Source organism: Salmo salar, chromosome ssa09 (genome assembly GCF_905237065.1).
Source record: "Salmo salar chromosome ssa09, Ssal_v3.1, whole genome shotgun sequence".
Classification (NCBI taxonomy): domain Eukaryota; kingdom Metazoa; phylum Chordata; class Actinopteri; order Salmoniformes; family Salmonidae; genus Salmo; species Salmo salar.
Window position 1 is genome coordinate 14,503,990 of NC_059450.1, and position 121,896 is coordinate 14,625,885.

Genomic DNA, 121,896 nt, shown 5'->3' on the forward strand with positions numbered 1-121,896 from the left:
TTAAACTTGTTGTGTGATGTTTATGTCCAATGGCCGATCATTTATCTTCATATGACAAGGATTGAAAAGGATTTGCCAGTAGATTGTCGATGTGATTCATGATGATGACTGCTTATCTAGCTTGCTAGGTAAGATTTTGAAAGTATAATGTTGACATGTTGACAATCAAAGCTACGGTAGATATATTTTGTGTCATTTTATCTGTGGCCAATGACCTTGAGCCTTCTTGGATGGGCACTTCTAATGTAAATCTATGGCAGCACCCAAGGAGGCTTGAACTTTCTAGCTCTCCCAGTAGATTTGGCGGTGATGTAGTGTCCCCATGAGTGACAGAACACTGAGCCAATCATGGCACAACTAGAGAAGATTACCAACCCCCACACTCTGTATTTTCCGCTGGCTGACCCGCCACCACAGAAAGCACTGAGCTAGGCTGAAACACCTGCATTTTTGAGCTGCTTTACTCAAGAAAACAAAAAAGAGACCATGTTTGTATGCGGCTTTATTAACTCAATACATTTAAAAAAAAAATAGTTTGCAAACTGATATGTGACATGTATTAATGCCAAAATAACATGCAACACAGGCAACAAAAACAACCAAAATATCAATGTGTATTTTATTTGTATAATTTTTTTGCTAAAAAGGTGAGGCTCAAAACAGGTGGGGCTCTCATCATGGTTCTTACTTTGCCTGTAATGTGGCAGCCTCTGACTCTGAGTACCAGACTACCAAAGGTTGCATCTTTGTACAAAACTGCATGTCCGGCAGCTCACAGGCTGTCAATGATAGCTCGCAATTGAGAAATTATCAGTAGGCCTAAAATGACATCATTATATCTGTTAAATGACTGTTAGTTGCAAAACTAACAGTCCTGGGTAGCCCTATATGCGAGCGAACCTTGGCCGCTTTGCAGTTACAATGAAGTCAAGTCGTGTACAGTATGTACTGTACGTGCCTATGCACCAAATGAAAAAGCACAGGATCATTTGTATCCCAATAAAAACAAACAGCTCTGCTTGGCTTGGTAAGTCATATCGACAAAATAAGCAATTTCTACCCTCTTTGAATCAAATACGTATGCTGTCTTTTACATTGGCATTTACTGTGTTTCAATACTAACAAAGTAAGCCTTTACATTTGTCAGGAATTATAATATGATGTAGAGGAAATGAAATATACAAGTTAATTAAAAAAAATGTTCATGGTGACAGTGCTTCAAACAATGGCGCCAATAAAAGTCCATGTTGGAGGAAAAGCAGAATGGTCAATTGGTGTGCTTGTTGAGAATACCATTTTTTTATTCATCTTTTGTTATTCCTCATACTTAGCCTTGGTGTCATGCATGTTAACATTAGAAGTTTGTTTTATTCACTGCTTTAGCACACTCTGCCAACCCGGATGTCCTAGCCGTGTCTGAATCCTGGCTTACGAAGACTACCAAAAACTCTGAAATCTCCATCCCTAACTACAACATTTTCAGACAAGATAGAACGGCCAAAGGGGGCGGAGTTGCAATCTACTGCAGAGATAGCCTGCAGAGTTCTGTCCTACTATCCAGGTCTGTACCCAAACAATTTGAACTTAAAAATGCACCTCTCTAAAAACAAGTCTCTCACAGTTGCCGCCTGCTATAGACCACCCTCTGCCCCCAGCTGTGCTCTGGACACCATATGTGAACTGATTGCCCCCCATCTATCTTCAGAGCTCGTGCTGCTAGGTGACCTAAACTGGGACATGCTTAACACCCCAGCCATCCTACAATCTAAGCTTGATGCCCTCAATCTCACACAAATGATCAATGAACATACCAGTTACCACCCCAAAGTCGTAAACACGGGCATAGATATCATCCTAACCAACTTGCCCTCTAAATACACCTCTGCTGTTTTCAACCAAGATCTCAGCGATCACTGCCTCATTGCCTGCATCCGTAATGGGTCAGCGGTCAAACGACCTCCACTCATCACTGTCAAACGCTCCCTGAAACACTTCAGCTAAAAGGCGTTTCTAATCGAAGGAAGGAAATTGACCTCATCCCTTCAGTAGAGGATGCCTGGTCATTTTTTAAAATGCCTTCCTCAACATCGTAAATAAGCATGCCCTATTCAAGAAATGTAGAACCAGGAACAGATATAGCCCTTGGTTCTCTCCAGACCTGACTGCCCTTAACCAACACAAAAACATCCTGTGGCGTTCTGCATTAGCATTGAACAGCCCCCGTGATATGCAACTTTTCAGGGAAGTTAGAAACCAATATACACAGGCAGTTAGAAAAGCCAAGGCTAGCTGTTTCAAGCAGAAATTTGCTTCCTGCAACACAAACTCAAAAAAGTTCTGGGACACTGTAAAGTCTTTAGAGAATAAGAGCACCTCCTCCCAGCTGCCCACTGCACTGAGGATAGGAAACTCTGTCACCACCGATAAATCCACGATAATTGGGAATTTCAATAAGCATTTTTCTACGGCTGGCCATGCTTTCCACCTGGCTACCCCTTCCCCGGTCAACAGCACTGCACCCCCCACAGCAACTCGCCCAAGCCTTCCCCATTTCTCCTTCTCCCAAATCCAGTCAGCTGATGTTCTGAAAGAGCTGCAAAATCTGGACCCCTACAAATCAGCCGGGCTAGACAATCTGGGCCCTTTCCTTCTAAAATTATCTGCAGAAATTGTTGCAACCCCTATTACTAGACTGTTCAACCTCTCTTTCGTGTTGTCTGAGGTTACCAAAGATTGGAAAGCAGCTGCGGTCATCTCCCTCTTCAAAGGGGGGGGACACTCTTGACCCAAACTGCTACAGACCTATATCTATCCTACCCTGCTTTTCTAAAGTCTTCGAAAGCCAAGTCAACAAACAGATTACCGACCATTTCGAATCCCACCATCTGGTTTCAGAGCTGGTCATGGGTGCACCTCAGCCACGCTCAAGGTCCTAAACGATATCTTAACCGCCATCGATAAGAAACAATACTGTGCATCATTGACCTGGCCAAGGCTTTCGACTCTGTCAATCACCACATCCTCATCGGCAGACTCAATAGCCTTGGTTTCTCAAATGATTGCCTCGCCTGGTTCACCAACTACTTCTCTGACAGAGTTCAGTGTGTCAAATTGGAGGGCCTGTTGTCCGGGCCTCTGGCAGTCTCTATGGGGGTGCCACAGGGTTCAATTCTTGGGCCGACTCTTTTCTCTGTATACATCAATGATGTCGCTCTTGCTGCTGGTGGGTCTCTGATCCAGCTCTACGCAGACGACACCATTCTGTATACTTCTGGCCCTTCTTTGGACACTGTGTTAACTACCCTCCAGACAAGCTTCAATGCCATACAACTCTCCTTCCGTGGCCTCCAACTGCTATTAAATGCAAGTAAAACTAAATGCATGCTCTTCAACCGATCGCTGCCTGCACCTGCCCGCCCGTCCAGCATCACTACTCTGGACGGTTCTGACTTAGAATATGTGGCCATCTACAAATACCTAGGTGTCTGGTTAGACTGTAAACTCTCCTTCCAGACTCACATCAAACATCTCCAATCCAAAGTTAAATCTAGAATTGGCTTCCTATTTTGCAACAAAGCATCTTTCACTCATGCTGCCAAACATACCCTCGTAAAACTGACCATCCTACTGATCCTCGACTTCGGCGATGTCATTTACAAAATAGCCTCCAATACCCTAATCAATAAATTGGATGCAGTCTATCACAGTGCCATCCGTTTTGTCACCAAAGCCCCATATACTACCCACCACTGCGACCTGTACGCTCTCGTTGGCTGGCCCTCACTTCACACTCGTCGCCAAACCCACTGGCTCCAGGTCATCTACAAGACCCTGCTAGGTAAAGTTCCCCCTTATCTCAGCTCGCTGGTCACCATAGTAGCACCCACCTGTAGCACGCACTCCAGCAGGTATATCTCTCTGGTCAACCCCAAAGCCAATTCCTCCTTCGGCCGCCTCTCCTTCCAGTTCTCTGCTGCCAATGACTGGAATGAACTACAAAAAAACTCTCTAAAACTGGAAACACTTATCTCCCTCACTAGCTTTAAGCACCAGCTGTCAGAGCAGCTCACAGATTACTGCACCTGTGCATAGCCCATCTATAATTTAACCCAAACAACTACAACTTCCCCTACTGTATTTATTTATTTATTTAGCTCCTTTGCACCCCATTATTTCTATTTCTACTTTGCACTTTCTTCCACTGCAAATCTACCATTCCAGTGTTTTACTTGCTATATTGTATTTATTTCGCCACCATGGCCTTTTTTGCCTTTACCTCCCTTAATTATCTCACCTCATTTGCTCACTTTGTATATAGACTTATTTTTCTACTATATTATTGACTGTATGTTTGTTTTACTCCATATGTAACTTTGTGTTGTTGTATCTATCAAAGTGCTTGCTTTATCTTGGCCAGGTCGCAATAGTAAATGAGATCTTGTTCTCAACTTGCCTACCTGGTTAAATAAAGGTGAAATAAAAAAATAAAAAATTAAATAAATACTTTTCATGATTATTCTGTTTCATCACAATTTGTTGTCAGATACGTAGCCTACCGTAATTTCCGGACTATAAGCCGCTACTTTTTTCCCACGCTTTGAACCTCGCGGCTTAAACAATGACGCGGCTAATATATGGATTTTTCCCGCTTTCAAATGTAAAAAAAACAAAAAACACATTCTGTGACGTGCTCAGTTTTTTGGCGACATGAAGCTTTCATTAGACCAATGAAATTGCCGAACGGGTTAAGGTCAAACAACTTTTTTGTTTACTGTTTAGATTAAATCGAGCACGCTCAAACTTCCCATCATTCTGATTACGGTAGTCATTTTGTCACCCTCAATCATGTCAAAGACACGGAGAAATGCAGATGATGCAGCTTTCAAGTTGAAGGCGATTGATCTGGCTGTTGGAAAAGGAAATAGAGCTGCTGCATGGGAGCTTGGTCTGGAGCAATGACTTTCTTGGTAGGCTACTGTTTACTGCTAATTTTTAATTTTTTGTTACAAGCCGTGTTTCATTAAAGCCTATTTATTTTTGTTACAAGCCGTGTTTCGTTAAAGCCTATTTATTTTTGTTACAAGCCGTGTTTCGTTAAAGCCTATTTATTTTTGTTACAAGCCATGTTTCGTTAAAGCCTGTGTAAAGTTAATTTGTTTCAATGTACCGGTAGGCACCTGCGGCTTACAGACATGTGCGGCTTATTTATGTTGAAAATATATATATTTTTTTTATTCAGTGGGTGCGGCTTATATTCAGGTGCGCTCAATAGTCCAGAAATTACGGTACTCACTTTGGTTGTTGTTCAAAATGACAATAATTTATGGTTGCCTAGCTGCAGGCTACATATTTGTTCAAATTAATTTTTTTAAATTTTCTCTCATCTTAAAAAGGAAAGATTCTCAAGGTAGAGTATAGTCAAATGATTTTTGTTGTCCTTTGTGTCTATTTACCAAATTAGGCCTACACAATAACAAAATATGCAGGCTGTATATGAGTAGCTCACAATTGTTGTTGTTGTTGTATGAAGTAGCCTTTATGAAAGAAATGGTAGGAGACAGGGGTCATGTTCAAATATGACCCATATTACTGGAGTTACATGTTATTATTTCTATTGCATATTCGGGGCCACATTTATCATATGTTTGCAATAATATTTTTTTGGTGAACATAATCAATGACCAAATTTAAAAGCAAAACTCCAATTTGCTTTTTCAAGTTGAGAGTTCTTGTTCAATGCCCTTCCAGATAACACTGTCGTATTGAGAAAGAAAATTGTTCAAAGATAAATCAAAGTTCACATTTGGAAATTGAACTACATTATTGTGGAAGGAGAAGGATATTTGTGTGAGTCACAGAATTGGTAGGATTTCAGACCTGTCAATCAATCACTGTGGGTGGGATTTTCAGGGAAGGGGCGGGATGTTTGTCAGTCACAGGGTTGGTAGGGTTTCAGACCTGTCAATTAATAGAAGGAAGGGAGTAGATTAGTAATCTAGTCATTAAAACACTTTTTCAATGTAATTTATTGTGGCAAAACCTAAGAAAAATTGTTGTGTTCTGGTCATAAATATGGATTCCCCCTGTTAAGGAACAGCATAGCATTGCAGGAAAACTTACCCCCGAGCATTTGCACCCCCATTTTCAGACAAAGTCAGGTGCCCATGGGGGTGGGAGGATGTGTGTGTGCATGTGTGTGTGTGTGTGTGTTGACATTATTATGATTTTCCACTATCAGCCTCAACGAACCATAAATCATGACTACTACACATGATGTGGAACTGCCTCGGTAGCTTCTATTCAGATAAAACGTGTGTTTTTCAGGTGAACATATCTAGCCTCTATGTCTCTATGTCAAACAAGAAGCTAGAAGTCACATCTAATGACAGCTAAATCCTATGTGTTACTGAGGCTCAGATTAAACCATTGGCTTTCTATGGCACCTGATACAGCAGATGAACAAACAACAATACAATGCTCGATGTCACAGCCATCCATATCAGTCCCATCAGGTAGCTAGTGTACACACGGAGCCTGAAGGATCAACAGTCCCATAGGAATCACTGCGGAGAGACAGACAGAGCAGGAATGATACCGTGCCTCCCAGTTAAAAAGGTTAATCCGTTTATCATTGTACATTCAGAACCATTCTATGAGTCAGTGTATGTTGCTATGGAATGCCATAGCCTTTGGGCTCGTCTTTCCCCATTGGCTTATAGCATTGTTATACTTTATAACGTTGTCAAGGCCACAGGATGTTCAACTGTCATTATAAATGAATGCATAGATTGAATATATATGTAGGCTATTGTCTGGGCTATAAGGGTTCTCTGTTGTCATATGAGATCATAAGATAATTGAATGAATATCCCATAATGATCCAGCAGTATGTATGTCTTGTTATAAAGGCTCCTATACTGCATTCCAGTAAAACATCCATTCGGGCCTGGGCTTGGTTCACCGAGCAGGGTGAGGTTAAATAGCAGGAGTAGCAGGGAGATGCAGTGAGAACGGCAACACATTGCAGTGACCTCTCCCACTTTCCTCCAGCACATACAGTGAGTCTCCAGGGAGAAAACATCACATGCATCACCACAAATGCATGCCAGTATGACTACTATGGGATGTGAGGTCAGGGTCAAGGGTTGGAAGGTGACCCATTACTACAGCAAGCAGCCCAGACTTGGCCCAATTATAGAGAGAGAACCACCATACACAGGTCAACGATGGTATGATAGCTGTGGCCATCTTCACACTGGATGTTATGTGTGTAGCTCATTAGAGTGGTGTTCTATCATTACTACTCATTCCCCTATAGAGGGGTCTCGCATCCTATCATCCATCCCGGCAGAACATCATTACAGTGTGTGTGTGTGTGTGTGTGTGTGTGTGTGTGTGTGTGTGTGTGTGTGTGTGTGTGTGTGTGTGTGTGTGTGTGTGTGTGTGTGTGTGTGTGTGTGTGTGTGTGTGTGTGTGTGTGTGTGTGTGTGTGTGTGTGTGTGTGTGTGTGTGTGTGTGTGTGGTAGAGGGAGCTGTTGCTGTTCCCAGTCCATGATAAAAGCTGCAAATGGACACCACCGTCACTGGAGAAGCAGGGGTCATTTTAGATTGCCTAATGGATGGGAATATCCATAACAGTATGGGGGACACCATTTCCCATTATGTCCAGGGCCTACTATTAATGTCTCCTATCATGTTCATATGGTGGGAGATGAGGAAACTTATTCTGAGTTAAAGGTGGATGAGATTGCCAATATTGAAGATGCACTTCGGAAAATACTTGACTTGTTCTTCAAAGAAAGGTTGAATTCACTTACTATGAGAGGTGGGGGACCACTCAATTGCCAGGTAAAGCGTACAGTCATTGACATAGAGATAAATTCACACATCTTTTATGACTGCGTACACTAATCAAATAGGAGGGCCTACCTTTTTGAAAGCTAATTTACGAGAGTCCTTCTGTTCCAAGTCCAGCTTTTAATAAGAAGAGTTAGGAGGGATAAATAACTATGGGCGTTCCCTAAATCAACAGCCATTAGCAAATTAGTGTGTGGTGTTAACAAGGCACTGTCTATAGGAGCTTTGTGTCTGTTTATAGGTCCATGTGAATCTTAAAGAGGCCCTTAGAAAGTGGAGTCAATCAATAGCTTTTCCTTACCAGTTGTTTACTTCTGCCTTAAATCATCCAACATCTCAGTCAAGTAAAACTTCTTCTCAAACCTACACAAAACAATATGGACGCCTGAATAAAAACATCGCTCCACGTTGTGAAATAGTGGCCATTGTTATGGGGATATGAGTAAATGTCACAGACACAATTAACGACTCTCGTCTGGCTGCCATTTCCACAGGTGGGATTGGGTAGCCTATCCACAGCTGGTGAGATCCTGTTGTCCCGCTTGTTTAAAAGTCATTACCGTTGTGTCTGCCTGACCAGTCTGGTGACTCATCTCCATACTTTTTCCAGCTCAATGTGGACCCCGGTTATAGTTATTACTGTGTCTGCTGCTGGATGTATTGTGAATGAGCCCTAGTCTGACCACAGTCTTGGAGATTAATGTAGATAGACATGTCACATGGTAGACTATTGTAGGTGCTTCTGCGGATCACATACGCTGTTCTTCAGGGGAGGAGGGGAGAGCATACTGTAAGTCTGTGTGTCTTATCTCCTCAGCACCAAGCTGCTTTAACCAGACTAGATTTTCAGAGTGCTGTGAACAAAATATTCACCCAGAGATTGACAGGGTGGAGGGCTTTTTCCCTCCCTTTCTTATCCAAAAGGCTGAGTGAGCGAGGGGGGCTGAGGAGCGAGGCTGAGCGAGGGGGGCTGAGCGAGCGAAGGAGTGTAGACAGAGCGAAGATATAGGGACAGAGCAGACGGCGTGTGCAGTAAGCCATGAGAAACACTCCAATCTCCATCCATCCTCTAATTACTATGGTGCTTGCAAGGCGATGCAATTTGCATAGGAGACGACTAACATTAGAACACCATCATATCCACATTCAGCTCCACGGTTAGAGCAGTAAAAAGAAGAGACTGAATATATAGGTTACTTTCTAAATGTAATCCGTTACAGTTGTGCAATCCAAAATTATAATCAGTAATGCCATTTTGGATTACCCTAACTCAGTAACGTAGTCTGATTACTTTCAGTTACTGTTGGATTTATTTCCCATTACTAGGCATTAGAAGAGGACAAAAGGATCCATCTAATGCATTTTGTGTGTCATCATATTGGTCTCTGACTTGTGGTCAGACTCGCTCTGGTGGAACAAACTTAAACTTCAATGCTGAATTGAATATCATTGAGAAAACAGAAATGTCTCATAATGTATCTTTCTAATGTTACATACTTTCTGAAATTAAAAGTAATCTGATTACAATATTTTAGCTGGTAACATAGATTGCAGCTAGATTTGTTTTTAAATCACGTTACTTATAAATGATTACATTTAATCAATAACTCCCCGACCCTCGTCATGACATTCTCAGTGATGCCTGCTCAACGCCAGTGGTTTACTAAATCAAGACAAATGTTCATGTTGTTGACATGTTACTGCCTGAAACAATGCCTTCCCCCTGAGCAGAGCATTTAAAATGACCCCCCCCCCCACCCCCACTAGCCCCTTTTGCCGTTCCAATTCTCAGTCATTTTCTGATTTGAATAATCATTCAACTAAACTGTCGGTCACAAACCCTCCTTATTTGGGGAAAGCCGAGATATTGTTAGATCACAAACTAGATTGACCCAACTTCCCTTATTTACCATTTAGATATCCCCCATAAACTCTGCATGCTTGAGACCAGGAACACTACGCATATGTGCAGTCCATATTCAGCAGTCTAAATAAATCTGCATCTCATATTAGTACGTCTATCAAATCCTGTGCTGTACGGTGGGCTGAGCCTCAGTCATAAGGTCATTCTGTCCTCTGAACCTTGTATGAAAACCCAGTCTTTGGCACAGGGAACATCATGCGGCACAGAACCCTCAACAGAAATGTGCCCAGATGCACACAGTGTACAAAGACACACAGACATACAGGCTCCTGTTGAAATAGCTCCAGTATACCTATCATTTAACCCTGCAAATCAGACTGTATACAATACCTAACAGGCACTACCTATTCTCCACGGCCACATACTTTCCAGATAACCCAGCTTTTGTCCCTACTCCTCATACCTAGCCTATCACCAGAACTGATGCGTCAGTGTTGGTCCAGAAGTTGTGTGGGGTTGCTGTGGCTGGCTGGTATGATGGTGGACTTGCTGTGGCCGTTCATCATAGCCAGGGATATGGCAGACAGCCTGTCAGGCCAGTGACACGTGTGTGCCAGTCGTGGCCCCTACGGGGTGGGTGTCTCTGGGTAGGGTCAGACTGAGCAGATTGGGTCCTAGTCCATCCATCAATGTCCAACACACTTGGACTGAACTGCACAATATGGAGCTCTCTGTAGGCTGGGATTGGGTTGGAATGATTGTAGCCCGGGATAATGTTATCTGGAAGTTCAAAAAGCTTCCGAAAGAAAGTAAACCAACAAAATACACAGCATTTACTACTGACTGTAACCCAAAAAACTCAAGCCATGGCATGGTCAAACTCACAAACACCCCCCCGAAAAATGTATTAGTGTATTCTCCACACAATAACACCCCCAGGTCTCTCATACATACTAGGTAGGCCTGTCAGTTCTCTGCTGTTCCTAGAGCTTTCATGTACTTTTCAAAGTTTCAGGTATCACCTAGGGCAACCTTGCCTTTGCCCAGGGCAATGGCATTGCTCTGTGCCACCGCACACCTCACACACACAGAGAGAGACACATACACATACACACACACACACACACACACACACACACACACACACACACACACACACACACACACACACACACACACACACACACACACACACACACACACACGTACATGCTCTTCGATTGTCTCAGCGCCTCACTGTCATTAACACTCATTGAGGATGGGTTTATTGAAGGCAGCGGTGTTGAGGCATCCACTGTGTTATTCATAGGAGCCCTCTTCTTGAAATGCAGCAGGCAGCTGGAGCTGGATGGGGCTGGGGACAGCTTCCTATATAGGTCACTTCCTCCTTTTCCCTCTCGCTCACTCTCTCTCTCCACCCGCATGGCAGGAAAGTGAAAGTGGAGGAGGAAGGGAAGGAGATGGAGGGAGGGAGGGAGGGAGGGAGGGAGGGAGGGAGGGAGGGAGGGAGGGAGGGGAAGGCTTATTTTATCGGGTGCACACATGCAGATATACACACATTCACAAACACACACACACACACACACACTGTACAGTCACACGCCACAGCAGATAAAGCAGCATACACTACAGAGTAGATTTTTGCAGTCATGATTAGAGAGAGAGAGAGAGAGAGAGAGAGAGAGAGAGAGGGAGAGAGAGAAAGAGAGAGAGAGAGGGGGGGGTCTGGATGTACTGTATTAATAGATACAAAATAAATGGACAGACAGTTCTCATTAAATCATGTGAGACAGAGTTTTTACGTGCATACACATAACCCTTATTCAACAGATACTTATTGAATATGCAGGGACATTGATATGCATTTACACAATTTTGATAATGCCTTCAATCAAATATTCATAACATATAATTAGGGTTAAATATACATGATGGTAGAAACAATGGAAATCAAGAGCGAACCCAAGCACTGGGGGTAAGTACACAATGTATGAAAAGGTAATGTAAACATTCCCTGGAGTGAAAATGTAAATATGAAGGAACTAAGACAAAAAAACAAGTAGAATACTACTGCAGAATAATGATGATGTTCATGACAAGGATGATGATGATGAAGGTGATACTGAGCTCTCCAACTGTTTTGTATTGTCTTGCATTATCTGCTAAGGACTGACTGTTATAATGGTAATAATGTTTCCTCTCAAAGTCTCTTCCTGTTCTTTCAACCAATGAGAGTCATTCCTTAGTACTGTCTCTGTCAATCCTGGGTTTTCTACTGGAGGGTTAAGTTCTAGGCTTCCTCTCAAGAGTAACTTGAGCAATGACTTTGTGAAAATAACTTTAAAAGCTTTCGAAGGCCGGTGAAGAAATCATATGTCCTGTATCATTCAGACCACAGAAATGCTCAGGACTGACTGAGCAATCACAAAACAGCATGGAAAGAAAAGTGTGTGTGTGTGTGTGTATGTGTTATCTAACCTTGTTTCCCAACGGCCTCCTGTCTAGAGGCGAATGCCACAGTGAAGGTTCACTGCCCCTCTGTATGACCTGGGTCATACAGTCCTCACCTAACGTCTTGTCAATGACCCACATCTCAGGCGTGTGTGTTTGTCTGCCGCTCGGCTGGGAGGGCGGAGGAGACAGATCTGGGTCAGGGAGTTCCCATGAGTCTGTCTGAGACAAGTGTTCTATTCAATCACACATCTGACATGGACGAGAGAGCTGAGAACACTGTGGACACACACACACACACACACACACACACACCTACTAGAACAACACAAACATGTACAGTATACAGTGCCTTCAGAAAGTATTCAGACCCCTTGACTTTTTCCACATTTTGTTACGTTAGAGTCTCATTCTAAAATTGATTAAATAAAACATGTTCCTCAGCAATCTACACAAAATACCAAAAAATGACAAAGCGAAAACAGGTTAAGACACTATTGCAAATGTATTAAAACAAAAAAACAGAAATACCTTATTTACATAAGTATTCAGTTCCTTTGCTATGAGACTCGAAAATGAGCTCATTTCCATTGATCATTCTTGAGATGTTTTTACAAGTTGATTGGAGTCCACCTGTGGTAATTAATTTGATTGGACATGATCTGGAAAGGCAGTTGAGAGTGCATGTCAGAGCAAAAACCAAGCCATGAGGTCGAAGGAATTGTCCGTAGAGCTCTGAGACAGGATTGTGTCGAGGCACAGATCTGGTCACTCTGACAGAGCTCTAGAGTTCCTCTGTGGAGATGGGAGAACTTTCCAGAAGGACAAACATCTCTGTAGCACTCCACCAGTCAGGCCTTCATGGTAGAGTGGCCAGACGGAAGCCACTCCTCAGTAAAAGACACGTGACAGCCTGCTTGGAGTTTTCCAAAAGACAACTAAAGGACTCTCAGACCATGAGAAACAACATTCTCTGGTCTGATGAAACCAAGATTTAACTCTTTGGCATGAATGCCAAGCATCACGTCTGGAGGAAACCTGGCACCATCCCTACAGTGAAGCATGGTGATGGCAGCATTATGCTGTGGGGATGTTTTTCAGGGGCAGGGACTGGGAGACTAGTCAGGATCGAGGCAAAGATGAACAGAGCAAAGTACAGAGAGGTCCTTGATGTAAACCTGCTCCAGAGCGCTCAGGACCTCAGACTGGGGCGAAGTTTCACCTTCCAACAGGACAATGACCCAAAGCACACTGCCAAGACAACGCAGGAGTAGCTTCGGTCTCTGAATGTCCTTGAGTGGCCCAGCCAGAGCCCGGACTTGAACCCGATTGAGCATCTCTTGAGAGACCTGAAAATAGCTGTGCAGATACGCTCCCCATCTCAACTGACAGAGCTTGCGAGGATCTGCAGAGAGGAATGGGAGAAACTCCCCAAATACAGGTGTGCCAAGTATGTAGCGTCAAGAAGACTTGAGGCTATAATCGCTCACAAAGGTGCTTCAACAAAGTACTGAGTAAAGGGTCAGAATAATGATGTAATTTTAGCATGTAAATCTTGGTGGGGCCACCGAAGTTAGTTTGCAGGAGCCCGGCCCGCCACAAGTAGTCGCTAGAGCAGGATGAGACAAGGACATCCCGACCGGCCAAACCCTCCCCTAACTTGGACGACGCTGGGCTAATTGTGTGCGGCATCATGGGTCTCCCGGTCACAGCTGGCTGTGACACAGCCTGGGATCGAACCAGGGGCAGCAGTGGCGCCATAGTACTCATTGTTGAATTTTTTATTTCCAACCTGTTGTGTAATGTTTATGTCCAATGGCCGATGAGCACCGATACGTTTTATCTATATCTTGTCTGCATATGACAAGGATTGAAAAGGATTTGGGGTTGCAAAAATGTATAAAAAAAACAGTTTTCGCTGTGTCATTGTGGAGTACTGTGTGTAGATTGAAGGGGAAAAAACAATTGAATCAATTTTATAATAAGGCTGTAACATAACATAATGTGGAAAAAGTCATGCACTGTATTTGATAACATTTGCTGTGATGACTCAAATCCATCCTTTAATTTCTCCCCCTACAGTAATGGACACAGTATAATACACTTTAATTACAATCAAATATTGTATTTCTTACACAATGACAAATGGCAACCAGAGTTGAAAACAACAGTTTAGAAATAACTTTGATGGCCAAAGTTTTGAAAATCTATTTACTAATTCAATCCTTATTGATTAAAATGCTCAAATATCTGGGAGGCGTTTGGGGAGGAACTAAATCGGTTTTAATGGATTTCATGGTGTGACAGTTTCCAGCCAGACTGTGTGACTGTGTGATTGACACACAGGTTGTGAGTGTCTGTAACCTCTGCCTCTGTCATGTTCTTATTAAGCTGTGCTCCACTGATCGAACCTATTCAAGCTGCCACGTCACATTGCCATAAGACGAGTGATGAACTCAGCATAAACTCTAATCATATCAAACAGGCCTCTATGAAATTCCACCCTCATAGGACCTATACCCATTCAATAGAAGCTATTGTTTACTCTGTGACAGACTTTGTTTCATTGACGTTATCAGCACAAATATAGCTTGCTACTGTAGGCTTTATTCAGAATAGGAATGAGTCACAAATAATATGTATTCATGTACCTTAAAATCAGCACTCTACAACCAACATTGCAAATGTCAAATAGTACAGTACAGTTTCTACACACACACACAAAGCGACCACAACATACCCACACTCCTCTCCAGTGTGGGTAACGTCATGACTTCAACGTCCCTCATCAAGCATGGCCACTCCATCTCCATGGAGACACAGAGGGCATGTGTGCGGAAGTTTGGTACTGGACATGAGAGATGAACGCAATTACAGCTTTTGAGAAGCAATTATATGTGCCATGTTGTGGCAAAGCCCCATAAATAACAGCACATCCACTGGTGCTTGTTCTGTGACGGAGGAATAATAAGGTTGAGAAAAGCTGTTGACTGTGTGGAAGGTTGCACGCTCCACGTGGCCTGCAGTGATGTCCAGGGCCATTGTGCTCTGTTGTTCCATAAGAAAGAGGGTCAATCTGTTTGACAAAGGCTTAATGATATCAAACATGAGGACTATTTCTATGGATTTGACACTGAGCTACAATACGGAAGCATGGAGATATAAAAAATTAAACAAGTCTGCTAAGAAGAGCATGTTGGGCCTTTTGTCTGGTTTTTGTAAGACACAGAAAATCGTATAAATGTAAATCTGCCAGCACTGGTGCTTGACTGCGTGAATCCCCCCCAAGTCCCTATATCCACGAGAGACCGGTGAGGGGTGGGGGGGCACATTTAAATCAGAGATTCAGAAATGGTACAAGAAGACAAAGGGATAAATAATCATTTCCTAAATATAGACTGTGCCTGTGATTTCAGTGAGTGCTTGATAGTCTCGTTCGCCCCAGCTAAAGCACTTGATCTGCTGAGAAGGATGCTAAATAAGCAGCTTATGACACAAGCGCTAGCTAGCTTCCCTGGTCTATGGGGTGTTTGTCAGCGTAAGTAGTTATGCGAGTTAAACATCAAAGAGCTCGGACCACGTTTCAATGTGGCAACACCACTTCCACCACCATCTAGCTAAAAGCCTAGGAAATTCCTTTAGTGTACGCAACACCGGGACACAGAGACAGCATAGATGTATGTATGTATGAAGATGGTTTGTTCTGTATTTTTCCTGCATGATTGATGGATCAGAGACACACAATAACAAGAACACGCATATAAACACATGAACGTTCGATGTGATGCTGCCTGCAGGCAAGCCAGTCTCCGGCATTCAGTAAGAGCTCCCTGAGGATAGACCTACCCTGGGGTTTTCCCATTAATGTCAGGCATAATTCCCTCCACAACATTCCCAACACATATCCAACCACCTCCCAACCCTCAGGACAACCTCTCGCAGGTGCCACAATGGTCTCAGTCTATGTGTCACGCCCGTCGTACTGATGGGACCAAGGCGCAGCGGGAATGTGAATACTCATCTTCTTTATTATTAAGATGAAAAACCAAAACAAACGCTTAAACAAAACAACGATGAGAAAACAGTCCTGTGAGACATACAGCTACACATGGAACAACTACCCACAAAAACCCATGAAAAAACACCCCTACTAAATAGGACCTTCAATTAGAGGCAACTAGAAACAGCTGCCTCCAATTGAAGGTCAAAACAATAAACTAAGCATAGAAATAGATAAACTAGACACAGACATAGAAATAGACTAACATAGAACATTGCCCAACAAACCCCAAAACACATTAAACAAACACCCCCTGCCACGTCCTGACCAAACTACACTAACAAATAACCTCTTTACTGGTCCGGACGTGACACTATGCCAGTTGTTCACTCCTTCCGCAACATTCCCAACCTTTTCCAAATACTCAGACAACCTACCACAGGTCCTTCCAATGTCCCTCTGATGTTTCCCGGAGACAGTGTCAGTTTTTCTCTCCATCCTTCTTGGATCGCCTGTCTGGTGTTTGCGCATTGTTTTTTTTTTCAAGGGATTGTGATAATTTTCTGAATGCAAATGAAGGTGCCTCTTGAAGGTAATAATCACCTGGGTTGCTCTCTTGCTCCGAACACATGAATAAGTAATTAAATGAAATCTAATTTAATTTACCTCATTTACAGGGCAGCTGAATCCAATTCCGCCTGCGTCCTCGGAGGAGGGCACCCGTATGACCCTCAGGTTTTTTAGGACTATTTAAAACATCACACAGAAATGAATATTTATTTTACCTTTATTTAACTTGGCAAGTCAGTTAAGAACAAATTCTTACTTTCAATGACGGCCTAGGAACAGTGGGTTAACTGCCTTGTTCAGGGGCAGAACGACAGATTTTTATCTTGTCAGCTCGGGGATTCAATCTTGCAAACTTTGGTTACTAGTCCAACGCTTTAACCACTAGGCTACCTGCATATGTGAAGAAATGTAGGGTATTTGAAATTCATGCAAAGATAACAAAGGAGAAATCGAGGCGATGGAGCTGAAAGCAGGAAACATAGTGATGCATGACTCCATGGGGGGTTTTTAGACAAGCAGCTGCCATTCTGCATAATATTTAGATTGTATAGGAAACACAATAAAGGCTCAGGCTTTACTTGAAGTGTTCTTCCTCTACTCTGTATGTCTCTTGCTATTCACTAACAGCCACGCTAGGATTTAAGATCAGTACATATTTTAACTTGAACCAACTTTCAAATATACAGTGTAGACCGACACATCTCAATTACATGTAAACTGGGGACACCATAAGAAATGTATCTTGATTCACCCAGGTTATTTTCAAGAGATACTTGACCCTTTTAACCAACAACAAACCTCAGGGTTTGTACAGTAACATAACGCATCTAGAGTTCACATGTAAAGTATGTAATTGACTATTTGCTGTTCTCAATAAAACACTGAAGACAACTCCTTTTAAAACCTTTTGTAAATCTCTTCCTTGCCCATCCAGTGGATACAGTCTCTGCCAGTCACCTGTGATATCAACCATGACGCCATCTTGGATTGGAGATCCGGGTTCTTGACTTGAAGATGCTCGTCACCACCGCTGACAGGTACACTACACTAGGGGTCATGTGACTGTGTGACACAGACGATAGTTGGCAGTCGTGCCGGGCAAAACAGTTGAACTCTGGGAGCTCGATGTGAGAACAAGACCTTTCCCACGGCTGTTTCCCCAGATATTTAAAGCACAGTCAACAGCCCAAAAACACCCTCGCCGCTCCTGATTCACACTGGAATCACATGTTGTTTTTACAGTAGAGCAGAGCTGGGCGCAGGGCTGGGAAGTAATGTGGTGTAGCCTGTGGATATCAAAACAGTGGTACAGAGCACAGCAGCAGAGTATTTCAGTCATCTGCATTGTCAGCAGTCCTCTTCTGTCTCCAGAGGTGAACATTGTATACTGAATATCAATGCATCATGCTTAGTTTAATCTGCTAATATTAAATCAAATCAAATTGTATTTGTCACATGCGCCGAATACAACTGTTGTAGACCTTACAGTGAAATGCTTCCTTACAAGCTTTTAACCAACTATGCAGTTAAGAAAAATAAGAGTTAAGAAAATATTTACTAAATAAACTGAAGTAAAAAAAGAATAGAGTAATAATAAAATTAAACAATGAGGGTATATACAGGGGGCACCGGTACGAGTGAACGTGCGGGGGTACAGGTTAGTCGAGGTAATTGAGGTAATATTACATGTAGGTAGGGGTGACTATGCATAGATAATAAACAGCGAGTAGCATTACTGTGAATGTATTAATAGGAAGGCAACTGATCAGGTGAAGGCGTCAATCAGGACTCAGGAGGCACATATTCGGATGCTTGTTAGAACATAAACATATCTGCATTTGTGATGGAGATAGTTGAATTATTGTAATATTGATCTGTCATCCAACTATCAATGCCTATCCAACCGTCTGGCCATCCATGTTTGACCCATCTATGTTTGTGTCTTTCTGTCCCTAGCATGCAGCCTTCCACACAGTCAACAGCATACACAGAGACCATACACGCACACGCATGCACACACACACACGCGTAGTGAGTCCTCAAGGAATAGAACGAACATGCAACATGCCACATGGCTGCAAGCTTGTCACACCACCAGCATCTTAGTCAAAAGAGGGAACAGAGGGATGTGGTGTGTGTGCGTTTCTAATTGGGTGACAACTGACAAGCATCACAATCTCAAATTAAAGACAGGATAGAGGGAGGGTTTGGGGAAGATTATGTTTTCAGCTCCTAAACCACATTAGACCCACGCCCCAATCCCCTTTTCAATAATTCACTGAGCTATAATGAGGGTTGTGGATGTGAGCTGCCTTCCAGAGGAGGGGAAGGGTGCTAGTCTGCATTCAAGCCCTGGGTGCCAACCTGGGCATGGTTAATGAAGACCCACAGCCTCTCATGGTTCTCTTGGCACCATGGAGCTCTGCCTGGAGAAGGAGCCCTGAGCAGAGTCAAGCTGCAATTAAAAAGGCTGTCAGTGGATCTAAAGAAGGCTACCACTGTCACTACAGACCAACGTCAACACACACTGTACAGGAAGACAGGGACGGGGGAGACAGAGGGTATGGGAGGAGGAGAACAGAGGGGATGATATATGAGGAAGAGGAAAACGGGTATTAGTGAGGAGGGAGGTGTAGGAAGAGAAGAAAAGATCAGGAGAGGGTTTGGGGAGGGAGGGGTGATTTTCCGAGCTACCTCCTGGCTTCAACCTGTCATCTAGAAACCATAGTGCCCTGGATACACCTCCTGTCATTCCCCAGGGTGAGGCTGCCATTGAGGCATGCAAGGAATCACCAGTCTCTGACTAGGCTACCTATGGTCTCCCAGTCTCTGACTAGACTACCTATGGGCTCCCAGTCTCTGACTAGACAACTTACGGGCTCCCAGTCTCTGACTAGACTACCTATGGGCTCCCAGTCTCTGACTAGACAACCTACGGGCTCCCAGTCTCTGACTAGACTACCTATGGGCTCCCAGTCTCTGACTAGACAACCTACGGGCTCCCAGTCTCTGACTAGACTACCTATGGGCTCCCAGTCTCTGACTAGACAACCTACGGGCTCCCAGTCTCTGACTAGACTACCTATGGGCTCCCAGTCTCTGACTAGACTACCTATGGGCTCCCAGTCTCTGACTAGACTACCTATGGGCTCCCAGTCTCTGACTAGACAACCTACGGGCTCCCAGTCTCTGACTAGACTACCTATGGGCTCCCCAGTCTCTGACTAGACAACCTATGGGCTCCCAGTCTCTGACTAGGCTACCTATGGGCTCCCAGTCTCTGACTAGGCTACCTATGGGCTCCCAGTCAAATAAGAGAAAAGCCTTCAGAAGATTCCCAAAAGCTCAGTAAAGTAACTGTTCACTAAAAATAAAAAACAAAATCCAGTTGACATAAATAGAATTTAATTGACAATATACAGAACAGATATACAGCAGTTTTTCCATTGTATTTTCTCTGTCCTAGCAAACATACAGTCATCTGCATCATTAATGGGAATGTGTAGCGTAATCAGTTATTTTGTAGAAAGGGTGAGGGAGAGAAAAAGAAAATGAGAGAGAGAAAGAGAGAGACAGCGAGAGAGAGAGAGATGGAGAGTGAGAAAAAAAGAGAGAGTTTGTGTGCAGGGTCTGCCGAGTGTGGCTCCCCAGATGGCTGTCGGACACGGTCGGCTCCCCTCCTCATCGCTCCTCCTTCCTCGCCCTCTTCTCTGTCACTGTGTGATGAGTCCAGTCGTCGGTCCAGTGTGTGGTCTGTCTAGAGCAGGATATGGTATTTGAGTGCGCGGGGGACCCTGTTGATGACCAGTCTGCCATCGTAGCTGAGAGAGGCAAAGAGCCATGGGTCTGCTGAGGACCACTCTACTGCGTACACACTGTCCTCATGCTCCTCATAGGTAGAGATGATACTGTCCTGCAGGGGCTCCTTGCTCCTAGAACACACACATGTACACAAACACACACCGATTCACACACAAATTCATGCACACACAGTGTGAAAAGGGAGTTGAATAGGGAGAGTTTTTATTTTTGAGACAGTAGATCAGCTTTAATACTGCAGACAGATAGTAGCTTCCATCAACGCAATAGTCTGCATCATTTCCAATCCCCAAAATACAGTGCATTCGGAAAGTTTTCAGACCCATTCACTTGACACATTTTGTTAAATTACAGCCTTATTCAAAATAGATTAAATATAATTTGTTTTCATCATCCCACACACAACACCTCATAATGACAAAGCGAAAACATTTTATTTTTTGCAATTTGAACTCAGGTGCATCCTGTTTCCACTGATCATCCTTGAGATGTTTCTACAACTTGAATGGAGTCCACCTGTGGTAAATTCAATTGATTGGACATGATTTGGAAAGAACACACCTGTCTATATAAGGTCCCACAGTTGACAGTGCATGTCAGAGCAAAAACCAAACACAGGATTGTGTCGAGGCACAGATCTGGGGAAGGGTACCAAAACATTTCTGCAGCATTGAAGGTCCCCAAGAACACAGTGGCTTCCATCATTCTTAAATGGAAGAAGTTTGAAACCACCAAGACTCTTCCTAGAGCTGGCCACCCAGCCAAACTGAGCAATCGGGGGAGAAGGGCCTTGATCGGGGAGGTGACCAAGAACCCAATGGTCACTCTGACAGAGCTCTAGAGTTCCTCTGTGGAGATGGGAGAACCTTCCAAAAGGACAACCATCTCTGCAGCACTCCACCAATCAGGCATTTATGGTAGAGAGGCCAGATGGAAGCCATTCCTCAGTAAAAGGCACATGTCAGCCTGCTTTTGTTTGCCAAAAGGCACCTAAAGGACTCTCAGACCATGAGAAACAAGATTCTCTGGTCTGATGAAACCAAGATTGAACTCTTAAGCCTGAATGCCAAGCGCCACGTCTGGAGGAAACCTGGCACCATCCCTACGGTAAAGCATGGTGGTGGCAGCATCATGCTGTGGGGATGTTTTTCAGCAGCAGGGACTGTTGTTCTGGGATTGATTTGCACTTTTCGCACAAAAGTACGTTCATCTCTAGGAGACAGAATGCGTCTCCTTCCTGAGCTGTATGACGGCTGCGTGGTCCAATGGTGTTTATACTTACGTACTATTGTTTGTACAGATGAACGTGTTACTTCAATCGTTTTGGAAATTGCTCCCAAGGATGAACCAGACTTGTGGAGGTCTACAACTTTTTTTCTAAGGTCTTGGCTGATTTCTTTTGATTTTCCCATGATGTCAAGCGAAGAGGCACTGAGTTTGAAGGTAGACCTTGAAATACATCCACAGGTACGTATCCAACTGACTCAAATTATGTCAATTAGCCTATCAGAAGCTTCTAAAGCCATGACATAATTTTCTGGAATTTACCAAGCTGTTTAAAGGCCCAGTCAACTTAGTGTATGTAAACTTCTGACCCACTGGAATTGTGATACAGTGAATTATAAGTGAAATAATCTGTCTGTAAACAATTGTTGGAAAATTTACTCCGGTCATGCACAAAGTAGATGTCCTAACCGACTTGCCAAAACTATAGTTTGTTAACAAGAAATTTGTGGAGTGGTTGAAAAACTAGTTTTAATGACTCCAACCTAAGTGTATGTAAATGTCTGACTTCAACTGTAGTATACACATTTTACGGACTCAGTATATTTGACATTAGTTATCTTGTTGTTTTTAGTCCACCCTTCAGCTACACTAAACCCCTCCCTTCTATCTCTGGACACCATCCAATTTTGATTTCTATTTGGACAAGGCTACAGACACAAACACACACACACACAAAAGGTCTAGTTACATTACTCATAACCTCCACTCATAGTCTCTGTGTTTCTGTTCAAGGCCTGGTTGTGATAACACCAGGTACAGTACTCCTCTACCCTGGCTTCCTTTACACACAATAGGCTATTTATTGCACTCTCAGAAAAAAAAGGTATTGTTCCCTGGGGTACAAAAAGATCTAAATACACAATGTACCTTCAGAGGTGCACATAAGAATCTCACATGATACTGTTCAGTACCTTTCAGGGTACATGTGTGGATAGTATAATGGTACATTATTTTTGTACTCAATATTTTAAATATGAAGGTACAATCATTGGAGGTGTGGCTTCGTGGGGGTGTCGCTTTCAGTTAGTTATTTTTGGCCACCTGGGAGTGGAAGTGTTGGACCAGTTTAAGTGGTCTATGGCAGTGTTAATTAAAGTTTGAGCATGTCCGCTGCCAGTTATGGAGTCTTTATAAAGGCTTACATAAGAGTATATGACAATAAAGATCTGTAATTAATATTGCAGCGAGCTCAACGCAATATTGGGGGACCTAGTCAAGAGGTTGGCGTAATGGTTAAGGTGTTTGACAGTCGCTGGACCCTGGTTCCAGTCCCGGTCGGGGCTACTGAAATTGCTACATTGGTGTCAGAAGTGAGATGGCGAAGATGTGTGTACAAGTGAGGGACTTGATATAGAGAAAAGGAAAACATTTTGCCACTTAAAAGCAACAAACGGTGGTACCCTAAAAAGGTAAACACCTTTTGGCTCTTTTAATGTACAAACTGCAAGAGGACAATAATGCACTTCTAACTAATGGTACAATGGACGTAACTACTACAGTGACAAGCGTTTGTACCCCTTTAAGTATAATTTGGTTACTTTTTTTCTGAGAGAGTGCATGCTATTCACAATGTGTAGTGACAGTTATTTGGCACAGAAATGGAACCATCACAAAATAGGGCACAGAATAGGTGAAGTTCAAGACCAGAGAACTAGAATCAGAGCACGAACTCTAGATTGAATTGATAAAATATTCATAATGATTAGTAACTGTTGTGTTGAAAATCCGATGAAAGATTATGACAGTGGACAGTTATGGTTGAGATTGGTCCAGTATGGCTATAAGGGGGGGGACAGGTCTGGACAAATATGTCAGAAAGTGGACAGTGTTGACAGTCATGACTAAGTGGACAGATATGTCATAGAGGTTTTGACTTAGTGTCCATACTTCTCGTCCTGGTGGTTGTCCTCTCCGTCGCTGAGGTCATCGTCGTCCACCAGGTGACCGAAGGGCTCGGAGGAGATGGACACCATGTTGGACAGAATCACCCTGCTGTCACTGCTGCCGGTCAGCACCAGCTGATCATGAGAGTGGTTGTAGCGAACGCTCCACACCCTGGGTGGTGGGCAAACACACACACACACACACACACACACACACACACACACACAAAGAGAATCAGTGAATGGGTGTTTTTAATCCATCTATATATCCTCTCTTTCCTTTTGTCTCTTATCCTTTTGGCTCCTCAGTCCATGTACATGTGTGGTAATTGAGATGGATCTGGGCATTGTTTCCCTGCTGCTTAGTTTGTACCGCCGTGAGGTGTTGTGTAATTATGGTTAGTTAATAAAGGTAATCATTCTGTAAACTCCTAAGCCGTCTCTCTCCTGCACTCTTTTCCTTCTTTCACTTGCTGTCCTTCCCTCCCAATCACTATATCCTCTCTCTCTATCTCTGTCTCTCTCTCACAGCCTAGGGCAGAGCTCAGTGGTGGAGCTCCTCATAGAGAGGGATTGAAGGATAACTGGGCTGTTGACATAAAATCTGGCTCAGCGCACCCTTTCCCTGCGTTCGGCTAATCTTCTTCCCTCCTGAAAAATAGTTCCTAATACCCAGAGCCCCGAGGCCCTCGGAGCACTGCTCAGAAATCACACACTGTAGCCTACTATCAGAATGGGATCACATCTACATTGCTCTGGATACATTTGGCCAGTCTACTGTATGTATGTATGACAGTGAGGGAAAAAAGTATTTGAACTCGGCTGATTTTGTACATTTGCCCACTGACAAAGAAATTATCAGTCTATAATTTTAATGGAAGGTTCATTTGAACAGTGAGAGACAGAATAACAACAAAAAAATCCAGAAAAACGCATGTCAAAAATGTTATAAATTGATTTGCATTTTAATGAGGGAAATAAGTATTTGACCCCCTCTCAATCAGAAAGATTTCTGGCTCCCAGGTGTCTTTTATACAGGTAATGAGCTGAGATTAGGAGCGCACTCTTAAAGGGAGTGCTCCTAATCTCAGCTTGTTACCTGTATAAAAGACACCTGTCCACAGAAGCAATCAATCAATCAGATTCCAAACTCTCCACCATGGCCAAGACCAAAGAGCTCTCCAACGATGTCAGGGACAAGATTGTAGACCTACACAAGGCTGGAATGGGCTACAAGACCATCGCCAAGTAGCTTGGTGAGAAGGTGACAACAGTTGGTGCGATTATTCGCAAATGGAAGAAACACAAAAGAACTGTCAATCTCCCTCGGCCAACTTTTTTCCCTCACTGTATGTAATGTAATGCATGCATGCATGTATGCATGCATGCATGTATGTATGTATGTATGTATGTATGTATGTATGTATGTATGTATGTATGTATGTATGTATGTATGTATGTGTGTGGTTTGGGGAGTGAGAGGGGTTGTAGGGTGGATGTGTGTTTGTGTGTGTGTACAGTAATGCAATGTACTTAATCTCAGAATGTATGTTAGTAGCAGCAACAAAGTTCTCCACAGTGATTATCTATTCAGTTCACACCAGAGAGAGAAAGAGAGACAGAGCATGTCTGTACACACACACACACACACACACACACACACACACCTGAATACTGCAGTGCACTGTGTTCAGCTACTTACATAGCCCTGAGCACTGCAGCTCATCACAGAATAGCTACAGTAACCCACACCTGAACACAGCAGTGCAATGTACTTAACCATCACTGAATGTATGTTTGTAGCAGCAACAAACTTCTCGTCATACAGTAACAACACACACATTGTGACAGGGTCAGTACAAAATAAGCTAAAAGCATACGTATATCAGTGGAATATGACTGTTTTGCAAACTGAGGCTAATTGGTAGGAATGTTGTTCATGTTCTCAAATCAAATTGTATTGGTCACATACACATGGTTAGCAGATGTTAATGCGAGTGTAGCGAAATGCTTGTGCTTCTAGTTCCGACCATGCAGTAATATCTAACAAGTAATCTAACCTAACAATTTCACAACAACTACCTCATACACACAAGTGTAAAGGAATGAATAAGAATATGTACATAAAAGTATATGAATGATTGATGGCTGAACGGCATAGGCAAGATGCAGTAGATGGTATAGAGTACAGTATATACATATGAGATGAGTAATGTAGGGTATGTAAACATTATATAAAGTGGCATTGTTTAAAGTGGCTAGTGATACATTTATTACATACATTTTTCCATTATTTAAGTGGCTAGAGTTGAGTCAGTATGTTGGCAGCAGCCACTCAACGTTAGTGATGGCTGTTTAACAGTCTGATGGCCTTCAGATAGAAGCTGTTTTTCAGTCTCTCGGTCCCCACTTTGATGCACCTGTACTGACCTCGCCTTCTAGAAGATAGCGGGGTGATCAGGCAGTGGCTCGGGTGGTTGTTGTCCTTGATTATCTTTTTGGCCATCCTGTGACATCGGGTGGTGTAGGTGTCCTGGAGGGCAAGTAAAACTTTCCACCCTCTCCACTACTGTCCCGTCAATGTACATAGGGGGCTGCTCCCACTGCTGTTTCCTGAAGTCCACGATCATCTCCTTTGTTTTGCTGACATTGAGTGTGAGGTTATTTTCCTGACACCACACTCCAAGGGCCCTCACCTCCTCCCTGTAGGCCGTCTCGTCGTTGTTGGTAATCAAGCCTACCACTGTAGTGTCGTCTGCAAACTCGATGATTGAGTTGGAGGCGTGCATGGCCACGCAGTCGTGGGTGAACAGGGAGTACAGGAGAGGGCTGAGAACGCACCCTTGTGGGGCCCCAGTGTTGAGAGTCATCGGGGTGGAGATGTTGTTACCTACCCTCACCATCTGGGGGCGGCCCGTCAGGAAGTCCAGGACCCAGTTGAACAGGGCGGGGTCGAGACCCAGGGTCTTGAGCTTAAGGACGAGTTTGGAGGGTACTATGGTGTTAAATGCTGAGCTGTAGTCGATGAACAGCATTCTTTCATAGGTATTCCTCTTGTCCAGATGGGTTAAGGCAGTGTGCAGTGTGATTGCGTCGTCTGTGGACCTATTGGGGCGGTAAGCAAATTGGAGTGGGTCTAGGGTGTCAGGTAAGGTGGAGGTGATATGGTCCTTGACTAGTCTCTCAAATCACTTCATGATGACGGAAGTGAGTGCTACGGGGCGGTAGTCATTTAGCTCAGTTACCATAGCTTTCTTGGGAACAGGAACAATGGTGGGCCTCTTGAAGCATGTGGGAACAGCAGACTGGGATAAGCATTGATTGAATATGTCCGTAAACACAGCAGCCAGCTGGTCTGCGCATGCTCTGAGGACGCGTCTGGGGATGCCGTCTGGGCCTGCAACCTAGTGAGGGTTAACATGTTTAAATGTTTTACTCACGTTGGCTGCAGTGAAGGAGAGCCTGCAGGTTTTGGTAGCGGGCTGTGTCAGTGGCACTGTTTTGTCCTCAAAGCGAGCAAAGAAGTTGTTTAGTCTGTCTGGGAGCAAGACATGGTGGTCCGCGACGGGGCTGGTTTTTCTTTTGTAGTCCGTGATTGACAGTAGACCCTGCCACATACCTCTCGTGTCTGAGCCGCTGAATTGCGACTCTACTTTGTCTCTATACTGACACTTAGCTTGTTTGATTGCCTTCCGGAGGGAATAGCTACACTGTTTGTATTTGGTCATGTTTCCGGTCACCTTGCCCTGATTAAAAGCAGTGGTTCGCGCTTTCAGTTTTGCGCGAATGCTGCCATCAATCCACGGTTTCTGGTTGGGGAATGTTTTAATAGACGCTGTGGGTACAACATCACCGATGCACTTGCTAATAAACTTGCTCACCGAATCAGCGTATTCATCAATGTTGTTGTTTGACGCTATGCAGAACATATCCCAGTCCACGTGATCGAAGCAATCTTGAAGCGTGGAATCCGATTGGTCGGACCAGCGTTGAACAATGCTGGTCCGAACAATGCTGGAACATGTCTCGAGTGAGCCATGTTTCTGTGAAACAAAGAACGTTACAGTCTCTGATGTCTCTCTGGAAGGCAACCCTTGCTCGGATTTCGTCTACCTTGTTGTCAAGAGACTGGACATTGGCGAGTAGTATGCTCGGGAGTGGTGCGCGATGTGCCCGTCTACGGAGCCTGACCAGAAGACCGCTCCGTCTGCCCTTTCTACGGCGCCGTTGTTTTGGGTCGCCGGCTGGGATCCGATCCAATGTCCTGGGTGGTGGGCCAAACAGAGGATCCGCTTCGGGAAAGTCGTATTCCTGGTCGTAATATTGGTGAGTTGACGTTGGTTTTATCCAATAGTTCCTACCGACTGTATGTAATAAAACCTAAGATTTCCTGGGGTAACAATGTAAGAAATAACACATAAAAAAATTAAAATACTGCATTGTTTCCTAGGAACGCAAAGCGAGGCAGCCATGTCTGTCGGCGCCAGAGGTATAGCTGTTCTGTTGGTTGTGCAAAGATGGGGTTTGAGGCTATAAGTACAATGGTACAGTTGAAGTCGGAAGTTTACATACACTTAGGCTGGAGTCATTAAAACTCGTTTTTCAACCACTCCACAAATGTCTTGTTAACAAACTAGTTTTGGCAAGTCGGTTGGGACATCTACTTTGTGCATGACACAAGTCATTTTTCCAACAATTGTTTACAGACAGATTATTTCACTTATAATTCACTGTATCACAATTCCAGTGGGTCAGAAGTTTACATACACCAAGTTGACTGTGCCTTTAAACAGCTTGGAAAATTCCAGAAAATTATGTCATGGCTTTAGAAGCTTTTGATAGGCTAATTGACATCATTTGAGTCAATTGGAGGTGTACCTGTGGATGTATTTCAAGGCCTACCTTCAAACTCAGTACCTCTTTGCTTGACATCATGGGAAAATCAAAAGAAATCAGCAAAATAAATTTGCCCTCCACAAGTCTGGTTCATCCTTGGGAGCAATTTCCAAACGCCTGAAGGTACCACGTTCATCTGTACAAACAATAGTACGCAAGTATAAACACCATGGGACCACACAGCCGTCATACAGCTCAGGAAGGAGACGCGTTCTCTCCTAGAGATGAACGTATTCTGGTGCGAAAAGTGCAAATCAATCCCAGAACAGCAGCAAAGGACCTTGTGAAGATTCTGGAGGAAACAGGTACAAAAGTATCTATATCCACAGTAAAACGAGTCCTATATCGACATAACATGAAAGGCCGCTCAGCAAGGAAGAAGCCACTGCTCCAAAACCGCCAGAAAAAAGCCAGACTACGGTTTGAAACTGCACATGGGGACAAAGATCATACTTTTTGGAGAAATGTCCTCTGGTCTGATGAAACAAAAATGGAACTGTTTGGCTATAATGACCATCGTTATGTTTGGAGGAAAAAGGGGGATGCTTGCAAGCTGAAGAACACCATCCCAACCGTGAAGCACGGGGTGGCAGCATAATGTTGTGGGGGTGCTTTGCTGTAGGAGAGACTTGTGAACTTCACAAAATAGATGGCAACATGAGGACGGAAAATGATGTGGATATATTGAAGCAACGTCTCAAGACATCAGTCAGGAAGTTAAAGCTTGGTCGCAAATGGGTCTTCCAAATGGACAACGACCCCAAGCATACTTCCAAAGTTGTGGCAAAATGGCTTAAGGACAAAGTCAAGGTATTGGAGTGGCCATCACAAAGCCCTGACCTCAATCCCATAGAAAATTTGTGGGCAGAACTGAAAAAGCATGTGCGAGCAAGGAGGCCTACAAACCTGACTCAGTTACACCAGCTCTGTCAGGAGTAATGGGACAAAATTCACCAAATGTATTGTGGGAAGCTTGTGGAAGGCTACCTGAAACGTTTGACCCAAATTAAACAATTTAAAGGCAATGCTACCAAATACTAATTTAGTGTATGTAAACTTCTGACCCACTGGGAATGTGATGAAAGAAATAAAAGCTGAAATAAATAATTCTCTACTATTATTCTGACATTTCACATTCTTAAAATAAAGTGGTGATCTTAACTGACCTAAGACAGGGAATTTTTACTAGGATTAAATGTCAGGAATTGTGAAAAACTGAGTGTAAATGTATTTGGCTAAGGTGTATGTAAACTTCTGACTTCAACTGTATATCTACTGTGTGTGTGTGTGTTTGTGCGTGCATGTCCAGTGTGACAGGTGCCCACCAGTGAGAGTGCTCCTCCAGGCTCTTGACTGGCTCATTGATGTTTCTCACGTCCCAAAATTTGACCTTGCAGTCGTCCCCACAGCTGGCCAGGTAGTACTGTTTGTTGGGATTGAAATCAAGGTCTCGAACAAGCTGCCCATGAGCATTCTCTATACAGTAGATCTGACTGGAAAAGAGAGTGAAAGGGGGGAGGAGAGGGGGAATGAGAGAGAGAGATGGCAGAGAAGTGGGTGAGAAGGGTGAGAAAAAAAGGGGAATGATGTGAGAGAGAGAAAGAGAGAGTGAACGCCACAGCAACCCTGATGACATAAATCATGGAGAGAAGCGTGTAGTGGTACTCTACTCTAGGTGAAGGCCAGACCATATTTCCTGTCCTATAAAAGCCTGACGTGTAATAAAGCCAGGAGTCACAACCACACACGGCCTTGGCTTCCTGATCCTGCTCGTCCCGGCTGGGGAGAGGTCAGTGTTAAGGCACGAGGAAAGAAATGAGAGAGCAAAGAAGAGAGGAGACTTTTCCGCTTCAGATTATGTTCATGTTGTAAACCTACTCTCTTCTCTACTCCTCCACAGGACCCTGTACCCTTCCTCTCATCTCCTCTTCTGTCCTCTCCTCCCCTTCCCCAGTCCTTCCTACCTCTCATCCGCTCTTTTCCCCACTCCACCCCGCCGATCATCTTCCCTCCCTCTCCTGCTGTGATGACTGAAGAGGAACCAGGGCGTTCTATTGAACAGCGTTAGACCCAGTGTTCTCTGCTCCCCGCTCTCCTCCACCAGACACCATCTAGCCTGCTGATCTCATTATACAAATAACATGCTAATTAAAAATCTAATTAAAAAGGGAGGGAAAAGAAAATAACCTGAGGGATTCAATGAGATCAGAATGATGGTCTGTATGGCTCTATGACTATATGGTTTGTAAGGTTCTGCCACCGGACCTCAGCAAACTGGATGAGACCAGACTGGGACTTCACAGAGGGTCCAGACACTGGCAGCAGCTCCTTCCTCTAACCAAACAAAATTACAACATTCTTTAATCTTGTGACTTTAAAATGACTTGAGTGTGTGGAGTCACTTTGCTGTCGAGTGCACAATCTGCTCACCATTGACTGCCTCGGCATGACCTCTGGCCAGGGGTTTGACAGTGTGTGTGTGTGTGTGCTGTGTCGTAAACTCTGTCCTCCATGGAATAGGACGCGCGGGGGAAATGGAGCAGGAAATTGGGTTAGTTTCGGTGATTCCAGAATGCTTCTGAGCACCCCACTCTACTCCCTCCACTCGGCAAATATGAAATGGGGATCCTGAGCAAAGCCTGGCTGGAACCCTCCTCACAAAGTATTAAGGATTATATGCCTTCCTAGCCTAAGCCTGCGGACACAGTGAAACCAAATCGAAACTCATCCTCCTTTACGTCAGTGAGGGCCAGAACAATCTACAACACACACACACACACACACAGTAAAGGTGTTACCATGAATTTGACAGTAATTTACAGGCAGCTCTGTGGCAAGTAAAATTCTGTATTTAATATTAGTACACAGGGGCAAAACTTTCACTGGGATGGGGCGGGGGTCCTGTCACCCCCACATTCTGAAATTGCATTTTTGTCACCCCCGGTTTTATCATTGCCCTGTGATATAACAAAAAGCGTCATCGGTGTGTGTAAGGACCATGCGGACGTCTCAGAGCAGAGCGGTCAGCCGGCTAGATTTAGGACCGCCCGGACACCACCACAGAGCGTTTGGGCAGGCTGTGGGAAGGCAATGCTTCTGAAAGGCTGGCTTAGAACTGGCAAGGGACAGTTGAACAGATGCAGCTGCTGACGGTGTGTATGTGTTGCACTCCTTCTCTGAGTTGTAAAAGCAAGCAGTGCAGATACTGGCTACCCTTTAGTTGACTGATATTAGCTAATGTTTCATCCGCTCTCAACTGAGTCAAATGAATTTAGCCAGTTCAGCTCTAGCCATCTGTCAGATGGCGATATGAGGTAGCTATTATTATAGCACTATCTAACAGCTGTTGTGTGTATGGAAATGTTGTTTTGTAACCTTTGTTTTGTCCCGTTTCAACAGTAAATTCATTTGGCTAGCTTCCGCCAGTTGATGTACCGGCGTGAGAGAGCTTGCCAAAATTATTATTTTTGCCTCAATCACACTAAACCTGCATCAAACAAGACGAAACCAGCGGCCAAACGATTGAGTACCGATATTCTGATGTTTTTTCAGTGCAATGTGAGATTTTATTATTCAGTATAGCAATGTAACGTTATTGATCTGTCAGTTTCTCGAGCTAATTCGCTACTTTTCACACTGATATAGTAATAAACAGCTCTACAGGCTTCACTGTCAAGCTGCACAGTCAGTACACAACACTATGCTCATCATGTCTTAGCAGGATCAGATGGTGACAGGTGTTCGTCCCTGCAGGGTCAGACAGCCAGGGAAGACCAGTCCACGAAGCTCAGGTGAATTTTGCAGTATATTATAACAATATCAGTGAATGGAGAAAAAGTTCCATCTTGAGTTGATCGGTAGGTCTACAGTAGCTACATGACAGAAGCTTAAGTTTAAAGCCACAGTCTGGGATCTGGGAATAATGGTCATTTCAATTATTGAACCATTGATTCTATGCTTGAATAATATTCATGTGTACACCAAGGTTATTCTTTGTCATGCCTGCCTCAGCAGGATCAGATGGTGACAGGGATCTGTACATAAAGTGCCAATGAGAGTGGTTATGGTAGACATGTTGGTCCTCAATGGCTAGTGGTAAAATACATACAATTAACAATTATGGAATAGGCAGCGCAAGCATATTAAAACTGCAGAAGATGATTTTGTACAGTTGTATGCTTGCCCTACCTTTTCCATTGTAGCTACCCTACCCTACCCATTCACTATAACTTGTACTTGCAAAATGTCAACTAAATACAACTATTGAACCATTATATTATCAAAGAATAGAATCAATGTATAAATGCCCCACAAGCATAGCACAACCGTCTTACACTATCATAACCCAAAATATTATGTAGTTTAGGCCATATTTAAAACTATCATGTGTGTGAAATGGACTGTCAGTCTTGCATCTAGAATGCAGTCTATGCTTTTGAGATTAGTTATATTTGAAGTACTTTATATTGGGGGGTTGTGGGCTTCACTGTTATGGCACACAGACAGTACACCAGACAGTAATCACTTGTCATGCCTCATCTTAGGATGGTGACCAGATGATGATAGGGGTCCCAGCAGGGTCAGGCAGCCAGGGAAGACAAGTCTCTTATGGAGCAGAGGTGAATATAATAATATGATTAGTATCAGTGAATTAAACTACTCTCCTTAGTGTTTTCAGTAGTTCCTAATAATCAAACATACAGTCTCATTTGATTGTAAGGTATATAACTTGTGAAGACATCAGTGGTGTAGTGGAAACCTTACCCACCCATTTCATTTTTTAGATGCATGTACAAAGTTATTAGGAAGGTTCAGAATATATGTGAAACATCACAACACAGTTAAAAAACATATGTCACATGGAAATCATAAAAGAGCAGTTTACGGAGATTGTTGGGATGAGAGTAGCTGACGGGTGGGTTTACGGAGATTGTTGGGATGAGAGTAGCTGACGGGTGGGTTTACGGCAATTGTTGGGATGAGAGTAGCTGACGGGTGGGTTTACGGAGATTGTTGGGATGAGAGTAGCTGACGGGTGGGTTTACGGAGATTGTTGGGATGAGAGTAGCTGACGGGTGGGTTTACGGAGATTGTTGGGATGAGAGTAGCTGACGGGTGGGTTTACGGAGATTGTTGGGATGAGAGTAGCTGACGGGTGGGTTTACGGAGATTGTTGGGATGAGAGTAGCTGACGGGTGGGTTTACGGAGATTGTTGGGATGAGAGTAGCTGACGGGTGGGTTTACGGCGATTGTTGGGATGAGAGTAGCTGACGGGTGGGTTTACGGAGATTGTTGGGATGAGAGTAGCTGACGGGTGGGTTTAAGGAGATTGTTGGGATGAGAGTAGCTGACGGGTGGGTTTACGGAGATTGTTGGGATGAGAGTAGCTGACGGGTGGGTTTACGGAGATTGTTGGGATGAGAGTAGCTGACGGGTGGGTTTACGGAGATTGTTGGGATGAGAGTAGCTGACGGGTGGGTTTACGGAGATTGTTGGGATGAGAGTAGCTGACGGGTGGGTTTACGGAGATTGTTGGGATGAGAGTAGCTGACGGGTGGGTTTACGGAGATTGTTGGGATGAGAGTAGCTGACGGGTGTGTTTACGGAGATTGTTGGAATGAGAGTAGCTGACGGGTGGGTTTACGGAGATTGTTGGGATGAGAGCAGCTGACGGGTGGGTTTACGGAGATTGGTGGGATGAGAGCAGCTGACGGGTGTGTTTACGGAGATTGTTGGGATGAGAGCAGCTGACGGGTGGGTTTACGGAGATTGTTGGGATGAGAGTAGCTGACGGGTGGGTTTACGGAGATTGTTGGGATGAGAGTAGCTGACGGGTGGGTTTACGGAGATTGTTGGGATGAGAGTAGCTGACGGGTGGGTTTACGGCGTTTGTTGGGATGAGAGTAGCTGACGGGTGGGTTTACGGAGATTGTTGGGATGAGAGTAGCTGACGGGTGGGTTTACGGAGATTGTTGGGATGAGAGTAGCTGACGGGTGGGTTTACGGAGATTGTTGGGATGAGAGTAGCTGACGGGTGGGTTTACGGAGATTGTTGGGATGAGAGTAGCTGACGGGTGGGTTTACGGAGATTGTTGGGATGAGAGTAGCTGACGGGTGGGTTTACGGCGATTGTTGGGATGAGAGTAGCTGACGGGTGGGTTTACGGAGATTGTTGGGATGAGAGTAGCTGACGGGTGGGTTTACGGAGATTGTTGGGATGAGAGTAGCTGACGGGTGGGTTTACGGAGATTGTTGGGATGAGAGTAGCTGACGGGTGGGTTTACGGAGATTGTTGGGATGAGAGTAGCTGACGGGTGGGTTTACGGAGATTGTTGGGATGAGAGTAGCTGACGGGTGGGTTTACGGAGATTGTTGGGATGAGAGGAGAGGTTGAGGCAGTAGGCTCTCCAGGAGAGGTTAAGGCAGTAGGCTCTCCAGGAGAGGTTGAGGCAGTAGGCTCTCCAGGGGAGGTTGAGGCAGTAGGCTCTCCAGGGGAGGTTGAGGCAGTAGGCTCTCCAGGGGAGGTTGAGGCAGTAGGCTCTCCAGGGGAGGTTGAGGCAGTAGGCTCTCCAGGGGAGGTTGAGGCAGTAGGCTCTCCAGGAGAGGTTGAGGCAGTAGGCTCTCCAGGAGATGTTGAGGCAGTAGACTCTCCAGATGTTGAGGCAGTAGGCTCCCCATGGGAATTTGAAGAAGGCTCTCCAGGAGAGGCTGAGGCAGTAGGCTCTCCAGGAGAGGTTGAGGCAGTAGGCTCTCCAGGAGAGGTTGAGGCAGTAGGCTCTCCAGGAGATGTTGAGGCAGTAGACTCTCCAGATGTTGAGGCAGTAGGCTCCCCATGGGAATTTGAAGAAAAAAAACTCTCCAGGGGAGGTTGAGACAGTAGGCTCTCCAGGAGAGGTTGAGGCGGCAGTAGGCTCTTCAGGTGAGGTTGAGGCGGCAGTAGGCTCTCCAGGAGAGGTTTAGGCAGTAGTAGGCTCTTCAGGTGAGGTTGAGGCGGCAGTAGGCTCTCCAGGAGAGGTTTAGGCAGTAGGCTCTCCAGGAGAGGTTTAGGCAGTAGGCTCTCCAGGAGAGGTTTAGGCAGTAGGCTCTCCAGGAGAGGTTGAGGCAGTAGGCTCTCCAGGAGAGGTTGAGGCAGTAGGCTCTCCAGGGGAGGTGGAGGCAGTAGTCTCTCCAGGAGAGGTTGAGGCAGTAGGCTCTCCAGGAGAGGTTGAGGCAGTAGGCTCTCCAGGAGAGGTTGAGGCAGTAGGCTCTCCAGGTGAGGTTGAGGCAGTAGGCTCTCCAGGTGAGGTTGAGGCAGTAGGCTCTCCAGGTGAGGTTGAGGCAGTAGGCTCTCCAGGTGAGGTTGAGGCAGTAGGCTCTCCAGGAGAGGTTGAGGCGGCAGTAGGCTCTCCAGGAGAGGTTGAGGCGGCAGTAGGCTCTCCAGGAGAGGTTGAGGCGGCAGTAGGCTCTCCAGGAGAGGTTGAGGCGGCAGTAGGCTCTCCAGGAGAGGTTGAGGCGGCAGTAGGCTCTCCAGGAGAGGTTGAGGCGGCAGTAGGCTCTCCAGGAGAGGTTGAGGCGGCAGTAGGCTCTCCAGGAGAGGTTGAGGCGGCAGTAGGCTCTCCAGGAGAGGTTTAGGCGGCAGTAGGCTCTCCAGGAGAGGTTTAGGCAGTAGACCAGGGGAAGTTGAAGAAATAGACCCCATAGGAGAGGCTGAGGAAGTAGACCCCAATGTCCACATCACACCATATCAGCCAAACCCAAAACTAGTGGTAGACCAGAAGCTGTCAAACAAGACACTTCGGTTTCTGGATAGGTGGTACAAATAATTCCAGTGGCTCCTCTATGTTCCCACTGTGAAAGGAGTGTTGTGCTTTTATTGCACAAAAGCTATTAAAAGCCAGAAATCACCTCTTGCAAAAAATGCAGATCCTGCATTTGTGCACTCTGGATTCCTAAACTTATCCGGTGCCTTATTCCAGTTTTCACCACGTGCATGCAGCCATGCACACAAGGTTGCCGTTACCACTCGATGTCACCAATCAAAGCCAGTGGATACCCAACTTTCCACAGTGCGCACTGTAGAGCTAAACGAAGCAAGGTCTTGCCTAAGGAAAGTAGCAGGTTCTGTCCATCTTCTAGCATGTCAGGGATGAAGTTTTTATGAAGTCTCCCTTACAACTGAAGAGAACCTGGCAGAAGTTGCCACAGATGTGCTACTCCACCTGAATGTGCCTCTTTCAGGTCTGAGTGGGCAAACGTATGATGGTGCAGCGAACATGTCAGGGAAAATCAAAGGAACACAGGCTAGGCTGATAGCAGTGCAGCCACTGGCTCTGTATGTGCATTGTGGCCCTCACAGTGTCAATCTAGTCACCCAGGCTGCCTGCCCATCTTCCGCTGTGACGTGATGGCCTGAAGTGGCTCCACAAGCTGGGCTGCCTGCACAACCAGTCAGGCAAATACAAAACAACATTTAAGGAAATAGCGATATCTGAGTGTCGGTCATTCACAAGCCTAAAGCCCTTGTGTTCAACAAGGTGGACTGTTAGGACTCCAGCACTGAGCTCTTTGCTAGGTCAGTACAAGTCTGTGCTGTTCAGCCTGGAGGAAATGAGCACATGTGATTCATCAGACACAGCAACAACAGCAAGGGGATTGCTGAGAGATTTGAGAAGGGGACCACAGTCCTAGGACTCCTTGTAGCAGCTGAGGTAATGGAAGAGTTGGAGTGCCTCATTCGCACCTTTCAAATGTGAACAGAGACATTTGCTGGGATGCTCGCTGCAGTGGACTGTGTTTAGACCACCCTGAAGGCGAAGAGATCAGAGGTCCAATTTCAACAGATCTACAGCAGAGGGACAGAGTTGATTGCCAAGATCAAAATCCAGCCCATTCAGATGCCCCACATCTGTAATCCACCAAAGCACTTCACTGGAAATGCTGCTTCATACTCACTCACATCCCCAGAGGATTTCTACAGGGCTGAGCTCTTCAATGTGCTTGACACAGTTGATGTGCAGCTAACAGAGAGGTTCAAACAGGGTGGCCTGGAAACTCTGACTAAGCTGGAGGAAGTTCTTCTCTCTGGGGAGATGGATGCTGCAGTGGTGGACCAGTATCAGAGTTGAACAGGAGATCACTTGAGGTGCAGCTGGCCATGTTCAAGATGCAATACCAGTACAAAACAAGTACAGAAGCTGCATCTGTTCTCAGGAATCAGCTGCCTGAGGTCCACCGGTCTCCTTTGACCAGGTAGGAGCCCTCATTCGCATACTAATGTTTGTCCCTGCATCCTCTGCTGAAGTCGAGAGGAGTTTCAGTGGTCTAAGAAGGCAGCCTGTCACATTCATCAGGACTGAGTGGATGAAATAGACATGTAAAAAGTCTGCCAGCTGTTTGGCTTGGCAAATGACCACAGGAAACATGTTTGGAGCTTTTGATTAGGTTGAAAAGACAGAAATAAGAACAGATAGGATGAATTAAGGATTAATTAAGAAATAGGTTAAATAAATGAAACAGGGTTAATGGAGGAAGGAAAATCGATAGATGGTGTGTTGGCTATGGCTATTTGTGTTGATTTTGAAAATTGATATAGACAGTCTTGATAAAGACAATCAAGTTAAGTCTTTGTACTTTTTTTAGTTTTTCATTTGTTCGGCTATTAGTTATAGTTGCAACACAACGTTAATGGTAACTCTAGCTGAATTAGAAAATAAAGAAGTACAGAAGAAATTACAGAGGATGAAGGAAGAAAGAATGGATGCATAAAGAAATATGGATGAAGGAAGTATTTATAAAAGGAATAGGATAAAGAAAGGAAACAGGGTTAATGGAGGAAGGAAAATAGATATGGTGTGTTGGCTATGGTTATGTGTGATGATTTAGAAATGTTATATAGAGGATCTTAATAAAACGACAATCAAAAGTTGTCTTTGTACTTTATTTGTCTTTGTACTTAAGTGCTGGTTAAGTGTTATTTTATAGTTTTTTTTAATTTGGGGGGGGGTGGGGGTCAAGGTGAGGAGGAGGATTATTTAATATACTGTTTGAAGAGGTAGGGTTTCAGATGTTTTCAGAAGATGGGCAAGGACTCTGCTGTCCTAGCTTCAGGAGGAAGCTGATTCCACCATTGGGGTGCCAGGATAGAGAAGGACTGAGTGGGAGCGGTCCTCCCGTAAGGGTGGGAGGGCCAAGAGACCTGAGGTGGCAGAACGGAGTGCTTGGGTTGGGGTGTAGGGTTTGAGCATAGCCTGAAGGTAGGGAGGGGCAGTTCCTCTTGCTGTTCCATAGGTAAGCACCATGGTCTTGTAGTAGATGCAAGCTTCAACTGGAAGCCAGTGTCCGAAGGAGCAGGGCGACATGAGACAACTTGGGAAGGTTGAAAACCAGGTGGGCTGCTGCGTTCTGGATAGTTGCAGGGGTTTGATGGCACAAGCGGGGAGCCGACCCAACAGCTAATTGCAGTTGTGCCTGGATTAGGAGCTGTGCCGCTTCCTTTGTGAGGTAGGACCATACTCTACGGATGTTGTAGAGCATGAACCTGCAGGAGAGGGTCACTGCTTTGATGTTTGCTGAGAATGACAGGGTGTTGTCCAGGATCACGCCATGGTTCTTTGCACTCTGGGAGGGCGAAACTGTGGAGTTGTCAACAGTGATGGAGAGGTCTTTGAGCTGGCAGGCCTTCCCCGGGAGGAAGAGCAGTTCCGTCATGTTCCGTCACTTCTAATAACACACCTACTGTAATATATATACGGTATCAAAGCAAATACTTTGTAATGACACACATTACAATACTGTACAATTGACTATATATACAGTAAAAAAAAGTAAATGCTACCGTAATCGGAATGAATGACTGGATGAATAAATGAAATGCATTGAGGGCAGGGGTTTGTATTTCACAATTACAAGGGATTGGTGCAAGCAGGTTGACTGCTAGGTAAAATGTTTACACATTAAGTGTTTACACATTTATTTCACTTGCACTTAGAGGCCTTACAGTGGAAGTGACAGCATTTTAGCAACATGAAATCTTATTAAAATCTGTTCATATACACCCCCAGGAAGAATATTACGTATACTAAGGAATTTGGGAAGATTCTATAGCAATATAGAGTTGGAAAGCGGCCGTGCGTTTAGACAATTAATAGACACTGCAGGAAATAAAATCGAATAAAAACATCTGTCTCGTCCAGGACCAGAGTCTATGTAGACCGGGTGCGTCATTGCCAATCAGAGCTAAATTAGGCCTTTATTTGCATCATAGGCCTGCCATCATTCACTTTGAACTGGACTGTGTGTTTACAGGCAGTTGCAACAGTGCGACTTTAGATCATTAGAAAGCATTCTCCAAAAGCCACAAAATACACCTGAATGGATTTCTGCAAATATGTCAATACCACTCGGGAGTCCTCTTACATTTAGGAACTTTACAGTCCTATTGATCAAACAACCATGAAAAGGTAGGCTCTCTCTCAACAACAAAAAGATCAACAACTAATGCTAGCCAGAGAAAGATGAGCTCAAAACTAATGAAAGAACATTAGATAAACCCTCCCAAACTTTTTCAGCTAGTTGGCCGTAAAAATTGCACAGATAAACAATGAGATTTATGTTACCTAGAGTGTTCGAGACTAACTATTACTTTCTTTGCCTACGTCTACTGACACGGGTAATACTCAGTAGGTGTTGCACGTTCGTAAATTAATAAGTTACTCTGCGCTCTGGCACACTCAGATGAGAGTACTCTGAAATTGGACTAAATAGCCAGAGTGAATTTGCGAACACAAGAGAAACGCTACAGTGCATTCGGAAAGTATTCAGACCTTCACTTTTTTCACATTTTGTTACATTACAGCCTTATTCCAAAATTGATTGGGAGACTAGTCAGGAGAGGGAAAGATGAATGAAGCAGAGTACAGAGAGATCCTTGATGAAAACCTGCTCCAGAGTGCTCAGGACATCAGACTGGGGGCGAAGGTCCACCTTCCAACAGGACAACGACGCTAAGCACACAGCCAAGACAACGCAGGAGTAGCTTCGGGACAAGTCTCTGAATGTCCTTGAGTGGCCCAGCCAGAACCCGATCGAACATCTCCAGAGAGAGCTAGCTTGCTAACGTTAGGCTCTGCTTTTCCTTCACTCTGTAGTCCAACTCATCGTAAACCATCTTAATTGGGTTGAGGTCGGGTGATTGTGGAGGCCAGGTCATCTGATGCAGCACTCCATTACTCTCCTTCTTGGTCAAATAGCCCTTACACAGCCTTGAGGTGTGTTTTGGGTCATTGTCCTGTTGAAAAACAAATGATAGTCCCACTAAGCCCAAACCAGATGGGATTGCGTATCACTGTGGTAGCCATGCTGGTTAAGTGTGCCTTGAATTCTAAATAAATCACAGACAGTGTCACCAGCAAAGCACCCCCAAACATCACACCTCCTCCTCCATGCTTCACGGTGGGAACCACACATGCGGAGGTCATCTGTTCACCTACTCTGCGTCTCACAAAAACACAGTGGTTGGAACCAAAAATCTAAAATTTGGACTCATCAGACCAAAGGACAGATTTCCACCGGTCTAATGTCCATTGATTGTGTTTCTTGGCCCAAGCAAGTTTCTTCTTCTTATTGGTGTCCTTCAGTATTGGATTCTTTGCAGAAATTCCACCATTAAGGCCTGATTCACGTAGTCTCCTCTGAACAGATGCGTCTGTTACCTGAACTCGGTGAAGCTTTTATTTGGCCTGCAATTTCTGAGGCTGGTAACTCTAATGAATTTATCCTCTGCAGCAGAGGTAACTCTGGGTCTTCCTTTCCTGTGGCGGTCCTCATGAGAGCCAGGTTCATCATAGCACTTGATTGTTTTTGCGAAGGCACTTGAATAAACTTTCAAAGTTCTTGAAATTTTCACATTGACTGACCTTCATGTCTTAAAGTAATGAGGGACTGTTGTTTCTATTTGCTTATTTGAGCTGTTCTTGCCATAATATGGACTTGGTCTTTTACCAAATAGGGCTATCTTCTGTATACCACCACTACCTTCTCACAACACAACTGATTGGCACAAATGCATTAAGAAGGAAAGAAATTCCACAAATTAACTTAACAAGGTACACCTTTTAATTGAAATGCATTCCAGGTGACTACCTCATGAAGCTGGTTGAGAGAATGCCAAGAGTGTGCAAAGCTGTCATCAAAACAAAGGGTGGCTACTTTGAAGAATCTCAAATATATTTTGATTTGTTGAACACTTTTTGGTTACTACATGATTCCATATGTGTTATTTCATAGTTTTGATGTCTTCACTATTATTCTACAATGTAGAAAATAGTAAAACTTTTGACTGGTACTGTAAATAGATACGCTAGCCTATTAGCCACGTTATGATTGACGTGTGATCATTGCCCTTGCTAGTTGGATTGTATTGACATTCCCAGCATTAGTTACATTTGTCAGTTGTTGTCCAAAATATTGAGCCATTGAAACTGAAACAGTGCATCCCGAATGGAGGCAGCAAACAATGTACCAGGACAGCTGTGATTTACAAACTGATTGCAATATTTTTTTGGGACACTGAACTAATAAATTGTGAATTATATTAATAATGCATTGAACTGCATCCATCTATTCTGCCAACAATGCCTTAGTATATGTCATGGAATGTTGAGGCAAATAGAAGCTATTTTTCAAACCTCTCATAAAGTTGGTTTTGTAGCCTAGTGGTCAGAGCGTTTGGCCAGGAACCAAAAGGTTGCTGGATCGAATCCCCGAGCTGACAAGGTAAAAATCTGTCGTTCTGCCCCTGAACAAGGCAGTTAACACATTGTTAGGCTGTCTTAACTGACTTGCCTAGTTAAACAAAGGTTAAATAAATAAAATAAATACAAATAAACTGGGAGTTGTACATTTTAGACTGATATTATGATTGCTTGTTTCATATCTGCAAAGACTTCAAACCGGCAATGCCTACAGGGCAAAACGGATCAAAGGGACTTGGCAAAATGCTCAACCATTTTAGACTAGCTGCTAATTCAATCTGTCCCCTATACATGTTCAATTGATGTGGCACTATTACTACATAGGAGTTAAAATGGTACAGCTATCTCACTCACGGGTTCAACAGATATAGCCTCTTACAAAGCACGCCTCAAAATATGTTAATTAGCCAGACAGAACAATACCATGCGCCCACTAGTGGTCAAAAGGTTTTTGGCGCTCCAAAGATACGATACTGTATTCTGTGGGGTGGAATTACAGTTCGAAATACAGCAATTTTCCCACAATGCACCATACCATATGTAGTATGCTGCAGTAAAACATTTCAACGTTTTTTTTTATTGATGCTAATACCTAAAATTACCGTATAAATTACAGTTTTCCATTACAGTACACACACACACACACACACACACCGCCCCCTCTAACCTCAGTCTGGGTGATAAATCGCTATGCTAAGGGGATAGACTGGATATCTCACACTATCACTACAGGTCTCTGTTTCTATGACAACTGCAGTGGGGGAGAAAAAAAAGAAGAGAGAGAAATAATTGAATTGCTTATCAAAATTAAAGCCCAGCTTTGTGAGTGGTTGGGAAGGAAGGAGTGACAGTCCATGCATAAAAGTAAGGGATCATCACATCAATAGTGTGGGTTGATTGAGATATATCTTTACGGACATTAATATAAAGCAATGCCTGAGGCTTAAAAGTCTCAGAGCAACAAAGTTTTTACTCATGTTACTGTGTTAATATAGGACAAATAGTAAGAACGAGAGCTTTGCCAATTCTAAATAAGTCCATAGTCTATTTAGTAGAGAGGTAGATTATTTCCCATAGCATCCAAGCACGGCTGAGGTGCTCCAGTAATATTGTGAACGTTGCACCATCCTAGCCTTCCTGGGGGCAGCATCAGATGAAAAGGTCATGGATGATTGATTTGACAGACAAAGTTCAGGAGGTTAATGTCAAATAGGCTTAACAAACGCGTCACTCACAGTCGACAACACCTTTGATAAATTGTTAATATCCAACTGCCGAGGGCTGAAGGAAATACGGTAGCCTAAATCATACGAAAAAGGGTAAATCATTTTGTTTTAGATGTGAGCAGTACCAGTGCGCTGTAGTGTCTATATTTCTATCTGGGTGAGATGGCTGTCCTGTCCTGACCTGTCCTGTTTCCCACTGTTATCTGACGCCAGTGTGACCGTTTCAGTCCCTGCTGTGAGTCTCCTCTCAACCCACAGTGTGATGGAGCAAATAGCACTAGCAATCACACTACTGCTAGTCTCTACTCTACCTACTCTCCAACACACGCCTGGATACTGGAGATAAAACACTTCATTCAAAACATTTCAGCTTTAAAGACCAAGTAGAGGATAGTGTGGTTGGTAAACAAGTTATACACAACAATATTAAACTGAATGTAAACATACTATACACACTCACTAAGGCATGCAGAGACACACAGTGTATGCTACTGTACTGTACAGGAAGCTAGAGAGGCCAGTTTGACTGCAGTACTGCACTGCGTTTCTGTATGCATCCTGCGGTGCATGCTGAGGAGGCAGGCCCGGCAGCTATCGCACATCTGACGGTGTGGGTGCGCTGCCCTCTCACTGCGGATTGTGGGTCCAAATTAGGGACGTGACGGTCATGGAGTTATGGATGACGGTTATTGGCCAGCCAAATGACCGCGGTCACTGTAATAACCGTTTGAATAGCAAACCGTCCAAATAGGGTTTAGGAGTGATGAACTGAGAGAACATCCCAAGTGACAGCCCCAGCCAGCAACAGAGCAGAACACACACACACACACACACACACACACACACACACACACACACACACACACACACACACACACACCCTCCAGTGTACCCGTTAGCAAGAGCAGCGCACAGAGCAGAACACACAAAATACACAGAGGAGCACAACACCCGCACATGTCACACGTGACACACACACACACACACACACACACAACGTGCCTGTGTAACTACATCTCCTGTGTCTCCTGTGTATACTGTGTCTTTAAGGCTGCTGGAGGGAGCAGTAGACCCAGCAAACCGGGAACATTCCACAAACATTAGCTACGTTTCCAATGAAGTTCCAGTTCGGGTTTTATCTAACATTAGGATGATAACATCCCATCAAATCTATTTATCAACAATGTTATCGATGAAATACCTTGTAATGTTCTCCTAACATTCAAGAATGTTGTGCAACAACCACCACAGAACATTCCCCAAAAGTGTGTATGGTTGTATAAAACATTTGCCTGATGTTGCAAGAACGTTCCTATAACACATCTGTTCTTTAAAAGGTTCCCAGAATGTTTCATTAGGTTATGGGAACAGTCTAGTGGAAACATCACAAAAGATATGCTCCCAAAACACCAAAACTGTTCAGATGATTCAACAGCACCTCTTCAACCTCAGGAGGCTGAAGAAATTTGGCTTGGCCACTAAAACCCTTACAAACTTTTACAGATGCACAATTGAGAGCATCCTGTCGGGCTGTATCACCATCTGATACGGCAACTGCACCACCCACAACCGCAGGGTTCTCCAGAGGGTGGTGCGGTCTGCCCACCGCATCACTGGGGGCAAACTACCTGCCCTCCAGGACACCTACAGCACCCGATCATCAAGGACATCAACCACCTGAGCCACGGCCTGTTCACCCCGCTATCATCCAGAAGGCGAAGTCAGTACAGGTGCATCAAAGCCAGGACCGAGAGACTGAAAAACAGCTTCTATCTCAAGGCCATCAGAATGATAAATAGCCATCACTAGCTGGCTTCCACCCAGTTACGTAACCCTGCACCTTAGATACTGCTATATAAATAAATAAATAAATATATATATATATATATAGCAGCATCTAAGGTGCTGTGTGTGTATATATATATATCTATATATACAATATATACAACAAACAAAGAAGATAGGCTTTTGAAAAATAACTATTTTTCATAAAATTGTAGTTATCTTAGCTAGCTGAATTGTTAACCAGTTGCTAAGCAGTTGCTAGGGACTCTTTTGGAAGAAGCTAGCTAGCTAACGAAGAACAACAAAGAATATCTAGTTAACAGAAGAAAATAAAGAGAAAATCAGGACAGAAGAAAAAGGATATCAAAGTGAAACAGTTCTCTAAAGACACAAGAGACAATAATACAAGAAACAACACTTCTGTAGCTTGTCAACTATGTGTCTGTCTATCCCTGTTCTCTCCTCTCTGCACAGGCCATACAAACGCTGTAGCCTTCCCTGTAGCTCAGTTGGTAGAGCATGGTGTTTGCAACGCCAGGGTTGTGGGTTCGATTCCCACGGGGGGCCAGCAAAAAAAAATGTATGAAATTGTATGAAATGTATGCATTCACTACTGTAAGTCGCTCTGGATAAGAGCGTCTGCTAAATGACTAAAATGTAAAATGTAAAATGTAAACGCTTCACACCGCGTGGCTGCTGCCACTCTAACCTGGTGGTCCCAGCGCGCACAACCCACGTGAAATTCCAGGTCTCCGGCAGCCTCTGGAACTGCCGATCTGCAGCCAACAAGGCTGAGTTCATCTCAGCCTATGCTACCCTCCAGTCCCTAGACTTCCTGGCGCTGACAGAAACATGGAGTACCACAGATAACACTGCTACTCCTACTGCTCTCTCTTCGTCTGCCCACGTGTTCTCGCATACCCCTAGAGCATCGAGCCAACGGGGTGGTGGCACTGGAATCCTCATCTCTCCCAAGTGGACATTCTCTCTTTCTCCCCTGACCCATCTGTCTATCTCCTCATTTGAATTCCATGCTGTCACAGTTACCAGCCCTTTCAAGCTTAACATCCTTATCATTTATCGCCCTCCAGGTTCCCTTGGAGAGTTCATCAATGAGCTTGACGCCTTGATAAGTTCCTTTCCTGAGGATGGCTCACCTCTCACAGTTCTGGGTGACTTTAACCTCCCCACGTCTACCTTTGACTCATTCCTCTCTGCCTCCTTCTTTCCACTCCTCTCCTCTTTTGACCTCACCCTCTCACCTTCCCCCCCTACTCACAAGGCAGGCAATACGCTTGACCTCATTTTTACTAGATGCTGTTCTTCCACTAATCTCATTGCAACTCCCCTCCAAATCTCCGACCACTACCTTGTATCCTTTTCCCTCTTGCTCTCATCCAACACTTCTCACTCTGCCCCTACTCGGATGGTATTGCGCCGTCCCAACCTTCACTCTCTCTCTCCCGCTACTCTCTCCTCTTCCATCCTATCATCTCTTCCCTCTGCTCAAACCTTCTCCAACCTATCTCCTGATTCTGTCTCCTCAACCCTCCTCTCCTCCCTCTCTGCATCCTTTGATTTTCTCTGTCCCCTATCCTCCAGGCCGGCTCGGTCCTCCCCTCCTGCTCCGTGGCTCGACGACTCACTACGAGCTCACAGAACAGGGCTCCGGGCAGCCGAGCGGAAATGGAGGAAAACTCGCCTCCCTGCGGACCTGGCATCCTTTCACTCCCTCCTCTCTACATTCTCCTCTTCTGTCTCTGCTCCTAAAGCCACTTTCTACCACTCTAAATTCCAAGTATCTGCCTCTAACCCTAGGAAGCTCTTTGCTACCTTCTCCTCCCTCCTGAATCCTCCTCCCCCTCCCCCCCCTCCTCCCTCTCTGCGGATGACTTCGTCAACCATTTTGAAAAGAAGGTTGACGATATCCGATCCTCGTTTGCTAAGTCAAACGACATCGCTGGTCCTGCTCACACTGCCCTACCCTGTGCTTTGACCTCTTTCTCCCCTCTCTCTCCAGATGAAATCTCGCGTCTTGTGACGGCCGGCCGCCCAACAACCTGCCCACTTGACCCTATCCCCTCCTCTCTTCTCCAGACCATTTCCGGAGACCTTCTCCCCTTCCTCACCTCGCTCATCAACTCATCCTTGACCGCTGGCTACGTCCCTTCCGTCTTCAAGAGAGCGAGAGTTGCACCCCTTCTGAAAAAACCTACACTCAATCCCTCCGATGTCAACAACTACAGACCAGTATCCCTTCTTTCTTTTCTCTCCAAAACTCTTGAACGTGCCGTCTTTGGCCAGCTCTCCTGCTATCTCTCTCAGAATGACCTTCTTGATCCTAATCAGTCAGGTTTCAAGACTGGGCATTCAACTGAGACTGCTCTTCTCTGTGTCACGGAGGCTCTCCGCACTGCTAAAGCTAACTCTCTCTCCTCTGCTCTCATCCTTCTAGACCTATCTGCTGCCTTTGATACTGTGAACCATCAGATCCTCCTCTCCACCCTCTACGAGTTGGGCATCTCCGGCGCGGCCCACGCTTGGATTGCGTCCTACCTGACAGGTCGCTCCTACCAGGTGGCGTGGCGAGAATCTGTCTCCGCACCATGCGCTCTCACCACTGGAGTCCCCCAGGGCTCTGTTCTAGGCCCTCTCCTATTCTCGCTATACACCAAGTCACTTGGCTCTGTCATATCCTCACATGGTCTCTCCTATCATTGCTATGCAGACGACACACAATTAATCTTCTCCTTTCCCCCTTCTGATAACCAGGCGGCGAATCGCATCTCTGCATGTCTGGCAGACATATCAGTGTGGATGACGGATCACCAGCTCAAGCTGAACCTCGGCAAGACGGAGCTGCTCTTCCTCCCGGGGAAGGACTGCCCGTTCCATGATCTCGCCATCACGGTTGACAACTCCCTTGTCCCCTCCTCCCAGAGTGCTAAGAACCTTGGCGTGATCCTGGACAACACCCTGTCGTTCTCCACTAACATCAAGGCGGTGACCCGATCCTGTAGGTTCATGCTCTACAACATTCGCAGAGTACGACCCTGCCTCACACAGGAAGCGGCACAGGTCCTAATCCAGGCACTTGTCATCTCCGGTCTGGATTACTGCAACTCGCTGTTGGCTGGGCTCCCTGCCTGTGCCATTAAACCCCTACAACTCATCCAGAACGCCGCAGCCCGTCTGATGTTCAACCTTCCCAAGTTCTCTCACGTCACCCCTGCTCCTCCGCTCTCTCCACTGGCTTCCAGTTGAAGCTCGCATCCGCTACAAGACCATGGTGATTGCCTACGGAGCTGTGAAGGGAACGGCACCTCCATACCTTCAGGCTCTGATCAGGCCCTACACCCAAACAAGGGCACTGCGTTCATCCACCTCTGGCCTGCTGGCCCCCCTACCTCTGAGGAAGCACAGTTCCCGCTCAGCCCAGTCAAAACTGTTCGCTGCTCTGGCACCCCAATGGTGGAACATGCTCCCTCACGACGCCAGGACAGCGGAGTCAATCACCACCTTCCGGAGACACCTGAAACCCCACCTCTTTAAGGAATACCCCCCCCTTAAAAGATTTAGATGCACTATTGTAAAGTGGTTGTTCCACTGGATATCATAAGGTGAATGCACCAATTTGTAAGTCGCTCTGGATAAGAGCGTCTGCTAAATGACTTAAATGTAAATGTATATATATATATATATATACATATATATATACACACACACACACACACACACTGCTATATATCCCTATATACTGTACTTGGAATCACTGGCCACTTTAATAATGAACACTAGTCACTAATAATGTTTAAATAATGTTTACATACTGCTTTACTCATCTCATATGTATATACTGTATTCTATTCTACTGTATTTTAGTCAATGCCACTCCGACATTGCTCAATCTAATATTTATACATTTCTTAATTCCATTCTTTTACTTTTAGAGTTGTGTGCATTGTTGTGAAACGTTTTAGATACTACTGCACTGTCAGATACTACTGCACTGTCGGAGCTAGGAACACAAGCATTTTGCTACACCAGCAATAACATCTGCTAAATATGTGTATGTACCCAATACAATTTGATTTGATTCTACAATGTTTATTTTAGGGTGCAAAAAACATTTACCTGGCGTTCCAAGAACGTTCCAAGAACACATTTTGTCTGATCTTTAAAAGGTTCCCGTGATGTTTCATTGTGTTGTGGTAACATTGTGGGGACATGACAAGAGATATGTTCTCAAAATGCAAAGACTGTCCAGTTGTGCTGACATTCAGATGTTTGTATCAGGGTGCACAAAACATTTATTTGATATTGCAAGAACGTTGACAAAACAGCCTGTGAGTCGTTTAAAAGGTTCCCAGAACATTTCATTAGGTTGTGGGAACAGTGTGGGAACATCACAAGATATAAGTTCCCAAAACACACTAAATATGCTCAGCTGTGATGATATTCATACAATGTTTAAGTTAGGTTACACAGGACATGCCCTTCATGCTGTAAGATAGAAATAAGTCAGTTTCTATGACGTTCATAGCGTATTTGTTTTAGTTTTAACATAATACTCCATTGATGTTCACGCAATATACATGTATATGCTGCATACTTCTGGGGCCCATATTTATAAGGTACCGAAGACTATGAGTGCTGGTCTAGGATCACCTTCTTTTCAGATCATGAAAAATAAGACCATATCAAGCGTCTTTTAATTTTTACAGTTGCTCTAAATTCTGCAATTCTGAACGAAATGGACGAAATAAAGACAACCTCGCTTTTAGTAGAGTATATCTGAGCTTCAACTTCAGTTTTGAAATACAGTTTGAGAATATGTGGGACTGAACCTGCAATGTCTGGAACTGCAGCCAGATAATTAACCCTCTGCGTGGCCTTGTATATGTTTTCCTCAGTTAAATATGGTCAATCAGGATACAGAACTCAATTTCTGAGTCATTAAAATGTTCCCATCCTCTTCAAACGCTGTGCACTTTTATGATTTTCTTTCTTCATCATGTGATTTTAGTTGGATATAGCTTCCTTTAAATAACTTGTATTCTAGTGTATTCTTTTTTTTACCATTTCTCAATTTCAAGATACACAGCATATGAAGAGGATGGGAACATTTTAATAACTGTTCTGTGTCCTGATTAAACATATTTGACAACAACAAAACATAACACACAGCCACAGCTATCCCCTGATGGCACAGAGGGTTAATGATCTGGCTAGGGAACCAAACACTGCAAGTTCAAACCCCACATGTGCAGCCTGTCAACATACAAAGTGTAAAAAATATGGTTGTGTTTGTATGTTCAAATGTCCTGTGAATGAAATTGAAATGCCATGTCTCTCTATATCACCTACAATAAAGTTCTCAAATGCGAATTGCCATTACTGTACACCTGGAGAGAAATGTATTCCAATCTGCTTTAAGGAACTACACATTTGCACACTGAGAATGTTGTGGAAATATTAGGTAAAACTTAAATATAACATGTTCTGAGGACTGCAAATTAAATATAACATGTTCTGACGTAAAATTACGTCATTCTTACAACATTAAGAGAATGTGCTGTTTAACCTAACAATGTTCCCACCAGAATGTTTCCATAACCTAATGAAACATTCCGGGAACACTTAAAGAATTGATTAAATATGTTCTGGCAGCATTCTTGTAACATCAGGTGAATGTTTTTTGCACCCTAAAGGTACGATTGTAGAATCATCCGGAGAACTTTCTGTTTTGGGAACATACACCACAAGACCAAAAGTATGTGGACACCTGCTTGTCGAACATCCCATTCCAAAATCATGGGTATTAAAATGGAGTTGGTCCCCCCTTTGCTGCTATAAGAGCCTCCACTCTTATGGGAAGGCTTTCCACTAGATGTTGGAACATTGCTGAAGGGACTTGCTTCCATTCAGCCTCAAGCGCATTAGTGAGGTCAGGCACTGATGTTGGGCGATAAGGCCTGGCTCGCAGTCGGTGTTCCAATTCATCCCAAAGGTGTTTGTTGGGGTTGAGGTCAGGGCTCTGTGCAGGCGAGTCAAGTTCTTCCACACCGATCTCAACAAACAATTTCTGTATGGACCTCGCTTTGTGCATGGGGGCATTGTCATACTGAAACAGGAAAGGGCTTTCCCCAAACTGTTGCCACAAAGTTGGAAGCACATAATCGTCCAGAATGTCAGTGTATGCTGTACCATTAAGATTTCCCTTCACTGGAACTAAGGAGTCTAGACCGAACCATGGAATACATCCCCAGACCATTACTCCTCCTCCACCAAACTTTACAGTTGGCACTATGCATTCGGGCAGGTAGCGTTCTTCTGGCATCCGCCAAACCCAGATTCATCCATCGGACTGCCAGATGGTGAAGCGTGATTCATCACTTCAGAGAACGCATTTCCACTGCTCCAGAGTCCAATGGCGGCAAGCTTTACATTCCTCCAGCTGACGCTTGTCATTGCGCATGGTGATGTTAGGCTTGTGTGCGGCTGCTCGGCCATGGAAACCCATTTCATGAAGCTCCCGACGAACAGTTATTGTGCTGACGTTGCTTCCAGAGGCAGTTTGGAACTCGGTAGTGAGTGTTGCAGCCGAGGACAGACAATTTTTATGTGCTACGCGCTTCTGCACTCGGCGGTCCCGTTCTGTGAGCTTGTGTGGCCTACCACTTCACAGATTAGTTGTTGTTGCTCCTAGAACTTTCCACTTCACAAAGACAGCACTTACAGTTGACCTGGGCAGCTCTAGCAGGACAGAAATTTGACGAACTGACTTGTTGGTAAGGTGTGTGGTGGATGAATCAGAATTAGTTGGGTAACATAAGTAATTAAGATGTCTTATCTGCATAATATGCTTATGTGATATACTTGTCCATTAGAATGTATTTCTTTGGACTCTGGTGTTGGCAGTTGCATTTATTCCCTCAGCAGGGGCTCAGTCACTTGGGGCCCAGAGAGGGGAGAGGTCAGGCTTGTCTTTCACATATCCCTGGTGCTATGCAGAGTTTCAGAAAGGGAAGAGGACAGGATGGAACATTGTCTTCATATGTGAATGTATCTGTTAAACCATGTGAAGGGATGGAGTGATTAATGGGGAACCAATTACTTGTCTCCACAATGTCTGTGCGCAAGTCACTCCCTCCTTTGGCATTTGGGGGAGGTGTATGGCAGTGTCTGGAACCATTGTATGTCCTCTCCGATGTTGCATTTATCCTGGGCTAGTGTATGACCTAGAGGCTCACTTCCCTCAGTGAGCTTGTCCAGGAGTGGGGTTGAGAAGGGGTTTTACTTGAGATGGGAGTATCTAGAGTTGACAATTGATTTATGCCATTGGATGAGTTGGTGTTTTTGTGCTATGAAGTACCAGGAATGATATTAGAACCTCGTCTTAGGGACCAAACAGAACGATAATTTATAGCGAATGCTATCTGACTAAGGTACACTCCTTTCTCAATTATAAAGTCCCTTTGTGAAATGTTCCTAATATCTGTGGTTTGTTATGTCGACTAGGGGGGTGGATCTTTGCTATAAAAGATCTCAGTAGCCATTGTTTTATCACTTTCAATGGTTCATTAGAAATGGTGCATCATTGAAAGTCAGTGCTATTGCAAAGCTCTTATTTTATTAAAGATGTAGTTTAAGTATAACTGACTGGTGTGTGAAGTTTGTTTCTCCTCATTTGGTAATACAGAAATTAGCCACCACAGGTGGCATTCTATGCCACGTTTAAAGTCACTGAGCTCTTCAGTAAGGCCATTCTACTGCCAATGTTTGTCTATGGAGATTGCATGGCGGTGTGCTCGATTTTATACACCTGTCAGCAACGGCTGTGGCTGAAATAGCCGAATCCACTAATTGGAAGGGGTTTCCACATACTTTTGTATATATAGTGTATATTTTGTGATGCTGCCACAATGTTTGCACCAGACTGTTCCCACAACCAAATGAAACATTCTGGGAACCTTTAAATAACATATGAAATGTGTTCTGAGAACGTTCTTGTAACATCAGGTAAATGTTTTATACAAACATTCTATAATCATCACCACGACTGGACAGTTTTTGTGTCATGAGAACAATTTCTGCAACCTAACGAATGTTCTGGGAACTTTCACAGAACCAATTTTGGTTTGCTGGGGAGAGTGTTCTCCTCTAGAGTCCCTTAGCGGGGCAGAGCGGGCAGGCCGGTTTGGGCTGGCACACAGTGTGACGAGCCAGAGAAGACACCAACTGAGGAGCCACTGGACCGTGTTCACAGACTGCCATCACACAGCTGCCGCACCAACTGGACACTAACACAAACACACACACACAGTCTCACAAACCCTGTAATACACACACCCACGCACACACATGCACGTACCTAGCTCAAATCCAACACACTCTGCCTGCTCAGAGACTCTGCTCACGCGCACACACTAAGCGCTACTCACACAGACACTGACTCAGCCCTGTGTCCTTGGCTTCCTAAAGGCCCCTGTGTACCCTCAAAGCCCCTGAAGGGTGAATCACACTACTTTTAAGAAGGTATACTGGTAAGGAATAAGAACTAGCTGGAATGTGACTAAAAAGAAAGAATCAAATGCGGGATAATGAGGATAATACTACAGTACTGCAACGGTTTTTACATTTGCATGAAATACATAGTTTATTTTCTTGGCTATTATCATGTCTCTCCTGTATTTTTCTAATATTTTCTCTCCATCCCTCTATACTTTCTCTCTCCCTCATTCTTGTTCCACCTCTCTCTCTCTCTCTCTCCAGCACTCTGTCTTTATAGGAACGGTCGAGAGAGAGGTGATTATTATTCCTTTAGCAGTGCCCACACACAGCCTGACCTCAACTCAATATCTCTCTCCCTCTATATCTCTCTCTCCGTCTCCTCCTCTCTCTCTCTCCATCTCTCTCTTTCCCCACCGCACTTGCCACAGCCTCACACCTCAGGGCTGAGCCGGCAGGCAGTACAGATTGTCTACTGTAAAAGACACGCTGTTCATCAGTCATTATACAGGTAATTGCTCAAATAAAGTAAACACCAACATAGTGTCTTAGTAGGGCGTTGTGGTCCGAACGAGCCAGAACAACTTCGATGCACCTTGGCATGAATTCTACAAGTGTCTGGAACTCTATTGGAAGGATGCGACACCATTCTTCCACGAGAAATTCCACAATTTGGTGTTTTGTTGGTGGTGGAAACCGCTATCTCAGGCAACATTTCAGAATCTCCCATAAGTGTTAAATTAGGTTGAAATCTGGTGACTGAGATGGCCATGGCATATCGTTTTCATGCTCATCAAACCATTCAGTGACCAGCCGTGTCCTGTGGATAGAGGCATTGTCATCCTATGGGGGCACAGCCATGTTAGCCAAAAATAATGGACTGCCCAGCATGACCCTAAGCACCCCAGTATTTCTACTTTGCACACTCATCTACTGTCAAATCTACCATTCCAGTGTTTTAATTGCTATATTGTATTTACTTCGCCCCCATGGCCTATTTATTGCCTTTACCTCCCTTATCTCGCATCTGCTACAAGACCATGGTGCTTGCCTACGGAGCTGTGAGGGAAATGGCACCTCCGTACCTTCAGGCTCTGTTCAGGCCCTACACCCAAACAAGGGCACTGCGTTCATACACCTCTGGCCTGCTGGCCCTCCTACCTCTAAGGAAGCACAGTTCCCCGCTCAGCCCAGTCAAAACTGTTTGCTGCTCTGGCACCCCAATGGTGGAACAAGCTCCCTCACGACGCCAGGACAGCGGAGTCAATCACCACCTTCCGGAGACACCTGAAACCCCACCTCTTTAAGGAATACCTGGGATAGGATAAAGTAATCCTTCTAACCCCCCCCCAAAAAAAAAAAGATATAGATGTACTATTGTAAAGTGGTTGTTCCACTGGATATCATAAGGTGAATGCACCAATTTGTAAGTCGCTCTGGATAAGCCTAAATTACGTTAATGTAATGTAATCTCACCTCATTTGCTCACATTGTATATAGACTTATTTTTGACTGTATGTTTCTTTTACTCCATGTGTAACTCTGTGTTGTTATATGTGCGAACTGCTTTGCTTTATCTTGGCCAGGTCGCAGTTGTAAATGAGAACTTGTTCTCAACTTGCCTACCTGGTTAAATAAAGGTGAAATAAATAAATAAATAAAAAATTGCTTAATTAACTAAGGAACCACACCTGTGTGAAGCACCTGCTTTCTATATACTTCGTACCCCTCATTTACTCAAGTGTTTCTTTTATTGGGGAAGTTACCTGGTAAGGACCACATTTAATACTAGAACCCTTTGGTTTCTAATACTAATGACTACAAATTAGAGTTACTATACGAAATAGTTCAGTACTACTGGACTATAAAGAAGTACTTTTGTAGAACATAGTGGCTGAATAATATATGGTTAGTATATTTTTTATTTATTTATTTCACCTTTATTTAACCAGGTAGGCTAGTTGAGAACAAGTTCTCATTTAAAACTGTGACCTGGCCAAGATAAAGCATCGCAGTCTATATACAGTGAGTGCAAATGAGGTAGGATAAGGGAGTTACGGCAATAAATAGGCCATGGTGGTGAAGTAATTACAATATAGCAATTAAACACTGGAATGGTAGATGTGCAGAAGATGAATGTGCAAGTAGAGATACTGGGGTGCAAAGGAGCAAGATAAATAAAGAAATACAGTATGGGGATGAGGTAGTTGGATGGGCTGTTTACAGATTGGCTATGAGGTGCAGTGATCTGTGATCTGCTCTGACAGCTGGTGCTTAAAGCTAGTGAGGCAGATATGAGTCTCCAGCTTCAGAGATTTTTGCAGTTCGTTCCAGTCATTGACAGCAGAGAACTGGGAGGAAAGGCGGCCAAAGGATGAATTGGCTTTGGGGGTGACCAGTGAGATATTCTGTGCTGGAGTGCGTGCTACGAGTGGGTGCTGCTATGGTGACCAGTGAGCTGAGATAAGGCGGGGCTTTACCTAGCAGAGACTTGTAGATGACCTGGAGCCAGTGGGTTTGGCGACGAGAGTGAAGCGAGGGCCAGCCAACGAGAGCGTACAGGTTGCAGTGGTGGGTAGTATATGGGGCTTTGGTGACAAAATGGATGGCACTGTGATAGACTGCATACAATTTGTTGAGTAGAGTGTTGGAGGCTATTTTATAAAAAATATATATATATATTTTACCTTTATTTAACTAGGCAAGTCAGTTAAGAACAAATTCTTATTTTCAATGACGGCCTAGGAACAGTGGGTTAACTGCCTTGTTCAGGGGCAGAACGACAGATTTGTACCTTGTCAGCTCGGGGATTCGATCTTGCAACCTTTTGGTTACTAGTTCAACGCTCTAACCACGAGGCTACGTTGCCGCCCCGATCCGAAATAGGAAGCCGAGTCTAGATTTAATTTTGGATTGGAGATGCTTAATGTGAGTCTGGAAAGAGAGTTTACAGTCTAATCAGAAACCTAGGTATTTGTAGCTGTCCACATATTCTAAGTCAGAGCCGTCCAGAGTAGTGATGCTGGACCGGCGAGCAGGTGCGGGCAGTGATCGGTTGAAGAGCATGCATTTAGTTTTACTTGCATTTAAGAGCAGTTGGAGGCCACGGAAGGAGAGTTGTATGGCATTGAAGCTCGTCTGGAGGGTAGTTAACACAGTGTCCAACGAAGGGCCAGAAGTAAACAGAATGGTGTCGCCTGCGTAGAGGTGGATCAGAGAACCACCAGCTGCAAGAGCGACATCATTAATGTATACAGAAAAGAGAGTCGGCCTGAGAATTGAACCCTGTGGCACCCCCATAGAGACTGCCAGAGGTCCGGACAACAGGCCCTCCGATTTGACACACTGAACTCTATCTGAGAAGTAGTTGGTAAACCAGGCGAGGCAATCATTTGAAAAACCAAGGCTGTTGAGTCTGCCAATAAGAATGTGGTGATTGACAGAGTCGAAAGCCTTGGCCATTTCGATGAATACGGCTGCACAGTAAAGTCTCTTATCATTTAGGACCTTGAGCGTGGCTGAGGTGCACCCATGACCAGCTCTAAAACCAGATTGCATAGCGGAGAAGGTACGGTGAGATTCGAAATGGTCGGTAATCTGTTTGTTAACTTGGCTTTCAAAGACCTTAGAAAGGCAGGGTAGGATAGATATAGGTCTGTAGCAGTTTGGGTCTAGAGTGTCTCCCCCTTTGAAGAGGGGGATGACCGCTGCAGCTTTCTAATCTTTGGGAATCTCAGACGATACGAAAGAGAGGTTGAACAGGCTAGTGATAGGGGTTGCAACAATTTCGGCAGATCATTTTAGAAAGAGAGGATCCAGATTGTCTAGCCCGGCTGATTTGTAGGAGTCCAGCGATCTGGATTTGGGTGAAGGAGAAATCGGGGAGGCTTGGGCGAGTTGCTGTGGGGAGTGCAGGGCTGTTGAAGAGGGTAGGGGTAGCCAGGTGGAAAGCCTGGCCAGCCGTAGAAAAATGCTTATTAAAATTCTCAATTATAGTGGATTTATCGGTGGTGACAGTGTTTCATAGCCTCAGTGCAGTGGGCAGCTATTCTCCATGGATTTTACAGTGTCCCAGAATTTTTTTGAGTTTGTGCTACAGGACGCAAATTTCTGCTTGAAAAAGCTAGCCTTAGCTTTCCTAACTGCCTGCGTATATTGGTTCCTATCTTCCCTGAAAAGTTGCATATCACGGGGGCTATTCGATGCTAATGCAGAACGCCACAGGATGTTTTTGTGCTGGTCAAGGGCAGTCAGGTCTGGAGAGAACCAAGGGCTATATCTGTTCCTGGTTCTACAATTTTTGAAAGGGGCATGCTTATTTAAGATGGTGAGGAAGGCACTTTTAAAGAATGACCAGGCATCCTCTACTGACGGGATGAGGTCAATATCCTTCCAGGATACCCGGGCCAGGTGGATTAGAAAGGCCTGCTCGCTGAAGTGTTTTAGGGAGCGTTTGACAGTGATGAGGGGTGGTCGTTTGACCGCGGACCCATTACGGATGCAGGCAATGAGGCAGTGATCGCTGAGATCTTGGTTGAAAACAGTAGAGGTATATTTGGAGGGCAAGTTGGTTAGGATGATATCTATGAGGGTGCCCGTGTTTACGGATTTGGGGTTGTACCTGGTGGGTTCATTGATAATTTGTGTGAGATTGAGGGCATCAAGCTTAGATTGTAGGATGGCCGGGGTGTTAAGCATGTCCCAGTTTAGGTCACCTAGCAGCACGAGCTCTGAAGATAGATGGGGGGCAATCAGTTCACATATGGTGTCCAGGGCACAGCTGGGGGCAGAGGGTGGCCTATAAGCAAGCGTTAACGGTGAGAGACTTGTTTCTGGAAAGATGGATTTTTTTAAAGTAGAAGCTCGAATTGTTTGGGTACACACCTGGATAGCCTGCAGAGTTCTGTTTTACTATCTCTGCAGTAGATTGCAACTCCACCCCCTTTGGCAGTTCTATCTTGTCAGAAAATGTTATAGTTAGGGATGGAAATTTCAGGGTTTTGGTAGTCTTCCTGAGCCAGGATTCAGACACAGCTAGGACATCCGGGTTGGCAGATTGTGCTAGGGCAGTGAATAAAACAAAAATAGGGAGGAGGCTTCTAATGTTAACATGCATGAAACCAAGGCTATTACGGTTACAGAAGGCAACAAATGGGAGCGCCTGGGGAATAGGAGTGGAGCTAGGCACTGCAGTGCCTGGGTTAACCTCCACAGGGTACGGCTAAAGGCTAAAAGAACTGGTCGCCTAGTACGTTCAGAACAGAGAGTAAAAGGAACACATTTCTGAGTGCGGTAGAATAGATTCAAGGCATAATGTACAGACAAAGGTATGGTAGGATGTGAATACAGTGGGGGTAAACCTGTGCATAGAGTGACGATGAAAGAGATATTGTCTCTAGGAATACCATTTTAACCAGGTGATGTCACCGACTGTGTTGGATGTGGAATTAAAGTGTTCACTAAGGCGTATTGAGCAGGGCTCGAGGCTCTACAGTGAAATAAGGCAATAAATACTAACCAAAACAGCAATGGACAAGGCATATTGACATTAGGAAGAGGCATGCGTAGCCGAGTAATCATGGGAGTCCAGTGAGTGGCTTCAGGCAGCTAGAGGGCCGGGGCTAGCAGCTAGCAGAAGGGCCTTAGAAGGACGTTGCGACAGAAGAAAGTCTGTTGTGGCCTCCTCGTGCTGAATATGTCAGCAGACAGATCAGCAGGGCTCCGTGTGGTAAACCAAGCCAATTGGCAAAATAGGTATAGTGGCCGAAGAATTTGTCCGATGGGCCTCTTAAGCTAACAGTCCGATGTGATCTAGACAGCTAACGTTAGTGGGCCGCGGCTAGCAATGCAGCGGAGCCAGTTTGAGTACCCCCTCGAGCAGATTTCGTCGGTAGTCCAGTCGTGGAGGATCGGCGGGGTTCCGTGCCCCGTACCGGCAGTAGAAGGGGGTCCGGGCCAATTGGCAAAAAGGGTATTATAGCCCAGGAGTGGCTGTTGGGCTTCTTCTGCTAGCCGGGATATGGGCCTAGCATGGGCTAGCTCCAGGCTAATTGGTGCTAGCGTCGGGACAGGGACGTGACGTTAAACCAGGAATAGTCACTCGGATTGCAGCTAGCTAGCTGTGGTGATCCAGGTGAAAAGGTTCAGAGCTTGCGGTAGGAATCTGGGGCTAGCCAGATATGAATCGCATTGTACACACTGGCGAGAGCTTTCCGAGCTAAAGGTTAGCTGATGACCGCTAGCAGTGGTTAGCTGACTAATAGCTAGTTAGCTGGCTAGCTTCTATTGGGGAATACCGGTTCGGAGGTGGATAAGAATACTTTAGAAGAGACAGATCCACACCACGTTGGGTGAGGCGGGTTGCAGGAGAGTATTTTGAAGTTGAGGTTTAGAAAAGTATAAGAGATATGCAAAGAAAAAATATATATAAAAAGATACATACATGGGACATATACAAGACGAAGAACAACGATGTCTGACTTATACGCCATCTTGGAACCAGTATATGGTTAACATATGGTTAGTATATGGTTAATATATGTTAGTATATGGTTAGTATATGTTAATATATAGTTAGTATATTGTTAACATATGGTTAGTATATGGTTAACATATGGTTAGTATATGGTTAACATATTGTTAGTATATGGTTAACATATGGTTAATATATGGTTAGTATATGGCTAATACTATATGGTTAAAATATGGTTAGTATATGGTTAACATGTGGATAACATATGGTTAACATATGGATAACATATGGTTAATATATGGTTAGTATATGGCTAATACTATATGGTTAAAATATGGTTAGTATATGGTTAACATGTGGATAACATATGGTTAACATATGGATAACATATGGTTAGTATATGGTTAGTATATGGTTAATACTATATGGTTAACGTATGGTTAGTATATGGTTAGTATATGGTTAATACTATATGGTTAACGTATGGTTAGTATATGGTTAGTATATGGTTAACATATGGTTAGTATATGGTTAATACAATATGGTTAGTATGTCAGTCTTACCTCATGGTGCGGAGGTCCCAGCCTCTGATGGCTGTGTCGTTGGCTGTGGCCAGCTGGGTACAGTTGTGATGCGGACTCCACTTCCCAGAGGTGAACTTCAGTTGACCTTTACCCTCTAGGGTGGCACTGCTGGAGATCTGGAGTGGCAATACACCTGATCATACAACTGTCAATCATTGGGTATGGCGAGGGAGGCTAAGATAAGGGTAAGAGTTAATGCATTGACGGACCTGTATGGACAGGCCTTCCCTAGCGTGAAGCTGACCTCACCCTCCCTCAGACAGCAAAGTCAATGACAGGTTCAATGACTCCTGAAGGACCTTGTTGCCATTGTGAATATCTATATACTGTTACTCATGGATCACCAGTTTGACCAGTAAGGACCCTCTGAGTCTGTACTGACATAATCAACAGAGATACAATCATTTCATACATATGCATCTCTAAAACCCAACCTGTTATCATTACTTAGATAATTACTCTCTCTCGTCTCTCTCCACAGCACACACACACACACACACACACACACACACACACACACACACACACACACACACACACACACACACACACACACACACACACACACACACACACACACACACACACACACACACACACACACACTAGTTTCATTATTTTGAGGAGATAGGGAGGAGAGGATAATGGAGAGGGGGAGAAGAGAAGTGAAGGAGGGGGATGAGATAGGGTAAGGGATAGGAGAGAAAGAGAGGGCGGCTGTCTTCCAGTATAATCTCTCCTGTCTAGCGCGTGGCACATTGGCTCAGCCACAACCTCATGCCCTGTCTAGCTCCCAGCTTTGTTAGCGCTAAACACATTAGCAGGCCTAATGACAAAGCATATAAAACACAGGACAGCTACCTTTCGCAATCGCTGTCCAATAAAACAACGCTATCTGCCAAACAGTCACGCATTTAGAGAGAGCGTGAATTGTGTGTGAGTGAACGGCCATGGTGGACAAGGTGTGTGAACATACCGTGAGCCGATGAAGATGTTCACTCAGTAGCAGCAGTGTTTCTAATTGATCACACACACACACACATACACACAGCTTTAATCTACCCTACACTCAATACAGACAAATCCATGCAGCAGCTGGACAGACAGACAGGCCTGTGATGAACACATCAGCCTGAGAGCCTCTGATAGAGGGAGGGGATGTGGGTAAGGATGGAGGGAGGGGGGGGGGGGGGTGTAAAGGGATAGAGTGGAGAAGATTAGCATTCTCAACAGCACTGGAAGAATCTGTCTAGGCTGGCAGGCTCCCTCCCTCTCGCTCTACCCTAGTTCTCTCACTTCATCTCTCGCCATCTACTTCTCTCTCATTCCCTCACCCTCTCTTTTTCCTCTGACCCTGCTCTACTCTTCTCTCTCTCTCTCTTTCACCCCTGTGCCCTCGCTCCATTTTTAATGGCTGCCATGCCCAGGGTAGGCTGTGTCACTCAATAGCTCCCTGCTCTGCTGCTCTGCAGCCCAGCCTGACATCAATGTCACTACACGAGGGGACGACGACACACAGAGTGCCTTCTTCTGGGGACGCCGCCACACACATAGAGCAGGAGAGAATGTGTGTGTGAGTGTTCGTCTGTGTCCCTCTGTGAGTGTGCATGTCTGATTGCAACCTCTGGACAAGGCGATTCTTCACAGGTTTACATTATGACACACACATCCACACGCGCACACACACCAATATCAAGTCCTTGGTTGTGTCCTGTTGGGCCTGTGGCCTGGCTGGCCCTGTGCAGATCTCTGTATGAGCACATTAATTACTAATGACTTAGGCCCATTATTCATGAAGCACCTCCCTGCTAAAGTATGCCCAGGCAGCTAGCTGCTAATGGAACTAACTGACCAGCCTACACACTACAAAGTACACACACACACACACACACACACACACACACACACACACACACACACACACACACACACACACACACACACACACACACACACACACACACACACACACACACACACACACACACACACACACACACACACACACACACACACACACACACACACTTCATCTCCACTATAGAACTATGGACGTTTTAATTGCAGAGGCAGTGGAGTGGAGAATCAGAGGAACAAAACAGTAAATAACAAGGAGGAGACAGGGACGCCTCCTCCTCACCTCACTGCATTAGTGGGGAGGGAACAGCACTGTCAGAGGAGAGAGTTTCTACTAAACAGTATGGCCACAAACTAGTCCTGACTAGACCAACTGTGACAACAGTGAGTACTTCGGCCATTCAACTTTGAAATGGGCAAAGTTCAACATACACAGAGTTTACAAAACATGCTCTTTCCATGACATAGACTGACCAGGTGAAGCCAGGTGAAAGCGATGATCCCTCACTTGTTAAATCCACATCAATCAGTGTAGATGAAGGGTAGGAGACAGGTCAGAGAAGGATTGAGACAAATGAGGCTGCGGTCCAAACACTTAAACCGACACACCCTATCCCCTCAGCCCTCAAATTAAGTGGACACTTCTGATGACGTATCATGACGTCTGACGAGTGTACACTTGCAGGGCAAGGGGGCGAGAGAGGAAGGAATTATTTTTAAATGGACCGCCCTTGGCTGGAAATTTGTCACTCGTTCATCCCGCGATGATTGTGTTTTCAGCCACTGGTAGCTTGTGGGCACTTTATATGCGCTACAGTCAATTATGATTGCATGTCTACTTATATTAAATAGATAATTACTAATATATACCTACTGTATGATAGCTAGCAAATGAATTAGCTAACTAACGTTAGCCTGCCTAGCTGGAACGTTTTGAAAAAGGAAAATATTTTATTTCTACAATTTCCAGAAGATAACCAAACAAAAACATATTTACAAGACGTGTTTGTGCCGTCATGTGCATTAGTAGCACAATTTCTAACTGATTTGCATTCGTTTTTACCTACACTTGTATGTTAACTTCTCCATTGATGTTGTTTTTAAGTTTTCACAGACTTTTCTTAGCGGCTGTACAATCGTCACGAATTGAATTATGGGGTGTTTCTGGTCCCGAAGTGAACATAATTGTACACTCGCAAACTCGACTAAAAACGTTGGCCGAGGGGCTTACGTTACAAACTTCCCTTGCTTGGCTAATCATTTGGACCGCCCTCCAAGATGGTGACGGGGATTCCCCCAAGGGCAAAAGGCGAGGGTGAGTGGACGAGGGTGTGTCTTTTATAAGTTTGAACCGCAGAGACATGGATTGTGTATGTGTGCCATTCAGACGCTGAACGGGCAAGGGTATGGTAGTAGGTGGAGGGGGAGGGTGCAGCTCAATATTAGGAAGGTGTTCCTAATATGTGGTATACTCAATGTATATCTAGCTTGCATGGGGGTCGTTAAAACAGCAAACGGTTTACTTGACACGTGTTAACTATTTTAGGTGGCTAAACAGCAGAAGAGAATTGGGGCATCAGTGAACCAGCTCTGAAAGTCCACAAGAACACCCACAGGAGCCACTGCTCTGGACACTAAAGCTAGCCCAGATACAGTGTGTTTCAGTAAGGAATCATGTGATCTTGGTGAGGCAAGCAGAGTACACCCCTAGACAGTTCTTATAACACCGTTGTTGGGAAGGGAGGGCAAGATAAGACCGGTCTGATATCGTGGTTATCAAATAATGAGCATGGGGTATGGGGAGACGTATGGTGGTGTGTGTGTGTGTCTCACCGTGGCCTGGGTAGAGCTCTCCGTCAAGTCCCAGAGCAGAGCGTGGTTATCAGCCAGAGAGATCACACGCTTCCCATCTCCCATGGGCTCCCACAGGACACTGCAGCAGAGAGAGAGAGAGAGAGAGACAGCGAGAAAGAGAGCGAGGGGAGAGAGTTAGTTCACATGACACACACATCAGTGCGAGAAAAAAAAAGGTAAACGCTCTTCTACACAACCACAGTACAACGCGCACACACATCCAATGGCGGCAGTTTATTACGAAAGTTTATTACCATGGTATGTAGTCAAATGAGCACTATGTAGTATTTACTGCGTGTGACACATACACAGTGCATGATAAGAGCTGCCTGTGTCTGCTATAGACTGATGTCATTAGTTCTAGTGGTGATAAATGAGACTGGCCCATCTCCTCTGAGTCATTCATCAGTGTGGAGCAACACAACATGAAGCCTCCACTGTGCTGTGTGTGGGGGAGAGATAAAGGGACGGAAGGAGGCGGAGGGAGGGACAAAGTTACAGTCTTCCTCAGGATTTCATCCAACTCAGTAATTTGCATATCTTGTGAGGGGAGAGCGGGACAGGGGGAGAGAGAGGAAGAAAGGGAACAGAGAAGAGGAGTTTATGGAAGTTGTAAATCCAGGGACCATGGGGGACAGTTTTTACTGCCCTCCCAAGGTGCTGGGAGTCACACACACACACACACACACACACACACACACACACACACACACACACACACACACACACACACACACACACACACACACACACACACACACACTTTCAGTGTAGGAAGCAGCACTGTCTGTCCTTCTCTTACCTGTCGCTCTCTTTCTTTCTCTCCTCTCTGTCTGTCATTCATTTATTCCATAAAAACAGCTCCAATCTGAAGTCAATATATTCACCACCCCCAGATTTATAAAAGTAGCCCTCCCAATAGTATTAATTAATTCATAAAAGAGAGAGAGAAAGATCCTCTTCCCCTTTATGGCAACAGCCAGCCGCTCTTATTAAAGAAAATAAGTTATGTGCATTTGACCTTGAGCTCTGCGGCGGCTTGGCATCCTGGTAGGGACTGAATATGTAAATACACGGAGGACTGCCAGGGAGGGGAGCTTTACAGGCCCATATATCTCAGACAGTCCTGGGTGAGACACCCGCCTCCGTCCTTCTCATCAAACTGTTTCTCCGTCTGCTTTGTATTCAGATGAGTTTAATTCAATAGCAACATATGCACACGCTCATGGTATTGGGGGGAAAATCAGATTGGGCTGCTTTGGGGAATAGAGACAAAACAGATAAATCCGGTTGGCTTGACTACAGAGTTACAGTGAGGGATCAGCTCAATAGAGCTATACAGTGTCTTCGGAAAGTATTCAGACCCCTTGACTTTTTCCACATTTTGTTAGGTTACAGACTTATTCTAAAATTTATGAAATAGTTTTTTCCCTTCATCAATCTACACACAATACCCCATAATGACAAAGCAAAAACAGTTTTTTTTTTTTTGGGGGGGGGGGAGTTTCTCCCATTCTTCTCTGCAGATGTTCTCAAGCTCTGTCAGGTTGGATGGGGAGCGTCACTGCACAACTATTTTCCGGTCTCTCCAGAGATGTTCGATCGGGTTCAAGTCGGGGCTCTGGCTGGGCAACAAGGACATTCAGAGACTTGTCCCGAAGGCACTCCTGCATTGTCTTGGCTGTGTGCTTAAGGTCGTTGTCCTGTTGGAAGGTGAACCTTCGTCCCCAGTCTGATGTCCTGAGTGCTCTGGAGCAGGTTTTCATCAAGGATCTCTCTGTAATTTGCTCCATTCATCTTTGCCTCATCCTGACTACTCTTCCAGTCCCTGCCCCTGAAAAATATCCCCACAGCATGATGCTGCCACCACCATACTTCACCGTAGGGATGGTGCCAGGTTTCCTCTAGATGTGACGCTTGGAATACAGGCCAGCTCTAGGAAGAGTCTTGGTGGTTACAAACTTCTTCCATTTAAGAATGATGGAGGCCACTATGTTCTTGTGGACCTTCAATGCTGCATAAATGTTTGGGTACCCTTCCCCAGATCTATGCCTGGACACAATCCTGTCTTGGAGCTCAACAGACAATTCCTTTGACCTTATGGCTTGGTTTTTGCCCTGACATGCACTGTCAACTGTGGGACCTTATATACAGTCGTGGCCAAAAGTTTTGAGAATGACACAAATATTAATTTCCACAAAGTTTGCTGCTTCAGTGTCTTAAGATATTTTTGTCAGATGTTACTATGGAGTATAATTACAAGCATTTCATAAGTGTCAAAGGCTTTTATTGACAATTACATGAAGTTGATGTAAAGAGTCAATATTTGCGGTGTTGACCCTTCTTTTTCAAGACCTCTGCAATCTGCCCTGGCATGCTATCAATTAACTTCTGGGCCACATCCTGACTGATGGAAGCCCATTCTTGCATAATCAATGCTTGCAGTTTGTCAGAATTTGTGGGTTTTTGTTTGTCCACCCGCCTCTTGAGGATTGACCACAAGTTCTCAATGGGATTAAGGTCTGGGGAGTTTCCTGGCCATGCACCCAAAAAAATTATTTTTTGTTCCCCCGAGCCACTTAGTTATCACTTTTGCCTTATGGCAAGGTGCTCCATCATGCTGGAAAAGGCATTGTTCATCACCAAACTGTTCCTGGATGGTTGGGAGAAGTTGCTCTCGGAGCATGTGTTTGTACCATTCTTTATTCATGACTGTGTTCTTAGGCAAAATTGTGAGTGAGCCCACTCCCTTGGCTGAGAAGCAACCCCACACATGAATGGTCTCAGGATGCTTTACTGTTGGCATGACACAGGACTGATGGTAGCGCTCACCTTGTCTTCTCCGGACAAGCTTTTTTCCGGATGCCCCAAACAATCGGAAAGGGGATTCATCAGAGAAAAATGACTTTACCCAGTCCTCAGCAGTCCAATCCCTGTACCTTTTGCAGAATATCAGTCTGTCCCTGATGTTTTTTTCCTGGAGAGAAGTGGCTTCTTTGCTGCCCTTCTTGACACAGGCCATCCTCCAAAAGTCTTCGCCTCACTGTGCGTGCAGATGCACTCACCCCTGCCTGCTGCCATTCCTGAGCAAGCTCTGTACTGGTGGTGCCCTGATCCCGCAGCTGAATCAACTTTAGGAGACGCTCCTGGCGCTTGCTGGACTTTCTTGGGCGCCCTGAAGCCTTCTTCACAACAATTTAACTGCTCTCCTTGAAGTTCTTGATGATCCGATAAATGATTGATTTAGGTGGAATCTTACTGGCAGAAATATCCTTGCCTGTGAAGCCCTTTTGTGCAAAGCAATCCTTGCAGGTAACCATGGTTGACAGAGGAAGAACAATGATTCCAAGCACCACCCTCCTTTTGAAGCTTCCAGTCTGTTATTCGAACTCAATCAGCATGACAGAGTGATCTCCAGCCTTGTCCTCGTCAACACTCACACCTGTGTTAACGAGAGAATCACTGACATGATGTCAGCTGGTCCTTTTGTGGCAGGGCTGAAATGCACTGGAAATGTTTTTGGGGGATTCAGTTCATTTGCATGGCAAAGACGGACTTTGCAATTAATTGCAATTCATCTGATGACTCTTGATAACATTCTGGAGTATATGCAAATTGCCATCATACAAACTGAGGCAGCAGACTTTGTGAAAATGTATAATTTGTGTCATTCTCAAAACTTTTGGCCACGACTGTAGACAGGTGTGTGCCTCTCCAAATCATGTCCAATAAATTGAATTTACCACAGGTGGACTCACATCAAGTTGTAGAAACCTCTCAAGGATGATCAATGGAAGCAGGATGCACCTGAGCTCAATTTCGAGTCTCATAGCAAAGGGTCTGAATACTTATGTAAATAAGGTATCTGATTTTTGTTTTCAATACATTTGCTAAAATTAAAAAATAATAATAATAATGTTTTCCCTTTGTCATTATTGTCACATACTGACCAGCAGAGGGAGCAATTGGATTAGTTTTGGTCAGGATGTGGCAGGGTTTTTGTGTGTGTGAATGGTTGTGTTGGTGATTAGGACTCCCAATTGAAGGCAGGTGTGTTGAGTTGCCTTTGATTAGGAGTCCTATATAGGAGTGTGTGTTTTTCTTTGGGGTTGTGGGTAATTGTTTCTGTTCAGTGTGATATGCTGTCAGTACTGTTTAGCTGTCGGTATTTTCTTGTTTTTGTAGTGTTCCAGTTGATCTTTTTTTGAATTAAATGATGCTGAACACTAACTCTGCTGCATTTTGGTCCATTTCTGAAGACAGCTGTGACAATTATGGGGTATTGTGTGTAGATTGCTGAGGAAATTGTTTTATTTAATCAATTATAGAATAAGGATGTAACGTTAAAAAAAGTGGAAAAAGTCAAGGGGTCTGAATACTTTCCGAAGGCACTGTAGATCCAAGGCAAGGCCTGAGAAAGACTCAGTGGAGGAGAGAGAGATAGAAAAGAGAAGGGTGGGAGAGAGAGATAGAAAAGGGAGAGAGACAGAGATGGGAACAGAGATAGTAGAAGAGGGAGAGAGATTGAAGAGAGAAAGGGAGATAGGAACTAAGAAGGACAAAATATGGGCAATTTAAAAAGTGTGTGTGTGCAGGTACGTGCGTGTGTAGAGACAGGATTAATCAGCCAAGCAGAGTTAATGTGTCCAATTGAAAGTGTGTTAGAATACTGGTCTCCACGGCCCCTAACAGTACTGACAGTATTGACTGGCTTGCATATGACTGTGTGGCTGCCTGAGATCCCATCGGGCTAACATTGATTGACTAAAAGTCCCTTTGAGTGCAAATCATACTCTGTGCACTGTGATCACCAGCCCCCGCCGCCCAAACACACATACAGGCATACACACACCCCTGTACACAAAGGCTACACAAACATGCTCACAGACACACACACTTACCCCCCTCCCGTCACACCCTCCCGTGAAAAAATAAAACAGTGTGCCTGTTGAGCTTTATGATTCCTCATGGTGCCCAGCCAAGCTATGATTAGTCCTAATCGCTCAATGGGAATTGATTCCTGAGCCTGGTGCTGCTCCAAATCGAAATGAGGCGCTTGGCTCCCCAAAGCAAAGGGAGAGAAATGTAGCCATGCCAGAGTTTGTGGGTCTGTTACTTCATTCCAGCCACGCTTCACAACACGACACTAGCCCAAATGTTAGTCCAGCAAGACTGAGGAGGGACTGAGGTACGGCCATAAAAGGCATAAAGGACGTACATACCTACAGGAAGGAAGGTAATAAGTGATCTGAACCCACTCAGACTCTCATACAGTACATTAAAAACAGCTTCCTGTGCTCTTTCTTAGTCTATTTTCTCCTTGAAATACACTACATCAGGCAGTATATCCTCACCGCTGAGAGCCCTGTTGATAATATACAGTATGTACATACAGACACTCTCATGTACTCCTTCTCTCACACACTTAAACAAGCACATAGTCGCACACACACAAACACACCCTCTGCTGGTTGCTGTGCTCCTGCCAGCGTAGTCAGAGACGGCGGGGGTTGCAGCATGAAAGAGATGGACGAGGTGGGCACCAAACCAAAGCCATCCATCTCTCAGAGCCAATACAACAAAGCGAAGGCTGCAAGACTCACAGAACACACACACAGACACACTATCATGCCCTTGAGAGTGTTGCAGCTCTGGAGGTGTCAGAATGGCAGACAGCAGAACCATCAATCTCCACCACAGAGCCCCACCTCACTCACCCAACTGAAGGCTTTTGCACAAACACACATGCACAAAATAAATTGCAGCCTCTAAAATATATTTTTTTAAATACTGCTCAGGGAAGTTTCTTAAAATGGAAATGGGGTATTTAATTTGGAACGCCAAAATGCAATCTTCCTTCCAAAGGGATGAGGCAGCTACTGAAGTCTAAAAAGGGACGAGTATTGATGTTATTTTCCTGCACCATAAATGGATGGTGAATATAGTGTATACAGCTACATATAAGACAACGGCCTGAGCAGTGGCTGAGCCCTGGGATATGTAGGTCACTCAACACTTCACAACATAGTATTGTAAAGTATAGACCAGGATACACTTCAGTAGTACATGAGAGAGAGCGAGACGGGGCAAGTGACAGAGGGAGATAACAACGAGATGAAGAGGGAGAATGAGAGATAGAAAGATTTAAAGATAGAGGAAGATAAGCGGGTATAGGGGTATACATGGTGAGGCAGGACCATAGATTTAGAAAGACAAAATACACAGAGATAGAGTCAAATGGAGAAGGGGAGAGAGACAGAGGGGGAGAAGGAGAGAAGACGAGATAGAGGAACAGAGAACGAGGGGAAATAGAGGGGAAAAAGAACACAAAGGAGAAAAGAGCAGAGAAAAGTATCGAAACGGGGTCGTGGAAACCCTATAGTTTCAGGGTTGAATAGATATAACTGTGTTGTATACAGTATTGTAGTTGTAGGCGACAGTCAGAGCAGCCTACCTGGAGGCGTTGCCATGGGCGCTGTTGTCAAGGTGACAGAGGAGTTCCAGGTTCTGGGGGTTGTGGGAGTTGTGGGGGTCGTCTGGGGACTCGTGGCTCCCTGACTCCCACTCTGGGGGCATCCTCCATACAGCCCCACACGTCACTACGCGACTCTCACTGGCTGCAGTGGACAGGAGACAAAGTCAGTGTTAGACACCTGAGGTGGGTGGGGACTCACTCATAATATGGATTTGAGAATGAAAACCAGAATGTATAGTGGTACAGAGGGACCAGGTCTGTGGGACCGCATCAGGGACCAGGTTACGAAGGTTAAAAAAACCTGATGCAGCTAGATCCCTGTAGGTGCTTTCATTCAAATACATTTCCTTAGTGTCCTGTGATATACGTAAGGAATCATCAACCTGTGCATTCTATGGAAAATAATCCATGACGTGGTAGGTGTGTTGCACGACGCGCTAGCGGAGTGGCACTAACCTTCGACGGAGTTTCATTATTTTCCAGAGAACGCATAGAGCCCAGAGTTAATTATCCTGTTAGGGCTAGGGGGCAGTATTGACACGGCTGGATAAAAAACATACCCGATTTAATCTGGTTACCACTCCTACCCAGTAACTAGAATATGCATATACTTATTACATATGGATAGAAAACACCCTACATTTTCTAAAACTGTTTGAATGGTGTCTGTGAGTATAACAGAACTCAAATGGCAGGTCAAAACCTGAGAGATTCCTTTACAGGAAGTGGCCTGTCTGACCATTTCTTGAACTTCTTTTCCATCTCTATCATTTACTAAGGATCTCTGCTCTAACGTGACACTTCCCACGTCGTCCATAGGCGCTCAGAGCCCGGGAAAAAACAGAATGTCGTCATTCCAGCCCCAGGCTGAAACACATTATCGCCTTTCTCAAGTGGCCGATCAAGGGACACTGGGCTTATGCGCATGACCCGACCGCCCCCGCCTTAGGGATTTTTTTCCTCTGTTTGTCGAAAAGGAGATTCCCTGTCGGAATATTATCGCTTTTCTACGAGAAAAATGGCGTAAAAATTGATTTTAAACAGCGGTTGACATGCTTCGAAGTACGGTAATGGAATATTTAGAATTTTATTGTCACGAATTGCGCCATGCGCGCGACACTTCTTTACTATTTCGGATAGTGTCTGGAACGCATCGAACAAAACGCCGCTATTCGGATATAACGATGGATTATTTTGGACCAAACCAACATTTGTTATTGAAGTAGCAGTCCTGGGTGTGCATTCTGACGAAGACAACAAAAGGTAATCAAACTTTTATAATAGTAAATATGATTATGGTGAGTGCTAAACTTGCCGGGTGTCTAAATAGCGAGCCCGTGATGCCTGGGCTATGTACTTAGAATATTGCAAAATGTGCTTTCACCAAAAGCTATTTTAAAATCGGACATATCGAGTGCATAGAGGAGGTCTGTATCTATAATTCTTAAAATAATTGTTATGCTTTTTGTGAACGTTTATCGTGAGTAATTTAGTAAAATGTTAGCGAATTCCCGGAAGTTTGCGGGGGTATGCTAGTTCTGAACGTCACATGCTAATGTAAAAAGCTGGTTTTTGATATAAATATGAACTTGATTGAACAAAACATGCATGTATTGTATAACATAATGTCCTAGGGTTGTCATCTGATGAAGATCATCAAAGGTGAGTGCTGCATTTAGCTGTCTTCTGGGTTTTGGTGACATTATATGCTGGCTTGAAAAATGGGTGTCTGATTATTTCTGGCTTGGTACTCTGCTGACATAATCTAATGTTTTGCTTTCGTTGTAAAGCCTTTTTGAAATCGGACAGTGTGGTTAGATTAACGAGAGTCTTGTCTTTAAATAGCTGTAAAATTGTCATATGTTTGAGAAATTGAAGTAATAGGATTTTTAAGGTTTTGAAAATCGCGCCACAGGCTGCCAGTGGCTGTTACGTAGAGGTTATGACAGAAGCCATGGGGTATAATTTAACGGATATACCGCTAGAAATGTACTGCTAGAAATGTGTTCAATATCCACTGAAGTAGCTAGCAAGTTTACTATATTGAACAAAAATATAAAACGCAACATGTAAACTGTTGGTCCCATGTTTCATGAGCTGAAATAAAAGATCCCAGAAACGTTCCATATGCACATAAAGCTTAATTTGTTTCCATCCCTTGTTAGTCTGCAATTCTCCTTTGCCAAGATAATCCATCCACCTGACAGCTGCTTAAACAGCATGATCATTACACAGGTGCACCTTGTGCTGGGGACAACAAAAGGCTACTCTAAAATGTGCAGTTTTGTCACACAACACAATGCCACAGATGTCTCACGTTTTGAGGGAATATGCAATTGGCATGCTGACTGCAGGAATGTCCACCAGAGCTGTTGCAAGATAATGGAATGTTAATTTTTATAACATAAGCCTCCCCCAACTTCGTTTTAGAGAATTTGTCAGTATGTCCAACCGGCCTCACAACCGCACAACACGTGTAACCACACCAGCCCAGGACCTCCACATCCGGCTTCTTCATCTGCAGGATTGTCTGAGATCAGCTACCCGGACAGCTGATGAAACTGAGGAGTATTTCGGTCTGTAATAAAGCCCTTTTGTGGTGAAAAACTCATTCAGAATGCCTGGGCCTGGCTCCCCAGTGGGTAGGCCTGACTCCCAAGTGGGTGGGCCTATTCGCTCCCTGACCCACCCATGGCTGCGCCGCCTGCCCAGTCATGTGAAATCCATAGATTAGGGCCTAATGAATTCATTTCAATTGACTGGTTTCCTTACATGAACTGTAGCTCAGTAAAACCGTTGAAATTGTTGCATTTATATTTTTGTTCAGTATAGATAGCTACAATAGTTGCCTTGGTAACCAAACAAACAGACTTGCTAGCTTAGCTAACCAAACCATCAGTCCTTGTATGCTATTAAGAAAATCGAATTCAACAATGCCAATAATGTTTTCAATTCAACTTTTGTTTCCAAAAGCTGCTCAAACATAGAACATATAAGAATGAATTTCATAGCCATTGAATAATACCGTGCATTACACAACGAGTGGGTCTAATCCTGAATGCTGATTGGTTAAAACCGCATTCCAGCCAGTGTCTATTTCACAAGTTACCACTGGCTAAATCCATTGTCTCATCAGCTCAGCCAGGCAATTTATATACTAGATCTACACTGTAAAAAGCATCTAGACATGATCTCCCGTCTGTTTTAGACTAGCATTTAGTTTTCAACAGCGGAGATTTGTATAAACCTCTCTGACATTTGCAACATTGTTTCAATATTGAAATTCGATATCCAGCTGTCCCATAGTAATGAACGTGTCGGTAGTCAGGACGAGACAGACAGGCTGGCAGCTCTTCTCAGCCAGTCGAAATCATGAATCAGCATCATTTTAATGGACCTATACAAAGAAATGTGAATATAAAAACACAGAAATACAGATAGTTTACTGTCATTCCAGCTTCAGTTTGAAGTCATTATGTTAGCTGTGTAGTTGGCCATCTCTTCTGAACAGTGGCCTGGCAAGAGAGCAAATGTTCTATGCCAGGCAAAATTGCACATCATTAGCTTGTTATGGATGTATCCCACCCAAAATCACTAGAAAATGCAAATTCAGCTACTTTGCTGTTATTCTGGCTGCACTGTTTTCCGTGACTGTGTTAGCCACAGCTGGCTAGCTACCAAGCAAAGGATAAGAACGTTGCCAGCCATCATGGCAACGGAACATTTAGAATGAACGACTGGGTCGCGTCCATAGATTTACAACAAAAAGACTTAACAACTGTGTCGCATCTCTGGCAACCGAACCGATAGAATGCATGACGGCCAGAATATATTGGTAACCCGTTGTATAAAAGTGATAACGCCTTCGAAGCCGGTGTTCGGAGGATATATTAGCACGGTTTGCCGGACCGAGACACTGGCTTCTCGGGCAATATCACTTAAATATTGTATGCTCTAGTATGCCCTTCAAGCAAATTAGAAATGAGTATTCAACAATGCCACGGTATAAATGACTCTCTCACTTGACTCGCTCCTGCTCTAACTACTCACTATTATTTTCAAGCTTCAAATTTTAATGTCACGTGCACAAGTAGAGTGAAATCCATTTCTTGCAAGCTCAAAACCCAACAATGCAGTAATCAATATCAATGTAGTACTACAAATAACATAAGGTAGAACAAAAACACACAATAAATAAAAATAAGAACACGAGAAGTAAGTAAGCTACACAAAATACTCTGCGGGCTGTCATGTGCCTTTTATGGAGGAGTGGCTTCCGTCTGGCCACTTTACCATAAAGGCTAATTTGTGGAGTGCTGCAGAGATGGTTGTCCTTCTGGAAGGTTCTCCCATCTCCACAGAGGAACTCTGGAGCTCTGTCAGTGACCGTCAGGTTCTTGGTCACCTCCCTGATCAAGGCCCTCTCCCCCGATTGCTCAGGTTGGCCAGGCGGCCAGCTCTAGAAAGTTATTGGTGCCTAGAAGACCAGCATCCCGGAGTCGCCTCTTCACTGTTGACGTTGAGACTGGTGTTTTGCGGGTACTATTTAATGAAGCTGCCAGTTGAGGACTTGTGAGGCGTCTGTTTCTCAAACTAGGCACTCTAATGTACTTGTCCTCTTGCTCAGTTGTGCACTGGGGCCTCCCACGCCTCTTTCTATTCTGGTTAGAGCCAGTTTGCGATGTTCTGTGAAGGGAGTAGTACACAGCATTGTACGAGATCTTCAGTTTCTTGGCAATTTCTCGCATGGAACAGCCTTCATTTCTCAGAACAAGAATAGAATGTCGAGTTTCATAGGAAAGTCCTTTGTTTCTGGCCATTTTGAGCCTGTAATCGAACCCACAAATGCTGATGCTCCAGATACTCAACTAATCTAAAGAAGGCCAGTTTTATGGCTTCATAAATCAGTTTTCAGCTGTGCTAACATAATTGAAAAAGGGTTTTCTAATGATCAATTAGCCTTTTAAAATGATAAACTTGGATTAGCTAAAACAACGTGGCATTGGAACACAGGAGTGACGGTTGCTGATAATGGGCCTCTGTAAGCCTATGTAGATATTCCATTTTTTTAAATCTGCCGTTTCCAGCTACAAAAGTAATTTCCAACATTAAAAATGTCTACACTGTATTTCTGATCAATTTGATGTTATTTTAATTGACAAAAATGTTAGCTTTTCTTTCAAAAACAATAACATTTCTAAGTGACCCCAAACTTTTGAACGGTAGTGTATATATACACAGTACTAGTCAAAAGTTTGGACACACCTACTCATTCAAGGGTTTTTCTTTATTTTTACAATTTTCTACCTTGTAGAATTATAGTGAAGACATCAAAACTATGGAATAACACATATGGAATCATGTAGTAACCAAATCAAAATATATTTTAGATTCTTCAAAGTAGCCACCCTTTGCCTTGATGACAGCTTTGCACACTCTTTGTATTCTCCCAACCAGCTTTACCTGGAATGCTTTTCCAACTGTCTTGAAGGAGTTCCCACATATGCAGCACTGATGCAGCACTCCATCACTCTCCTTCTTGGTAAAATAGCCCTTACACAACCTGGAGGTGTGTTAGGTCATTGTCCCGTTGAAAAACAAATGATAGTCCCACTAAGCCCAAACCAGATGGGATGGCGTATTGCTGCAGAATACTGTGGTAGTGTGCCTTGAATAACATTTTTTTTTTTAAATCACTGACAGTTACACCAGCAAAGCACCTGTCACTTTCTGACCAGTAAGGGGTCATTTGTTATTGTAGTTTGGTCAGGACGTGGCAGGGGGGTGTTTGTTTTATGTGGTTCAGGGCTTGTTGGTATATGTGTTTTGTAGAGGGGTGTTTGTTTAGATTAGTCCGGGGTTTTTGGTTAGGTTCTATGTTGTGTATTTCTATGTTAGATCTAGGGTGTTTAGTTCTGTTTAGTTAATTGAGATTGGGCCTTCAATTGGAGGCAGCTGTTTCTCGTTGCCTCTGATTGAAGGTCCTATGTATAGGGGTGTGTTTGTTGTGGGAATTGTGGGAGGTTGTTTTTGCATTGTTATGTTTAGCCTGCAAGACTGTATAGCTGTCATTAATTTTTTCATTTTTGTGTAATGTTCGTCATAAAATAAAGATGAGCATTCAGGTACCCGCTGCATTTTGGTCCACTTCCTACGACGACCGTTACAGAACCTCCCACCAACAATGGACCAAGCAGCGGAGTAAGGAGCATGAAAGGAATTATTTTGAGTCGTGGACATGGAAGGAGATATTAGCCGGAAAGGGACCATGGAGGAAGGCTGGAGAAAACTGGGACTGTTACAGGGGTACACGATTGGCATTTAAGCCTGAGAGGCAGCCCCAAGAAATGTTTTTTTGGGGGGGGTCACACGGGTAGTTTGGCTGGGACAGGGTTAAGCCCCAAGCCAACTCCCCGTGCTTATCGGAGGCAGCCTATTACTGGTCAGGTCCCGTGCTATGGAGTGATACGCACGGCATCGAGGCCGAGCATTCACAAGTCGGTGTGCGAGGTGCCAGCGTCCCGCATTTGCCAGGGGGAAGCGGACATCCAGCCAGTAAGGGTGGTGCCAGTACTGTGCTCGAGTCCGCCAGTGCGCCTTCACGGCCCAGTGTATCCTGTTCCCGCTCCTCGCACTAGCCCTGAGGTGCGTCTCCCCAGTCTGGTACCTCCAGTACCAGCCCCACGCACCAGGCTTCCAGTGCGTCAGCCCAGTCCAACTCGTCCTGTTCCTGCTCCTCGCACTAGCCTTGGGGTGCGTGTCTCCAGTCTGGTACCTCCACTACCAGCCCCACGCATCAGGCTTTCAGTGCGCAGTACCCCGTCCAGAGCTTCCGGCGACAGTACCCCGTCCAGAGCTTCCGGCGACAGTACCCCGTCCAGAGCTTCCGGCGACAGTACCCCGTCCAGAGTGTCCGGCGACAGTGCCCCATCTAGAGACGGCCTACAGTCCGGAACCGAGTGAGACGGCCTACAGTCCGGAATCGGCGCAGCCAGAGTCGCCCTACTGTCCGGAGCCCCCAGAGTCGCCCTACTGTCCGGAGCCCCCAGAGTCGCCCTACTGTCCGGAGCCCCCAGAGTCGCCCTACTGTCCGGAGCCCCCAGAGTCGCCCTACTGTCCGGAGCCCCCAGAGTCGCCCTACTGTCCGGAGCCCCCAGAGTCGCCCTACTGTCCGGAGCCCCCAGAGTCGCCCTACAGTCCGGAGCTCCCAGAGTCGCTCTTCTGCCCGAGGTCTACAGCAATGCGCTTCAGCCAGAGGCATTCAGCGGGGGTGGACAGGTTAGGTGGGGGACTAAGGCCAGAGCCTGAGCCACCTCCTGTGGAGGTTTGGGGAGGGGGGGGGTGTAGCACGGGAACCGTTGGAGACAGCAGCCACCCTCCCTTCCCTCCCTTTAGTTTGGGGGGTTTATTTGTGTTTATTTATTAAATTTTTTTGTGTGAGGTGCATCCGGGGTCTGCACCTTTTGGGGGTGGGGGTAGTAATGTCACATTCTGACCAGTAAGGTGTCATTTGTTATTGTAGTTTGGTCAGGACGTGGCAAGGGGGTGTTTGTTTTATGTGGTTCGGGGTTTGTTGGTATATGTGTTTTGTAGAGGGGTGTTTGTTTAGATTAGTCCGGGGTTTTTGGTTAGGTTCTATGTTAGATCTAGGGTGTTTAGTTAATTGAGATTGTTCCTCGTTGCCTCTGATTGTAGGTCCTATGTATAGGGGTGTGTTTATTGTGGGAGGTTGTTTTTGCATTGTTATGTTTAGCCTGCAAGACTGTCTAGCTGTCGTTTGTTTTTTCATTTTGTTGTTTTTGTGTAATGTTCATCATAAAATAAAGATGAGCATTCATGTACCCGCTGCATTTTGGTCCACTTCCTACGACGACCGTTACAGCACCCCCACACCATCACACCTCCTCCTCCATGCTTCACGGTGGGAACCACACGCAGAGATCATCCATTCACCCACTCTGCGTCTCAAATTTGGACTCATCAGACCAAAGGACAGATTTCCACTGGTCTAATGTCCATTGCTCGTGTTTCTTGGCCCAATAAATTCTCTTATTGTTTGTCTTTTAGTAGTGGTTTCTTGGCAGGAATTCCACCATGAAGGCCTGATCACGCAGTCTCCTCTGAACAGTTGATGTTGAGATGTGTCTTACCTGAACTCTGAAGCATTTATTTCGGCTGCAATTTCTGAGGCTGGTAACTCTAATGAAGTTATCCTCTGCAGCAGAGGTAACTCTGGGTCTTCCTTTCCTGTGGCAGTCCTCATGAGGGCCAGTTTCATAATAGCACTTGATGTTTTTTGCAACTGCACTTGAAGAAACTTGAAAAACTCTTTACATTTTCCGGATTGACCAACCTTCATGTCTTAAAGTAATGATGGACTTGCCATAATATGGACTTGGTCTTTTACCAAATAGGGCTATATTCTGTATATCAACCCTACCTTGTGACAACAAGTGATTGGCTCAAATGCATTAAGAAGGAAAGAAATTCAACAAATTGACTTCAAACAAGGCCTGTTAGTCGAAATGCATTCCAGGTGACTACCTCATGAAGCTGGTTGAGAGAATGCCAAGAGTGTGCAAAGCTGTCATCAAGGTAAAGGGTGGCTACTTTGAAGAATCTCAAATATAAAATATATCTTGATTTGTTGCTACATGATTCCACGTGTTATTTCATAGTTCGATGTCTTCATACTACAATGTAGAAAATAGTAAAAATAAAGAAAACCTTGGAATGAGTAGGTGTGTTCAAACTTTTGACTGGTACTGTATATATTTGAGCCCATCTCAGTGAACTAGTCCATTGCGGAGGCCTAGACTAAAAGCCAATGTATGCTTGATTCAAAAATGTGGTCGGAGGCCTCATATGGAGGGTGTGAAGCAATTGCGGGGCATGCAGTGGCCAAATCGAGCATATCAATGCACCTCCCAAATTGGTTGACGGTAGGTGGGGGCGGTACATCCAATATAAACACAAACTCAAAATCACTTTCTTGACAACAGCTCTGCACTGCTCCGCGAAGCGCAATAAGTAGGAACGCCCTGACTTCTGCTGAGGCCATATCCCCGTAAATGCTGCACGGCCAATGCACAGTCAGATTGACCATGCGCCCAGATGCACTTCTCTCTCCAGAATCCGCTCTCACCCGTTCATTGTTTCATAACTTCATTGTGTGATTTATTTTTTTTTGATTGGGAGTGCATATCACAATATATACAGTATATACATATGAGATGAGTAATGTAGGATATGTAGACATTATTAAAGTGGTGTTATTTAAAGTGACTAGTGATACCTTTATTAAATCCTCTTATTAAATGTATTAAAGTGGCCAGAGATTTCAGTCTGTATGTTGGCAGCAGCCACTCTATGTTAGTGATGGCCTTGAGATAGAAGCTGTTTTTCAGTCTCTCGGTCCCAGCTTTGATGCACCTGTACTGACCTCGTCTTCTGGATGATAGCGGGGTGAACAGACAGTGGCTCGGTGGTTGTTGTCCTTGATCTTTTTGGCCTTCCTGTGACATCGGGTGCTGCAAAATACCAGTCTCGTCGTCTACAGTGAAGAGGCGACTCTGGGATGCTGGCATTCTAGGCAGAGTTGCAAAGAAAAAGCCATATCTCAGACTGGCCAATAAAAAGAAAAGATTAAGATGGGCAAAATAACACTGACACTGGACAGGGGAACTGCCTAGAAGGCCAGCATCCTGGAGTCGCCTCTTTGCTGTTGACGTTGAGACTGGTGTTTTGCGGGTTTAAACCGTACCAGCCAGCACCCAAAATTAGTACCGGAACTTATTTCATTCCCAATACAATATATCAATTCCCCAATACATATCACCAGTAGTACATTACCGTTAATTCCTAATTGTTTTATCTACAATGTTTGTTACATTGGTTACGGTCATTTATTTTAATGCATTCAATATTATTATTCCAGTCTTCCTGTTCTCATTGTCAGAGTGGACACATTGTTTGCAGAGCGCACAACCTATTCTACACTTGTGAGAAACAACTTTTGGTTTATATAATTCCAATTACGAGTTCTGTCAATTTAGTTATTGTATTTTGTTTGGAGCACTCCTGTCAATGTTGAGTAATGATGCTCACGCATAGAAGTAGGCCTGTAGGCTACCTGGCCTGCGCGCAGATGTAGGCGTATAAATGTGCCTATTTGGGGATCTGATAGTATTTGTGATTGCCTTAACGGACCACCACTAATGACGTGTGGAGCTTCTCAAAGTAATGTTTTCTTCACCTCAAAACAGCAAGCAAACAGTCTGTTTTTACATCCATTGAAAATTACAATAGTTTACAATAGTGCCCGAAACGCATCGGATTTTTAAAACTTTGTTTCTATTGAACATGCCATACAAAGATCTAGGGTGTTGATGACCAATTCACCCCTTTTACCAAAGAGCACATTCTGTCTACCAAATGTTACTATTGTGTACCTTAGTAGCGCTTCCCTTCCTCCTCTTTCTACTAGTTCCTTAATGTATTTGAAACATCTTTCCAACTCTCCATTTCGATAACCACAGCGTGTAAGGGAAACATGTCATGCTCTGATCCAGTGGAAACTTCATAAAGTAGGCTTCTTGTCATTGCTTGACTTGGACTGAAATAAGTTCCGGTACTAATTTTGGGTGCTGGCTGGTACGGTTTAAACCCGCAAAACACCAGTCTCAACGTCAACAGCAAAGAGGCGACTCCAGGATGCTGGCCTTCTAGGCAGTTCCCCTGTCCAGTGTCAGTGTTATTTTGCCCATCTTAATCTTTTCTTTTTATTGGCCAGTCTGAGATATGGCTTTTTCTTTGCAACTCTGCCTAGAATGCCAGCATCCCAGAGTCGCCTCTTCACTGTAGACGACGAGACTGGTATTTTGCAGCACCCGATGTCACAGGAAGGCCAAAAAGATCAAGGACAACAACCACCGAGCCACTGTCTGTTCACCCCGCTATCATCCAGAAGACGAGGTCAGTACAGGTGCATCAAAGCTGGGACCGAGAGACTGAAAAACAGCTTCTATCTCAAGGCCATCACTAACATAGAGTGGCTGCTGCCAACATACAGACTGAAATCTCTGGCCACTTTAATACATTTAATAAGAGGATTTAATAAAGGTATCACTAGTCACTTTAAATAACACCACTTTAATAAATGTCTACATATCCTACATTACTCATCTCATATGTATATACTGTATTCTATACCATCTACTGCATCTTGCCTATGCCGCACGGCCATCGCTCATCCATATATTTATATGTACATATTCTTATTCATCCCTTTACATGTGTGTATAAGGTAGTCATTGTGAATTTATTAGATTATTTGTTAGATATTACTGCACTGTCGGAACTAGAAGCACAAGCATTTCGCTACACTCGCATTAACATCTGATAACCATGTGTATGTGACCAATAAAATTTGATTTGATTTGTTGGGAATGGACTCATAAGTAAGGTAAAGTGAAATTTGATTTGATTTGAATTTGTCTCCTAGTGTCTGCTGGAAAGCAGATAAACAGGTTTTCCTTTAGGATTTTCCCTGTGCTTAGCTCTACTGACAAGCATACCCATAACATGATGCAGCCACCACAACGCTTGAAAAGGAGGATCTGAGGGCCCATGACAATTATTTTCAGCCTCCTTAGGGGGAAGAGGCATCGTCATGCCCTCTTCACGACTGTGTTGGTGTGTTTGGATTAGGTCTGACCCAGACTAAAAAAAATCTTGGCCGACCATAGGTCGTCTGTTCTTTCGGCCAATCGATTGCTGAAATTTTTTAAATGTGTATTTTTCCCATAGATAGACACCCTATGTGTTTTAATAAAATCAACTATGTGCAGTATTGTTTTAGTGCCTTGTTGCAAACAGGATGCATGTTTTGGAATATTTTTATTCTGTACAGGCTTCCGTCTTCCACTCTGTCATTTACGTTAGTATTGTGGAGTAACTACAATGTTGTTGATACATCCTCAGTTTTCTCCTATCACAACAATTAATAAACTCTGTAACTGTTTCAAAGTCACCAGTGGCCTCATGGTGAAATCCCTGAGCTGTTTCCTTATACTCCAGCAACTGAGTTAGGAAGGACACCTGTATCTTTGTAGTAACTGTGTGTATTGATACATCATCCAAAGTATAACTGATAAATTCTCCACAGTGTATTCGGCTCCACGGTGTCTTAATGTAACCGTAATTACTTTCCGACCTCAGTGCAGTTCAGTGTAAACAAGCATAACAGTAGGGTCGGTATCGGGGGCCTCCCTAGTGGCGCAGCGGTCTAAGGCCCTGCATCGCAGTGCTGGAGGCGTCACTACAGATCCGGGTTTGATCCCGGGCTGTGTCGCAGCTGGCAGCGACCGAGAGACCCATGAGTCGGTGCACAATTGGCCCAGCGTCGTCCGGGTTAGGGGAGGGTTTGGCCGGTTGGGATGTCCTTGTCCCATCGTGCTCTAAAGACACCACTTCGGTTGCAAGTATTTCCTCGACACATTGGTGTGGCTGGTTTCCGAGTTAAGCGAGCAGTGTGTCAAGAAGCAGTGCGGCTTGGCAGGGTCGTGTTTCGGAGTACGCATGGCTCTCGACCTTCGCCTCTCCTGAGACCACATGGGAGTTGTAGTGATGAGATAAGACTAACTATCAATTGGATATCACGAAATTGGGGAGAAAAAGTGGTAAAAAGTACCTTAGTTTCTATATTGAACAAAAATATAAAGGCAACATGCAACAATTTCACTGAGTTACAGTTCATATAAGGAAATCAGTTAATTGAAATAAAAATCATTAGGCCCTAATCTATGGATTTCACATGACTGGGCAGGAGCGCAGCCATGGATGGGCCAGGGAGGGCATAGGTCCACCCACTGGGGAGCCACGCCCAACCAATCAGAATGAGTTTTTCCCCACAAAAGGGCTTTATTACAGATAGAAATACTCCTCAGTTTCATCAGCTGTCCAGGTGGCTGATCTCAGACTGCTAAATTCTCTAAAACGACATTGGAGGTGGCTTATGGTAGAAAAATGACTGCATGCTCCCAAGTGATGCAGCGGTCTAAGGCACTGCATCTCAGTGCTAGAGGCGTCACTACAGACACCCTGGTTCGAATCCAGGCTGTATCACAACCGGTCATGATTGGGTGTCCCATAGGGCGGCGCACAATTGGCCTAGTGTCATCCGGGTTTGGCTGTTGTAGGCAGTCATTGTAAATAAGAATTTGTTCTTAACTGAATTGCCTAGTTAAATAAAGGTTAAAAGGTGGACATTCCTGCAGTCAGCATGCCAATTGCACACTCCCTCAAAACTTGAGACATCTGTGACATTGTGTTGTGTGACAAAACTGCAAATTTTAGAGTGGCCTTTTATTGTCCCCAGCACAAGGTGCACCTGTGTAGTGATCATGCTGTTTAAGCAGCTTTTTGATATGCCACAACTGTCAGGTGGATGGATTATCTTGGCAAAGGAGACATGCTCACTAAAAGGGATGTAAACAAATGTGTGCACAAAATTGGAGAGAAAGAAGCTTTTTGTGCGTATGGAAAATTTCTGGAATTGTTTATTTCAGCTAATGAAACATGGGACCAACACTTCACATGTTGCGTTTTTGTTCATTGCCAATTCTTTGGATATATCCATTATAATGATCCTGATAAATGAATTTGCCTGGCTCAGAGAAGCTGTTAGTCTCGTCATGTTCATATGCAGGGCAGATTAAGTTTATGAACGCCTGGCTGGGCTGGTGGACAGTGGATGCGCATTTATACTTGCAATAGAATTTTGCGGGAATTATCGTGAATAACTCCCTGCTATCAACCAATCAGCATCCAGGATTCAAACAACCCGTTTTAAAATTGACTTTATACCATGACATGGCATTGTTGAATAGTCATTTCTGATTGGCTTGTATGACATTGAAGAGCATAAATAATTTCCTTATAATGCAAGTTATAATTCAATGGCTATGAAATTCATTCTTACATGTTCTATGCTTGAGCTGCTTTTGAAAGCAAAAGTTGAATTGAAAGCATTATTGGCAATAGCAAGCTGATGGTTTGGTTTGCTAAGCTGTGAGCTAAACGAGCAAGTCTGTTTGTTTGGTTATCAAGTAAACTTGTTAGCTGCCTCCCGAGTGGCGCAGTGATCTAAGCAGAAATCCTGGCTCGAGTCTGGGTTGTGTTTCGGAGGACGCACGGCTGTCGACCTTCGCCTCTCCCGAGTCCGTACGGGTGTTGCAGCGATGGGACAAGACTGTAACTACCAATTGGATACCACGAAATTGGGGCAAAAAAAATATATAATAATAAAATTGCTAGCTACTTCAGTGGACGTTGAACACATTTCGACCAGAAATATGTTAAATTATAAACCAGGTGGTTCAAGCCCTGAATGCTGATTGGCTGAAAGCCGTGGTATATAAGACCGTGTACCACAGGTATGACCAAAAATGTATTTTCAGTGTTCTAATTACGTTGGTAATAGCAATAGGGAACCTCGGGGGTTTGTGTTATATGGCCAATATACCACGGCTAATGGCTGTATCCAGGCACTCTGTGTTGCGTCGTGCATAAGAACAGCCCTTAGCTGTGGTACATTGGTCATATACCACACTCCCTCATGCTTTATTGCTTAATTATAGCCCTGGTATAAGTGGGATAATCAACTCGGGGCTAGTGCATCGTGGAACCTTCCACGTCATACATTATTTTCCAGAGAACGCATAGCCCCTTGTTGATTATCTCTTGTATAATAGTGAGTAGTTAGAGCAGGAGCTAGTCAAGTGACAGAAATAATATTCATAAATATACATTTTGTGTGCGACATGCATGTGTCTGTCTGCAGTGGGGTGGTCTGGTCTCTGTGCTCTAACGGGAGCTGTCATCGTGTGAGCTGAAGCATGTAGAGCCCAGCTGACAAGAGAGAGACCGAGACAGAGCGAGAGATGGAAAGAGAGAGAGCGAGAGGGAGGGAGAAAGAGAGAGAGGGAGAAAGAAAGAGAATAAGAAAGACAGAATGAGAGACAGAGTGAGAGACTGTGGCCCTCTCTCCCTCTGGTGTCTGCTGCCCCTAGAGGCCTTCCCTGGCCTCCACACCTCCCTGTTCTCGCAGTCGCTCACATCGCTGTCTACCACTGCGCGCTATGCCACGTTCACACCCCAACCACACCACCTTCACAAGAGACAGCCTATCTTCTCAGATCAGATAGTGGATAGAAATGAATTTGCGTCAGCAGCAGCAGAGACATAGTGGGTAGAATGGGGGCATATGATCTTCACTCCTCCACTGCGCTTCTCTTTGACTGGGGCTGCTCCATTAGATTGGATGTAATGGCAATTACATTTCTCTTTTGAACTGCACACTGACATATCGTGTATCACAGCCTTGTTTTCAATGCCTCTCTCCCTGTCTCTCTCTTCAAAACGGCAGTACATCCAGAGGTGATTCAGATTGTCACCAAGGCCAAAGGCATTCATCTAATGAACTCAGAAATTTAATTACATTTTTTTTCTTCTCTCCCTCGTCCAAATAGTCATGTTCCTTTAGATTTTTAATTGCCTCGTGGCAACTGTTGGCAGAAGGAGTGTGAGGGAAATGTGACATGTTACTTTAGCATAATTGCTAGCGTGAAATTGTTGGGAGCATGGTGTGAGTCTGGCCTTGTATGTCATGTGTGTGTGTCCTATCTAGGCCATGGACAGGGGTGGACATGGCTGGCTACTGTCTTGCCTAGATGGCTACCTTAAATAACATCCTTTCAGGTCAAGACAAAATTCAGTTGCTATACCTTATGGGGCCCTTAGTTTTTCCTGAACGTGACTTCACTAGCAAAAACTCTGGCCCCTAGTTGTGAGAGAGACTAGTGACAAAGACAGGACAAAAAAGACTGAAAAAAGGAGAGAGAGAGAGAGATAGAAAAGCAGACAGACTGAGAGAAAGAAAAGGAGAAGGAGAGATAGAGAGGCAGACAGACGGAGAGAAAGACAAGAAGGAGAGCGAGGCAGACAGACAGACAGACAGACAGACAGACAGACAGACAGACAGACAGACAGACAGACAGACAGACAGACAGACAGACAGACAGACAGACAGACAGACAGACAGACAGACAGACAGACAGACAGACAGACAGACAGACAGACAGACAGACAGACAGACAGACAGAAAGAAAGAAAGAAAGAAAGAAAGAAAGAAAGAAAGAAAGAAAGAAAAGGAGAAGGAGAAGGAGAAGGAGAAGGAGAGATAGAGAGCGAGAGGCAGACAGACGGAGAGAAAGAAAAGGAGAGAGAGACACAGACAGACAGACAGACAGACAGACAGACAGACAGACAGACAGACAGACAGACAGACAGACAGACAGACAGACAGACAGACAGACAGACAGACAGACAGACAGACAGACAGACAGACAGACAGACAGAAAAGGAGAAGGAGAAGGAGAGAAAGAAAAGGAGAAGGAGATAAAGAGAGAGACAGGCAGAGAGAAAGAAAAGGAGAAGAAAAGAAAGGGACTAGATGCAACGGGAGAGTGTGAGTGTGTTAGTGAGAGAAGAAAGGAACTAGATACAACGGGAGTGTGTGAGTGAGAGAAGAAAGGGACAAGATGCAACGGGAGCGCGGAAGCCTCACTTTTGTTGTAGCAGGTCGACAGCACGGCTTTATCTGCAGGACTGGCGCTGATGTGCCATATCTCCCCTGCCTGGTGCAGCAGGACGCTCTTACTAATGATGTTATTCTCATCATCAAAGTCAATGATGTGGATCTGTGGGAAGGAGAGAGGAGGAGAGAGAAAGAGAGGTGGGGAGGGGAGAGGGAGGGAGAGCGAGAGAGAGACAGAGAAACAGAGAGAGGTCAACAGCACGGAAACAGAGAGAGAACGAGAGCAGTGAGGACGAGGTTGGAATGAGCTCCTCTTCCGTCATCTCTCACCAGTCACCCTAACCCTCAACAATTCAAAGCAACCCTCACTTCTCAAAGAAAAAAGTTCCACTTTAATATGACAGTAAATGCAATCTTAAATGCAAACATCACTTCAGTTTTCTTAACTTCACACACCCACGGTTTTTTTTGTATTGATTTTCCCTTCAAAGCAGCGATTAAACACCCCTTCAGAACTTGGGTTAGATTCATAGGAGTTACAGAGAGATTCACATGTCTAAGAAAGGTCCGATAGACAAAAAAAAAATCGAATTTAGCTCACCACACTTCACAGCATATGATAACTAATATGTGAAACATGAAAGCAGGGAGGGGTCACTCTCTGTGAAATCAGTAAAACATGACCGCAGTAGTGATGGTCATGTGACATCCTTTTGCTCCAAGGTAGGCCTTTTAGTGTGACAGGCTACAAGGAGAGTTTAAAGCATTGAAACTCAGATATGGTGGCTATTGGACAATGGTTGAAAGGTGTTGTGAAGCCAAAGCCTCCTGTTTAATTGATTCCAGATTGTCTAACAGCCATGAAGTTACACCATATATACAAAAGTATGTGGACACCGCTTCAAATTAGTGGATTCGGCTATTTCAGCCACACCTATTGCTGACAGGTGTATACATTCAAGCACACTGCCATGCAATCTCCATAGACAAACATTAGCAGTAGATTGAAAGTCACTGAGCTCTTCTGTAAGGCCAATGTGGCACCATCATAGGATGCCACCTTTCCAACAGTTCATCAAATTTCTGCCCTGCTAGAGCTGACTTGGTTAACTGTAAATGCTGTTATTGTGAAGTGGAAACGTCTAGAAGCAACAACGGCTCAGCCGCAAAGTGGTAGGCCACACAAGCTCATAGAATGGGACCACCGATGGCTGAAGTGCATAAAAATTGTCTGTCCTCGGTTGCAACACTCACTACCGAGTTCCAAACTGCCTCTGGAAGCAAATCATCTGGAGCTTCATGAAATGGGTTTCCATGGCCGAGCACCTGCACACAAGTCTAAGATCACCATGCGCAATGCCAAGCGTCGGCTGGAGTGGTGTATAGCTCGCTGCCATTGGACCCTGGAAACGCGTTCTCTGGACTGATGAATCACGCTTCACAAACTGGCAGTCCAACAGACTAATCTGGGTTTGGCGGATGCCAGGAGAACGCTAACTACCACAACGCATAGTACCAACTATAAAGTTTGGTGGAGGAGGAATAATGGTCTGGGGCTTTTCTTCATGGTTTGGGCTAGACCCCTTAGTTCCAGTGAAGGGAAATCATAACGCTACAGCATACAATGACATTCTACACAATGACATTCTGTACTTCTAACTTTGTGGCAACAGTTTGGGGAAGGCCTTTTCCTGTTTCAGCATGACAATCCCCCCCCCGTGAACAAAGCGAGGTCCATACAGAAATGATTTGTTGAGATCGGTGTGGAAGAACTTGACTGGCCTGCAGAGCCCTGACCTCAACCCCATCGAACACCTTTAGGCTGATTTGGAACGCCGACTGCGAGCCAGTCCTAATCGTCCAACATCAGTGCCCAACCTCACTAATGCTCGTGGCTGAATGGAAGCAAGTCCCTGCAGCAATGTTCCAACATCTAGTGGAAAGCCTTCCCAGAAGAGTGGAGGCTCTTATAGCAGCAAAGGGGGGACCAACTCCATATTAATGCCCATGATTATGGAATGAGATGTTCGATGAGCAGGTGTCCACATAGTTTTGGTCACGTAGTGCATCTTGGCATCCTCTTAAAAGGTCAGCAGAACAGAACGTTAGCATCCCAATTGAAAACGTTGGCCCAATTTATGCAAGCAAGCAGTGTGCAGGAAGTTGGGACCTCTTGATTTGACTTAGGCTTATTTGAATTTACCATTCTGGAAATCTTTGATTTACGGACTTTGATTTGCGGATGTCGGATCTTAACTTGATCACTCTTTTGTCGCAGAGAATGTTCCTGCTGCATCAGGAATTTCAAATGAGCCTTGAGAGTGCCTAAAAAAGAGCAGTTGTCTTTCTATCCATGCAGGGGGCAGTCGAGTCATTGGGATCAGGGTTTGCTATCAAAATCATTTTCTCTCTCACTCGCTCAAACACTGGTCTTATAACCGCGACATTAAACATGGATCTGAAATGCAGACATACGCATCAACAACCATCATTTTATACAGCTTAATAACACAACATAGATATTGGTCTCCACTGGGCCATGACATAGAAGTGTCAAGTGTATGGGTAAGGTCAAAATTACCTTCAATCGTGGCCTGCGGTAGTCTAGCGGTTCGGGCTGCTGCCTTCACTGCAGCCGAGCACATACAGTACAAGCCTACCGTGTCAGCAATGGTTGCAATTGAGATCAGCTGTGAGGGTGAATTTAGCACGTATTGATGGTGTAACGAGACATCTGCCGATAATATAGTGCCATCGATGGTTTCAATAGGCCCCTTGTTATTTGATAATATTCCAATAGGCTACATTCTGTAGGCTACCTGTTAGCCTATCGATTGTCAATTAATGAAAGGTGTGAAAATCCATAATAGGCTACTGTGTTTCCCTGGCTGAGTTTATCAGCTGATATGGGCCATCGGTTGATTGGCAGATGTAGGCCTACTGTAGAACGATAACATTTCCTTCAGTGTGGATGTCGTTCACGTTTTATAGATAGGCTATGCATAATTTGTCAGTATATACTCACAAATTTAAAACGTAATATGTAAAGTGTTTTATTTTATGAGCTGAAATAAAAGATCAACGAAATTTCCATATGCACATTTTTTGCACACATTTGTTTATACCCATTAGTGACAATTTCTCCTTTGCCAAGATAATCCATCCACCTGACAGGTGTGGCATATCAAGAAGCTGATTAACCTGTTGAGGACAGACGTTCCGCTAGCGGAACCCCGTTCCGCCTGCGAAACCCCTAGCCAACAGCCAATGGCATCGCACGGCGCGAAATACAAAACCAACTAAAAAACCACAATTCAATTTTCTCAAACAATCAACTATTTTACACCATTTTAAAGATAAGACTCTCGTTAACCTGTTTGGGATAGGGGGCAGTATTTTCACGGCCGGATAAAAAACGTACCCGATTTAATCTGGTTACTACTCCTGCCCAGAAACTAGAATATGCATATATTTAGTAGATTTGGATAGAAAACACTAAAGTTTCTAAAACTGTTTGAATGGTGTCTGTGAGTATAACAGAACTCATATGGCAGGCCAAAACCTGAGAAGATTCTATACAGGAAGTACCCTGTCTGACAATTTGTTCTCCTTCTAGGTCATCTCTATCAAAAATACATCATCTCTGCTGTAACATGACATTTTATAAGGCTTTCATTGGCTCTCAGATGGCTCCAGAAAGTGGAATGAGAGCTCTCCAGTCTCTGGGCGAAAAACAGCAGGAGTTTTTGTGAGTGGTCCTGCTGAGAACAATGACACTGGAGCGCGCATGCACGAGACGACTCCATGTTTTTCTTTCAGTGTTTGAATAATATCGCTATTTTACGAGAAAAATAGCATAAAAATTGATTTTAAACAGCGTTTGACATGCTTCGAAGTACATGTAAATATACATTTACATTTAAGTCATTTAGCAGACGCTCTTATCCAGAGCGACTTACAAATTGGTGGATTCACCTTATGATATCCAGTGGAACAACCACTTTACAATAGTGCATCTAAATCTTTAGGGGGGGGTTAGAAGGATTACTTTATCCTATCCTAGGTATTCCTTAAAGAGGTGGGGTTTCAGGTGTCTCCGGAAGGTGGTGATTGACTCCGCTGTCCTGGCGTCGTGAGGGAGCTTGTTCCACCATTGGGGTGCCAGAGCAGCGAACAGTTTTGACTGGGCTGAGCGGGAACTGTGCTTCCTCAGAGGTAGGGAGGCGAGCAGGCCAGAGGTGGATGAACGCAGTGCCCTTGTTTGGGTGTAGGGCCTGATCAGAGCCTGAAGGTACGGAGGTGCCGTTCCCTTCACAGCTCCGTAGGCAAGCACCAAGGTCTTGTAGCGGATGCGAGCTTCAACAGGAAGCCAGTGGAGAGAGCGGAGGAGCGGGGTGACGTGAGAGAACTTGGGAAGGTTGAACACCAGACGGGCTGCGGCGTTCTGGATGAGTTGTAGGGGTTTAATGGCACAGGCAGGGAGCCCAGCCAACAGCGAGTTGCAGTAATCCAGACGGGAGATGACAAGTGCCTGGATTAGGACCTGCGCCGCTTCCTGTGTGAGGCAGGGTCGTACTCTGCGAATGTTGTAGAGCATGAACCTACAGGATCGGGTTACCGCCTTGATGTTAGTAGAGAACGACAGGGTGTTGTCCAGGGTCACTCCAAGGTTCTTAGCACTCTGGGAGGAGGACACAATGGAGTTGTCAACCGTGAACTTGATTGAACAAAACTTGATTGAACAAAACATGCATGTATTGTATAACATAATATCCTAGGAGTGTCATCTGATGAAGATCATCAAAGGTACGATAGACGGGGCCATGTACCGTCAAATCTTGGGTGAGAACCTCCTTCCCTCAGCCAGGGCATTGAAAATGGGTCGTGGATGGGTATTCCAGCATGACAATGATCCAAAACACACGGCCAAGGCAACAAAGGAGTGGCTCAAGAAGAAGCACATTAAGGTCCTGGAGTGGCCTAGCCAGTCTCCAGACCTTAATCCCATAGAAAATCTGTGGAGGGAGCTGAAGGTTCGAGTTGCCAAACGTCAGCCTCGAAACCTTAATGACTTGGAGAAGATCTGCAAAGAGGAGTGGGACAAAATCCCTCCTGAAATGTGTGCAAACCTGGTGGCCAACTACAAGAAATGTCTGACCTCTGTGATTGCCAACAAGGGTTTTGCAACCAAGTACTAAGTCATGTTTTGCCGAGGGGTCAAATACTTATTTCCCTCATTAAAATGCAAATCATTTTATAACATTTTTGACATGTGTTTTTCTGGATTTTTTTGTTGTTATTCTGTCACTCACTGTTCAAATAAACCTACCATTAAAATTATAGACTGATAATTTCTTTGTAAGTGGGCAAACGTACAAAATCAGCAGGGGATCAAATACTTTTTTCCGCCACTGTAACACTTTGCATTCAGGACAAAAAGTTAACTTCTTTGCCACATTCTTTTGCAGTATTCCTTAAGTGCCTTGTTGCAAACAGGATGCATGTTTTGGAACATTTGTATTTGGTACAGGCTTCCTTCTTTTCACTCTGTCATTTAGGTTAGTATTGTGGAGTAACTACAATGTTGTTGATACATCCTCAGTTCTCATAGCACAGCCATTAAACTCTTAACTGTTTTAAAGTCACCATTGGCCTCATGGTAAAATCCCTGAGCAGTCTCCTTCCTCTCGAACAGCTGAGGTAGGAAGGACGCCTGAAACTTTGTAATGACTGGGTGTATTAATACATCTTCCAAAGTGTAATTAATAACTTCACCATGCTCAAAGGGATATTCAGTGTCTGCTTTTTTTATTTTTACACATCTGCCAAATCGGTGCCCTTATTTGAGGCATTGAAAAACCTCCCTGGTCTTCTCTGTGGTTGAATCTGTGCTTGAAATTCACTGCTCAATTGAGGGACCTTACAGATAATTGTATGTGTGGGTTACAGAGATGGGGTAGTCATTACAAAAATAATGTTAACCACTATTATTGAAAACAGAATGAGTCCATGCAACTTATTATGCGATGTGTTAAGCACTTACTTAGGCTTGCCATAACAAAGGGGTTGAATACTTATTGCCTCAAGACATTTAAGCTTTACATTTTGTATTAATTTCTAAAATGTTCTATAAACAAAATTCCACTTTGACATTATGGGGTAATGTGTGTAGATCAGTGACATAAAATCTCAATTTAATACATTTTTAATTCAGCCTGTAACATAACAAAATGTGGAAAAGGTAAACGGGTGTGAATCCTTTCTAAAGGTACACTATGTCCATTTATTACAACCCACATAAGAATTCACACGAGACGAATTTTAACCTGCACATAGCCTACATAAGGTACAATGTAGGTACTACGTGCATTGTATACAAACACCGCTTCAAGCTGCCCCCTGGTGGCAATTCTATATTCTATATTAAAATTCTCCTGCTGCAGGATTATTTTCCTCCTGCGACGAAAGTGGTCAAATTAAGATCTGACATCTGTAGGTTGTAAAGCAGTGACAATCATCTGGTTTGATGTGGTTATTAACACACATCATTCTAATAAGGCTGAGTCTCACTGCACCGTGGGAACCATTAATCTGGTGGCACCGGACAATAACTCCAGGCATTCCTCTCCCCTGTTCATTTTTTACAGGCTGGGAGGAGAAGAGCAGAGCATTGGAACGGCAGCATACAGCATCCTTTAGCCTACTCAAAGTCACATAGGCTGCCATTAACCTTGGGCTGGAACCCATTGAGCCAAAATTATTACGCAAAGTTATAATTTTATGGAAGGGAACCATACAAATAAATTCCGGTGCTGGTGGGACAGGGTAATTGGAAGGAGGGCCAGTAACAGGGCCCCTGAATGAACCCAGGTCTGGAGGAGAAGTCCCATGGGTAATTTATTCTGTGCTATTCTCCAGCTGGAGCCTGTAGAGTGACTCATCCCTCCATCCTCTCTCTCAGAGGGATAAAAACGAGCTGGCCGATGGCCTCCACTTTTGGGCCTCTTAGTTAAAGCTCTTTAGTGGTGCAGATGACAGTAAGTGGGGCAGGGGAGTAAGGAGATGGCAGAGGTGGTACGGCAAATATGCTTTCTCTTTTTAGTACCCTTTAAAGCCACACACACTGGAGGATCCCCAACAATGTGCCATTCATATTGCACTGCCCTCTCAGGGCTGAAGTGGCACTTGAGGTGAGAGGAGAGGGTAAATTAGATATCTGAGCCCTACATTAGAGAGACAATGAAAGGATAAAAAGCCAGGAGGCTTATTGTCATGTCCAAAGGTACTGTATAAGTGCCTCTGAAGCCAGATCCAATCAGGTGGGGTCTTTATGTGATCAATTCTTGAGGATGGGACTGAAGTCATCTTCAAGGAAGAACACTTTCTGGAACATCCAATAATTGTACGTGAAATAGCATTTCAATAATGATTGGCTGAAATTATTGCTGTCTTTGTTATAATTGTAGTGCATTCTGAAATGCTGGTACAAAACACCCCCTTTTTCTCAACATCACCTGTCAAGGCTTGGTGCAGGCATCACAGCAGTATGATCATTATGAGTATTTGCCTCTCAAAAACATGGTGTGGGTGAGTCAAACATAAGTACCGTCTGTCTGTCCAACCACAGGGATATGTTCAAAGTGGGCTCCAGCTAAATCTTAACACCCATAGACTTGTAAACAACAGCCAATCCCAGAATCGAAAAAAAGCACTGGCAATTTTTCTCACCAAAGGATGCCAAAAACATTTCAACACAGACATCAGTCTCTCCTCTCTCCCTCTCTAAAATCACTAATTATCTCGCCCTCATTTATGGCCAACTGTTTCTGTCGGTTGTCTATCTGCACGATGACCTAGAAAAGACCACACACACACACACACACACACACACACACACACACACACACACACACACACACTAAATTGGAGTCAGCCCAATACCCAGTGACAGGCGCCAAGGCTAAGCCTGTCCTCACATCAATACCTGGTCCACACAGGCCTATGCGGCTAGCATGATCGCAGGCTTGTTTGCTAGGGCTACAACTCTCAAAGCCACAAGGCTGCTGGACAAGGCTTGAGGTAACCAACTTTACTGAAAGTACTGTACCACTAAACCCAGTTGGGTAGGTTACTTTATAAATGTAATATGTTACAGTTAACTGTCCAAAATTGTAATCAGTAACAAAATGTGTGGGTTACCGAAACTCAGTAACATAATCGGATTAATTTCAGTTTACCTTCCCCTTAAGAGGCATTAGAAGAGGACACAAAGCCATTTGTAACGTATTTATAATCAGATTACATGTAATCAGTTACTCCCCAATCCTGAAGAAGTTAAAATAAGCATAACATGGATGGACAGTCATAGCACAGGCAATGAGATATTACATTACAACCCAGTCTTGCTGAAACCCAGGAGGAACTAGTTGTGAGATATCACTGAGTCCCAAGCCCTGCAACAACACGTGGGCCAATCCTGGGTGGAATCCCTGAGGTACAGTATATAATTAGGGTGGAAGTGGAATAACCCATTGGGAATACTAGAGGCCTTAAGGTGCTGGGACGGGCAGCCACAGGACTAGATCAGAGAACGGAACAAGTCCACTCTAGGTTTTTCCATAAAAAATAGATAGGGAGAAAGACATCATTTTTGTACAACCTTTAGATTGCATGCCAAACTGGGGCCCACATTTGAAGAACATCCACATTGTTTTGTACAACACCCTTCTTCGATGCTCTTTGAATGTAGAATTAACGTTAGGTCCAATGTTCCCTCTAAGCTGCGCAGAGAAGCACAAGATTGAACTTCACTCAACTCTAGAGTTTTCCCCGTTAGTTAACACTATCAACGTTTCCCTTTACTGTGGGAATTGTGATCGAATCAACGCAATATTAGCCACGTTCAATGTAACACTGAAACAAAACAAACTATGCAAGAGATTTTCTTGTACGCAGAGCGTATTGGAGTAGAATTGAATTGCATTGACAGGCACGACTCAGGCCCATACTCTACACAGACCGGTGCGCCATAACCAATCAGAGCTGCAGTAGGCCTACATGCAAATAGCCATTGCCATATATGGATCTGTGCCATTCACTTTGAACTGTTTACAGCATGAGCAGTCATGAGTAGATTAGCTTGATTTGAGATGAAAGTGAGAGCTGAATGTAGCCACCTGTGCACATTTGTTCATATTCTTTGCTAGTTAGTGAGTTATTAGCCCAGTTATAGCTTATTTCTGGTCAACAATGGATGAGTGGTTGCTTCCTACAAGAGCACAAAATGTGCACATTTCTAGCCATCTTTGAAAAGTGAGTCAGGTAAAGAGCTTTTTTTATGTGTTAAAAGGACAGGGTTGTATTTTGAGACCGTCTTGAATAACCCAATAGGCAGAGGGTAGCATAATTTGACTCATTCTCTGATAATTGTATGGGAATAATAATGCATTTTATTTTGTGTTTTTTTGCATCAAAGAACACAACATTTTCAGTCACCTCGTCTGAAGGACAAGTAGATAAACAGGTTAATGTCAAGCCCTGCATGTTTTTTTCTCCAAAAGTCTCATGGAATGTAAGCCTACATAGAACACCACACATTTGCTGCTACTGTAGGCTGAATGATAGAACAGCAATGTCCATGTTAAAATGTTATGGGATGCATTTTTCTCCATTGTTGCTGATGGTAGGCCACACAGTAGCCTACTTGGCCACTGTTAAAACGGTAACTTAAAGTGGGTACAGCCTCAGTGTTTACAGTAAACATGCGCCGGAAGATGCACAGAAATTTCACAATGTTCAAGTTCGCGCTCAGCAGACCTGAAATTTGCTCAGTGAACATTGGTTAGGGCCATACATTTACATGTAAACGGCCCCATGAGCACCAACATGTGAAGTTATGGAGCATGTCGAATCTAGTGTCAAATGAAAGCTAAGAGTCTATATTTTGTAGAAATTAAAGGATATATATTTTTCAACCATTTTCTATCCTAAATATTAGGAATAAGCAAAGGCGTTGATTTCTGATCAAACAGATAGAAAAAGAGGTCTTAGAAAACATCTACCAGAAAATGTCTTAAAAGGTATGAGAAATACAGTACATCAAAGCACAATGTGGAAGTAAAGAACCCTGCCAACTAATATCAACATTTATATTGCGTTTTGGAGAATTTTTTGGCCTTTTGTAAGTTTAAGAAACATTGCCCTGTGCCTTGAAATTCCATTACCAAAAACACACATACCTTTAAGATATTTTCTAATTTCTCTCCCCCATGAGGGAGGATAATGAAAGTTCACTGGAGTAAGAAGTAAAAGGTAGCCCTACATTTTTTTTTTTTACTGATATCCATTTGGTTTCTGATTTATGAAGTTATTGCCCCTTGATATTCTGTTACCAAATTGGTAGCAGAATGTCCGAAAAATCTAACAGAAATTAATGCAATTGAATTGGCTGCAATGGTAAATCATAGTAGTCACAAACTATAGTTGGGTCACCTGCTACAGTTCTCCCTTCCACTGGCATACTGTAATATTCAACTCATAACTGTTTTCTTTCTCTTTTGTGAGAGAAAGAAAGCTCAGTTGGTCGAGCATGGCGTTTGCAATGTCAGGGTTGTAGGTTCGATTCCCGCGGGGGAACAGTACGAAAAAATGATAAATGTATGCACTCACTACTGTAAGTGACTCTGGATAAGATTGAAAACAGTCTGGACAACCCTCTCTCTCTCTCTCTCTCTCTCTCTCTCTCTCTCTCTCTCTCTCTCTCTCTCCAGTTAGTATACCTCTCCTAGCTCTTACTGACACAATGAGCCCCCTCTTTTTACATTTTTTTGCCCATATACAGCTGTGTAGTAGGTTGACTCACCTGATTGTCAAATTTGAGGGACTGGGTGCCCACAAGGAATCGAATGGCATCTGATTCAGCTGTCTGGGAAGTAAGTGCACGAGCCTGGAAAGGCAAAACAACAAGATAGATACAATTGACACATTGTAAAATGAATGATATAATTGCAAAGCAACAATGTTGACAAACATTGAATACAGCTCAGCTGTCACTGGGGTTAAATTCGTAGCTAGGGGGTTGTCTGACATAGCAATAACGTTATCAAGCAAATGCATGGAACTGACTGTACCTGAAATTCGAGGCCGTATATGACAGGTGCATCGTCCTCCATTTCCCACGTCTGATGTAAGCTTATGATTATTGATAGAAAGCGTAACGTTTAATTTGAGGTTTCACAAATAAGCTGCTTGTACTGGTTATCCATCACCTCACTGGACGTTATTATAGTTCCGCAAAAGTAAAAATGAATACTTACGTACCGTATAGTAAATGCCCGTAAATATGTTTGGAAAAAGCTGATATTTATGTTTTAAAATGCGTAAAATCTTCAAGAATACCTATTTAACAGTTGCGTATGAAATTTCATCCCTCTAGGACCCCGTACATTTCACTTCCTGGAAAACTAACGCAGGCGCACTATTGCCGTAACTGTCATCGTTCCTAAGCAAAGGTAACGTAAAGCCTTTTTGTTAACATTTATTCGTTTACAGCTTGACAGGAGATTCTGATGCATCGCTACATGTGATTTCTGTGAACAAGTGTTTGGTATTAATAATTGTATGAAACTAAATAATGTCCCGTTTCTCCATTTGAAGCACTGTTAACTTAGCTTAACAATCTAGTTAAATAGCTGGTTAGCTAGCCAAGCAGTTAGCATATCGTCATCACGCAACAACCACAACAATCTTCTACTATAGCCCAGTTTAAGAAATACCAAATGCATTACCTATACTTTAACGCACATACTTACAAATCCATGTTATTTTTTCTGTGGATCTACTTTATTTCCCCGTGCTATGCTATTCCTCAGGGCAAAGAATCATGGACAACAACGAGACTCCTGCCCAGAGGCCAGTCACCCTGGACATCACAGGGGCAGTGGAGGTTAAACCCAGCCTGAGTGAAGCCCCTATCTCTCCAGAGCCATCCCTCCTTCCCTCCTCCGATGTCCATTTCCAGGAGGAGAGCATCGACCTGGGGGGCGAGTCCTTCATCACTCCCGAGGAGGATAGCCACAGCACGCCCTCAGAGAGCCTGATGGACAAGCTCAATGACCAGATGATGGAGAGTGTCATGATCTCTGACTCCCCCAACAACAGTGAGGAGGACGATGTGGTTCCCATGGACAACCTGCTGGAGCAGTTTGAGGAGAGGGAGGAGGAGCCAGCAGCAGCAGTGGTTAAAGAAACCTTAGTGGAGGAAGAGAAGGAGGAGGAGAAAGTGGATGATCTGATTGGACAAGACACTACTGAGATCAAGATAGAGGCTGCGATGATGCAGACAAGTCCAGTAGCCTCTAGTCCTGAGGAACCATTGGAGAATGTGAAACAGAAGCTAACCACTGATGACCAGGACGTTATCACTGTCTGTGTCTCTGCTGTAACCCCAGAGGACACCACCCCCAGCTCAGGCAGCCCCAAGCCTGAGGCAGCAGCCCTGGAAGCCAGCAGCAAAGAGACCACATCAAAGGATGAATCCATCCCTGTGTGCACCATCTTCAGCCAGGGCAGCCAGCCCAAAGCCCAGGCCCTGGTGCCGGATGGCTTCCAGCCTACCCTCATTAAATCTCCCAGCTTCAGTAGTGGCACTGGGGGGAGCACAGAGATTACCCCCAGTCAACTGGCTCCCCTGGTCTGCCAGCCCAGCCCCAGCCTCAGCAAGTTCTTCTCTGACAGTGGCCATGTCAACCCGGCTACTGACTTCTTTGACTCCTTCACCACCTCCTCCTTCATCTCTATCAGCAACCCCAACGCAGAGTCCCCAAAGTCAGCCGCCCCACCCGAACGCCAGCTCTCTGCTTCCTCTGGGTCCTCTCTGTCCACCCCTGGGCTAACGGAGTCTGGCATCCCCACCCCTAGCTCCTTCATTGGGCCTATCCAGACTGAAGCCACCCCCAGGCCTCTTAGACAGGCTCCAGTAGAGACAGCCCCGGCCACAGCCCCTCCTCAGCCCTTCACCCAGCTGCAGGCAGTGTTCTCGGGGGGAGATGACCCGTTTGCCACGGCTCTGAACATGAGTGAGGCTGATAAGAGGTACGATGCCTGGCTGCCTTCTGAGGAGACCAGGAAGGTGCTGATCTCCATGGCAACACAGCAGTACAGCCAGGTGTTTGTGGAGAGGGAGAGACTGTCCATGCCCGGACTCAAGTTTGACAACCTGCAGGTGGGTTAGCTTGCCATTTGCCCATAGAGCTGGGGTTCCATACATGTTGATATCTAGTCATTTTGTCCTGGCCCTAACTGATTGTGACCACTGACCAGTCCTGTGTGTGTGTTTCAGGGTGATGCTGTGAAGGACCTGATGGTGCGTTTAATGGGGGAGCAGGCAGCTATGAAGAGACAGGTCCTTACAGCCAACTCTGTAGAACAGTCCTTCCTGGGCCTCAAACAACTCATTGTGAGTCACTGTGCGTGCATGTTAATGTGTTTGTGTGAACAGGTATTTTATACATCTATATGTAACAGCCTTGTTGGAAATGACTTTCATGGCAGCTTGGTTCACCCATACTTTAAAAAATATATAATAATTCGCCTTTGCATTCCCCTCCATTTGAAAGAACTAGGATGCACAGAAAACGCTTGCACTTCTACTTATTCAGTGAGTGAAGACCGCGTAAATTGCTGTTTGCATGTAGCAGATACGCTTGGGACATTCTATGATGACTACCTAGAGTATGCCTCACCTCCCTCATTGAATGGTTGTTAATAGCACAGCCCCATAAAATTGCTTACAAATTCTCTGGTTCACCTGTCTCCCCTATCCCTCCATAAAACATGTAAATTAGTCTGCATAGTGACCTCTCCTCCTCTTTCCTCCCCTCCGCCCGTCTTAGCTGCGGACCCGCAAATACCCCTGACCTGACTTGGTATTTAAAGTGTATGCACTGTAGCGGAGGGAGGGAGAGGGAGATCGATCCTCCAGGCTTTGAGTTCTCTCTCCTGCTGTGCTGATGTCTAATGCATGGGAGCTGTTTGCATATTTCAAAGCCTTCTGCTCACACACACACCTGGGCTGCAGTCCGCTAGGAATACACACACACACACACACACACACACACACACACATACACACAGAGAGAGATTGTGAGTGAGGCAGGTCTGCTGAAATATCAATGGGTTTTGCTCCTCCACTGTGGCCCTCACGGCTCCAGCCGGCCCAGCCTATCAACCTGACACTGATCAATAGTTATGATTGATTGCACCAAATTTGAGACAGTTGGGTGGTCTGTTTCTCCATTCGCTTGGTGTATGTTGGCATGGTGTGTGTTAGTGTTAATGGCCTACTTTTGCATGTTTTCTGGGAGGGAAGAGTTCTATATTATGCCCTATATGTATAATTATATACATTTTACAATTGTATAACATTGAGGTCCTTGAAAATAATAATTAAGTGTTTGAAAAGGCCCTATGAGCCCTGCTTAATAAAGAATATATGGTCCGAGGGCTATGTTGTTATGGGCCAATTTTCATATATTCACTTTCACACGTTCGGAGCTGTGTGAAAATCTTTATTTTTGTTTGAAACCATTTTGAAATGTTTATCCCAATGTCACACATTGGCCCCATTTGTTTATAGAAAGACTCAATTATAGATTATGGTAATTCCTCTTAACATAATTTACTGAATTCCCATGTTCACTTTGAAGACGTTAGAATAACTGTCCACATGTACTTTTCCTCAGCCAACAAGATGAGTAATGAACAGCAAAATCACTAGCCTATGTCAATTTACTATCCCCCATAGTAGAAAAGTTGACCTGTTCTATTGGTCAGTTTGTCATTCCATGCTAGAAAGAAATAGATTACTCCAAACCGACTCCAGGACAGTTTCAGGACGATAGAGCACAAATTCATACAACCAGTACATAAATAAAAAAATAAAAAATTTGCAACAGATCAGAATGTTTACCTTAAAATGTTGATCAAATATTATTTCTTCACATTATAAGCGCAGCGATGTGCACACGGCAGTAGGCTACGCACAAATGTTCATTCCATAATGCAATTAGCGGGAAAATGACAGAGATGAGAATATCCGTTAGAAATGTTGAACAATTAGAGATCTAAAGATGCAATAACTAGCGTGCCTACGTTGCCTATGCACTTGAATGGTGAATGGGAAGTTCGCTACAAATTCCAGTTGAGAAATAAAAATAGCAGCTCTTTTTAATCATGGCCATGAAAACGTTTTTTTAACACACAATTGCATATAGAATTGTGCAATGATTTGGCTTAAAAGCACATGTCCACTCCAGCAGCAACAGTAGCTTCAGCAGCAGCTCTTGTGCTGTCTGACAGATTTCCCGCTCTGTATCTATGTGCTCTGAACGTGTGATAAATAAGAATCATAACGACGAACAAAAATAAACACTCACAAATGTAACTCCACAAAATGATGCAAATGAATCTATAGACGATAAGCATGACCGGTCAAATGTATTTACGTCGACTGGTATTTCCACCAATGAATAGGCTAAAAAGCATCTAGCAATGGGATTTTTTTCTTCTTCTCCCAGACAATTGGCCTGCTCCAATTCCATTTATTGGCTATTAGAAACCCTGGTGTGTGTGTGTGTGTGCACACAGAGCTATGTTTACCTTGGGCTTGTAGTGACTAATTAGATGTGCCCTATGGCTGTATAGAGATGTGTGTGAGTCTTCCCTCTGGCTTGTGTGTGTGTGTGTGTGTGTGTGTGTGTGTGTGTGTGTACTCCCTCCTGATTCTGGGGGCTGCTGGCAGTGACTCATGCTGCAGTGCCAGAGTGTGACTGCACCCACTGCCACCACACTCCCTCTGAGAGAACACACAAACGCTGGCTGTCACAGATGGAGGGAGGAGCACAGAGATTATGGAAGGGAAGAACAGAGGAGAGGGAGAGGAAGGACGAGGGAGAAGAGATGGGAAGGGAGGAAGAGAGCTATTAGGCTGGGAAAGAAGAGAGATGAGGGGAGGGGAAGCGAGGGATAAAAAGGAGGAAACAGCCTCTGTGGAGAAGAGCGAGGCTTTGAGAACAGATGCTGCGCTCTCTCTCTCTCCCCATCCCCCGCTGATACATACAGACAGACAGTGGTGATATACACCACTGAGAGAACATTATTCGTAGGCGAGCTCAGATAATAATATTATTAACACCACCTGAACATACAGTAACTGAGTCCAAATATCATAGCTCCACACTTTGACTTGAAATGGAACTGACCCAAACCCTGTTGAATGTTGGTGTTGTAGAGGGAGAGCCAGATCCTCTTTCTCGCTGCTTGGTTAACTGTCCTCTATCCCTCAGGATGTCTCTCCCTCCCATCCCTCTCTCTACCCTTCCTTTGAGAGCTAGTGACCCGTCTGTCCTCTCCCCTGTGTCGGCCCGTCAGCATTTCCCCTCTTGCTCAGCAGGGCTCAGGGACTTTTTCTCTCTCTCTCTCTCTCTCTTCCCACCCTCTCATCCCTTCCTCATTTCCTCTAAGGCTTGTGTTGTGACCCATCTCTTGTCTCTTGTGGCCAATGTCAGCTGGCCAATGCCTCCTCTTGCTCAGCATTACCCATGGCCTCTCTCCTTCCCTCCCTCTGGTGACCTGTCTCTCCCCCCCCCCCTCTCTCTCTCTCTCTCTCTCTCTCTCCCTCCCCATAGTGATATTGGCCTAGGGCTTATATTTCTCTCATCTCTCTCCCTCCGGTGACCTGTCTCCTCTCTCTCTCTCTCTCTCTCTCTCTCTCTCTCTCTCTCTCTCTCTCTCTCTCTCCATAGTGATATTGGCCTAGGGCTTATATTTCTCTCATCTCTCTCCCTCCGGTGACCTGTCTCCTCTCTCTCCCTGTGGCTGGTCAGCGTCCCCGCTCTCTCAGCAGGGCCCTGGGCTGGTTAATCTGTCACTCTGATTAACCACCTCTCTCCTTCCTTCTCTCCATCCCTCTCTTCCTCTGGGGCTGATGACCTCCCTCTCTCCCTAGTGTGCTGGTGTCTGGGCCTGGGGCCAGGCCCGTCTGTGCCGGGGCCATATGTCCAGTGGAGGAAGGGGACCGGGGGATGTATGATTAGCATCATCCCCACCTTCCTCCCACCTTGGCTGGGTCAGCCTTGGCTTTGACGCTCCCTCCCCTCAGTAACCACAATGACCTGCATTATACAGTAGCTACCTGGAGGTGTGCAGCAGAGTTGTCATTACCTCAACCCATTACAACATTGAGACCTGGACTAGCTGTGTCAGCTGTTTGTCGTATGCTATAGCTGTCAGTGCTCTTCAGCGCTGGTCCTGGGCATAAGCACAGAGCGTGGCAATGTAGCTACAGCTAGGTACTGAGTTTTGTAAAGGGAGAATGAGGCCTTTAAATCCATCTGTGGACGACGTCATCAAACACGGTCACCTAAAGGAACGCTGTTCAGAACTCTTCCCAGAGACAGCCATTACAGGGTTATACAGAGTTGCTATGCAATCCCTACTAAGTTAGTTACTTCAAAATTCCTTCATGTCAGTCATGTGATCTATACCATTGTCCCAGGGCTATAGATGTCTGGATCCCTTCAAAAAGAAACTACTGTGGTCTTTAGAACAGTCAGCCAGTCAGTCCATCCTCTTGGCCTGGAGGCAAAGCCCTGGACTGGCACTCAGGGCCACTGCTACAAGGCCTACAGCCCTTCACCAAACCATCAAAGACAAGTTAGCCACTACCAATGCCTTAGAGATGCTAGTGTGTTTTGCATACTACCTTTCTTTTGTCTCTCCCCTCTGTATTCATTCAAAATGCTGGGGCTAAATTGAAGTGGCACAGGAGCTTAGTTTGTTAGGCAGAACAGGGCGAGTAGCCTTTCTACTGTGTTTGGCTGGAGGCTGGCGTCTCACGAGAACCCTGGCAGTGGGTGTGCAGTGAGCTTCGCTTCAGGGAGTTTTTACTTCACCAAAGGAAAATCTCTAAAACTTGTGATCTTCAACACAATTTAAGAATCCTCGCCCCTTTTAAACCCGTGACGCTGCTAATTGCGAACACAGCCTCGTGTTTGTTTCTGTGTGTTTCGTATGGGAATCCAGTGGTATTCTATTGAAGTAGTAGGCTGTAGTGAAGTCTCTCTGTTCTTCTCCTATGGGGTGGGGATGGAGCTCCCTGGCGGGGGCCCAAGGCCTGGTTGGTTACACTGGCTCTGGAGTCTCTCGCTGTTGCCCCGTCAGAACTGTGGCTAGTCAAGCAGACACTAGCTGGCTTGTCATCATCTTGGTTCTCTCTCCCCCAGCTGTGTGCGAGCGTGAGTGCACGCCACACGTCTGTAGTACTCACAAGAGCTTCTGTTGAACCTTTTTTTTTTTTTTTTATCAGGTGAATAAAAAGGGATGAGCTGAAAGGAAGCTCATACTTCTGCCTCCCTGGTGGCTGTGCGCGAACACTATGCATGCAAACTGTGGCTTATCCACTTCCTTCCCCAGTGCGAGGGACAGGATTTTTAATTTAGGCCTGCACTGTGGCCCTGCTCAGTACACATTCTGCGTCCATCCGCGTTTCCCCATTAAATATCACTCGATATAATCAGCAACTTCTCTGTCTTAATGCATCCTCATTTTGATTTAGGAGGATCCGATTGGCTCTTATTGCAGAGTAATATGAGCGGAGGTAAACTATACAGAAAAAATATATTAACACAGCATGTAAAGTTTTGGTCCCATGTGTCACGGGCTGAAATAAAAGATCCCAGAAATGTTCCATACGCACAAAAACTTTTTTATCTGCATTCCCAGTCATGTGAAATCCATAGATTAGAGCCTAATGCATTTATTTCAATTAACTGATTTCCTTCTATGAACTGTAACTCAGTAAAAATCTTTGAAATTGTTGCATGTTCTGTTTTTTTATATTTTTGTTCAATATATTAGTCATGGCATATCACTCTACTGTTCTCTCTCTCACCTCTTCTAATAGAATGTTCTCACACCTGGGATTATTGATGCTGTTGGGTATGCATGGGTGTGGGATGGCACTCACTAACATCAGTCTTGGTGGGTCATTCCATGTCATTTCAGCAAGCCATGACACCCACCATCTCAGATTGCTCTGAAATAATTTCCGTCGTTAGAAACAGAAGATTAGCGTTCCTGCAACATTATTTTTGTTGGGAAATAATTTGATTTTGATCATTAGAAATTAAGCTAATTGATTGCACCCAAATTAGCCATTTGAATTTATAGGATTCATGTATCCAATGAATATAGTACCTCACATACGATTTGGACCTAACTTTTTGTTCTAACAATGAGATAGTAAAAAGCCTCCCACACCAAACCCCCACCCACCCCAACAACGAGTGTCAGTTGCAGGAATGCTAATCTTTTCTTTCTAACAACAGAAGACATTTAGGAACAATCTAGATGGTGGGTGTCGATCCGCTTTCTTGTGCTTTTTGAGATGGCACGACCCCTTGTTGAAAACCCTTACTGTCCCTCTCCTGAACACTAACTCACAGCCCTCTAATTCTTGAAACAAGTAGCCTACCTGCCTTCAACTCTGCCTACCTCACCATGCAGGGAACAGAGGTGGGGAATGGGACCCCATTGTTTACACGCTCCTCTGTTAGCACTTCTGGAGCTTTCCAGTTGCATCACCAACAGTTCCCTCCTCTGTGAAGTTGTGCCTGTATTGGGTGTGAAATAACGTGTGACTTGCAGGCTATCCCTCTCTTCTGCTAGTCATTATCAGTCCTCTTAACGGGACTATGGAAAAGTTGTGCCGATACTAAACCAGGCACCCCTTTTGGAGACCACCCACCGACCCAACAGGTGGCGCTCTTCTTCAAGCCTACTTGTGACTTGGTGCCACTACATTATGGGATATGGTTGATATAATAAGGGTCGTGCGAGTGTATGCATGTACAGTATAGGGTCGTGCGAGTGTGCATGTACAGTATAGGGTTGTAAAACTCAGGTAACTTTCCCCAAACTCCCTGGGGACTGCCGTGGGTTCTGTCTCAGTGGCTGCAGCTGCTTTTGGCCATCTCCATGTCTCTCGTTTTCAGCTTCATTTCACCCCCTAATGAAGATTTAGAGGCACCAGGGACACTGGCATGGGGGAGAGGGAGTGTGTGTGTGTGGAAGAGTGAGAGGGGGGAGGAAGGATGTCTTTCATTGTCCCAGTGAAATTGTCATCACTAATTAACACAGCCACAAAGTCAAAATTGGCTACAGAAATGTAGGCATAAGGTTCAGTGTTGCTAAGGTTAGGTTTACAATACATTTTTAAGTAGAGAAATTGTAGAAATGGGTGGGGTTTAGCCATAATTATGACTTTGTGGGTGTGTTTAACGAATGACAACCCAGTGTAATCTCCCATGATGGAACCCCACCTGTGCTCCAGTATAGGAAGAAAGCTGTCTGTTGTGACTGGGCTCTCCCTCCTCGATTCACTCAACAGATCTAGCTTGCATTCCTCTCTGTTCTTCTATTCTCCTCTTCTATTCTCCTAATCCTCTGCTGCCTAATTAGCTGGCTGGCTGTGATGAATGGCCGTGCAGTGAAAACCCAATCTCTGGGCTGACCTTGTCATCCTTACTGATTGGGAGGCTCGACTCCACACACCCTCTTATGCCCCTCCGTCCCCTGTCTATGGCTGCCCTGGATCCTTACCACTAATACCACCAGTCATAAACTCACTTGACAATGCTATGGTTGGCATCTCTGGTTGGTTAACTTTAGCGGTCACTGTGTCCTATGTGTGTGTGTGCGCCTGTCCTCTCACCTTGTCTGTTGGTTTTGTTGTAACGGCTCCTCTGTCCCTGTAGAGCACGAAGAACTGGCGTGCTGCGGTGGACCTGACAGGCAGACTGCTGACAGCTCATGGTCAGGGCTACGGTAAGGCTGGCCAGCCCTCCAGCCACAACACTGACTCACTACAGGTACCTGTGTGTCTCTGTAAATGTTTCTGTTTGTCTTTGGCAATACAAGTGCAATACTGGTGCACATGCCTGTATGAGTGAGAGTGGTTTATGTGTGTAAGTCACGTATCTGATCACGTATGTAGCTAAGTGTCGATACAGTGTGTATGGGGAATAGAGGTAAGACTAACGTGTGTGTGTGTGTGTGTGTGTGGTAGAGGAGCGGATGGGGGTGAAAGCCAGGAGCTGCCTGCATGAATTAGACTCAGGATGACAAGAGTGGGCTGACACACACACACACAGAGGGTGGGGGAGGGGGGGGAACAGGCTAGGATGACAGGAGTGTGTGTTGTTGCAGCTGTGGTTTGTTCGCCTGGCCCTGCTCACCAAGCTGAGCCTGTTCCAGAATGCTGAGATGGAACTGGAGCCGTTTGGAAACCTGGACCAACCTGACCTCTACTATGAATACTATCCTACCGTATACCCTGGGAGGAGAGGTACACACCATGTATACTTAAAATACTAACCAAACTCTCTGCCCCCTCCCGATCAAACCATAGAAATCCCCAGCCCTGCTAACAACCAAAGACAACACTTTATTTCAGTGCCACTGTTGTTTTTCCCTTTTAACTCTGCATGAGCAGCTCTCTGATGTAGTGCCATTGCTTTAGTCTTTACAGCCCTAGGGTTTACTATAGTAGAGGCAATCGCTGTAGAGTCATGGCCGTGGACACACAGACAGCGAGAGAACCGAGGTGAACGCTTCAAGCGACACCACACAGCAGTCCAAGGGGAGAGCAGATTGAATTTCCATTCCTCAATATTAAATGCTTTGTGATGCCCTAGGTGGCTACAGATACTGGCAGCAGTTTCCTGCCTGGCATCAAAGATTGACATCTGAAGGTCTGCTGCCCCCATCCAATATCTATTATCCATGATCTAACTCTTAGAAGGAACATTACTGAGCGCCAAGCATATCCTCTCAAACAACCAGCAGTATATACTGTTTAAAAAAACAGAATCGGTTATTCATTTGTTTACAAAGTCAGAGGGAAAAGTATTTTTTTTTTTTTAAAGGCAACTTGAATAGTTTTATTTTCTATCTGCATCAACAAGTCATAGTTTCACTAAACGATGGGATGCACTTTCATTTAGTTCACTCTTTCTACACGAAGCCGACAAGTCCGATGTTTCTTCAGGTCATCAGGGTGAAACGAGTTTAACCCCTGACCCTTAGTACTCCAGAACATGGCTGTTCTCTCTGTGACGTCACTGTAAAGCTGTAGATGGGAGTCGTGGGTGTTTTCATGGGTGCTGCTGATTACCAGAGAATCTCTACACAGACAGCGACAGACAGACCGAGACGGTGCTTCCTCTGTAGCTATCAAAGAGCCAGAGATCAAAGGCTCAAAGCTCAGGCACATGTCTCACTGCTCACCTCTAGGCAGGGCCTTCGTTCCTCAGGAGAGGGGTGAGAGGAAGAGAGTGTTGGATAAAGGGAGAGAGGAGGCTTCCTGCTTTGCAACACACGTTTCTCAACGCCATCTGTACGTTTCATCTGTGGGAGTTTGTGAATGACATATGTGTGAAGATTCTCTCTCTCTCGCTCTTTCAGGCTCCATGGTTCCGTTCTCGATGCGGGTGCTGCATGCAGAGCTGCCTCAGTACCTGGGGAAACCACAGGAGTCTCTGGACAGACTACACAGCATGAGGACCGTCTGTCAGACCGTGAGTTCACACACACACACACACACCAACTTTCTCTCGTGTCCTCCCTCACTTTTGTTTTCTTCCAATAAAGTCAGTGATGCGTTGAAAAATAATGACTACCTTGTTTACAATGTGTCCCCTTTTTAAAACGCTGTCTCTCCTGATAGATCCTGGATAACCTTGAGCAGGGCTTGGCTGAGGACGGCAGCATGGTCAACCTCACCCAGGAGAACAGACAAGGTACGGTACAGAACAGTGTCTAGTCCCCACCCTGTCCTACACTATCTGAGAGAGTGGCGTAGACCCACACTCGATACCCAGTGTTATTCAACCTCCGCAATCCTCTTCCCAGTGAAGCCACTAATTTGCTGTCAGACCTTTGTTTTATATTAAAGGAACTTATTAAATGGGCATAGACCATTGAGACAGTTGGTTTTGAGTTGTGAGAAAGCAATCAATACATAAGACATGGCCAACTTTTCAATAATTGGTTCATCGTACTGTTCAGATGCAGAGGGATCTGGTAGTTGCACCTCACTCCTTTGTCAGTCTCTCGCTCTGCTTCTCTTCCTACGCGCTCAATAACAAAGACTAGCACATCTCAATAGACCCCCACTGAGTGATGGCCTCAGTCAGGAGAACACACACACACACAGGTTCACTACACACACACACAATGATATGCTTGTACACACAATCCAGTCCATACACATTCACGCATATGAACACGCACATCCTGCTGCAGATGAGCGCAAACAAGCCCACTGACAGCCTATCCAATCAGCCTGAGGCTAGAAAGAGGGAGTGTGTGGGAGAGGGAGTTGCAGCGTCTTCCCTCCCTTCTCAGACAAACGATGATGTTGATGGGAATACTAGTGTGATGAGGGGTAGTTGGACAGAGAGATGGGAGAGAAAGGGAAGGAGGTGCTGAATTTGCTCTCCCATGCTTCTGCTGTGTTATTCAACTTTTTTTGTACAGTGAAATATTGATTCAATGAATGGTCCCACAATGCTAAAATTGCCCAGGTAAATAAATCAACAGGTCTGAAATGAAACCAATGTGTCCTCCTTTGTTGCAGCATCTCTTCACCTGTGGAAGTCTCGTCTGAGTCGGGTCATGTACGCCATGGCTAACTGTCTACTCATGATGAAGGTATGTGTTCCGCGTGTGTGTGTGTGTGTGTGTGTGTGTGTGTGTGTGGGGGGGGGGGACTATAACGGCAGCACAGAGCTACCAGAGTCCCCTGTGGGTGTATGCGCATACACACACACCAACTGTAACACACACATTCATTGACGTATTTGCCCAGTCACATATTCACACACATGCCCATCCATGGCTGTCAGGAAGCTAGCGGAGGAATTGATAACAACTTGCAAGCCACATGTACACACACACACACACACAATGGCTAATGAAGGCTTATTGGGTTTTAGCAGCATTGTTTTGGTGCATAGTGAGTAAACGTGTTCAGAGAGGTCTTCTCGGGTGTGTGTGTGTTTTATTATATAAGGAGAGATGCCGTTTGTCTGGTTCAGTCCTCTTCATTCTGCCTTCCCCTCAGTCCAGCCCTCTGTCTAGATACCCATGCTGACAGTGGAACAGCCAGGCGGACGCTAGCCTGAGCATATCCTGCACCAAGACACTGTCTGTCCTGCCCGTTCAAAACATCTACTTCAATATCATCACCCAGAGTCTAGACCAAATGAGGGAATGGTGAAACACAAAGCTATCCTGTAACAGAACCACCATTCTGGATGATCTGACTATCATGGATTGGAGTTGTAATGTAATTGGCAGATGCAGAGTAAAACAGTGTTCGCCTGACATCCACAAGACATTTGATAAGTTCCTTCGATGAAGACGGCATTCATCATGTTTAATGGCCCTCTATACCAGGGTTATTCAACTCTTACACTACGAGGTCCGGAGCCTCCTGCTTTTCTGTTCTACCTGATAATTAATTGCACCCACCTGGTGTCCCAGGTCTAAATCAGTCCCTGATTAGAGGGGAACAATGAAAAAAATGCAGTGGAACTGGTGTCGAGGTTCAGAGTTTGAGGGCTCTATACTTTACTAGAGAATGCTGTCTAACAATGTTGCTTGTTCTTTCCTAGTGACAGTTGTGAGTAAAATGTTGTTTGTGTTGGTCTGTAGATGTATGATGGCAGACCACAGGCTTCCCAGTAATATCCCATAGGATCACCCTGATTGGATTCTTTGTTAGTGGGAGATGGAGAAATAGAGGGACAGTGAGAAAGTGGGGAGTCATTCTGTACATAGGACCATAGAAAGAGACACAGCGCCATCTGCTGGTGGTAGCATGAATGTAAAAACCCACACACACTGCACCAACTCACTGACCTCTCTCCCATCCCCAGATACATAGCAGCCATGCTCAGCAGTTCAGTCAGCATGTGAGCGATGTGATGTGTGGTAGAGAACAGCCATGGCTGGGGCACGGTGTGACCAGGGACACCTCGCCCTACTAATGGTCAATACACTTGATTAATTCTCACTCTGTCTGTCTCCCTCTGTCTTTCTGTCTCCCTCTCTATTTATCTAGGACTATGTTCTGGCTGTAGAGACATATCACTCCATCATCCAGTACGAGCCTCAGCAGAAAGTACAGCTGCTGAGTGGGATAGGACGCATATTCCTGCAGGTGAACACACACACACCTTTTATCTTTCAATTTCAACTAGTTTTTCCACAATATAATGCGTTTTGGTTTGAATTGTTATTTTTGACCAGATTGGAGACATTAAAACAGCCGAGAAGTATTTCCTAGATGTGGAGAAAGCCTCTCTGGAGAAGGGAAGTGGAACTACAGACACATGCGTTTTGATGAACAGGTACGAATCAGTGTGTCATAAATGATTCATTTATCTGTACTTCTGTCAGACTTCCCGTAGGGTGTGAGTAGGCACCGGGGTCACTTTGATGCTTTGCTAGGAGACAAAATGGTGTCATTCACACTGTGTTGATTCACGTTAGCTGTTAATTCCTGTCAGTTGGCCGACAGTCACATCTTCACACAGAATCACTGAAGTGACATTGTAATGTGATAGGTCTCTGTAGTAACCCAGCTGACCTGTGTGTGTTGTTCAGGGCCTTCATCTACCTCAGTCAGAACAACTACTCAGAGGCACACTCCTCGTTCGCAGAGGTCCTAAAGATCGACCCCAAAAACCCTGTGGTAGGTGATCACACAATCGACAACAATTTCTGACAACTATACGTGATTAAGACTTAACACATTTTATAGGATACATCGGAAGTTTTACTTTCCTAGAAGATTGTAAATGAATAAATGTACTGTAGTTTGAGGCAGATCTCACCCCTCGACTGCATGATATTTCCCCTCAAGCAAGAAAACAGCCTCCCTCTCTCCCCCTAAGGCAACATTATCTTCTCCCTAGACAAACAACGCCTTTCTTCCCTCTCCTCTGTGCAGAGCTCTTCTCCTTTCTTCCTCAGGCAAATTACTCTCGCCTCTCCCTCTGTAGATGAATAATAATTATTTCCCCACTCTCCTCAAGCCTTTGTCCCCTCTCCTCTCTTTACACACATGCCAAAAATGCCCTCTTTCCTCTCCCTGCAGGCAAAAAACTCCTTTCTGCTTTCTCTCCCCTGTCGACATACCCATATGAAAATATACTATGCTCTAAATACTGTAGTATTACTATATACTGTAGTGTTTTTGGCGGAAGTACACTAGTATTCATTGTAGTGTTGATGTACATGACTGTAGTAAAGTTTACTGTAGTAAAATCTATAGCATATACTGTAGTATTTATCGTTGACATAAAAGTGGGGGCTTTCTCCTTGAGGAAACCTACTGGGCAAATACTAAGAGCAAATGTTGCATAACATGTATAGTACCGGTCAAAAGTTTGGACACAACTCATGCAAGGGTTTTTCTTTATTTTCTACATTGTAGAATAGTAAAGACATCAAAATTATGGAATCATGTAACCAAAAATGTGATGGGATGGCGTATCGCTGCAGAAGACTGTGGTAGCCATACTGGTTAAGTGTGCCTTGAATTGTAAATAAATCACTGACAAGTGTCACCAGCAAAGCACCATCACACCACTTCCTCCATGCTTCACGGTGGGAACCACATGCAGAGATCATCCGTTCACCTACTCTGCGTCTCGCAGACACGGCAGTTGGAACCAAAAATCTCAAATTTGGACTCAGACCAAAGGACAGATTTCCACCGGTCTAATGTCCATTGCTTGTGTTTCTTGGCCAAAGCGAGTCTCTTCTTCTTATTGGTGTCCTTTTAGTAGTGGTTTCTTTGCAGCTATTCGACCATGAAGGCCTGATTCACACAGTCTCCTCTGAACAGTTGATTGTTGAAATGGGTCTTACTTGAACGCTGAAGCATTTATTTGGGCTGTAATTTCTGAGGCTGGTAACTCTAATGAACTTATTCTATGCAGCAGATGTAACTCTGGGTCTTCCTTTCCTGTGGCAGTCCTCATGAGAGCCAGTTGCACTTGGTTTTTGCAACTGCACTTGAAACTTTAAAAGTTGTTGACATTTTCCGTATTGACTGACCTTCATGTCTTAATGTAATGATGGAATGTCGTTTCTCTTTGCTTATTTGAGCTGTTCTTGACATAACATGGACTTGGTCTTTTACCAAATAGGGCTATCTTCTGTATACCACCCCTACCTTGACACAACACAACCGATTGTCTCAAATGCATTAAGGGAAGAAATTCCACAAATTAATTAAGGCACACCTCTTAATTTAAATTCATTCCAGGTGACTACCTTGTGAAGCTGGTTGAGATAATGCCAAGAGTGTGCAAAGCTTTCATCAAGGCAAAGGGTGGCTACTTTGAAGAGTCTCAAATATAAAAGATTTTGATTTGTTTAACACTTTTTTGGTTACTACATGATTCCATATGTGTTATTTCATAGTTTGTCTTCCCTATTATTATACAATGTAGACAATTGTAAAAAAATTAAGAAAAACCTTGGAATGAGTAGGAGTCCAAACTTTTGACTGGTACTGTAGGTAGGACTCGAGTCTGAACTGATAGTTCAGAGCTTCTGCTCTTTTATAAAACCTGAAGCGAACGCAATATATGATCTATACTTGGATTAGGATTCTCAGTCATGGGTGGCACAAATTGGGATATGGGGAATGGGTGGAGCATACGTTAGAAAAAAATGTAGTATAGACGGGTTGGTTGTTTAGCAAATTACGTGTGTGCAACTATGGGCCAAAACAGACGGGGTTGGCTTAGATTGTTGACAACATGTAAACTATATTTCATCTCCAACGTTTATTGAAAACAAATACATTTGCACAATGAGCACTTGTCTCTCAAATACATTTACACTTGTTGGTTGGCTAGCGAATTTGCCATATTAGCACTGACTTGAAATCAGTCAACAAGACATGGTTAAAGAACAAGATGAAACAAGTCACTTAAGATTCCCTACATGGCAGTTTCTTGTCATTGTTGGTTGCCGTCTGGCAATCCAGAATCACAACTACTCACGGACTTCTGCCCCATTTGAAGCGTGTGCATCGGTAACATGACTTTGTCAACTAAGCCACCTATTTACTAGTGTTTTTTGCAGATAATACTGTATTACATAGTATTCTCCAGTATACTACAAAATGCTATAGTAAACACTACACCATGTAGTATATAATTCTCCAGTATACTACAACATTCTAAAGTAAGCACTACATTATCAAACTATACTAGTGTGAAGTATAGTATTCTACAGTATACTACAAAATTCTATAGTAAGCACTTCATGGTCGAGGGTTACGACCGTGTATAGTATTCTACAAAATTATATAGTAAGTACTACACATGATCAAGGGATACTACAGTGTGCAGTATACTGTATTCTACAGTATTACAAAATTATATAGTAAGTACTACACATGATCAAGGGATACTACAGTAGTAGAGTAATACCACTGCTTTCCCTTCACTTCTGAGGCCTTTCGGGCCTCTCTTCCTCTCCCTGCAGGCAAATAACCTCTCTCTCCTCTCCCCTACAGGCGAATAACAATGCAGCAGTGTGCCTGTTGTACCTGGGCCGTTTGAAGGAGTCGCTGAGACAGCTGGAGGGCCTGGTGCAACAGGACCCGGCCCTGTACCTTCACGAGAGCGTCCTTTTCAACCTGACCACCATGTACGAGCTGGAGTCGTCCCGCTCCACCCAGAAGAAACAGGCCCTGCTGGAGTCAGTGGCCTGCCGAGAGGGAGACAGCTTCAACACACAGTGCCTCAAACTGGTGTAGAGGGAACCAGGGAGGTATAGGACCCTTGTAGGTCACAAGGTTAGTGCAAAACAATTGCAAAAACAGGGGGCCATCAGGAGTGTGGCCTAGGCTTGAGTGTCATTACACTCCACTAAACAACATGGGCATTACCCTGCCTGAACTCCAGAGCAGGCACACACAACTATCCCACAGCGCAGGCAAATCCACTCCCATATTATACTAGTGATGGAAATGATCATGATTGTGTAACTCACAAGTGAATGCTGATAGGATATCTATGTGAATACATACAGTACAATGTTTTTAGACAAGGCAGACATTTTGTATTCCTGTGTGATTAAGACCTGAGTAAATCATGTTATTTTGTCCTGTAAAATCAACCACACTTAAAGGGTCTTCTGTAACTTTTGGAATTTGAGGGTCAATGATTGACTTGGCTCAGGATCCACCCCTCTCCACAAAAGGAATGTAAAATAGATATGGAATAATTCAACTGTACATATTATTTGTAGGGAAAATATATTAATGGAAAGTGTTATTAAATCACTTATTGAATTATCCCTTAAGTATAACTAACTGTTTACATGTTGTGGTGTTGACCTGATTTTGTTGAAGTGTACTGTATTGCTCTGGATGTGAGAAAAGGAATCTTGTTTATCCAAATAAACTGAACTTGGTGTAGACCTTTTACAATGGTTATTGATTGAGACCAGACTTGTGACAATCAATTACTTTAGAAGAATGAAAAGTTAGACAAATGATTTAATGTGATAGCTTACTGGCATTTTAGCTCACTGTAGGTAACAAACAGCTTACTAGACTTGATTCTCACTGATGTAGTTACAAAAATAGAATGCGACCTTGAGTGGAGCAATACATTCTACAATATAAAGACAAATCATAGAAAGTGGTGTTAATTAGTATAATTGCTTACAATGTAGGCACTGCATGGGTTTAAATACCTGATAATACAAAAGCCTGTCATGAGTCTGATTATCCAACTCCACTAAATCGTGTAATTCTATGGACACTCCATCCAGTACCACCTGTTGCTCGTCTTAAGCACATTGGAGAGCGCTCACATACTTCTGGCGAATATCAAACTCATCTGCTGGACGATTGTAGGCTTTCCATACAGGCTCCCCCACGAACAGTCTCATGGCTTGAGTGTAGTTCTGTAAAATGCATGAGGAAAAACAATCAACATTTTATTTGAAATGTAAAAATCTTACTTTTGACTTGGACATGTATGGCTCTAGACCTAGACATTCTCATATTTACATAGGTCAACTGCTGGCAGTGTGTGCATATCCTATCCTAACCACATGACCTGACGGAAGACATTGGGGGAGTTCAATTAAGCTGAGCCGCGGTGCACCGGTCTACAATGCCTTCAGAAAGTATACACACCCCTCAACTTTTTCCAAAGAGATTGTCACTGGCCTACACACAATACCCCACAATGTAAATTCCATTGTTTTTAGAATTGACAAATTAATTAAACAAAAAGCTTGAGTCTAAGTATTCAACCCCTTTTATGGCAAGCCTAAAAGTTCAGCAGTAAAAATGTGCATAAGTCAGAAGTTGCATGGGCTCACTGTGTGCAATAGTGTTTAACATGATTTTTCAATGACTACCTCATCTCCGTACCCCACACATACAATTATCTGTAAGGTCCCTCAGTCGAGCTGTGAATTTCAAACAGATTCACCATAAGACTAGGGAGGTGTTCCAATGCCTCAAAAAAGGGCACCTATTGGTAGATATGTAAAAAAAAAAGCAGACATTAAATATCCCTTTGAGCATGGTGAAGTTATTACACTTTGGATGGTGTATCAATACACCAAGTCACTACAAAGATACAGGCGTCCTTCCTAACTCAGTTGCCAGAGATGAAGGAAAACGCTCAGGGATTTCATCATGAGGCCAATGGTGACTTTAAAACAGTTACAGAGTTTAATGGCTGTGATAAGAGAACTGAGGATGGATCAACAACATATTATAGTTACTCCACAATACTAACCTAAATGACAGTGAAAAGGAGGAAGGAAACCTGTAAGGAATAAAAATATTTGTTTGCAATAAGGCACTAAATAAAAACTGCTAAAAATGTGGCAAAGAAATTAATGCTTTGTATTCTGGACAAAGTTATGTTTGGGGCAAATCCAACATTACTAAGTACCACTTCATATTTTCAAACATGGTGGTGGCTGCATCGTGTTATGGGTATGCTTGTCATGGGCAATGACTAGGGAGTGTTTTAGGATACAAAGAAATGGAATAGAGCTAAGCACAGGCAAAATCCTAGAGGAAAACCTGGTTGAGTCTGCTTTCCAACAGACACTGGGAGACAAACTCACCTTTCAGCAGGACAATAACCTAAAACACAAGGCCAAATCAACACTGGAGTTGCTTACCAAGACGACATTGAATTTTCCTGCTACAAATTTGACTTAAATAGGCTTGGAAATCTATGGCAAGACTTGAAAATGGATGTCTAGCAAGGATCAACAACCAACTTGGCAGAGCTTGAATAATTCTTTAAAGAATAATGTACAAATATTGTACAATCCAGGTGTGCAAAGCTCTTAGACTTACCCAGAAAGACTCACAGCTGTAATTGCTGCCAAAGGTGATTCTAACATTTATTGAATACTTATGTAAATGAGATATTTCTGTATTTCATTAAAGAAATGTGCAAATATTTCTTAAAACATGTTTGCAATTTATCATTATGGGGTATGTGTAGATGGGTGAGAAAAATAAATATATTTAATCCATTTGGAATTCAAGCAGTAACAAAAACATAAGTCAAGGGGGTACGAATGCTTTCTGAAGGCACTGTATGGCCAGTGATATCAACGGGGAAAAGCAGAGGGAGCCACCCATCCCATGAGTGAATGTCATTCCAGTGCACTGCACTGCTTGCTATTATTTCTATCAGATGGTGTTTGTTTGCATGTTTAGGTAAAAAGACAAATAATGTCCTGTTTGGAACACTGGGCAGATTCGATTATGCTGAGTACCGGTCTGTGGCCCGTGACGTGCAAAAGCGGTGAGGGAGGAGGGCCCTTCTCAATTGGAACAGTAATCTGCACCACTCGGTCATGTTGTCAACAAGGCAGCATGGTGCTTCATTCAGAAACATACATCTTTTCTCCCATCAAATATAGGTTCAAGTTTTCATTAGGAAGGTAGATATAGCGTTTTTATCAAAAGCAATCACTTTTGCATGTGAAAACACAGATTCCTACTCATTACTCCACGTACTTAACCATCGGCCACGAGCGGGGCACCTGGCTCACGCCTGGGAGGAAGCCTGGTTCCAAAACTAATGCAATCGCTTTTCGCCTTCGACCAGGGAAACCCGGGCCAGATAATCGAATCCCCTCCATGTTGGACAGTTTTACTGTACGTGTTGTAGACAGCCAAATGACAAATGGAGCCATACGGTCTCAGTCAGAGTGAATCTGTGGTAGATGCCTGCAGGCAGAGTGATCAGGTCTCCCTTGGTCATAGCGATGCGGATCCAGCGGTCCTCCCTGTCCCTCACGTCAAAATAGGCCCTGCCATCCAGGATGTAGCGGATCTCATCATCCAGGTGGAGGTGCTCCTCAAAAAACATCTTCAGCTTGGGACAAGAGTACACAAATGGCAGGACACTTTTAATTAACGTGCTTTTATAAAGTGTATCATTATAACAAGTCTAATATTGGCATACAGAATAACAAGTGAAACAATTGTAATCTGACTCTGAGCACCCTCAAATGTGTTCTTGTCACTGTACGGAGGTATTACCTTGTCCTCGTAGTTAGGTAGTTTGTCCTTGTCAATAGTGATGATGTCGGAGTAGGAGTAGCCTCTGTCTTTACGGATCTTTTCCAGCGCAGGGTCTGTTTCATAAATATCAGCATCTAACTGGAAGACATGGACAGTACAGAATCAACCAGTCTGTCTCTAGTCTCATAAAATTTTATGAATTTCAAAACTTTTATTTTATGAATTCCATTTTTTTGTGGCTAACATTAGCTAGGCTACGAGTTAGGTCAAATGGTTAAGGTTAGCTTACATGCTAAGTAGTTGCAAATTAGCTAAAACGCTAAAGCTGTCGGTGATGAGATTCTAACACGCAACCTTTGGATTGCTAGATAATCGCGTTATAAGCCAACCCATCCACCTTATTTTCATTTTGGCTGAAGTAACCCGTTTTATGTAACTATACCAAACGTAAAATATACAAATTTGAACATCCCGGAATAACTACTATGTTACGTCTAGTCTATGAGACCAGGCTGGCGACTCAGACGCTACTGTTATGCAATCCAATTCAGTCACATTTATTTGTGTACAATTGCGTTCACAGACGTGTATGCCAGTAAATAACGAAGTAGATAACGTAGCAAGCTAAACGTTGACAACTTTTTCTTGATAGCTGAAGTTATCAAGTTGTTATCCCGCCTTGCTCGCTAGTTAGCTAACTACCTTCCAGTAGAAAACCCCAATATTTTCTAACTCCTTCAAAGACACAGGTTCGTTTGGGTTTAGTTTATGTGGCATCCTATGATCTTCGTCAGAATCGTCCATGAACCAAGCCTCAATCGACGTCATGGTATGGCACTGAATAAATGTTAAAACAAAGATAAATCTTCTTATTATTCTTGTTCTTCTATGATGTAATGGCGGTCCGTTAACGTTAAACGTTTAAACGCAAACGTTAAAGTTGCATTCTGCCACCTACTGTGCTGGAGTGTGTGGTCAATGACGGTTTACAACATTAGCTCCACATTTCTAAATCCTGCTACCTAACTCAGTACTTCTGAGAAAATAAAAATAAATACCCCTACTAGCTTCTAATAGATCCCATCCCTAAAGAGAACTGTGTAGGTAGCTAGCTAAGTAAGTAAGATCATGCACGTGATAAAAACACAAACGATGACGTCGCTTTGGAATGGTAATGAGGAAACGTTCAAAATAAAAGTCCGCATTTCAACTCATTGCAATGTCAATAACTAATTCAACATGATTTCAGTAGTCTGTTAGAGCAGTGATTGAGGAGGGACAACCTGAGGGGTACTTGAACCAGCAACCCTTGACTTTGTTGTCAAAGATCCCTACTTTCAATTACCTCATCAGAACATTGGAACAAAAGTGGGAGCACTTGTATTGAATATCCCGCTGAATATCCCATTACAAATAAATCAGTAGTAGGCTACCATAAGAGGATTAATTCACTTAAAGGTCCAATGAGGCGTTTTTTTTTTATCTGAATATCAAATCATTTCTGGGTAACAA

At 44.3% G+C, this 121,896-nt stretch overlaps 3 protein-coding genes across 7 annotated transcripts; 1 reads left to right on the forward strand and 2 right to left on the reverse strand.

The window, feature by feature from the left end:
• Positions 1–20,130: 20,130 nt before the first annotated feature.
• eipr1 (EARP complex and GARP complex interacting protein 1) lies at positions 20,131–99,168 on the reverse strand. Of its 2 annotated transcripts, XM_014210324.1 has the most exons (10): positions 99,039–99,168; positions 98,849–98,909; positions 98,581–98,664; positions 87,750–87,882; positions 71,102–71,264; positions 64,627–64,726; positions 60,916–61,052; positions 29,953–30,120; positions 23,736–23,903; positions 20,131–20,674 (listed from the first exon to the last, which is right to left on the reverse strand). In XM_014210324.1, the coding sequence occupies exons 2-10, from the start codon at positions 98,888–98,890 to the stop codon at positions 20,500–20,502; spliced, it is 1,170 nt and encodes a 389-aa protein (XP_014065799.1). In that variant the 5' UTR covers positions 98,891–98,909; positions 99,039–99,168; the 3' UTR covers positions 20,131–20,499. The 2 variants fall into 2 exon arrangements, with proteins under 2 accessions (XP_014065799.1, XP_045579371.1); XM_045723415.1 differs by lacking the exon at positions 29,953–30,120 and having other exon boundaries at positions 98,849–99,143.
• LOC106610768 (trafficking protein particle complex subunit 12) lies at positions 99,151–117,285 on the forward strand. 2 transcript variants are annotated; one of them, XM_045723413.1, is made up of 12 exons: positions 99,151–99,229; positions 99,590–100,941; positions 101,059–101,175; positions 108,533–108,646; positions 108,984–109,122; positions 110,241–110,353; positions 110,503–110,575; positions 111,415–111,488; positions 112,903–113,001; positions 113,091–113,191; positions 113,448–113,535; positions 116,380–117,285. In XM_045723413.1, exons 2-12 carry the CDS (start codon positions 99,601–99,603, stop codon positions 116,620–116,622), a joined length of 2,502 nt encoding a protein of 833 aa, XP_045579369.1. In that variant the 5' UTR covers positions 99,151–99,229; positions 99,590–99,600; the 3' UTR covers positions 116,623–117,285. The 2 variants fall into 2 exon arrangements, with proteins under 2 accessions (XP_045579369.1, XP_045579370.1); XM_045723414.1 differs by lacking the exon at positions 99,151–99,229 and adding an exon at positions 99,247–99,336.
• A 63-nt stretch (positions 117,286–117,348) lies between these two features.
• adi1 (acireductone dioxygenase 1) lies at positions 117,349–121,523 on the reverse strand. 3 transcript variants are annotated; one of them, XR_006770909.1, is made up of 4 exons: positions 121,087–121,521; positions 120,403–120,522; positions 119,875–120,235; positions 117,349–117,779 (listed from the first exon to the last, which is right to left on the reverse strand). XR_006770909.1 is itself a non-coding variant. In XM_014210266.2 (4 exons), exons 1-4 carry the CDS (start codon positions 121,210–121,212, stop codon positions 117,663–117,665), a joined length of 579 nt encoding a protein of 192 aa, XP_014065741.1. In that variant the 5' UTR covers positions 121,213–121,523; the 3' UTR covers positions 117,349–117,662. The 3 variants fall into 3 exon arrangements, 2 of the variants coding, with proteins under 2 accessions (XP_014065741.1, NP_001135332.1); XM_014210266.2 differs by having other exon boundaries at positions 120,020–120,235; positions 121,087–121,523; NM_001141860.2 differs by having other exon boundaries at positions 117,392–117,779; positions 120,056–120,235; positions 121,087–121,523.
• Between the last annotated feature and the right edge of the window lie 373 nt (positions 121,524–121,896).

Excerpts from the sequence above, each read along its gene's own strand:
- LOC106610768 (XM_045723413.1), top strand. The coding sequence starts at position 99,601 with ATGGACAACAACGAGACTCCTGCCCAGAGGCCAGTCACCCTGGACATC. Across the intron at positions 101,176-108,532 it reads TGGGCCTCAAACAACTCATT|AGCACGAAGAACTGGCGTGC; the intron begins GTGAGTCACTGT and ends CTGTCCCTGTAG. Across the intron at positions 110,354-110,502 it reads TGAGGACCGTCTGTCAGACC|ATCCTGGATAACCTTGAGCA; the intron begins GTGAGTTCACAC and ends CTCTCCTGATAG.
- adi1 (XM_014210266.2), bottom strand. The coding sequence starts at position 121,212 with ATGACGTCGATTGAGGCTTGGTTCATGGACGATTCTGACGAAGATCAT. Across the intron at positions 120,236-120,402 it reads TACCTAACTACGAGGACAAG|CTGAAGATGTTTTTTGAGGA; the intron begins GTAATACCTCCG and ends TCTTGTCCCAAG. Across the intron at positions 117,780-120,019 it reads CATTTGGCTGTCTACAACAC|AACTACACTCAAGCCATGAG; the intron begins GTACAGTAAAAC and ends TGCATTTTACAG.
- eipr1 (XM_014210324.1), bottom strand. The coding sequence starts at position 98,890 with ATGGAGGACGATGCACCTGTCATATACGGCCTCGAATTTCAG. Across the intron at positions 98,665-98,848 it reads TATACGGCCTCGAATTTCAG|GCTCGTGCACTTACTTCCCA; the intron begins GTACAGTCAGTT and ends TTGCCTTTCCAG. Across the intron at positions 20,675-23,735 it reads GACAACCACCAGGACGAGAA|GAGCAAGGAGCCCCTGCAGG; the intron begins GTATGGACACTA and ends TGTGTGTTCTAG.